Source organism: Dromiciops gliroides, chromosome 5, assembly GCF_019393635.1.
Source record: "Dromiciops gliroides isolate mDroGli1 chromosome 5, mDroGli1.pri, whole genome shotgun sequence".
Lineage (NCBI taxonomy): Eukaryota > Metazoa > Chordata > Mammalia > Microbiotheria > Microbiotheriidae > Dromiciops > Dromiciops gliroides.
In genome coordinates, this window is record NC_057865.1 from 218,224,933 (window position 1) to 218,369,111 (window position 144,179).

General features: G+C 42.0%; 1 protein-coding gene across 2 annotated transcripts; it reads left to right on the forward strand.

Moving 5' to 3' along the window:
- The first annotated feature begins 9,154 nt into the window (after positions 1-9,154).
- On the forward strand, positions 9,155-90,888 carry SLC4A8 (solute carrier family 4 member 8). Of its 2 annotated transcripts, none has more exons than XM_043965653.1 (25): positions 9,155-9,477; positions 19,645-19,726; positions 31,132-31,278; positions 31,865-32,000; positions 33,410-33,570; positions 35,563-35,751; positions 36,917-37,008; positions 42,231-42,388; positions 43,150-43,237; positions 44,566-44,712; positions 49,354-49,454; positions 56,089-56,263; positions 57,692-57,825; positions 58,325-58,570; positions 64,231-64,336; positions 65,248-65,409; positions 67,750-67,863; positions 71,617-71,778; positions 73,457-73,708; positions 75,625-75,693; positions 76,425-76,598; positions 79,569-79,706; positions 80,257-80,348; positions 83,325-83,420; positions 85,127-90,888. In XM_043965653.1, exons 1-25 carry the CDS (start codon positions 9,433-9,435, stop codon positions 85,137-85,139), a joined length of 3,279 nt encoding a protein of 1,092 aa, XP_043821588.1. In that variant the 5' UTR covers positions 9,155-9,432; the 3' UTR covers positions 85,140-90,888. The 2 variants fall into 2 exon arrangements, with proteins under 2 accessions (XP_043821588.1, XP_043821589.1); XM_043965654.1 differs by having other exon boundaries at positions 85,262-90,888.
- Positions 90,889-144,179: the final 53,291 nt, after the last annotated feature.

Sequence of the window (144,179 nt, forward strand, 5' to 3'; positions counted from 1 at the left end):
GCAAGCTTCTAGCTCTTTTATCTGTTCTCATGTTGACTTCGCTGGTGGCTTCCTCAGGCTTTAAGCTATCTCTTTATGAAACCTTGGGCTAAACAGATACATTATTGTAGTTTATCTTTTGTTTTCTTATTATTCATTCTGATGCTATTTTTATGTCTTTGCTGGAATACATGTGGGAGACATTGGGTTCCTTTGTGACCTTTCACACAGTCATCTTGACTGGTACAGATCAAAACTTTAAGTGGCAACAAAATTCAAATCAAAAGCAATATAAAATACTGGAACTAACTTATTAAAGTGAAAGTATACATTTTTCTTTTAATGGTAAATGTCTAAAGTGTAAGGTTTAGGTACTATCAATTGTCATCACTGGTACTGTTTTGCTCAACTGTTTTTGGAAATCATACTTTGTGGGGGATTTAGTTGGATGCTATATCAGATTAGGAAATTATGTAAATATAATAAACCCAGATTTCAGTAAGGAATGAGGCAAAATATTTTGTTGAAAAGGAGAAATGTGGGATGATAAGATCATGAAGTAGACAACTCTACCTAAAGAGTGCTGATTAATGGGATAATAGCAGCCAGCAAGGACTCTCTACTCAGCCCTATGCTATTCAACATTCTTTTCTGAAACTTGAAAGATAGTGGAAGTCTTGATTATAAACTCTGTGAATGACACAAAACCGCGAAGAAAGCTTATACATTTTCTCACCCAGCTACACTCCTTTGTACATCTCCATCATGTCCCCCAGGAACCTCATCATCCTGCAAAATTAAATCATCCTTGGTACTCACACCTCATCAGTCCTCTCTGTCCCTCTGATTAGATGGGAGAAGTTAAGCTTGTCCCCAAACCTCTATGTAAGGAGGGCACTCCAGTCAACCATATCTTTATCTTCCACTGGGCTGTAGTCTTTTGTACTTCTCCATTATGGTCTCTTGCTGGGTTCTTCTTCACTGCCCCTCTCCCAATCCCTTTTCAGTTTCTTTGATGTCTTCCCCCATTGGATTATAAGTGTTTTTTAGGGCAGTGACTTGGACTTTACTTTTCATATTTGTATCTGCAGTGCTTAGCACAGTGTCTGGAATGTAGTAGATGCTTAATAAGTGTTTCTTGATGGACAGACATTAAATGGCAGGATTGGAGCTCAAGATTTTTAATAAGCTTCAATTGTAGAATGAATTTTTCCCTTTCAAAAACATTATTATTATTTTGCAGGGCAATGAGGGTTAAGTGACTTGCCCAGGGTCACACAACTAGTAAGTGTCAAGTGTCTGAGGCTGGATTTGAACTCAGGTCTTCCTGAATCCAGGGCCAGTGCTTTAATCACTGAGCCACCTAGCTGCCCCTCAAAAACATTATTTTTATTGGAATGTTTTGTTTGCACATCATCTTCACCTGAATATTATCTTTCCCTTCTCCTATCCTGATGAGAATTACATCACTTGTACCAAAGGTTTAAAAAGGAAGAGGAAAAAAAAGCATTTCAGCAATACTAACCAAGATACTGACTGTCACTGTAAGTAATACCACACCTATATTCCCCTAACTTTGCAATTAAAGGAGGAGTTATGTTTTCTTGACTCTTCTCTGGTGCCAGGCTTGGTCATCATAACTTTACAATATACGGGTTTACTTCTTTTTAGTTGTTTCGAAGATGAATTTTTTTTGAGGGGGAGGGACAGGGCAATGAGGGTTAAGTGACTTGCCCAGAGTCACACAGCTAGTAAGTGTCAAGTGTCTGAGGCCAGATTTGAACTCAGGTCCTCCTAGCTACCCCTCTAAGATGAAATTTAATAGCAATAAGTATAATTATAGTACTACAGTTAAATAAAAATCAACTGTGAAAGTATAGAAGAGGTGAAACATGCCATATCAGCAGTTGGCCACATCAGCCATATCAGAAAAAGACTTTGGGACTTTGGTTTACTATAAGCTAATTTGTGACTCAGTTTCTAAATAAGCTAACACATATTTCTAATATGAAATAATATTGGTAGAAGTGGAGTGTTCAGAACAAGGAAGGGAATGTTGTTTAGGTCCTACATTGAACATATATGGAACACCACATTCAGTTCTAGGCAATTTACTTATTTATTTATTTTAAAATTCCCTCCAACAGAGCATAAACAGGGTAGTGAAAGGTCTGATAACCTTGTCATATCATGGATGGATAAAAGGAATGGGGGTATTTAAGTTGGAGAAGAGAAGATGTAGGATAAACATGTCTTCAAAGGTTTGAAGGATTATGATCTGGGAAAATTAGATTCTACAACACATTTCTACACTTGCCATTCTAAGAACACTGTGCTAAGCCTCTAGGGGCAGATACATTGCTTAGATAAGGTATAGCCTCAGCATAAATAAAAACAATACAGATGATACATTATAAATTTTTAAGAGATGTGCAAGAAAAATGATGTCAGGGGGAAGAAGGAAAAGGGGAGGGAATAAGCATTTATATAGTACTCACTATGTACCAGGTACTGTGCTAAGTGGTTTTCACAAATACAGTCAATTCTCAACATTTGCACATTTTAAATGTCTTAACTTGAAGCATTTGCATGATTTTATTAATAACCTAATTTTCACATTGGCAACCATGCACATTTGAGGCTATGTGCAGTAGAGTAAAAATGTGAGGTGTGAAATGCTCAAGTCTATGGAGCAGCTGGTGTCCTACTAGACACTTCACTGGTCTTGTTTATCCTACCATTGTAAAGTGTTACCTGTGGGTTCATCCTATATTTTCATTGTTTGCTTTTAAAACTCAAGTTTTGTGCCCCCAAAGCATAGTGCAAGTCCTTTGGGATCTAAGGTGATGTTGAGACCCCACCAATTTTGCTGTCTTCCAACAGCTTTGACTAAAGTCCCAGCAACCTCTCCTTTGGTTTTCAGAGGGAGCCAATGTAGAGAAGTTTACAGCAGTACAGAATACAGTACAATGCTCTCACACTGCCATCTGACACAGTGGAAGGTAAGATTCAGGTTTAAAATATTTTAGTTTTAAGAATTTTATTTACTGTATAGTATTTATGGTACTATAGATTTCATGTATTGTGAAAAGTGAATATTTTCTGAAACCAATGTTTTGTTTTTGCTTTTTGCAGGGCAATGGGGGTTAAATGATTTGCCCAGGGTCACACAGCTAGTAAGTGTCAAGTGCCTGAGGCCGAATTTGAACTCAGGTCCTCCTGAATCCAGGGCCAGTGCTTTATCCACTGCACCACCTAGCTGCCCCCAATCAATGGGTTTTAAAAAATTCTTCAGTCAATTTTTGTATCTCTTTTTCCATCTGGCCAATTCTGCTTTTTTTTTGGCAGGACAATGGGGGTTAAGCGACTTGCTCAGGGTCACACAACTAGTGAGTGTCAAGTATCTGAGGCTGGATTTGAACTCAGGTACTCCTGAATCCAGGGCCAATGCTTTATCCACTGCGCCACCTAGCCGCCCTGCCAATTCTGCTTTTTAAGGTGTTCTCTTTAGTGGCTTTCAGTGCCTCTTTTACCATTTGGCCAATTCTGTTTTTTTTTTTTTAAGGTATTATTTTCTTCAGTATTTTTTGTGCCTCTTTTACCAAGCTATTCACTCTATTTTCATAATTTTCATGCATCACTCTTCTTTCTTTTCCAAATTTTCCCTATATTTCTCTTATTTGATTTTAAAAATCCATTTTGAGGTCTTCTAGGAATTCTCGTTTGGGCTTGTGTCCATTTCATATTTTTCTTTGAGATTTTTCTGTTTTAACATCATTATCTTCTGAATTTGTGTCTTGTTCTTCCCTGCAACCATAGTAGCTTTTTATAATCAGGTTCTTTGTTGTTGTTGTTGTTGTTGTTGTTTGTTCATTTTCCCAGCCTGTTTCTTGACTTTTAACTTTATGCTAAAGTTGGACTCTGCGTAGAGTGGGTATGGTCCCATACTTCAGGTTTTTCATGCTGTTGTTTTCAGATCTAGTTCTGGGGATCTTTAAGTTTTCAGTGCTTCTAAGGTGGTATGATCCAAGGAAACCTGCTCTCCTGATCTGTGCTCTGGTCTTTATCAAGGAATAGAACTTGTACATTGGTAGCAACAAGTGCGAGTGCTCCTCTAAGTCCTGGAACTGCAACCAAGTCCTTTCCTCTTCCAAAGCCCCAAGAACTTGTGTTCCTTTCTGCCTTGGAACTGGGTCCCAAGCCCCTGATCCTTGTGAGTGATCACCAGTAGTGACCAGCATCCCTGCACCCTTGCAGTGCTGGTGTTACTCAAGTGGCTGAATGGAAGTGGAGTGGAGAGAGACTTGTGGTAGTCAGACCCACCAACAGGCTATTGCAATAGTTTAGGCATAAGGTGATGAGAGCCTGGACCAGAGTAGTGGCAGTGTCAGAAGAGAGAAGGGGGCATATTTTAAAGATATTGCAAAAGTGAAATCTATAGGCCTTGGCAACAACTTGGGTATGGGGGTGTGTGTGAGAAATAGTGAGCAATCTAGGATGACTCCTAGGATCCAAGTCGGAGGGACTGGGAGGATGGTGCTGCCTTTTACAGTAACAGGGAAGGTAGAAGGGGTGTAGGGTTTGGAGGAAAAGATAAAGAGTTCTGTTTTGGACATGTTTAGCTTAAAATGTCTATTGAACATCTAGTTCAAGATGTCTGTTGAAGATAAGAGATCTGCAGGTGAGCAGAGAATTTGGGGCAGGAAAGGTAGATCTGAGAATCATCAGCATATATGGTAATGAAATCTACAGGAGCTGATGAAATCAACAAGTGAAGTAGTACAGAGGGAAAAGAAAGCTCAAGACAGAACCCTGAAGTTTACCTATGGTTAGAGGATGTGATCTAGATGAGAAGTTTGTTGCCTATGGAACAACAGGTATTCTAGAGATCACAGTGGAAGGACTGGGAGTTAGGTTGAAACTTTGAGATGGGAGGTTTGAGAGGGATGGGAATGAGGAAACAAGGGGTAGAGGTGAGGAATGGGGTTTGGATGATGGTCTACAGCAAAGCTTCTTAAACTGTGGGTCATAAACTGTAACTGAATGTGGGGGTCATGAAAAATGTGGCAACAGTAAAAGGTTATGGACACCTATTTTATATACCTATATACCTAGGGTCATGTCAAAATTTCTCAGGTGAAAAGGGGTCAGCAGTGGAAAAAGTTTAAGAAGCCCTGATCTACAGGAGTTCAGTCACTGGAATGTGAAAGGTACGAACAGGTAGGAGAATGTTTATCACTTAGTGTAGAGTTCCACTCAAAGGGCAAACAAATATAGCAGAAGACCAGACACCTGAAATCAAAGGGAGGGTTACTCTTCTTTACAATGGAGGTTTTCCACAACCCATTTGGGAGATTGGGCTGGCAGCAGGAGGTAGAAGTTGCTTTGTGCTGACACAGATGGAAATGATTGCTTTGGGACAGATGGAAGATGCCCAGCCTTGCCTTTGGCAGCCTTTCCTCAGGAGATACACATGCCCAGCAGGAGATGAAGTAACATAGACATTGACATATATACTCCACAAATATATATGTTTGTGTATGTATGTATGTATGTATATATATGTGCATATATGTATTCTGCCTTGCTACCTACATTGTAAAAAGTACATTACACTGTAGATAGTAGATTGGCCTTGAATTAAGAAAGACTTGGATTTGAGTGTTGCCTCTGAATATTAGCCACGTGACAACGGGCAAGTTATTCACCCTCTTGGTCTGGGTACAAAGCAACTAAGACTATAAGTTAGAGATGAACTGCAAATCTGCAGTGGTGGAGGGAATTTCCCTACATTAAGTCCTCTAGACTGATCGGACACAAAAAATAAGGCTTTTAAGCTCCTGGAAGGTAGGGACTTTGCTGTTCACCTTTTTGCACACTTAGGTGCCTGTCAAGCATCTTTTACATAATATGACATCATAAAGGAGTGAGAATTGTTAAAACTAAGCTTAGGACTAAGGGTTTGAAAACCCCCCAAGTTGGGGGGTTCTATAACGCCATAGAAAGTATTTTCTCTAAAAATTTTTAAAATTATGAACATAATTAATAAAACAAATAATTAAACAAACCTACAAAATAAGGACTGAACTCATTTCCCAAACTCCTGGCATTTAAGAAAGTAGAAGCAAATGAATTAACTAGCAACAGGCAAATAAAAATATTTTTTTAAAATGATAAATAATATTTAAGGAATAAGGACAAAGGTATAAAAGGAAATACAAAATGAAATCAATAGAACCAGAACAATATATTCACTGACTATAAGGAAGAAAAGAAAGAAAGAAGAAGGATTCAGGAAATAAACTGAATGCAGTTCCTTGCTTTGTGGATAGGAGGAGGAAGATGAAGGATTGGAGATTTGTTGCTTGCTGTTACATGTCCTCTGCCCATTCAGGATCTCCACTGGTCAGTTATGCTTCCTCAGTGATGATTGTTCTCAGCAAGCAGTCTCATAGCTTGATCTGCTCCATTTCTTTTCCAGTCCTTCAGCCCTCTCATTGTTGCCCTCTGTTGGCCACTTTGCATCCTTCCATTTTGCTTCTTCAATCTTCTATCCTAAAGCCTACTTTCTCAAGGTTGGGGCAAGGGAGAGTCAAGTGGGGCAGCTGGTTGGTGCAGTGGATAAAGCACTGGCCCTGGGTTCAGGAGGGCCTGAGTTCAAATTTGGCTTCAGACGCTTGACACTTGCTAGCTGTGTGACCCTGGGCAAGTCACTTAACCCCCATTGCCCTGTCCAAAAAAAGAAAAAAGAGAGAGAGTCAAACTAGGGAGTCTGGGTACCTTTGTCTGTCTGATGGTTTACTTCTCTCTCTACCAAGGCTCTCTGTCCCCTTTGGGTGTGGTCAAAGGCAGGTTCCATTTTAAATTTGCTTGATTTTTTGTTGACAGTTATTGTCTTTGTAATGAGGATAATCACTGGAACTGCTCTGGCTCTGGCTAAAGCACATACCTCTGAGGACCTTGGGTATGTGGCCCATCTTGTCTTTCTTGGCCATTTCCAGCAATACATGTAATTTAGTGTAAGAGAAATTGTGCTTTTCAATCACAAAGCAATCCCCTTTGATTAATAGCAAGGGGTGCCTGTGTCAAAGAGCATTGACTATTGGGTCAGGAAAAATGACCCACTTAGAACAAAAAGAGAAGTTATTTCATTGGGTCTTTCTTTTTCCTTTCTCCTGAATGTGTGGCATGGAACTCCCTCTTTAGCATTTCCATTTGGTGTAGGAGAGGGGCAGGCATTCCAGCCGCCTATGGTGGTTGTTCAAACATAGAGGTTAGAGTATATACCCATCTAGATGAGCTTAAGTCAGGTTCTCAAGGGTCTGGATGCTGCTTCTGCTTTCTGTTTCTTTCCTTGACTATAGGTAACTGAGCAGCAATTCAGAGATGGAATTCTCTGCAGTCTGAGGGGCAGATTCACAGAGTCTGAACAGTCTAAGTCCCTCACTTGGTACCATCTGCCCTGTGGGAAGTGCTCTTGGGAGATCGTAGATGTGAAAAGAACCTCAGCTCTATGAGATTTTCCCTGGGGCTCTGGGATAGAGGTACAAAGAACTAGAGAAAAGAACTTTCCTCTCCTTAGAGGCCAGGTTTCCCCAGTTCAGAACTGAGATGTGGTCTGGTAGTGAATGCAGAGCTGGGGCCCCTTAGAGTGAGAAGACACTTCCATCCCTCTGGGCCAGAACCATCTACTGCTACATATTAAAAAAATTTTTTTGTAGTGCTCTTGTTATGTGGCCCTTAATGGGGGTTATTTTCAAAAAAAATTTCCTGCTTCCTTGATACTTATCCTCACTTCCACCCCCAGAGAATTGGAAGTGGGGGTAGGGCTTAGATTGAAAGGAAATTTAGGTAGATTTCTGTTCATCTCAGTTCTGTCATCTGCAAAATGCAATTGCAATGCAATGATCTAAGACAATTACAAGGGACTAATGATGAAGCATACTATCCACTCCCATAGAAAGAACTGATAAAAAGTGCATTTGTGGATCGTACATATATAACCTATATCAGATTGATTGCTGTCTTGTGGAGGGGGGAGGGAAGGGAGGGAGAAAAATTTGGAACTCTAAATCTTATGAAAATGAATGTTGAAAACTACCCTTACATGTAACTGGAAAAAATAAATGTTTGTTGCATTGGGGAATAAAAATTTTAAAAAAGAAATTAAAAAAATAATAGCACTCATTTCACAAGGTTGATGTAAGGATCAAATGAGAAAATATATGTAAAATGCTTTACAAGCCTTCAAGTCTTTATGTTGGTTATTATCATTATTTTTAGTTTTGCATGGTAATTAAGAATTGTTCGCTTGTAAATGGTTTTTCTATATTAAAGGACATGTAAGTTTTCTTCGAAGGGATTCTTAACTTGGAGTTCATGGGCAGATTTCAAGAGGTCTGTGAACTTGGATGGGAAAAATGGCATCTTTATTTTCACTAACCTCTAAATGAAATTTGGCATTTTCTGAAATTCTGAATATAGGCCACAAGCCCCGGTAATATTAGGCTAGACTGCCAAAGGAGTCCATGACACAAAGCAGGTTAAGAACCCCTGCCAGGTTTGCTGACTCAGAAGTGAACAGCCTGTTTTATGAAACAATCAGCCTCTTCCCCCCCTTTCTTACACACAGTAAGGGCTTAATAAATGTTTGTTAAATTGAATTCCTAGATAAAGAGTTGAACTCAGGTCAGTCCCTTTTCCTTTTAAGCCTAGATTGAATCGAAATGGCTCCTCATGATTTTCTAAACTCAGCTCAGGCTAGTAGCTCCTATCTTCCCCTAGTGCTCTAGGCAAAGGATCCGTAATGGGCAATTAGCTTGGTTAGTGGGCCTCGGTTCCTGCGACCCCTCCCCTTTAATTCTCCATCATTCTTCCTCTTCTCCAGTTCAGTCTTCAGATTGGGAGCGTCTTCCCTCTGAAACTCCTGGGGAAAGTACTCTCGGGGGAGAGGAAGGTCATTATCACTTTCCGTGGATCATAAACAATGGAGAAAAAAAAAACCGTCCACCCGTTTTAAAAATCAGGTGCAATGAGGTTACAAGCACGCGATTTTCAGCTGGTCTACAGGAACTGGGTGGGGGCTTCAAGCTCCGAGGTCCCGGCCCGGAGGGAGGTGGTTACCACGGCAACCGGGCCCTGGAACCAATAGGTCCCCTCGCTTCCTCTTTTCTTTCTCCGCCCCCTCCGCCCTCCTTCTCTGGCCAAGGTACCATCCGGACGGCGTCCCCCTTGCTCGGTGCGCTGATTGGCCGCCGCAGGCCGGGCGCTGATTGGCTATGGAGGATGCCTTGCTGGCCCGTGGCTATGGAGGTGGCGGCGGCGGTTGATGGTTGACTGTTGGCTCTTAGGTCAGGGTCGCCTCCGAGGAGACGCACAGGGCTCGGCAGCTCGGCTGGCCCGGGGCGGCTACGGCCTCGGTTCTCGCGGAGGGGAATCCAGCTCGGGTCCGCCATGCCGGCGGGGCGCAGTGAGCCGGACGGCGTCCTCAGCTACCAGGTACCGGCCCCGCCTCCCGCCCCTCCCGCCCCTCCCGTCCCTTGTCCTCCCTCCTGGCCCCGGCCTGGGCCGCGCTTTCCCGGGCGGGGATGGGGATGGAGAGAAGGGACACTCCCGGAAAAGCCACGGGGCGCCCTGCACGGCGGGCCCGGGTTGCGGGAGCGGGGGTGACCTTGGGCCGGAGCCGGGCACTGCGGCAGCCAGCGCCCGGGGGGCAGAAGGGATGTGGATGGCGTCGGGTGCCCGGGGCTCTTTTCTCCGGCGAGGGACCAGGGACGTCTGGCCCAGTCCAGAAGGGTGGTCCGACAAACAGCTTCTTGTGTCTTGGGGTCCCCGGGCCAGGGGAGGCATGGGGAGATTGGGATCTGATATAGGGAGGGAGGCTGTGGTCCTCTGGCAGCCCGATGTTTGGGAGACTGGGAGGGGAGGGGCAGGGACACTTGGCCACCTTTGGGGGGGGGGGATGGGGATGCTTTAGGGATTCAAGGAGCAGATAACAGGAACTGTGCTGAGAGAAAGAAATGAAGGGTAGAGGTGAATGCAGGGAAAGATAAAAGGTATGTGATGGTGTTAGGGGGACCAAGGAAAGGTTTTGGAATTAAGTGACAGATCTTCATGCTGGGGATAGTTCTGGAGAAAGGGGCTAGAGCTGGAAAGTTTTGAATGAATAACAAAATGATTGTGTCGGGCACTGGATTTTTCTTTCTCCTCATTAGGATGGTGACATCAGGAGACCTCCATGTCTCTTGATCATAGGGGGAAAAGAAACATCTGAGTTGGAAAAACCTGCCAGTGACACATTTATGCCCATTTCGTGGAGCACTGACAAAGGGATGGGGAAAGATTTGAAGCTGCCTGAGATAAAGGTGGTTTATAGAAGGGCAGAAAATAGCCTTGCTCCCCACCTTCTCTCTCCTCTGATCTACTGATAAGGCAGTCAGTCCTAAATCATCTATCTTCACTGGTGGAGAAACTGGAGGCTGAGAAGAAGTCTGAAGTCTGAAAATACCTTTGATCTGGTTCAAAGGACCCCTGTCTTTTACTGACAATAGTTTAGAATAGAATGCGTGAGGGAACAGAGACTTTATTTCATATTATACTTTAAAAATTTTATTGGCATCTTTCCTTTTTATGTTACCTGCATTTCCCAATATATCCTCCCCACCCTTCATCCTTAATAACAAAGAATTTTTAAAAGGAAAAAAAAATCAGCAAAATGAACCAACATTTCAACCAAGGCAGACATTTTAAGCAGTATTCCATACCATAGGCCTCCACCTCTTCAAAGAAAGGGAGGGAAATACATCCTCACATCTCTTTGGGGGCCAATCTTGGTCATTGCAATTTCACAACATTCAGTTGAATTTTTTCCTTTTTATTTTTATGAACTTGAAAAACATCAATAAACATGAATATTTCCTTACATGAAGAGCAGAAGAAGATTATATATGAAACCATGAATCTATTTTATATTCAGTTTTTTAAAAGTATATTTTGATTCATCATGTATTTCCAACATTGACCTCCTTGAATGTTTCCTGTTCTGAATTTTGTTCTGTTTTGTGTATTTGGAGTAGCCTTTCATATGCTTTTTAATAGTCTGCAATTCTTTTTAGAACTGTTTGTTCATATCCTTTGATCACTTATCCTTTGAGAAGTGAGTGTCTTTTGGTCATATATTTGTGTTAGTTCCCTCTATATTTTGGGTATCAGACTTTCCCCAAAGATATCTGATGCAAAGATTTCCTCTTCCCATTGTCTTCTTCCCTCCTTGTCCCATGTGCATTAACTTTGTTCATGGAAAAGCTTTTCAATTTCATGTCACCAAAATTACCTATTTGATCTTTTGTAATCATCCTTGTCCCTTATTTGGTTAAGAATTGCCACCCTAGGGGGGCAGCTAGGTGGCACAGTAGATAAAGCACCAGCCCTAGATTCAGGAGGACCTGAGTTCAAATCCAGCCTCAGACACTTAACACTTACTAGCTGTGCAACCCTGAGCAAGTCACTTAACCCTCATTGCCCTGCAAAAAAAAAAAAAAGAAAAAAAAAAGAATTGCCACCCTAGATATGGCTGTGAAAATTACTTGATCTGGTTTTCTTCTAATTTTTTAATGGTATAACCTTTAACTTTCAGGTAACATGTGCATTCTATTGAGATATATGATATAAAATGTTGGTGAGCTTAGTGAGATATACACTCTAAACCTAATTTCTGACAAACTATTTTTCAGTTTTATCAGCAATTCTTATAAAATAGGGAAGTCTCTCAGTAATTCATTGTCTTTTGTTTATCCCACACTTACTTTTTTTTTTTTTAAGTGAGGCAATTGGGGTTAAGTGACTTGCCCAGGGTCACACAGCTAGTAAGTGTTAAGTGTCTGAGGCTGGATTTGAACTCAGGTACTCCTGACTCCAGGGCCGGTGCTCTATCTACTGCGCCATCTAGCTGCCCTCCACACTTACTTTTATGTTCAATTATTTATCCTTTCATATCTGGTATAACATACCTTTGAATTCCAGATCAAACAAGATCATCTCACATAGAAATAAAGGCAGGGATCACAATGAACAACACCGTTTCTTTACTATCCCTGTCCCTGAAGGCTTCTGTTTGACTCCACTCCACACCCCTGCCGTCGCCCAATATATTGAAATCCTATGGGTGGAAGTTTGAACTAGGTGATGACTTTCTAAAGTCCCTACCAGCTATAAGAATCCATGATTCTAGGAAATTTGGGAAAGAGGAAATTGGAGTAGTCATTGAGGATTTTCTGGAGGAAGTGAGAATGGAATTGGACCTTGAAGAAAGGAGAATGCTTAGATAGGTGTAGGGAACATTCTACTTAGGGAAAACAACATACAAGTAAAGTCACAGCACTGAGAATTAATGTAAAGTATGCAGGGATCAAGGAGCAAACCAGGTGAATTGGGGCAGAGAGTTCATATTGGAGAGCAATAGGAAGTAAAATTGAATCTGTTGGGGGAGAGCCAGATTATAGAAGGTTTTCAAAGTCAGGAGGAGTTTGGATATGATATAATAAGCAATTGAGAACCATTGGGTTCTTAATCAATGGAGTCACATGGAAAATGTTTTAGAAAAATCAATGAGCCAGGAGCAAGCAAAACAAATTGGAAAGAGACAAGTAGGGGTTAGGTCAGCTAGGTGACATAGTGGATAGAGTACTGGGCCTGGAGTCAGGAAGATCTGAGTTCAAATTCAGCCTTAGAAACTTACTAGCTGTGTGACCCTGGACAAGTCACTTAACCCTGTTTGCCTTTGTGTGCATACCTTATAGGTGAATGGAGGTACATGTATGGTAGAATCCATTCCATAGAATATACAAAAGGATGGCCCTTTGATAAGGAACATGTGCAACCAACTGGTGTTGGCCATGCTCCAACAGAGAGGTCATCTTGTAAGAGCATGGAAGCTCTATCGATTTACTCTTTCACAGAATGGGTGGCTTTTCCTGGCTCTCTCTGCAGAGAGGTGAGGGTAAAGATATATATATATTGTTTTGTTTTGTTTTGTTGTTTGCAGGGCAATGAGGGTTAAGTGACTTGCCCAGGGTCATACAGCTTGTAAGTGTCAAGTGCCTGAGTCTGGATTTGAACTCAGGTCCTCCTGAATGCAGGGCTGGTGCTTTATCCACTGCGCCACCTGGCCGCCCCAAGATATATTTTTAATGAGTCTTCAGCATAAAGGGATGGTTGAAGAAATGAGGATGTTGAGTTCTCAAAATGAATACATATGAAAAAGTAAAAGCAGAAGGCCAAGCACAGAAGCTGGAGCAACATCCACACTTTAAAATAGGGACAAAGTCTGGGGGTTACTCACAGCTTCCAAATAGCTGCTGAAATGCTTAGCAGCTGAAGAAACTAGTCTGAGGCTGGTGCTGGGATGATTTGCCAGTTAGGAAGTGGAATCCTGGGCATCCTAAGGGTGGGTTAACAGGGGGTGGAGTGGGGAGTTAGATGAAGTACTAGTGGAATCAGGCAAAATAAGAAGGCATTCTAGTCTCCAAAGAAAGCTGACATTTGGGGAGTGGTCCAAATGTGAGGGGGTATGGGGTGCTCTATCAGTGGGAGGAAGGGTAATAGAAGGACCTCAATCTCTAAAAGCCTTTGGTAATCATTCCGAGGGCTCGTGCTTGGCAGAAGATTGGAAGAGTAGTGGCAATTTGTTTCACTTATTTATATACTTCCCACTTTCCTTTCCCTCCACTCCCCTATGTATAAACAAGGAATACTTTTTTGCCTTTCATTTCCAATGGCTAGAACTACTGGTTAATGGTTGCTAGGAGCAACATGGGCTAGACTTGTAGAACAAAAGAATGGAGGTAGCTATTGGAACAATTCAAGCAGCAAATTCCCTTCTTCCTAAATTGTAAAAATAATTGTCTTTGCTCACTATTTTGCTTTGGCCAGGTAGTTAGTCATGGAGTGGCCGTCTGAAGCAGTAGTTATCAGGAAACTGAAAGGTAACCATGTTTATCTTAAATCTGTTGCTAGGTAACTGCAATTAATGTTAGAGAATAGCATTTGTTTGGTTTTCTCACAAAGTAATAACAAGTTCACTATTAAGTTAGTGGTTAGGAGACATACTGACAAGAAAACTCTACTGAATAACAAGGACCTATCTAAATGGTAGTTCAGTAGGAAATCAAAAAGTCCTAATTCATTACTTGAAACAATAAAAGTTTATAGAAGGCAGCCCTAAACTCAGGATGGCAACCCATTGGTCATTTAAGAGAAGATGTCTTATTGTGGATAAGACATCTGGAGCCTCAGTGAAGGTGGGGAGGGGGGGGAGTGCTAATCAGAGGATCATAGATTTGGAGTTTGAAGGGACACTGGAGGTGATCTAGTCCAATGATTCTCAACCTCTTTTTGTGCCATGGACCTCATTAGAAGTATGTTGAAGCCTATGGATTCTTTCTCGATACTTTTAAGTTCATAAAATAAAATACACAAGCTTCCAGGAAACCGATTATGTTGAAATAAAGATGATTCCCTGTCCTCCCATAAAAATCATTGACCCCATAGGGTTTGTGGGCCCTAGGTTAAGACCCCTGTTCTAATGTAACCCCCTCATTACAAAGATGAGGGAACTACTGGAGAGGTTAAGTGATTTGTCCTAAGTTACAAAAGGCAGTAAGTGACAGACTTGGAATTTGAACCCAAATCCTCTGACACATGATCCACACTTTCCCCTATGCCGCAGTGCCCTTTTGGCCTCAGCAGCCTGCAGATCACATTTCTTCCTTGCTTTGTAGATGTCAGGGATCAGTAGGGAGGTAAAGGTGAACAAGGCCTTGAGGATTTGTGGCATGAAGTCATTGGAGTAGGTTCATTAAGGAGCTAGAAACCAATGAGCTACTCAAGATAAAGGAGGAATTTGGTGGTAAAGAATTTGGGAATTGTTGAAAAGATGAATGAGTAGAATAAGTCAGTGGACAGTGGATTGGTCAGTTTTCCTAACTGCAATTCTCAGGACTCAGAAAAGGAAGTTTGAAAGTGGAACTCTGATCTCCATTTCAGCCACTGACCCTTTCTATTTTGCTGCATCAAGTGATTCTAGGATCTGGGGACATTATGTGAGATCCATCCCTGCTTCTGCTTTTTAACTTGTCCACTATTAGTAAGCTCTAGGCTGTGATTTTGGGCTGCTTTTCAGTTGTGATTCATCCAGGTTCAAGGCTTATTATTTAATTCTTTCTGTTTCAAGGCCTTTATTCTTTCCCATCACCAGGGCCCATTCTTCATCAGTGACATTCTATTGCAGTATTTTGTGTGTATTTAACCCTTTGACCATTTATTCCTTTATTGTTATTTTAAGCTCTTAGAGCCTGTCTCTCTAAATTTAATTCACATTCACTGACTCTATGGAATGGAAGGAGATAAAAAAGAATAAAGGGAAAAAATTAGAGACAAGGTCTTTTCTACAGTTTTTTTTCTCCTTTTTAGATTGAGGAACTTAATGATACTATAGGAAAGTAATAACTACATTGTAGATATGGAATCTTGAGTTTTCATGACTAATAAAGCTGTATTCCAATCATCTATGGCTGACCTTTCCCATGCCTTTGATGACTGTGGCTTTTCTGACAAAGTAAAATGAAGAGATAAACAATTTTTTAGTGAATTCTGCCTATAGATAGCCACTCTGAATTACTGAAGCCCACCCTACCCATACCTAATTTCCATTAGTAGCAGATTGTTTGCTTGAATTTTCCATATAATTATCTCCCTTTTTCATTTTTTTCCTTAGAGAACAATAGACAAGAGAATCTTGTCATTGAAACCTTAATTTGGGGGGCAGCTAGACCCTGGATTCAGGAGGACCTGAGTTCAAATCTGGCCTCAGACACTTGACAGTTACTAGCTGTGTGACCCTGGGCAAGTCACTTAACCCTCATTGCCCCACAAAAAAAAGAAACTTTAAATTTAATTCATTCAGTGACTATCAAGCAGGTACCATTGCACTATGCTGGGTGTTGTGGAAATTTATTTTGATTTGGGGACCCTACCTTTGGGCTGAGATGAAAAAGCCTTAGGCCCTCAGGGTCTTTTCTGTGTGGGAGGTGCTGGTGCCCCGCCCCCTCTGCTTCAGCTGAGCCCAAAAGCCCCATGGGCTATACAAGATGCCAGGTCAGACAGCTGGGGGGGGGATCCCCAGCTCCCTCCACCCTGAGCAGATCTATCTGAGAGATCCCAGGCTCGTCCAGGCCGGCCTCTGGTGTAGCCCATGCCAAGGTCCCAGGCGCTCAGCAGGGGGCAGGGGCCCCTGGAGCCCTGGATGTGGTACACACGGGAGGCTCGAGACCCCCCCCCCCACAACCGCAGTCAGAGGGTAGCTGGCGGATTAACTTGGTGTGTGTGGGGGCACAAAAAGCCCCTGGATTTGAGTGGAGAGAAGGAAGATATATAAACTGGAGAGTTAGACAGTAGGGGGACTGACAAGGTTAAGAGAACAAAAGGGCACTAGGAGAAGGCTAAAGGACTAGAGCAAAAGGCAGATGTACGGAGCAAGGGAGAGGCCGGAAGGTTAAGAGGTTGGAAGGAATGGACAGAAAGGGGCTACAAGGAGGGACTCTGGAGACTAGAGAAGCTGGGAAGAGGCCAAAGGATAAGATTAAGGGGGCAGACAAGACAGATGGAACAGAGAAGGACTCAGGAGACTAAGAGGACTGGGGAAGGGGAAAAAGCTAAGAGCAAGAAGAGACAAACGGAATGGAGAAGGGGGGCTGACAAGTTGAATGGAACAGAGAAGGACACTGGAGCACTAGGAGAACGGAAGGAGAGGTCGGTGAGAGAGAAACACAGGAAAGTTAGATGCAGGGGGATTGACAAAGTGAAAGGGGCTCGCAGTTAGAAGAAAGGAACTGAGCAGTGAAAGTGGAAACATACCCTAAGGCAAGAGGCGGCAATGGCCCTTATTGTATTAAAAAAAGTTCCAGGCACAGCAGGTGGAAAGAGACACTTTGGAACACAGTCAGGTTGTACATTTTATTTCCCTTTATTCTTTTATCTTTTTTTTTTTTTTGTATGAGGCAATTGGGGTTAAGTGACTTGCCCAGGGTCACACAGCTAGTAAATATTAAGTGTCTGAGGCCAGATTTGAACTCAGGTCCTCTTGAATCCAGGGCCGGTGCTCTATCCACTGCGCCACCTAGCTGCCCTCCCTTTATTCTTAATTTAAAATTGTATCTCATAAATAAACTCTGCTTTGATTATTTAGTTAAGAGGCTTCTTAATCTTTTGCTTATCAATTTGGCAGTGGAGCAACTTTATAAACGGCCCACATTAAATTAATAGCAGTCAGACAGCCAGTTAGTCAAAAGTCCCCAGATCAGTCCTCCAGTGAGATTAGCCCCCCAAATTAGCCTTAGTCAGTCAAAAATATTTTTACAGTGTTTAGGTGGATACAAAGTTGTACAATGTATAGCCTTGTCCTTTGAAGAGCCTAAAGTCTAGTTGAGAAGAGAATGCTATGTGATGTTATGGGAGTGACCAAAAGGCTGTATAATATTAAGCATAAGCATCAGGTGATAGGTGCAGATATTCATTCAGTAAACATTTTCAGTGCCTATTGTTGGATTCAAGACACTATGATAAATACTTCAGGGAACATAAAGATGAATATGACATAGCCTTGGCTCTCAAGTAGCTTAAAATTGAGAGAAGAACAAAAGGCATGCACACAAATACCTACAATACAAGACAAGACAAGGACTATAGAAATTCCTGGGAGGGCAAGATCAGTGGAGTTGGGAGTGGTCAGGAAAGGGCTTCATGGAGAAGATGGGATCCCCGCTGGGCTTTGAGAGAGGGAGAGGAATTGGATCCATAGAAAGAAGGGGGCAAATATTAGCAGGGGAGAATGGCATGAGGAAAAGCACAGAGGCAGGGATGTGTGTGGTATGTTCCAGGCTGGACGACTTGTCCAGTCTGTCTGGAGGAAAGGGGTTTGTGAAGGAGAGGGGTAGGAGATGAGATGGCACGCATGGACTAGGGCCTTGAATAGCATGATCTGATCCTGCAGGCAATGGGGGGGGCGGTCTAAGTAAAATATTTTTTAACAGCAAATGACATGAATAAAGTGGCGTTTTAAGAAGGCTAATCTGTCAGGGGCATACAAGATGGATTGGGAGATTGGAGACAAAGAAAGGAGCCAAGAAGCAATTCCAGTTATCAGGAGTGAAATCAGGATTAGACTGGTGGCAAAGGCAATGGAAAGAAGGAAATGAATTCAAGAGACATAATGAAGGAACAATAAAAATTGATGATTAATTTTTAATTTATTCTGTGATGGGAGGAGTCACAGATAACACTTATAGTATTTCAGGTCTGAAATCTGGGAAATGATGCTGCCATTGACAGGATTATGGAAGCAATGGAGCAACAGAAGGAAAATTTAGTTTTAGAAATGGGAGTTTGAAGTAAGATTTCTATATAGTTATTAGAGAGCTATTATAGGCTTCAAATTAGGAATCATCAGCAAAGAGAGGGGAGTCGGAGCCTTGAGACTGAAGCTCTCAGAGAGACAATTTGTAAAGAAAGAAAAGCAGAAGGTTCTTCTTTGGGGGACACTCACAGTTGGGGAATCAAAGGTGGGTGAAAAGTTACTGAAGGAGATGGAACCTGAAGGGGGAGAGAAGTGGGAGTCAGTATAGTGTTTAGGGTCACTGAGGTCAAGGAGGAAAGAATTTCAGGAAAGAGGGAGTACCCATTGTCAATGGTAGAGCAAGGGGGAAATAATCTGTGCAGGAGGATTTGCGGGAATATAGCCACAATAAATTGATTGTGTTGATGGAGCTGGGGGTTCATCTAACTATTCTGGAAAGCCACAGGGATGATACTACTAGGCTTATACCTTTTTTTTTTTTTTTTTTTTTATTGAGGCAATTGGGGTTAAGTGACTTGCCCAGGGTCACTCAGCTAGTAAGTGTTAAGTGTCTGAGGCTGGATTTGAACTCAGGTACTCCTGACTCCAGGGCCAGTGCTCTATCCACTGCGCCACCTAGCTGCCCCTACTGGGTTTATACCTTAAAGAGGTCATGGACTGAAAGAAAGATCTAGATCCACACCAAAATATTCATAGTGATGCTACTTGAAACAGCAAAAAGCTAGAAACAACTTTTTGCCATTTGGGTTATGACTCAACAAACTGTGATGGATCAATGTTATGGAAGTTTCCAGGCCATAAGTGATGGTGAATATGAAGAATTGTCAGAGAAACATGGGAAGATTTGTATGAACCAATGAGGGATGAAAAAAGGCAGAACCCAAATATGCCTAATGACTCTAGTTATGTAAGTGAAGAGAACGCTAAAAGACAACAGAATTCAAGTACAAGACTATGGCCCATAGTGGTTCTGGATGACTGAAGTTAGTACACAAGACTGGACTTTAAGAGCAGAAATGTTACTCATTCTATCAGTCCTGATTCCTATGTGTATAGGAGGGATGGAGGTAGGAGGCAGGGGACATCAAGAAGTGATCTCTATGCCCAAAAAAAGAATCTTAATAAAAGAGAATGAAGTGTATCAAAGGTTGGGAGGGGAGAGGAGAGAGACAGAGAGACAGGCAGACAGGCAGGCAGAGAGAGACAGATAACAAGGAGAATATAATTGGAAGACAGCCTCTGTATTCATTTTTTAGAGACCGGATGAAGAAGCAGTTGTGGACCAAGGAGGGACCAGTACAATTCTCAACATTCACTATGAAAAAGAAGAGCTGGAAGGTAAGATCTAGGCCTGCCATTTTTTATAGTAATCAAAAAGATTGATGTTATTGAAGTACTTATTTCATGAACACTTAGTAATGCGGAGGAAAAACCTGTTTATCACTTCCTAACCAGCCACAAAAAATCATAAAAATTCCATTTAGAGAAACCTCCTAAGTATCTCTTCAAAGTCTCTTGGCTGCAAACATTCCATTTAACCCACAACATTTCTAGTGGTTCTGGCAACTCCCTCTGCTGTCCCCACAGCCCTAGCCTTGGTGGCAACCACAGTGACTGAGGCCTCACCAGACAAAGCTCACTTTGCGGAAGTTGTTGGCACCAGCAAGTGTTTCGTCATCAGAAAAAGACATGTTTTTTTACCCATTGAAACGATGCTGAAGTGGACCTGTTTGTCCCTTAGCCTTATCTCCCCTCTACACTCTAGCCAAACTGCATTATTAGCCATCTGGGCTGCCTGGCCTCATTGTCTTAGCAGCGGCTGTACTCCAGGGCCGCTGGGCCTTTCTCTCCCTGCAGCTGAACCCTTCGATATGTGGCACCTCCCCTTAGAATAGTTCCTTGATTATTAATCAGGGACTGTCATGCTTTTCTATTTGGATCCACAGTGCTTTGCACATAGTAAATCTTTTATTTATTCATCTCCACCCAGATTCCTCAATGCTTCATCTACTCCTTGTAATATTCATTTCTCTTATGGAAAATGAATATCACAAAAGGAAGAAGGGAAGGTAACAAATATTTATTTAGCACCTACAGTGTGCCAGGTGCGGTGCTAAGAACTTTACAAATTGTCTCACAGGATCCTCACAACAACTCCAGGAGGAGGGGCTATTATTATCCCCATTTTACAGGTGAGGAAACTGAGGCAGAGGTGAAGTGATGTGGTCAGGGTCATACAGCTAAGGAAGTGTCTGAGGCAGGATCTGACCTCAGGTCTTCCTGACTCCAGGGCCAGCGCTCCATGCACCATCAGCAGAGGTCTAGCAACACATTTTTGTTTGTTTGGTATTTTTTTGTTTTGTTTTGTTTTTTGGTGAGGCAATTTGGGTTAAGTGACTTGCCCTAGGTCACACAACTAGTAAGTTGTCAAGTGTCTGAGGCTGGATTTGAACTCAGGTCCTCCTGACTCCAGGGCTGGTGCTCCATGCATCATCAGCAGAAGTCTAGCAACACATTTTTTTAGGTTCCTCAGCTTGGTTTCCCTTATTTGCTCTACCTGCTGTGTCATATTGGCATTTGAACGATCTATTGTTTTGGTGTCTCACAAACATAGATTTAAAGCTAGAAGAGGCTTCTGCGTTCTTTATATGCTTTAAAAAATGTACTAGGGGCAGCTAGGTGGTGCAGTGGATAAAGCACCAGCCCTGGATTCAGGAGTACCTGAGTTCAAATCCGACCTCGGACACTTGACACTTACTAGCTGTGTGACCCCGGGCAAGTCACTTAACCCCCATTGCCCTGCAAAAAACCAAACCAAAACAAAACAAAACAAAAATGTACTTATTGTTTCCTTCAATAGAATAGAAGTTTCTGGAGAGGAAGAATTGTTTCATTTTTTTTTTCCTTTTCATCCCCACTTCCTTGTACAATACCTGGTGCTAATGAAATAATTAAAGGTCATCTAGTCCCATGTCCTCATTTTACAAAAGAAAAAACTGAGGCCAAGAGAGGTGATAAGACTTGCCCAAGGTCACACAGATGGGAAGTGACAGAATGGGATTTGAAACCAGGCCCTCTGGCTCCAAATCTCTCAGTTTCTGCTTTGATATACCTCTTCTTCCTCCTTTTTTTTGGGGTGGGGGGCAATGAGGGTTAAGTGACTTGCCCAGGGTCACACAGCTAGTGTCTAGTGTCTAAGGCTGGATTTGAACTCAGGTCCTCCCAAATTCAGGGCCGGTACTTTATCCATTGTGCCACCTAGCTGCCCCTCCTCCTTTTTCACCTTGCTCAGACTGTTAGCCATCACATGCAGAAATATTCCTCCTGGTTAACTGCAAGTGATCACACTAAACCTACACACACACCATCCCCAGAGACATTCATGATTCTTGTGCTTGTACAGTATAACTCCTTTTATTTTTTTAAGAGGAGTTTTGCTGTCCTGTTCTATCTTCAGCCTCATCTGTCCACCCTCCTAGCTTATCTTAAGTGAACAAGTGAACAAATGAACAAGTGAACAAGAGACTTTCAATGATCTTCCCTGCCAGGTTATAAAGATCTAAGGCTTGAAACTGATTCTCCTACTTGCTCTTGGTGTGTCCTTCCTAATTAAGGGCATATCCTAAGGACCAAAAAAAGGAAAATGGACATTTGGCTTGTTACCTGTTGGAGGGGTTCCTTTTTATACTTTTAGAGGAGGATAAGAGGGGACAGGAGGGTCCATACATCCTGGAATTTTTTTTTGGTGGAGGTAAAAAAATTCTAGAGTCCTTTATTTAGCCCCCAGTCTGTAACTTGAACTCAGGAGTCCCCACTGCACATGAGGGATACAGACTGACCAGCTGAGCCAGTGTGAGGAGAGACGGGGTGGATAATCAGGGCTCAGCACCTCTCCACTGGACATCAGGGGCTCCCCCCACAAGCTGCTGTCACCACCGCTCTGGAAATAGCCCCACTCCACCAAAATCCTTGCTAGAAAATAGTGCGCCATCTTGGAAATTTGCCTGCTTTGCGGAGGTCACTAGTGTCATGGCTAACACTGAAATTTCTTTAATGGAATAGCCATCTTTTCACATTTAGTAGAAAAAAGATCTCTGACTAGGGTAGGCAGCAAAAAACCCACAGGAAAAGAGGAGAAAGAGGAGAAAGAGGGGGAAGGGAACCTTGGTCACAGTTTGCATCATTTTCCTTTATTCGGCCTGGTCTTTTCCTCTGACCTCCTAAACAACACGTCTCTTGCTTGTCGACCTATTGATCTACTTCCTGGCTCACCGAAGAGTTTTGCTGTCCTGTCCTATCTTCAGCCTCATCTGTCAACCCTCCTTCTAGCTTACCTGAATGCTTACTTCCCTCTGGCTCTGGCCTTCTTTCCCTAAAGCATTTAACTCTTGACTCCAGCTTAGATAACAGGAGTCTGGGGATTAGGACCAGTAACCACAGATCCTCTCCATGTCACACGAGGAAGCCTGAGACCTTTCTGAATTGGGAGCGGTGTGTACTGGGGACAGTTTTATACAGATTCAAGTCTGGGCCAGTCTACCTAATGTTGAGTTCCTTTTAATTCAAATGTGGGCACGACTTTTTGAGAGGGAAGAATCATTAATTCTTCATTTACACTGCCTCTTCTATGGCTAAAAAGCAAGAGATGACAACACCCCCTGGGGACGCTGTAATGTATTCCTCTGCTAGCAGGTGGTGGTTGCTGAGGTTTTGTTCCTTGTACACATTCCATATCACTTGGCCCATTCTCTCAACTACCTTTCTATACTACCTTAAATACTCGGTCTTTGTACATGCTTAGTTTTTTGGAATTATAGGCTTCCTCACCCCTTTCTGCAGTTTCATCAGAAGGTGAACTGTGACATTTTACTTTATGTATAGGAAATAGAGAGATAAAGCATCAACATAATGTATACTAAAAAGAAGAGAATATAAATTCAGTTCTTGAGGTTGTTGAATTATTTATTATCATCTTTTTTTTTGGATGGATCATTTCTGATGCTTCACCTTGATTGATGGATACTAGAATAAGTTTATTTCCTCCTGAGAAGGTTTCAGTTGAGTTAGTCATATCTGGAAGTTTTGCCTAAATTGTTGGATTATTCCCTTGCTATTACTGACTGGTTCAAACTGTAAGCTCAAGGGATGAGATAACACCCCTTTGTTTATAGGAATATGGGGTCCAAAATTGTCCAATCAGCAAGAAAAATCACTAAGGCAGAGTACCAAGCCAATAGTGCTTTATTAAAGGGTTCATGGGACCCTCTAATGAAGTGGACCTCAGATTTTCCTCATGATTTGAGATGTCTCTGGTCCCCAGGACCTTGTTTTTATAGCTTTTGATACCTGGACACTCAAGAGAAGCAAAGGAAAACACTAAATCCCATTGGTTGATAGACCTTGTTTGGAGGGCAAAAAATTATATATCAACCAAAAAATGGTATATCAGCAGTGGGGTCAAGGGTTGGGTAAAATATGGGCTATCTCTGCTGACTAATTGATCATAAGATGGATGGGTTCCTCCTCGTGTTGGGCAAGAGGAGATGGTATGGATAGTACAGAGATACCAAAAACAAATTGGGGGACTTTCCATACCATACCACTCACGCAAGGCCTGGACATGAAATTTGAGCAAAACAGGATGAAGATATCTTTGTCAGCATCCTTGTGGTTGTGCAAGTGAGTTCCATAACTGATAAACAAGTAGCAAATGTTAGATTAAAATTTGAGGCCTACTGTAATAACCTATTTTACCTAATTATCCCTATATGATTTATGTAAAATATCAAACTGATCAATACTGATTAGAATAGAGGTCCAAATGAATCATTTGTCATGGGATTGAGCTTTGTGTGAGTGTCCAATTTATATACACTGGATTGTATGCTGTTTTGTAAAGGTTTTGTGGATATCTGCTCATGAACTGGAGCAACCACTATCCATCGCCATTTTAACTTAGATAATCACACTTGTTCTCTCAAACCCTGATCTTTGCTACTGGTTCACATTCTTCAATCATAAACCATTAACAAATTATATGACGACACCTACCCTTAGTTATTCTTACCCTTTCTCACAGGCAGGCCTTCACAAATATATATATGTGGATCTATCTGCACAGGTACCCAGTTTTGAAAGTGGATGGAACAGTCACGGGAGGAAGAGTGAAGGAGTATTTGCAATGCTGCTGATAATGAGGGCTGAATGTAAGAATCCATAGAGAGGAAGAATGAATGTGAGGGGGTACAGCTAGGTGTTACAGTGGATAAAGCACTGGCCTTGGATTCAGGAGGAGCTGAGTTCAAATCCGGCCTCAGACACTTGACACTTACTAGCTGTGTGACCGTGGGCAAGTCACTTAACCCTTATTGCCCCGCCCCCCCCAAATGCTCTAAAAAGAAAAAAAGAATGAATGTGAGGGAGAACAGATGAGACCTCAGCAAAGTGACCACAGGATGCTAGCTAGGAACTAATATTTTACTTTAGACTTATAAACAATGGCCAAATGCAGTGAGGTCTCCCAGACTGACATTAGTGCCATCATCTTTTCCAGTGGTTATTCTATCACCCTTCCCAGTCATCTTTATAACCTATTATTTCCTGCTGCTGAGATGTCCTCTTAGACAACATGAAGCAGAGAGACTACATCTCTCAAGTAGATACATTTCCCATAAAAAATTTAAAAGAGAAAGAAAGAAGAGGCCAAGCATATTCAACATCTTTTAGGTTCATCAGTTAATTATTGTGAGGAAATGGGGATTGGTCTCTTCTCAATAAGAACATAATGGTCACCATTCAAATGACACTCCTCCAAGCTTATTTGAGGAAAAAGGTCTCCTTCTCCTTCCCCCCTCCCCACCTGGCAAACAAAATTACATGGTTCAGGGAAGCCCTGAGCTGGTCCAGATTAGGTCTGCTCCTGAGATGTGTCCATATAAGGGAGGAATTGAAGAATTGTCCCCATATCACCTCCCCCATTGGCTAAGAAATACTTTGTTCTGATTAGCTAGTTTTTGCATGTAGATTGTAACCCTTGAGTAATCGGACCAATGATGAAAAAAGGGGAGGGGCCATTTCACGTTAGGGATTAAGAGATAAAAGGTCTGTGAGCCTCCATTTTTTTTTTTTTTTTTGCTCACCCACCAGGTGCACACAGCATGGTCCATTATCGTGAGAATGACAATAAATGAGCCTTTGACACATCACCACCGCTGGGTTCCAGAAAATTATTGTTGGAGTCATTTTTCTCACAATTATAATTTAGCCCCCATGTTTTTAGGCTCTCTTTTATGGGCAGTGCTTATTTTTATTTCTACTTATTTCTGTGTTGAACCCAGCTGGCTATAAAAGTGTATTCTGTAAAGGGGATAACTATAGTGGCACAGAGTAGTTTCAATAAATGTTTGCTGAATAGATTGCGGAGGGAATTTCTTCAGCATCACCTGCATAAAATGGATGAACAAAGGTTGACTTCATCAAATGAGAGAAATAAAGGAGGTTTTCAGTTGTCTCCTCACTGTGCCAAAGGGGACCCAAGCAACCTCTTTACACCTCACTTGTTTCCAGATTTATCGTGAAATACTCACCGTCTGACTCCAAATTTGAGGCTGATCATTTTGAGCAATGACGAGAGCTCAGGCAGAGAAGGGCAGGAGAACACACCAGGAGAATAGCGACAGCTCTAAAGCATTCCTGTAAAACCTTTATAAGGATATTCATGTTCCTGCAAGTCCTAGGCTTCAGCTGTTTCATCATCCCACTTTGGTTTTGTCAAGGGAGGATGTAGATCTCCCTAGAGGTCTTTGTAATAATAACAGCTAATATTTAGCAAGTCTCTAAGACTATAAATTGCAGATTAGCACCAGGGGAAGAAATGCCCTCGTTGGAAGCTCCTGCCACTGATGAATTCACTATCTTCTAATATAGTTTTAAGGTTCACCACAATACAAGGGGTAGGTAGTGAGTTTCCCTGTTTTACAGGAGAGCGAACTGAGGGTCAGAGACATTTAGTGACTTGGCCGGAGTCACACAGCCTATAAGAGGCAGAGCCAGGATACAGACTTGTTTCCAGTTTCCAGACGCATCCCACTTTAATTGCATCACTTCCTTCATAAATTAGACAGCATCTGGAATGGCTTACAATGGACTCACCTGGAAAGAGAGGCCTGGATTAGTGAAAAAGACTAGTGTAATGTCCCTCTGGAACCCTTCTGTAGCAGCAGGGATGAGGAAGCTGGTCATTAACTCTTCCCCAAGAACCCTCTATTCCACTGGTTTCCTAGACAGAATCCTGGAACTTGTCCTCATAAAAAATCAAAGAAATTTAACTTTGGAAAGAATCTTCATGGTTAGCTAGCCTAACATTCTTTCTTATTTTACTTAAATAAGTTTGTGCAATTTAGCAAAAGAACTGTTTAGCAATAAACTAATCTATTTTGCAAACTTAGAAGACTGCATAAAAGTGAGTTATTATTATAATACCCAATCATTTCTTTTTTGAGATTAGGTTGCCCATGTTGGGAGTACAGAGGCCATTTACTGACCCAATCCCACCACCGATCAGTGTGGAAGCTTAGAGCTGCTCTGTTTCTATTCTGGGTCAGTTTGCTCCTCATTAGGCAGCCTCACGGCACCCCACCCTCCTGGGGGCCCTCCATCTTGGTGTAGACCATGATCAGCTTTAGGTCAACTACGGCTCAAAACTCCTAAACTCAAGTGATTCACCAGTCTCAGTCTTCCCAGTAGCTGGGATTATAGCCTTGCCCCACCAATCACTTCCACAGTGCTACCGACAATCTCCTTACACACACACACACACACACACACACACACACACACACACACACACACACACACACACACACGCCATTAGGATGTAGTGAAAAGCAAAAGAATATCAGCACCATATCAGCCTGAGCCTCCAAGAAAAAAATATTTGTGTGTGCAAGCTTGGTTGTGAAAGTATTGGGAAACCCTTTTTTCTTTGCTTATGCAACCCTGAATTACCATGGCAATGAGAAAAGCTCCAGTAGATGCTACCCCTGAGATTCCAGTTCCAAAACATCACTAACTGATGAACTTGAGCATCCCTCTCCATGGCAACTCAAGTTGCATTTGCAAGATCTTCTGTTAGCATGTAGGAAAAGAGGAAGGATGTGGTCTTTATCTCTTGTGTTTCTATAGGGATTAAGATGCCCCCCCCCCTTTTAAAAAATATTCTTTCAATTCTTATCTCTACTTGGACCAGTTAGGACCCAGAGACATTCAACTCCCTACCATAGAACATATTTGATAAAGTGATTGGTATAGTAGAAAGTGCCCTGGCTTTGGAATCAGAGCATCTCGCTCTAAATCTTGGCTCTGCTAACTACAATCTATACTGTCCTAGGCAAGTCCATGTCTTGACTTAGATTCTTCATCTGAAAAATAGAGGGTTTGGAGTGGATAATCTCTACAACTCCTCTTATTAGTCACATTCTGGATATCTAGGGATCCATTAAAGCTGAACTCTCAGATCAAACCTGAGAGGTGCGGGGTAGAAATAGAGTCCTGTGCAAAGTTCAGCCCAAACCTTGTCTCAAACTTCTCTCTCTGCCTCTGGGCAAGTCACTTAACCCTCTCGGAGCCTCACCTTCTTCATCTGCGAAATGGGAATAATACCTGTGGTGTCCACCTCACACAGTTGTTGGGAGGCGCCTATGAGCTAACTGTGAGTAGAAGACTTTGCAAGTGTTTTATACCTGTCAGTCATTATTATTTATACCACTGATCATTGTGCAGCAGGGGTTGGCAAGCTACCGCAGGCTCTCCAGCTGGCTGCCCGAGAGCTAAGATAGTTTTTACCATTTAAAAATAAAATTTAATTGTATTGAAAAATGTAAAACCCATTCTTAACTTTAGGGCTGACAAAAAAATATAGCCAGTAGTTTGCCCTCCTGATGAATCGTTATCATCTAACCTAGCTTTCCTGTCAAGGTCATTCAGTTCTGGGTCCAATCTGTCAAACAAATATAGCAGTTTTTCATCTGGTTCATAACTTTACACTTATGACCTAGAAACCCACTCATATGTGCCTGAAAGTAAATACTTCTTCCCAGCTCAGTAATTTTGTTTCCCTCAAGTTGTGAGATGGATGCATTAGGGCCAAAAATCTCCTCCTCCAAATGTTCTTGAAACATATCAGTGCAAGAACATTCTGATGATACAGGATGAAGGTCAGAGGTATAAATTTCCACTTGCAGGAACTTCAGTGATTTATTCAGTTTCCCCTTAGTGCCACCAAACCTGACCAAGCTGTCACTGAACCCTGTGTTCTCTCCCCCTCTGCCTCCTGCCCAGGCCCTCTTCCTCATATCCTTTAAGCTTTAATAAAGACTTTAGAGAGGGAAGAAAAAAATGAGGTGAAAAAATAAGGGGAGTGGATATTAGAAATGGTGTTCTACAGTGGGTTAGCCCCTCTTAGATAAGAGAGGTGGTGAGATTACAGCCCCCCCCCCAAGAAGAGCCACAGAAGAGCTTCTATAATTCCTCTACCTCAGATGTTTTCAATATTCAAGGATGGGTAATGTCCTTGATATCAATAGTTCCTCATCTTGATGCATACTACAAGCTTTTGATAACTGATCAGATGGTGTCTGAGAGTTGCTGTGGCTGAAAAATTCATCCTCCTATGACTGATCTGTTGCTAAACCTTTCTGAACTTATCTAGGCTAGACGTTAGCTTAAGGCCCGTGCTCAAAGCCTTTTCAGTGGAAAAGATGATTGTCTCTGGACCCAGGGACCCGGGCCTTACATTCTTCCTCTGATGCTACCTGTATAGCTCTGAGTGAGTCATATAACCTCGGGAGACCTTAGTCTCCTTATGTGTCATATGACGGAGTTGGACAGATGGCCCACAAGGTCCCTTCCGGCTCCAAAGCTATCTTATTCTGACCATTGTAATGGTGGTTACACTGGCCCCTTCTGCCCAAGAACCAGGCTGGTTACTTTTCACTTCTTCCCAGAGTTCTCTGGTACCATTGAAGGGTTTGGGAGTATCTAGTGTCTTTGTCATTGGCTCAAGCCCCAGCTGATTTTGTTCCTCCTATTTTAGGGGCTACCATGCATCCCAGTTCACTGTCATCACTTAACAGTCAGATTAGCTTTTTTTTTTTTTTTTTTTTTTTTTTTTTTTGGCGGGGCAATGGGGGTTAAGTGACTTGCCCAGGGTGACACAGCTAGTAAGTGTCAAGTGTCTGAGGCTGGATTTGAACTCAGGTACTCCTGAATCCAGGGCTGGTGCTCTATCCACTGCGCCACCTAGCTGCCCCCAGATTAGCTTTTACAAAGGAGTATTTACTTCAAAGGTATATAATAAGCACAAACATAGGAACATCCCCCCGCCGAACTTGTGGGAGTGTAAATCTCAGGATTCTCAGGGCTTTTCTACTGGGTTGGCAGCAAAATCCAGGACATAATCTTGGCTCCAGCTCCTAGGTCTGGGACTCCACCACTTGTCCTTGGAACAGAAAAGGACAAGTGAAACAAACCAAAATCCCAAGTGTGTTTCTTAGGGCCACAGGGAACTAGAGAGTGGTGGGCGAGGGTAGCCCTTCCTCTCACTGAGCTTAGTTCATGGTGCCTGTGCTTTACCCTTTGGACATTGCCGGAAAGGGAGAGCAAGACTGTTCCAGTCTGGTCCCTTTGACAGTCCCTTGTGTCCTTGGAGTCCCCAGAAGTTTCCAAGGGAGGTTCCAGCATATATTCCTTGGGAAGGACTCTAGCCCATGAGCCCAAGACCTATTCTGCACAGGCTGGAGCCTCTGAGACACCCTGTGTATTATTTGGCTTGGCAAGCACTGCCCGAGTTTATATTCTCCTGACCTCACCTTCGAGAGCCCAGAGGTGCCTCCAGCTCTGATGGAGTATCCGGAAGAGTGCTCCTGCTGAAGAAGCTCAGGTACCAGGCAGAGCAGCCAGCAGGAGTTGGTGATTTTTTTTCTTCAAGGCCTCCCTTCTCCAGAAGGTTCTAGGTTAAACACTGAACTCATTTTGTAGAATTAAAGAGACAAAATAACTGCCAGTCCTCTCATAAGTGCGGCAGTGATGAACATTGAACTCATTTCTGTCGGTGTTTCTGTTTGTTTCCCTTTTTAATTCTAGACAGTCCTTTAGAGTGAGCCTGTGTCTGCTCTTTACTTTGTATCCACTGTTAAATAGAATGTCATCTACTTTGGGGCTACGCAAGAAACAAATACTTGATCGACTCCCTCTCCTTTTGTTCACTCCATTTAATGCCTCTCCTTCCACAGTCAAGCTTCATTCTCCCTCTAATTTGGCTACTGGGGCTCCCTCCCTTATCTCCTATATCTATTATTGGTTGACTGTCTGACAAAGAGTCTGGCTGTGCAGGGGGAAAGGATGGTGGTTGACTACAACAAATGGGCAGCCTGCCTTCGAGGCTTATTGCTTATCTACAATAGGTAGTATGAATGCGTGTACTCAGTCCAACAGACATAGATTTTGACACTAGTATTTGTGTCAAATTGACCCAGTCAGCTTGCAGGTTGATTCAATATATCCTTAATTCCTGCGCATTTTCCTGCATCTCAGGTTCTGGGAACTTTTGAGGTTTTCTAAGACTGGAGAAATGTCTGGCTTTAAAGAAGACTCTTTTGCCTGGTATACACTGTTGCATCCATGCAATTTTTGGCCCATTTTGAACAAAGGGTGCCACCTAGCATTCTCCTCTTCTTTTTTTCCAGGACATAGAACTTTGTATGTTGGGGTCCGGATGCCTTTGGGACGGCAGAGCCATCGACATCATCGAACTCATGGCCAGAAGCACCGGAGAAGAGGCCGGGGGAAGGTTGTCAGTCAGGGAGAAGAAGGGCAAGGGTCTCTTGCCCATGGTAAATATATTTAAGGTGGAATCACTATATGATATCCCTACAAATTTAAGTAGAAAAGATGAAACCTTACAGGTAAATATTTGATTTATCTTACAACTTTGGCCAGGTAGGCTGAATTTTGTATTTTGGATAGTTTTTCAGAGCTTACTTCCAAGAATCAGGCATGTTACTAAAAAAAACCCAACAACAACAACCCCCTCCCCCAGATGTTCTCCTCCTAAAAATTTGATAATCCAGGTTCAAAAACTTATTACTGTAGTAGGTAGTAATTGCTTTTGGCAGGAGTAGAAGATAGGGATATTGAATTAAATTGACCATCTAGATCAATCTCAGTCAGTCTGGTAGTTGTCAAACTTTTACTTCCTTTGTCTGTCTAGACGTGGACTCAGCAAATGAAATTTCAGATTCATGAAACTGTCCCAGTACATTTTTTTTTCTACCCAGCCTCTTTGATCTTTGTACTTGGTATTGTCTTTGATACATCTCTAAAGGCTGGATGCAGTTGGGATGTGCTAAGGAAAGCAGATGCTGTTTTCACTTTATGCAGAGACTCTGACCAGATGTTTCTTTTTCACTGACTTGCTAGACACGCCTTCCCAGCGTGTTCAGTTCATTCTTGGCACTGAGGAGGATGAAGAGCACGTGCCTCATGAGCTGTTCACAGAACTGGATGAGATCTGTTTGAAGGAGGGAGAGGATGCTGAGTGGAAAGAAACAGCCAGGTAAGTCCTTAAAATAACCATGATGAAGGTGGAGATATGTGTGTTATAGCAGGCCTGCCTTCTGGTATGGTTTGGTGGGAGCAAATATAACAGATGCCCTTTCCTGACATGCCAGAGGCCATTCCTCACTCTACCTTTCCTCCCCCAACCCAAGATATGGAAGATGACTCAGTGTACCTGTTAGTAAGTAAGGTAAATGCTAAGACTTTGAGTGCCTCAAAACATCTGACCCAGAACCTGAGGATCACAGTGTTAGAGGTCTTGTTTAGGGCAAAGTTTCTTAAATTGTGAGTCATGTAATTGAAGGTGGGGGGTCACAAAAATTTGGGAACTATAAAAGATTATATATACCTATTTTATATACCTATACACTTGGTCACATAAAAATTTTTCAGGCAAAAAGGGGTCAAGAGTAGGAAAAGTTTAAGGAGTCCTGGTCTAGGACAGGCCTGAGAAGCTTTTGTTCTATCTGGGAGCCCAAGAGACCCAACTAAGTCCCAGACAAGTTCTTTTTCTTTAGAGGCCATTTGGGGTATCCATTCAGAAGGATCATGGAAGTCCCAGGCCAAACCTGAATTCTTGGGTTGTTCAGTTGTTTCAGTCATGTCCGACTCTTCATGACCCCATTTGGGGTTTTCTTGGCAAAAATACTAGAGTGGTTTGCCATTTCCTTCTCCAGCTCATTTTATGGAGGAAGAAATTAAGGCAAACGGGGTGAAGTGACTTGCCCAAGGTTACACAGCTAGTAAGTGCCTGAAGCTGGATTTGAACTTAGGAAGATAAACTTGGCAGTCTATCCACAGCTCTACCTAGCTGCCTAATTCCTGGGAGAGCACAGAAAACTTAATCCTTTTGTATTACTGAGCTAGCACAGTACTAGGTTTCCTTGGACATCTCCATGCCCCTAAAGAATGTGCTTCCTTCTTTGCCCTATCCCTCCAAGCTGTCCTCAAATTAACCAGGACCCTGGGTGATGTCAGGGATGCACAATTCTCTTAAGTGCTAAGTGTCAACAGTCCCAGCATTAGTGAGCTTCAGAGTAGCTACATTTATTTACTTCAGCTGTGGCAGTACTTGGTCCATTTCTGCTACTTCCTATACCCCTTGACTCCAAGATGCATTTTCTGTTGGAAGAACTGGACAAGGCCAGTAGTCTTCCAGTCAGGGGAAATAATGACTTGCCTTCTTCAGATTACTTCATGCACTTATTAAAGTCCCGTGTAATATTTTGAGTTAAAAACAACACCAAGGATTTATAGAGCTTCTGAAAGTGCCCAAGGCTGTGACTTAGAACTCAGTGTGCTCACCGTAGTCATCCAGGTCCTTGAGGTATTTTTTGCCGGTTGTTCTATAGCTTCCCCTTGAAACTTATTCTCCTTTTTTTGATGTTTATGAAATCACACTTTTAGGTGGTTGAAGTTTGAGGAAGATGTAGAAGATGGTGGAGAACGCTGGAGCAAGCCATATGTGGCTACTCTTTCGTTACACAGTCTGTTTGAGCTGAGGAGCTGCCTCATTAATGGGACAGTCCTCCTGGACATGCGAGCAAACAGCATCGAAGACATTTCAGGTAGGGGCATTCTAGAGCAAACCAGGACTAGAACCCAGTCTTGGCTTCCTAGCCATTGACTTCTGTTGGCTTGCATGGCTGCCTTGCATGTTTTGAATAAGCTCATATGTTTATTGCTTCTGGCACTTGCCCAGCCATGGGGGGATGGATTTTGGGGAGGTGTAGAAGGTGTTTGAGGAGCATAGGAAACAGCCAGGGAAGGCTGGAGCCACATTGCCCCCTTAGACACATTCAGTGATGAAAACACCTAATACCTGGTGGCAGTTGCCTAAGGTGAGTGTGCTGGATATGTATGGTTAAGTAAAACGAATTCTGACATTGGCTTTGTCCAGTGGACCCTGAGTCCATCAGTTCTCTATAAGGAGGCGGTAGCATGCTTCATCATGGTGCCTTTGGAATCGTGGTATCTTATTTTTCTGTGCTCTTCTTAGGATGAGGAAGTTCTTCAGGTTTTGACAGTATTATATACACATATATATATACACATATATATGTTAATAATGAACCCTCTATAAAGCAGGCTATTTATTTCCATAAAGGAATTTACCAACCAAAATATCAGGCTTAGTCACTGTACACCTAGTGTACACTGTACATTCCTTATCAATATCCTTATATATCCATATTAATAGGGAGTATAAAATGCTTAAGGAATTTCACTCTACAGAGAATTCCCAAACCTCCTTTTCTCTAACTCAATATAGGTCAGCAGTATGATGTAGCAATCAACAAAGCTAATGGCATCATGGGCTGAAAAAAAGGGGCCCAGCTTCCGGGAATAGATAGATAACTGTCCCATTGCATTCTGCCCTCATCAGAACACTTCTAGAGTATTGTGGTCAGTTCTAAGGCCCCATTTATGGTTTATGAAGGACACTGATAAGCTGGAAAGAATCTGGAGGAGGGTAACCCAGCATGTGACAGGCCTTGAGTCTATAGAATGTGGGGACTGGTTGAAGAAACTGGGGCTCTGCAGCTTGAAGAGAAGACTCAGGGGAAGCAGGATAGCCTTGCTCAAGTAGTTGAAGGGCTATCGAATGGAGGAGGGATTTGCTTTATTTAATTTGGACCCAAGGAGCAGAACTAGGATCAGGAGAGCTAAGTTATAAAGCAGCCAGTTTAGGCTGGATGCCACAGAAGCTCCCTAATAAGTGGAGCTTTCCAAAAGTGGGACCGGGCCGCCTTGAGAGGGCATGAGTAGTGACGACCTCCTTTCAGGTCTTTCAGCAGAGGCTGGGTGACCACTTCAAGCAGAGGCTTGACCACTTGTTTGGTATGTTATAAAGGGGATTTGTTTTGTTTATGAGCTGGCCTAAATAGCTGCTGAGGTCTCTTCTAACTCTTAAATTCTGTTTCAGTGACTCAGAGTCCGGGAGTCTTGGGAAGTTAGAGATGAAAGGAATCTACTCCAACTTGCTCATTTTATAGTTAAGGAAACTGAGGCCCCAGGATGTGAGGTGGCCTGTTAGTGGCAGAGCTGGGAGCCAGAACTACAACCTCACAGATTACAGTCCGGTCTTCATGCTGCATTATCATACCACGTTACATTAACTCATTTTATCAGAGCTGTTAATAATTATTTGTGTTTTCTTTCCTCAGCCTACATCTGTTCATCTCTTGATAGAAATAGATGATCAGTTAGCTATTTGACCCACATTTCTGGATTCCACACTCTTTTTTGGCTTATCTCACCCTTTCTTAAAACCTCCCTCCCTCTTCTGCCAAAATGGAATCCCCAGTCCTTAACCCCCCCCAATCAGAAATTGGTTTGGAATTTGATAGTATTTTTTCCCTTATTGCTATCCATCCCAATGTGCAGGAGAGGGAGGCTGGTTCACCCTATTCATATCACTTACTGATAGCTGCTCCTATTATCTAATGGCCTGATATCATAGCTCCATTTTCAGTAACTCCCCCTGGAATTCTCTCTTGTCTCCTCTGAGGCTGACTCACTGTTTGAGCTCTATTGGACAAGCAGATATTGCCTTTCAGACCTGATTCTGGACCAGCAGGAATTGTCTAGTGACCTAAATGAGACCATGCGAATTAAAGTACGGGAAGCTCTTCTTAAGAAGCATCATCATCAGAATGAGAAGAAGAGAAACAATCTTATTCCCATTGTGCGCTCTTTTGCGGAGGTTGGCAAAAAGCAATCAGACCCAAATTCTCTGGACAAAAATGGTAAGGTTTGGGGGGTTGAACCCTTCTGTCCCACATTCATATTGATCAGACATTAGGAGCCAGGAGCCATCTATCTGTCCTAATGCCAATAGCATTGAGTGAACTGTTATGCATAATAGAATGAAAAGTACTTTTCAATGATCAATAAATGAATGACTAGAAACAGAACTTTTTCTCTTACTCTCCCCAAAGAGTGTTTTGGGTCTGGGCTGGCACTGGATTAGCCTTAGACCTCTGAGTTTAGTTGGGTTGCTGTATGCCCCCTGCGGCATTCAGATGGGAGTGGATTCACAGCTGACCTTGCCTGCTAAGGTTGGCTTCCAAATTAGGGATGACAGGGCTCAGTTGGATCAATTGGGATTACATTTTCCTTTGTATTGGATAGGCCTTCTAGGGCTGGCAAGGCTAAACTGGCCTAGCACAGTTCCTGGCACAAAGTAGGCACTTGTATTGCCTACTGATCGGCTGATTGGCTGCCTGCAATTTGGGATCAGGGGTGGAAATCTGTTTTCATTCTTGATTTCTCCCCGTCTGATTCCTTTCCTCTTTCCCCACCCCATTTCCCAAGTGGTGAAGCAGTTGGGTAATTCCCCCTCCCATTTATTCATAGTGCTTTGAGGGTTTCAAAATTCTTTACCTATGTTACTTCATTTAATTTTCACAACAGCCCTGTGAGGCAAGTCACCAGGCACTGTGCTAAGTGAAAGGGATGTAACAAAAAAGGCAAAGAAGGGGTGGGGGCTGCCAGAATCCCTATTTTACAGGTGAGGAATTTGATGCTTAGAGGTTAAGTCATCTGCCTATGCTCACCCAGCCAGCAAATGTCTGAGGCAGGATTTGACCTCAGGTATAACCTCTGTCCAGAGGCTGTTTTGGACCCCTTGGGGCAAGGAGCGGTGGGAAGCCTTTATGGTACATAAAGGAAGACAAAAGAAGGGGCTAGAAGTGGGTGTCAGGGTAAGGGGCCATGATGGAGAGCCCTAATCAGCTTTAAACTGGGAGTGGGACAAAAAGCGAGGCTTGTGCGTGTGTCCAGACACCACAGACCCCATTAACCCTTTGCTAGTGCAGTCTTGGCAGGAAAGAAGCGTATTCTCCTGATGGTGGTTGGCTGGGCAAGGATGGTAAAGGGAAGAGTCAGAGGATTCTTTTTTTCCTCCCACAGGTCAAACAGTGTCTCCTCAGTCTGTTCCTGCTACAAATCTTGAAGTAAAAAATGGAGTAAATTGTGAGCATAGTCCTGTGGATTTAAGTAAGGTAAGTGGGAAAACCCCCATGAAGTTGGGATCATATTGGTCTATTGGTCCAAGAGGCTTTGTCTCTAGGGGGAAAGGGGTTTCTCTTTTTCTGGAATTGAGGACCATTTTAACAGCCTGGAGGATATCTCTGTCAAACCTGCTTTTTTCAGGCCTACGTTTTCCCCCATAACTCCGAGTTGTAGTCAAATTACCAACTTAATTGTACAAATTGATACAGTCCACAAGCTTGTAAGAAATTAGTCTGAGTTTTAAACGTAAAATTCATGATTAGGAATCATTCTGATTTAGTTCAAGCCTTGTTGCTCATACCTCATCACTGCATGCCTGGAAAGTGTGGGCAAAGGAAAAAGAAAATTGGGTGGTTTGGTAAAAATGGGAGAGGCTGGGAGTCATAACTCACATTTGTGTGGTGCTTTAAAAGGTTGCAAAGTGCTTGCCTCACTCCCTCATTTCCTCGCTCCATACTTTCCTCATTTGTACACAATAGCCATGTGTATAAATAGCATAAGAATTTTTACACTGTAGGAGGCATCATGGCATAGTGAACAGAGCTAGACTTATTGTCTGGATGGCCTGGGTTCAAATCCTGGCTTAGCCACTTAGCTATGTCATGGGCAAGTCACTTTAATTCTTTAAACCTCAGTTGCCTTGTCTCTAAGCCTCAGTTTCCTAGCTCTAAATCTGTGAGCCTATGATCCCATTTTATAGAGAAGGAAACCAAGGCTGGGAGAGTTAATTGACTTGCCCTTGGAGTGTCCCGGGTCTCTCGACTATATCAATCTCACCCTCTTTGCACCACACCCTGCTGTCTCCCTGGTGAATTTTAAAAAATATCTCTATGAGATTGATCTAATTACTTAGACAAATTATTGCATTCACTTTTCAACCTTGTTGGGAAGTGAATTTCTGTCACTGCAATGTGACACGCAGATTTGTGCAGGATTCACCAGAATTGTTCTCATAGCCTTCCTCCCATTGAGTGCTCAGAGAAAAACTTCATTCACTTTGCTAATTCTCCTAAAACCACCTGGTGGTGGAACGTTCTCCTTGGGTCCTGCTTCACTTGGCATCCCTTTAGAGCAGAGCTGCTTTGCTTCCCTTGTGTCCTGGGCCCCTTTGGACAGCCCTTCTCAGAACCATGTTTTGAAATGTATAAAATAAAATGCAGAGGCTGTCAAAGAAAAACAACTGTTTTGAAATACAGTTATCAAAGTATTAAATGTTCTAAATTCATGAACTTTGGGTTCAAGAGCCTCCTTTTTTTCAAATCTCTGTTTGCCAAGCTAACCTTTCAGAGACCCTGATGGAGACAGCCCAGGAACCTGAACCCAAAAGCCTTGGGAATAGCAATGTTTCCAGCTCAGTGTCCATAGTCCATCATCCTTGGGAAGCAACTTTTCCCTGAGGAGAAGTAGCCCAGGCACTGCTCCTATAGGTGCTATCGCCTTGTCTACCCAGAAAGGAAAGTTCTTGCCCCCAATGTCCTTGGTGCTGTCAAGTGGTTCAACATGTGAGACTGATAGGGTTTTTATCAGTGGAGATGGCATTAAAGAAGAGGCTTGACCATCTGCTTTGCTGCTATACCCCAAAGACTGTAAGACTTTTACATCCGACTTTTGGCTGAAACCTCACATTTGTGTTGCCTCCATTGTTAGAATGAGCTACTTCAGATCAGGGACTGTTTCACGTTTCTATTTGTAGTCAGTGCTTTGTATATAGTAGGTGCTTAATAAATGCTGCATTCATTCATTCATTCATTCATTTCTAGGCCCTGTGCTTGCAATTTGGGTAGCTGCCACCAGCTTGGGGTATGGCCAAGAGGAAAGACCTGGTGGGGTTTTGAAGACCATGTGACATGAAAGGGCACTGGCCTTGGAGTTAGAGGAGACAAGGGTTCAAATTCTACCTCTTTTACTTATTAGCTGTGTCACCACAGATAAGTCACTTCTCTGAAGCCTGTTTCCTCATTTGTAGAATGAGGGTGACAACATTTTGTGATACCTGCCTCCCAGGCAGAAGAACACGAAGGAGCCCACTCCCTTCACTGACTTCTAAGAACTTTTGACTGGGGCCAGCCTGAAGCCTGGGACTTTCTATTTCTTAGATTCATAAGAACAGTTTCATCACACTAGTCAGGGTGCTAACTCAGGGTATCACCAGAGCCCAGTTGTCCAGCTGTTCACAGCTGTTGTAGAAGTCTTCACTGTGCATCACTCTGGCATTCCTTAACTTGAAGTTATGATCGATCCTCTCCCCACCCCACCCCCAACATAGATGATGGATTTGACTTTGATAGGGTTATTTTTGTTATTGTTAGGCTTTCCATAGTATGCTGAGGGGAAAAAAGATAAGGCATGTGATAGAATTATACTGTTCCTTCAAAGTGCATAAATCAATCAGACCTAACTCCTTATCAAAATTTAAAACTAAAATTAAAAAATACAATTATGAAAAATAGCCAATTATGGTCATTAGAAAACAGTTTCAGGGAGATCATCAAGATCAAAGTTAAAAAAAGTTACAGATACAAGTTTAACAGCTTCCCCATTCAATGTCCATGGTTAGTAAGCCCTGCTTAATCTAACCCTGGTATTTTACAACCCAGAACCATATTTAAAGACCAGAAATTTGGGGGCCTTACATTCATCTTTAGCTCCATTAGACAATGGAGACCTGGGAATTGACGGCACCTATGGTCATTAAAAACCCCCAAAACAAACCAAACCAAAAAAACAAGCACCAGCCTCTGCAGGCAATTAAGTCATAGACTCTTGGAGGGGGGAGGGGTCTGAGACGTCACCTAGTTCAGCCTTCTTCCCTGGGCAGGATTGTTTTCTTTACAGTCACTGACAGATGTGCCTTCCCTCCCTTTTTAACCTGGTCTTTATTTAGGCTAAAGAACTCCTGAGAATTTTCCCCTTTTTGCCTCCCATTCCAGCAGTAAATAATGGATTACATACAAATTCAGCTGGGATATTTCCATTGACAAAAAGTTTTGTGAGGACAGCTGTAATTGTTTTTCCCTTGACCCTAAATCTGCTTCTTGGTCACCTCTACCCTTTGGTTCTCATTCTGTCCTCTAGAGGCACACAGTATAATCAATCTACTCTCACTCCCACTTGGTCAACCTTTTGAATTTGGAGGAGAGAGAAGTTTTGAAGTTTTCAAGTCTAAGTATTTATGTCTTTAACTTTTGTTCAATCTGACTCTTTCCAAACTCCCTTACATTTTCTTCAAATAATGTGATTTCTAGACTTCTCTCCATTGTAGTAGCTCTCTCCTGGATCTTCCTTATTCTGTCTTTGAATAGGTAGTACAGTAGATGGAGCATTAGGCCTAGATTCAAAAGACCTGGGTTCAAATTCAGCCTTGGACCCTCACTAGCTGTGAGCCTGGATTATTGTGTGGATCAAATGAAGTAATCTGTGTGAAGTTCTTAGCACAGTGCTTGGCACATAGTAGGTTTTGGTGGTGGGATTTGATAATTGATAGAATATTTTGGTGGTAGACAGATATTGCTGCTAATGAAGTGCAAAGATTTGTCTACACCTATCATTCCTTTAAGGATGAGGGCATTCTCTGATTGCATTGAAAGAACAGCTGACCATAGGTTAGGTGAAAATTGGCCATGCCTTGGAAGCCTTTTAAAAAGCCAAGGTTGGGGCAACTAGGTGGCGCAGTGGGTAGAGCACCAGCCCTGGAATCAGGAGGACCAGAGTTCAAATTCGGCCTCAGACACTTAACATTTACTAGCTGTGTGACCTTGGGCAAGTTACTTAACCCCAATTGTTCCACCAAAAAAACCCAACCAAACAAAAACAAACAAACAAAAAAAGCCAAGGTTGCCAAACCACAGAGATGAATGGTTAGGGATTTCAAATCATTTGCTTCAGGGCGCAGCTTTGTAAAGTATGACCAGAGGTCAGAGGTCATACCTTACCTCCCCACTCCATTGGCCATAGCATCTTTTTTTTTTTTTAAATTTTATTTATTTCTATTTTTTTTGCCGGGCAGTGAGGGTCAAAGGACTAGCCCAGGGTCACACAACTAGTGCCAAGTGTCTGAGGTCAGACCTGAACTCAGGTCCTCTTGAATCCAGGGCCGGCACTCCATCCACTGCGCCACCCAGCTGCCCCTGGCCATAGCATCTTGCAATCGAGCTCCTCAAACAATAGGAGATAGTATGTCCAGCAGGGAAAAGTTTAGAGTATCAAAGAAAACGAACAGAGATCCCCGCAACTCAAGCAGAAACAGACACAGACCAGACACTTGAGGCAGCTTGGAAGACAGGAAGCAATTTCATGGAGCATGACCTCTGAAAGCCGTCTATGGATGTAAAAAAGCGCCACTCCCCTCTGCATCTTCAGCTCCATGGCATGAGATGCCCCCTCCAGGTTAAACTCATCACTTCTAATCTCTTCCCCATGCTGCTAATGCAAACCTCTGCTGACTCAGCCATGGAGGGCTGGAGGGTGGCATTCTGAACTCCTCCCAATGCCTTCTTTTATAGAGGGCAAAACTGGACCCGACTCAGCTCATACCACTCTGCGTCTTCCTCATTTTAGCTCCACCAAACAAGAGGCCTCCTCCCACTTTCCTGACTCTTTCTGTGTGTTGTCTCCCCTCCCCCCATTAGTAAGCTCCTTGAAGGCAGGGGCTATCTTTCTTGCTATTAATTGTATCCCACAACTTAGCACAATGCTTGGCACCGAGTAGACACTTAATAAATATTTATTGGATTGGATCTATTGGATTCCAAAAAGAGCTGATCCTGGCAGTTGAGGGAGCCCAGGCGAATGACTTGACCAGCACAGAGCGTCCTGGAGCAGCGAGGACTTCATGAGAAGAGAAGACATCCAGGTCTTGCAGGAGTGGAGGTGGGAGCTGCCTTGTGCTTCTCCAGTCTGTGCCCACTCCTCCCTGTGATGATGTGTGTATTTGTGGTGACGAATGTGCTAGGTCTGTGGGCAAGATATTGTATGGCAGCTCTCTTTACAGCTTAGTAAATGCCTGTGCTTTGAGTTAATTGCATCTACTGGCTGACTAAGTGCATCTTTGGGAGCCTGTGAATTTCTAAGTGCAAACCTGTCAGGTACTTTGGAACTTAAGGGAGTGGTCACTACCCACAAGCCCCCCACCCCAAATCTGCAAGCCAGAGCACTGAACTGAGGCACTAGATGGGGCTCTCCACCCTTATTTCTACTTACTTTGGCTTTCTAGGTGGACCTTCATTTTATGAAGAAAATCCCTACTGGGGCAGAAGCCTCAAATGTCTTGGTTGGAGAGGTGGATATTCTGGACCATCCGATTGTGGCCTTCATAAGGCTGTCCCCTGCTGTTCTTCTCTCAGGCCTTACAGAAGTACCAATCCCGACGAGGTAAAGACAGAAATATCAACAGCAAATCTCATGAAAAAGTCTAGTCTCCCTGAGCCTTGGCAAGAGAACCAGCTCAATCCTAAGACCTAGGACCAGGGAGTCTTGAGAATAGGTCTAAAATGCTATAGAGAGTTTGTCAGAATCCTGAGAAAACTGCTTGATTAGGTGCTGGGCTGATGAAATCTAAAACTCTTTGTAGTACAGAACCGAACAATCAACTAGGTCCAGTTATGTGGGAAATGTTTTAGGAATAGTCTTTGCAATAGATTTCCTGCTTTCCAAGTACCAGCCTAGCAATGAGTAAATTATGTAGGCAACTTAGGATTCAGTTTGTTATAAAGTGTATTCGAATGTCCAGGACTGTGTTTATATCATTTTATGGAGATTCATAATTTTAGCCTCTTCCCCTTATTTGTCTCATAAGGGTAATGAATGGGATTGCATCTGGACTGTATGTAAAAAGCGACCTTTGGGAAAGAAATGGCTTTTCCAAAGCAAGGATTTTTGTCTCTGTGGAAAGGCCACATCATTGTAGCCACATTATTAAATGTCAACAATAGTAATAGTTTTAATGATGATTGAAATATCCAGAGTGGAGATAAAGGTCAAAATCGCTGATATGGACACATTCGTAGTATATCCGCTGAAGGCACATGCTAGAAGGTTGCTGATAATGTTTGTCTTTTTAGGTTCATTGAAGAGGAATAAAATATCATGCCTTGGTGCTTAGTAACAGCCTTTTTTTCCCTCTCTGTTATCAGGTTCTTGTTTATCTTGTTAGGACCAGTAGGAAAAGGCCAACAATATCATGAGATTGGCAGATCCATGGCCACCATCATGACTGATGAGGTATAACGAAACTTGCAATGGTGTGTCTAATTCGTGTGTCTAATGCATCTTTTCTTCATTTTGACTGTGTGCTCTCTCTCTCCCCTCCCTTATTTCTCTTTCCTACCCACACTAACTCTCCCTGTGAAGGAAATGGACATAAATAGGGAGAAATCTTTCTAGGATGATTGCTGTGTTGTGTGGGGTACCTAGATAGAGAAGACAGGTGATTACATACATTCTCGCCTGTTGTTCATTGCAGATCTACCTGGGGTGGGGAGATGCACTATTCTTTTCCTGTCCATCTATTCCCCAACCACTTTTTTGTCTAAAACTATGCTTGTCCATACACCAATAAAAAACAACTGGGTAGATATTCCTTCTTCCCATTCCTAGCACTCATGCTTCAGATGTCTGAGCCCTCCCCACTGAGGCATACCTATGCAGCTCTCACATAGATGTTGGACTTTTCATGAGTTTAACAGGCTCTAAGTTGGGAAAGGGGAGGGGAGGGGAGGGGAGGAGAGCAGTCTTGGTGTGAACTAACAAATAGAAGCCCTGTATTCATATACAAGAGAAGTGGCCTTTTTTTGTTTTGTTTGTTTGTTTTAGTGAGGCAATTGGGGTCGAATGACTTGCCCAGGGTCACACAGCTAGTAAGTGTCAAGTGTCTGAGGCCTGATTTGAACTCAGGTCTTCCTGACTCCAGGGCCGGTGCTCTATCCACTGCACCACCTAGCTGCCCCGAGAAGTGGCCTTTGAACATAAGAATGTAACTGTGAGGAATATCATGACAATCACCTCAAAGTGGCAGTATCATGACATAGGTTCTCTGAGGCTACGTGGCTATTAAAATGGCAAATCCCATGTACAATCTTTAAAGGGATGGCACGAATGTGTTGGGGTTCTGCTTTATCAACCCTTGGTAAAAAAAACCAAAAACCCAACAACAACCCAACATATAGACATCCAAGATAAAACTTGAACCTTATTTTTCAGTTCATTCTCAAGTGCAATCCCACACTTATATTCAGGAAGTTTTTCCTTATTTCTCATTTGAATCCTTTTGTGTGGTCCTCAGTAGAGATGGAGAAGAGCTAAACAGCTTTTCATCCATTTAAAGACCATTATCAAAGTTCCCTTGGACCCAGTTTGTTTTCATCATAAAAAATCATGATTCCATTGGGCTTTCCTCCCTCCCTCATCCTCTTACTGCTCTCTCTGAGTTATCTGCATTTCAAGATTACATTACTAAGATAAGAATCATGAAGGTGTAGTCTTCCATTGATAATTGTTTTCCTTCAGGAAGATTCCCTGCAGTCTTCATAAGAGTCATCTCTTCTCCATAGATTTTTCATGATGTGGCCTATAAGGCAAAGGAGCGTGATGACCTCTTAGCCGGTATCGATGAGTTCCTGGATCAAGTGACTGTGTTACCCCCGGGTGAATGGGATCCATCAATTAGAATTGAACCACCAAAAAATGTCCCTTCCCAGGTAAGGTTCCTCAGTCAGTCCACATCATTTATGGAATATAAAACATTACACATAGTATTGTGAGACAGAACATGCACATGTGAAAAATAAATGCCTCCAGAAAAAATCATACAGTAGGAATAGATGGATATAGTACCAGTATAACTTCTAAGAAAATAGAGATTGGTAGAGTGATTTGAGATGGGTAGGGCCAATTATGAAAGGCTTTGAGGAAGAGGTGAATTTTGAGTTAAATTTTTGAAGGGGAAGGGAGGAATGTGGAATAATGCAGAGGGAGTGAGATGGGTGTTACAGTTGAGAATAGCATACGCAGAGGCCATGGAACAAGATGAATAGGGACAGCAAGTATATTTGTTTCATAATTCTACCATGGTAGGGATGACACACAACCACTACAGAAGACTCTACATAAAATAGCCTGTGGTTAAATTGACATCTATATTTGTTTTATTACTCAGATTCCCAATTATATACCCATTATTTCCATGTTCCCAGGATTCCTTGCCCTGCCCAGCTCATTTTCTTTTCCTGCCTTTTCTATGATGCTCAAGGAAAACAAGGAAAGAAAAGAGAAGCATGTCTAAACATAATTCACTGGTCAGGTGCAGAAGCAGTCCGGGTCAGGAGTTCTTTATTTTGTATCATGGATTCCTCTGGAGTATGGGAATGCCTATGGCCTCTCCTCAGAAGAATGGTTTTAAATCCACCAAATAAGAGGATTGCAAGGGAGATCTTTTCAATTGAAATAAAGGTGTATTTTTCCTCATCCAAGTCTACGAAACCCCTGGTTGAGAAAATGACATGGAATATTACTCTGACATATCAAAATAAAAACTAGAATCTGTCTGATCAACCAACGAGGGTTTATTAAACACCTGGGATGTGCCAGGTGCTGTGCTAGACACTGGGGATAGATAGAGTGACACGAAGGACAACTCCCTGCCCCCAGGGAGCTTAGATCAGACATAGGACTATATAGATTCTCTTTCTATATTCTATTACAAATACATAAATATTTTGAAATTATTTTTTTAAACCAGGGTAATTTATGGTGAAGGGAAGGCATTAGCAGCTAGAGGAACCAGGAAAGGTTTCATGAAAGGTGGAATGTGAGGAGATTTGTGGAAAAAACAAAACCTAGCAATTCTGAATGATGGAGGGGAAGAGGGAGTGCACGCCAAGCTACCTCTATGCAGTTTCCCGTCTCTCTTTTCCCTTTAAATAATGTGCTCAGAATTCATCTCCTCCTGTCAGTCTTCCCAGATGGACTGCATCCAACTTGGATTATAAACCATGTAACCCAGGGCAAGTCAGTTAACCTTCCTTGGTCTCAGTTTCCTCATATGTAAAACAAGGATAATAACAGTACCCACTTCACAGAGTTTTGGTCAAGACCAATGAGATATATACATGTTTTGCACATGCATACATATGTACACATGGGCACACACACACGGGCACACATGGGTATATGAGTACCTGTACATGTATTTATAAATGTGTGTGTACACGTACATGTATATGTATACATGTATTGTACATGTGTATAAGTATGTGTATGTATATATACCACTCCTACCACCACCACCATTAGCTAGCATTTATAGATCACCTTTAGGTGATGGTGGTGGTACTAGTAATAGCCACCACTAGTAGTAGTGGTGGTGGTCATCGTCCTCTACTAGTCCTTATTCCCTCATCTGCAGTTTGAAGGAACCTAAGGCTCTAAGAGGCAGAGATGAGGAGGGGCTCCGTTCCAGGCATGGGGGAAAGCCCATGCAAAGGCCTGGCAGAGGAAGGCAATGTGTGGTGTGTGAGCAAAAGGAAGATGGGTGGGCTGCAGGATATTGGGAGGGGCCTGGAAAGGAAGGCTCCTGCCAGACTCTACTACCAAACAAAGGAGCTGATCCCTGATCCTCAAGGGAATGGGGAAATAGGGGGAGATTGTCCAGGGTTGGGAGAGCAGTAATATGGTCAGACCCCTTCTTTAGGAAAATCATGGCTGAAATGCAGGTGAGAGGTGATGAGGGTCTGAATGAGGAGGGTGATGGTTGTGTGAGGAGAGGAAAGGAGATGTTGAAGAGACAGATTTGTCAGCTGATTGGAGGTGTGAGATGGGTAAGGGGGGCAAGAATGACTCAAACATTGCTTATCTCAGCAACTGAAAGGTTAGTATTCTCAACAGAAATAGAGAAGTCTAAAACAGGGATGGGTTTTTTTGCAGGGAATGGATAGGGGCAAATGAATTATGTTTTGGACATAGTAAATTTGATATACTTACAGGACATCGAGTTCAAAATATCCAAAGGGCAGTTGGTGATGCCAGACTGGTGAGAGAGATACAGTTGTATGTAGCTCATGAACCTTATCTTTCTGGGCCCCCCTTGCTCAGTCATTCCCCTCCTTTCCTCCAAGACTGAGAGACTTCGCTCACTGTAATCATATGGTTTACTGAACATGGCAAAAACGGAAGGATATAGGCCAAGTGTTCTTATATTTGGAAGCATTTGTGTCTAGACCTCTCTTAAATCCCAGAACTCAGAGAAAGGAGGTGGGCCTGGGGCTGAGTCTCAGGATCACAGACTATACAAGGGAAAGCAGGTCAGCAGAAGCCACAGTAGCCACCAGTCTCTGGACTCTGTTTCTCCTTCAGTATCTAGGTTGCCCCCACAGAGCTGATTTCTGACAACCACACGCCCTGCTGCTCTGGCCTACTTCAAAGACTGCACCCCATTGTCTGCCTGACAGTCAAGTTCTAACTCTTGAGGGCAGTAGAATGAAGAAGTAATTAATTAATGAAAAATGTTTGTTATGAATATGTTCCAGGCACTGTTCTAAGTGTTGGAGATTCAATACAAAAGAAGAGGTTGAGCCTACATCCTGCCTAATTCCCCTTCCTGACCATTGTGTACATAGACTTCTAGGGAGGGGTCAAGGGCAGTCATATTCTCATGAGTACCGGGATCGTTTAAAAAAGCACCCACCCCTTTTGTCAGTCACTTCTCCCCTTCTCTCTTCACTTTTCCCCCATTGTCATTGCCCCAGGCCTAGAAAAAGATAAAAATTGTAAGTTAGAGGAAGGGTGTGGGCAAAGTCACACAGATTCCCCTCGGACAGCAGGATCACTGGGGCAGGATTGGGGCGGAGGTGGTAAGAAAAGTGTGACTTTGTTTTCCTAAGCAGGACTGGCTAGAAGTCACTTGGGGGCGGGGCACAAGGCCTCACAACAGGGTGAGTGATATGTGACGGTAGAAACAAGATTTGACAACTGCTTAGTTATATGGAAAGAAACTGGCATCCCAGGAGCCTTTGCTTTGGCTCTGAGAAGGGGAGCGAGAACTAGGGAAAGGGATGTCAAAGCAAGAGAGGCTGGGTATATGGATGGAAGGAGAGTGGGGTACAGTGGAGCGCATTCCATTTCTTAATGGGAACACTTCCTACTGAAAGAGAGAGTTTTCAGAAGTGCCAGAAGGCCTCGCTATCACCCCGCTCTAGATTTCTGCTCTGCCGTCTGCTTCTCCTCTCTACCGCCGCCAGCTTTTTGGCTGAGAGGTTATGCCACGGATTCAGCAACTTAGGGTCGGGGAACACTCCTCTTAGGCCACATGGGTGAGAACACAACTGCAATATGACTGTGCCCCAAGGAAGTCATTAGTGGCTCCCGGGGGGGTGGGGGGGGAGGCACAGGTTTTTCTTGGCCCAGGACCTAGTATCATTTCTTGTTCTGCTGTTCTCCAGTCAGTGCTCAGCTCTTAAAGGACCTTTCTGACAAGGGAGTGGGTGCATGGGTGGGGAAGAGAGGGAGGAGAGTTCATTCTTCAACCATCTTTTTTTTTTTTTTTTAACAGACAAGCAGAAAGGATTGGTTCTGACTCACGATAGTTGGAACCAACCAGTTTATTCCCAATCAATCTTTAACAGCCCAAGCTCATCAGTTCACCTGCAGTTATGACAGTTAAGAACATATTCTTATGATCAGTGAGACATTTTTGGGCATGTCCCTGTAGATTCCCTGCCCCCAGTCCTTTCAAAAAATTGTTAAGGGGGCGGCTAGGTGACACAGTGGATAAAGCACCGGCCCTGGATTCAGGAATACCTGAGTTCAAATCCGGCCTCAGACACTTGACACTTACTAGCTGTGTGACCCTGGGCAAGTCACTTAACCCCCATTGCCCTGCAAAAAAAAAAAAATTGTTAGCAGGAATATCCATGACCTACATGGGAAACGTGAGTGGAAGTCCAGAGAAAAGGCTCACTACCCTAGAAGCTCATCAAGTTGTTCAGGGGACTCCTCTAATAAATCCCTTTCATGTAGAATACTCTTTTTTGGGAATAATTTACATTAATATTTTTAATCTGAGGTTAGCCTTTTCCTCCCACCTAGCCCAGCACACTCCTCTTCCCATCTTCTGCTCTCACTGTCCAGACAGTACAAATTCAGGGAATACAAAACCCTTTTTATGTCCATTCGAATACAAAAATAATTAGCAAGGTAAATGAGTTATGGAACCCTTCCCAAGAAAGGGTTTTTAGATTCTCTGATGTTTTTTAAGTTCACCTTATAATTTTTCTCCTCCATTAGCGTGGTAATCAAGACTTGACTTTATTAGTAAATTACTATTCATGATGTTTTGTAATTAGGAAAAAAGGAAGATGCCTGGGGTTCCAAATGGAAATATTTGCCATGTCGAACCAGAACAACATGGTGGCCATAGTGGTCCTGAACTTCAGCGTACGGGGAGGTGAGTTCTGAGTTTAAGTAGACATTACTCACAAGTGAAGAAGCTCTTCTTCTTCTTCTTCTTCTTTTTTTTTTTTTTAAAAGAAACGTTTCAGGGCAGGTAGGTAGCATAGTGGATAAAGCACCAGCCCTGCATTTCGGAGGACCTGTTCAAATCCGGCCTTAGACATTTGACACTAGCTGTATGACCCTGGGCAAGTCATTTAACCCTTTAACCATTTCTTTTCTTTTAGTATTTTCTATGATGGTGTCTTCATAGGCCTGAAATGACTTTTGAAGGGCAACCAGTGTGTCAAAGTGTTGTGAACACATCAAAAATATTACTTGGGCTGTTATGACCCATGCTGAGCCTAGGAATAAATGAACCCCCATGGCAGAATGAGGTTTATGAGTCTGCCTTTCTTCTTTTTGTGGGTCTCAAGAGTTATATTTTTTGTGTTACAGTATCTTTGTTGGGTTTCTAAGACTTTATATGACTAGGAACAAAAAGTAGTTGCAAAGATGGACAATACTGAAGACCTTTTGGTCTGGACTCAGTAAATGCTGAGAAAGATACTGAAGAAATCTAAAACATGGGATTATAAAATATACAATCTCTCTCTCTCTTTTTTTTTTTGGTGAGGCAATTGGGGTTAAGTGACTTGCCCAGGGTCACACAGCTAGTAAATGTTAAGTGTCTGAGGCCGGATTTGAACTCAGGTGCTCCTGACTCCAGGGCCGGTGCTCTATCCACTGCGCCACCTAGCTGCCCCTAAAATATACAATCTTAAAATCCCAGAGTTGGAGGAAGGAAGGACTTCCTAGGCCACCCCTCCCCCCCTCCAGGTAGGTTGGCAGTCAAAAAGTTTCAGGAAGGAATTTTTTTCTTCCGAATGGCCAGAAAAATACTTTTCAGATCTTTTTGGCTAACATTTTCTTGACCTGATGTGTCCAGCTTAATTTTATTCTGTGATAGAGGCCCATTGCATCTTCCTCTGTCCTCAGTGGAAATAAAAGAGAATCTTTCTCCTTACTAGCTTTTTAAATCCTTGAAGAATTGTTTGATTTATCTTTTTATCTGCCTCAGTACCTTACACAATGTGTTGTATAGAGTAGACACTTAATCAATATTGATGAAATTGAAAAAAAATTAAATTTATCTACTTAAATATTTCAGATAAATGATAGCAGGGGGAGCTAGGTGGCACAGTGGATAGAGCACCAGCCCTGGATTCAGGAGGACCTGAGTTCAAATTCGGCCTCAGATATTTAACACTTAACTAGCTGTGTGACCCTAGGCAAGTCACTTACCCCCAATTGCCTCACCAAAAAAGAAAAAAAAAAGTCAGATAAATAATAGCAAATTGAATTGAATGTGCTGAATTTATTATTCCTATATGATGTCCACAAAAGATACATCTTGCGTTTTGGAAGGGCATTAAACAATCTCCACCCCTTCTTTAGCTGTATTGCAGAGAAGGCATCTAGGAGATGCCCTATCCAATGGGAACTATGCATTTCTAGTTCAAGACTGGAGCTTTAGTAGGAGGGGGAGGGGACAGGGAGTCATCTTGGACAAGGCATTGCAGAAAACTCTAGGGTCTTAGTTTCTTTCTATGTAAATTGGGCCAAGGTGGAAAGCCTAGGGTTGATCTAGATGATCTTTAAGGTCTCTTCGAGCTCTAAATTCCCTAATGTAAGAGAAGACAATGTGGTGTGACTCAGGAGACACAGGGCCTGGGCTCAAACCCCACCCTTGGTGGTCACCATCTGTGTGACTTTGGGCAAGTCACTGAACTTCCCTCGGCCTTATTTTGCTCATGGGTTGGCCCAGTTGCGGTCCCTTCCAGTTCTAGAGCTGTTGCTTTGACTGCCCTCTCAGGCCGAGAGAGAGGAGACCTGGAGTCGTCTTGGAAGAAGGGAGATATGTTCCCCTCAGGTAGGAAGGCAATGAGAAAATGGGGTATCCCAGGGAGGTGTGACGGTCAGCGGTACCACTCCCCCACCCCCAAAAGAGCCTCATCTTCCCCCGAGTGTGATTGCCGTGGAGGGAAGAAGAGCCGTGACATTTGCAGGTCAAGTAAGCTTTGCCACGACACTGGAACTCAATGAACAATCTTAAATAATGATTTTAAAAGACCATGAAATTTAATGATTTGTTACATTTATATTTTGGTGTTTTTTTCACTTCTTTATCAGCATAGAAACTAGTTAGCAAGAATAATTAGCTAAAAGAAGAAGTTACTCTAGGGCACAACCTCCTCGCCCCCAACCCCCATCTCTGCATGCCCCAGGTAAGTTGTTTCAGCAGCAGCTTTGTGATGTCCTAGGCTCTTTCTCTCCCTATACTGGGTGGTGACTCAGGATTTTCCCCACCAGTCAGTGTCCAGGTTTTCCTCTTGTTCCTTGTTTGTTTGGGACCCATTTAATACTATTTGTATTTGAAAGTCAAATTTTCTATTCAGTTCAGGTCTTTTCGTCATGAGTGCCTGAAAGTCCTCTTTTTCATTGAAGTCCAATTTTTCCCCCTGAAAGATTATACAAGGTGAAGGTACAGGATTTTATTTTACTTTTTTTTTTACATAATGAACATTTTTATTTGAAGTTTTGAGTTCCAAATTCTATCCTTCCTTCCCTCCCTCCCCTTGCCCCTCCTTAATATGGTAAGCAGTCAGATATAGGTTATACATGTACAATTATGTAAAACATTACCATATTAATAATTTTGTATAAGAAAATTTGAATAAAAGAAAAAAATGAAAGAAAGTGAAGATTATACTCAGTTTTGCTGGGTGGGTGCATTTAATACTATCTGGCTCAATATACTAGTTCCAACTCCAGGTTGGAATCCCATTCAAGGAAATCAGCCTTGGTGTGGGGAGTCTCTGAAGGGGACCACACATTAAGTGGACATTTTTACCTAAAATCCCTAACTTTCATCTTCTTTCCCCCTTTCCTATCTCTGCTTTACTAACTCTTTGCACTATTAGTACAAGCTTGTCATTTCTTTTCGTACATGTTCAGTTCTTTGAAACACATGGAAACTCAATGGAATGCCAGGAAAGGAGGTAGAGAGGCAGGCTAACAGGTAGTGTTGGCTGGAGGGGAGGCCCTCAAGGGTGGGGGTAGGATAGGCTCTCCAGGAAAGGAGAAATCTGTGATATAGTTGTCACCAAAAAGGGTGGATGGGAAATCTCTGAGACATGATCTTCTCTCTCTCTTTTTTTTGACATGATCTTCTCTTAAGTTGAGAAGTCACTTGACTTGAGTGGGGTCTCTTGGGTCCTGGGAAGGATCTGTTCTAAGGTCCATGGTCCTGGATTGATGATACTTTGTTGGTTGATGTGTTAGGGGCTGGGGCTTCTGTTCTAAAATTGTGGGATGTCCATACACCAAGTACTGGATTTAGGAAGAATATGATATGTGCCAACATTAAGTACTTACTGGGTTGGTTTAGAAACAAAAAAGAAAGGGTTGGTCAGAAGCTCAGTTCTACTCACCAAATGAGATCTTCTTCTAGAGGTGCCATTTGATGCCAAAAAACCCTGGCAGAGATAGGGCCCCCAACTTCCATTTACTCATGATTGGTCAACTTTGAGAATGTGAAGGACCAGTGGATTGGATCTCAACAGTAGAGTGAAGCCAGGAATCCAGAAATAAGATTGGAAATGAAAAATATACCTGTATACCAAGTCCCATGTTGTCATGCACATCATGTTCCCAGTCACCAGTCCCAGTGTCTGACCTCCCTTCTCTCAAACTCAAATACATTTTAGGGGGAGGTCTCCTAGAGTGCTATAGTGGGTAATTCTGGCACTGAAAGAAAAGGTTATCCCTGATCTTTTCCATATTCCATTTGGCAAAGGACTTACAGAAACCTGTCCGTCCACTGCCATCACTTTGCATTTTTGCATCATGGGATGCATGAGTATGCAAATTTAATGCCATCTTTTCCAGCTTTAGAATGCATGGACCCCATGGAGGGTTTGGTAGGGTTTGCTATATTACACTGAGATAGGTGATGATCTAAGCTTAGGACTTCCCACTTTTCGGCATGGCACCCTTAATCTACAGATCCTTTTTATTTTTGGAGGAAGGAGTCCCAGTACCAGCACCTTACATTGCTGCAGTTCCATTATATGACCTTGGGACAAAATGGAATGTTACGAATGTAGCCAGAAATTGAAAACCACAGCCAATACCCTGAGTTAGGCCATAACATTTCAATGGACCACTAAGGGTTCAGGGAAGACAGAGGTCTGGGGCTATAGCTCTGCTCTCATAAAGAACAGACTAGAAGACATGGGCAAGTGGTGATCACAGATCACTCTGCCCCAGTCAGGGAGGGCTCTTTTGAAGGGCTGTCGTGGACAAATTCATGTCTTGTGTTGGATACCCCAGTTCTGGGAGAGAGGCCAAGCACTGGGAGCTCTTTAGACAACTCTCCTTCCCTTGGATAGGCATCATCCCAACCAGGCTGCATGACAGGATAACTACCAGTGAAGGAGCTTCCTTTCTGCTGGGCTTCAGTGACTAATGGCCCTTGTGTTGGGAGAGTTCTCCTTGGCATCTAACTTCAGTTGGGATAGGGTTTAATCCCAGGAGCCAGGGCTATTCCTCGAGAGGAGCAGAGCTAGAACAACTCGCTGTATGTCTCCCTCTCTCCCCCCCACCCGGACATTTTTATACAGGTGAAATCATATTCCAATGAACATCAGAGGCAGCTTCAATCAGGATGCGCATCAATGGCAGTGGGGGGACGGTTCTTTATGTTGCTAACTGTGGTTCTAGGGAGGCAGCACCAGGCAGTGGTGGGAAGAACGGAAGAAGACGGGGCTTGGAAATTCCATCCTGTCACTTTGCTAGTTGCATAAATGTGGCAAGTCATTTAACCACATTAATGCTCAGTTTCCTTGTAAAATGAGAAGCCTGACACTTTGACTCGCTACCTCACACAGGGCGCTGCGGTATCTAGATAATAGAATCTGGGTTCAGTTCTCTGTGACTTTTAAAGTGCCACCTGAGTGTGACCTAGATCCACTTAGGAATGTTGCTCTTATCACATCCAGTATATGGACCTCAGGTCTTACACATTTTTTTATTAGCATCAGTTAGCTCGGTCACTGAGGCAGCATGAGACCCCCTCAAGGAGGGCAGGGCACCAGGGCTGCTGGAGGCAGATGAATAGGTTCTGAGAACTAATTGTTAAATTTTTGCACCATGGAAATTAGCAAACACTGCATATCAGAGCTTGATTGTTTGATTGATTGTCTAGACTTTAAAAAGTAATGGAGGGGGGCAGCTAGGTGGTACAGTGGACCTGAGTTCAAATCTGGCCTCAGACACTTGACACTTACTAGCTGTGTGATCCTGGGCAAGTCACTTAATCCTCATTGCCCCGCAAAAAAAAAAAAAAGAAAAGGAAAGGAAAAAGAAAAGTGATAGAGAAAATGTCAATAATGTAGATCAAACTTAAAAAAGCCTGCCTTATTACAAGAGAGCTGGTTGTTAAACATTTACCAGAACACTCCTGGGAGCAGTATAGTTTATATAAGTGCTTCATCTAAAGCAGTGGATTATTTTGGGAGATGTTTTCTGGGATGGTGCCCTTTAGTCCGTGACTATTCCAGGGTAGGGAAGACCTTTTGTGGCATAGAGCAGTGACAAGTGTGAGTGGTGGGGAAGGGTTAGGGAATAAACATTTATTAAGAGCTTACCATGTGCCAAGTACTGTGCTAAGCACTTTACAAATATTATTTCATTTACCCTGGGAGGTAGATGTAGTTATTTTCCCCATTTTACAGATGAGGAAACTGAGGCAAACAGGTTCAGTGAACTTGTCCAAGTTCACACAGCTAGGAAGTGTCTGAGGCTGGATTTGAATTTGGATCTTCCTGACTTCAGGCCTGGTACTCTATCCAGTACATCACAGGTTGTGGCAAAGGCAAATAACTGTCTGACTTCTTATTTCTAGAGTCTAAATTGCTTACTCAGCTTGGGGACACGGCCTAAATGAAGTTGTTCTTAGCTGGAGGTAAAGGAGAGGAATGGGCCAGATGTGAGCCCGTGGCTCAGAGCTTTCTCCATTCCAGAAGAGTGTCTGGGAGTGAGAGCAGCTGTCCAGCAGCCAGAGGCCCTGAGGCTTCCAGTTGTACACATGGAACCCTGCTGGTCCTGCAGGCTTGGTGGAGTTAGACTCTTTATCCCCTCTTGCTTTTGTCCCTCTGCTGTTTTCTGCCATGCCTTTACAGCCATTCAAGTTCTCATTACAGCTCAGCTATTATTACATAAGCTTTATTTTTCCTTTTGCACATACTCAGTCCTTAGGGGTTCGGTGGGCTGTTCACACGCACACGTACACTTTGGATTTGTGAGGCGCAGTTTACATTTTGCATTTGGAAGCTGATGCTTGCTTTCCTATAGATTGCTCATCATTCTAAGGCTAGCCATTAAACATGAATGAAAGTCATGTCCTTGGCTGCTGGTAGAACATGTGCTGACCCAGAAGCAACATCTTGTTTTGAGAATCAAAAATGCCAAGATGGTAACCTAACTCTCAGCACATTAGAAGTCGTATCAGATGTGTGCTCCTCAAGTATCGTCTTACTGGAAGGGTGAACATGAGGGCTGTTGGTTTGTCTCCTTTGTCTCTGCAGGCTTTTTGGGGGCTTAGTGCTGGATATAAAGCGGAAGGCCCCCTGGTACTGGAGTGACTATCGAGATGCATTGAGTTTACAATGTCTGGCCTCTTTTCTGTTCCTGTATTGCGCCTGCATGTCACCTGTGATCACTTTTGGGGGATTGCTTGGAGAAGCAACCGAGGGACGAATAGTAAGACCTTTTCTCAACTACAATGACTGTGATAATGATAAAGAATATGATGGTGTCAGCACTTTCTGGCACAGAGAGCCTTGAGATAGAGGATTAGGAGATGGGGGTCCTCACCCTAGCTTTGCCAGTTAACCACTCGGCAAGTCAAAATCTCTTTGGATTTAATTTTCCTCTAAACAATAGGGAGAACAATCCCAGGCCCTTCCAGGAATGACAGGAGGTTAAAAAAAGAAAATCAATATGAAAGTAATTTGCAGATAATAGAGACATAGAAATACAAGGGATTATAGTCATCTTTTCCTCTTTTGGCTTTTGATTGTCCACAACAAATTTTTAATTTTAATTCCTACTTGATTTCTGATCCTTCTGGACCAACTTCTCATTGATATTTTTTCAGAGAGCATAATTTATTTGTAATGTTAGCTTAGTCAAACATAATTAAAAAGGGAAAGTTGTTGTCAGAATAGAAGTCCCATGGAAAATGCCCATCCTGTATTCCAATGACAAATCAAAATGATTTGGTAATTATTTGCTGCTTTTTATCTTATATGCCTCGGGGCAGTGAGGTGGCACAGAATCAGGAAGTCTCTTCTTCCTGAGTTAAAATTTGGCTTCAGACATTTACTAGCTGTGTGACTCTGGGCAAGTCACTTAACCCTGTCTGCCTCAGTTTTCTCACCTGTAAAATGAGCTGGAGTAGGAAATGCCAAACTACTCTGGTATCTTTACCAAGAAAACCCCAAATGGGATCCCAAATAGTAAGACACCACTGAAAGTGACTTAACAACATCATATCTGCCACTATTACCCTCTATTCATATACATTCAACAAGAGTTGATTGTATTGTTATTATTATCCCTAGTTACCATTTATATAATTTGTTTAGCACTGACATTTATCTTTAGCAATTGTTTCCATTTTTTGTTTGTTTGAGTGGTGGGCTCATTGAATTGCCACAGTGTTTTAACAATAAACAACTATATTTCCTAACATGGGAGTGAATATTATATTCTTTAATAACAGTGTCAAAATATATTTGTATACCTTGATTGTATCATGCCTCAAGAAGATTTCTGAGATAAATGTTTATCCCTTCAAACTAGACTTTCAGGTGACTGACTCTGCCTGACACAGCCCACAGCATGGACAGTAATATTGTGGTTCACATTTTTTAAAAAGAGTATTGAATTGAGCCATTGCTCAGGCAAAGACAGAGAGATGGATGAACTTGGGCAACTGAATTATTAAAGGGAGATCATTTTATGCAGAGAAGTATTAGACAGTTTGTACACATTATTTTTGGTAAGATGAAATGCAAGCAAATGACTTCTAAGACACATAGAAAGTCTATGTAAGTAGAGTAGATAGAACAATATTGCCATTTATTGATCTTATGTGGAATAAGTGATGAATTTTGTTCTTTGCAGAGTGCAATTGAATCTTTATTTGGAGCCTCGATGACTGGAATAGCTTATTCCCTGTTTGCCGGGCAGGCCCTCACCATCCTGGGGAGCACAGGACCGGTGCTGGTCTTTGAAAAGATTCTGTTCAAGTTCTGCAAGTAAGGCCTTCCTTTTCAGACAACCTTAACTTGTGTGGTTTAGTGACCAGGCCAGATTCCAGGACCTTGGGTAATTTAAAAGGGATGAGAAAGTTAGGTACAGCACTTGTGATTTCAGATCAGAATAATGTTCCTGGGCCCTGCGACCTAATGAAGGCTATCATTTAGTATACCTCTTTGCTGTTGGATAGCTCTAAGCAGGAGACACCCATTAGGCAGCTGTTGGGTCTTCTATATAGCTCTTCTCAGTGATTTGTTCCACTGAACTCATGGTCAGAGTCCCAGCTTTGTAACCACGAGCCCCATTACCAGGGACAAGTCACCAGAGTTCTTTGTGATTTGCAACACTGGACTCAGAAAGGGAAGACATAGGTTCTAACCCTAACTCAGATACTTTGTAGCTATTTGATCTTGAGCTGTATTTCTGAATCTGTGTCCCTTCTGTCCCTCAATCAGAGGCATGCACCGGTGCTTTTGATTTATTTTGCTTCTGTTTCAGAGACTACACCCTCTCGTACCTGTCCCTCCGAGCCTGCATTGGACTGTGGACTGCTTTCCTATGTATTGTCCTTGTGGCGACAGATGCCAGTTCTCTTGTCTGCTATATTACCCGCTTTACTGAAGAAGCGTTTGCCTCATTAATTTGCATCATTTTCATCTATGAAGCAATAGAGAAGTTGATTCACCTGGGGGAGACCTACCCCATCCACATGCACAGCCAGCTGGACCACCTTAGCCTTTACTAGTAAGTTGGGGCTTATGATGTGAGAAGGGCTTTGGTCTGGAGCATGCCTTGTCCATGGTGTGGGCCCTGTAAAGTAAGTTTATAGATTTTCAGAGCCCTGATGGGAACTAGAGTTGTAGATGCAGAAACCTCGGAGAGCAACCCCAACAGTTAATGAGTTGAGGGCCTGGATCTCAGTGGAAAAAAATGTTGAAACTAAAAGGAATTCTGGTGTTATAGATGGTCATGGTTTTATTCTAGTTGTGGCACTAATTCCCTGTGTGGACCATGGGCAAGTCCCTTCATGTCATCTGTGAAATGAGGTGGCCTCAGGGATCTTTAAGATTCCTTTTAGCTCTAAGATTCTGTGAATTTGTGAAGCCTAAACAAGTTAGAGATATGGAGTAATTTAATCAGTCTTTGAATATACAGTTATCCCTTCCACATCTTGAAAGTTAGGGGATGGAAAATCCATGTAAACTTTTTTGGCCCTCCCTACCAGAGAAGACGTCTGAATTATTGTGGTATTAAAAGATAAAATATGTTGATATTATATAATACTATATATATATCTTACGCATTTCTGAGTCTCCAAAATTTTTCTGTGTCATCTGTTGACCTTTGTGTATTGTCTGAAGCTTCTGCAAAACTCCCCAAAAATTCCTATTTAATTTCTTATGCTGACCCACACAATATATTGAAACCGTGATGGAGAAAGTCACTGTGTGAAAGGGATAACTGTATGGAGTAAAATGGAGAATATCTATCCTCTGTGATAGCGCATTAATAGGGATTTAAGTTGAGTATTGTGGGAGGAAAATCCAACTTCCTTAGTATAAGGATTTCTAAATCATGGAGATAGTAAGAATCCCTCTTTTTTTTGAAATAACTATCTTGCTTTCTTTCTTTTTTTGGTGAGGCAATTGGGGTTAAGTGACTTGCCTAGGGTCGCACAACTAGTAATTGTTAAGTATCTGAGGCCAGATTTGAACTCAGGTCCTCCTGAATCCAGGGCCAGTGCTCTATCCACTGCGCCACCTAGCTGCCCCACTACTATCTTTCTTAAAGGACCCTTTAATACCTAGGATTCTATAATTTTAGATCACAAAGGTCTGAAAACCCAGATTGTTTACTATATTGCAACTCAAAATACCGTTGCTTCTATCACAGCTGCTTGGCTGAGACGATTATTTCAGGAAACTCTCAGTATTATGGGTGGTACATTATATTCTTTATTCTTGTCTCTAGAAACTTCTGATTGCTCAACCATCCTACTCTCTGGAGCCATGTTCTTGAAATAATAACCAGGGGGGTGCAGCTAGGTGGTGCAGTGGATAGAACACCAGCCCTGGAGTCAGGAGGACCTCAGTTCAAATTCGGCCTCAGACACTTGACACTTACTAACTGTATGACCCTGGGAAAGCTCTTAACCCCAATTGCCTCACCCCCCCAAAAAAAAGAAAGGAAGAAAGAAAGGAAGGAAGGAAGAAATAATAACCAGGGAGCTTTTGGACATTTTTTGAGCTATCTTGCTCAAGCATTTTCTTTTTCTTTTTTTGTGAGACATTGAGGGTTAAGTGACTTGTCCAGGGTCACACAACTAGTGTCAAGTGTCTGAGGTTGGATTTGAACTCAGGTCCTCCTGAATCCAGAGCCAGTGCTTTATCCACTGTGCCACCTAGCTGCCACTGCTCAAGCATTTTCTTGATCCTTCCCTAGTTCTGCATATCTCAAGGAACCTTGGTGATTCCCTAATATAACCTCTTGTTGCACTGTGAACCCCCTTAATAACATCCCTGACAGGTGTCCTTCCTTATTTCTTATTGAATTGTTCTGAGGTGAATGATCTGGATTGATGAAAGGAGGTAAAAGAGATAGAAGTAGGATGAGAAAGTACAGAATTGGTGACCCTCAGAGGAACAGTTAACCTCAGAGTGCCTGAGACTGATGGGTACAAGCTGATAAAATCACACCCACACAGCCCTGTGTGCTTCATCGCTGTTCTGTTGTCTGAGTAGGGATCTTGGCCATCAAAGATAATGCAGTTGGGGCCTCTCAAGGCCCCTGCCAAAGTGATACATGAGGTCTTGGAGCTGAAATGTACCTTTGAGGATTTAGGATCTAACCACTATTGGACAAAATATTCCATATCCAGACACTATTCAACCATTTCTTGTGATGGGGAAATCCACATTTTGCAAGACTGTCTATACGACTGTTGAACAGCGCTTATTATTAGAAAGTTTTACCTTCTGTTGGGCCAAAAGCTAAATCCCTGTTCTTTCTCATCATTGTTGCTGATTATTTCTTCTGGAACTATATAAAACAAGTCTATTCTCTCTCCAGACTATAGTGCATTAGACTTTTGAAGGCCACTGTCATCTCCTTCTTAAATCCTGTTTTCTAGGTGAAATATTCTAAGCCCCCAAACCATTCCTCATATTCAATTCAATTCAATAAATATTTAATTGCCCAGTTATGTACTAGGCACTGTGCTAAGTGCTGGGGATTTAAAAAAAGGCAGAAGATAGTCCCTGCCCTTGGGATCTAACGCAAACAGATGTACACAAAACAAGTCATATACAGGATACATAGGAAATCATTAAGAGAGGGAGGGCAGGGAAGTAAGAGGGGTTGGAGAAGGCTTCCTGTAGAAGGTGGGAAGCTATTGAAATAGCCCAGGTATGAGGTGCTGAGGCCCTGCATTAGAGAGGTGGCTGTGACAGAGGAGAGATGCTGTAAAGGCGACATCAACAGTCCTTGACAACAGCTTGGCTATGGAGGATGGGAGATAGTGAGGAATCTAGGATGACTCCTAGGGTGGGAGCCTGATGGATGGGAGGATGGTGTAACTCTGCAGTAATAGGGAAGGGGAGGGTCAGAGGCTGGGGAGGATTCTGGGGGAAGATAACGAGCTCTGTTTTGGATATATTGAGTTTAAAATTTATATGCGACATCCAATTTCAGATGTTTGAAAGGTTGTAGAGATGGAAGACTAGAGGTTAGCAGAGAGATTGGGGCAGGTCTAAGTCAGTATGTGGCCGGCAGGGCCTCTAATGTGCATGTCCTGATTAGTGATCACCATTTGTTTGCATTTGACTCCACCCCTATAGAGGATACCATGACTATTATCTTTCTCTTTTATATACTGTACTTCTATTAATGCAGCCAAGATAGCGATGCCTTTTAGCAGCAGTGCTATAGTCTTGTTGGTTCATCCTGAGTTTGGGGGCAACTAGGAGCTCTGGGTTTTTATCACATAAATAAGTCAGTTCTCTTCCATCCTTTACTTCTGTACTTGATTTTCTTTTTATCCAAAATGCTGGACTTGACATTTATTTTTTACAATAAAATTTTATGGCCATATTGTGTTTTTGCATCACCTACATTTCCCAGTGTGTTCTTCTTTCCTCTCCCTCCCTAAGAGCAATGTTATCATTGTGTAGTGATTGTCATCTCCAACTCTTTGTGACCCCAATTTTGGAGTTTTCTTAGCAAAGATTTTGGAGTGGTTTGTGATTTCTTTCTCCAGCTCACTTTACAGATGGGGAAACTGAGGCAAATGGGATAAAGTGACTTGCTCAGGGCCACTCAGCTAGTAAGTGTCTGAGGCCAGATTTTGAACTCAGGTCCTCCTAACTCCAGGCCTCTAATGCTCAATCCACTGTAATACCTAGCTGCCCCAGAGCAATATTGACCTTATAACAAAGAATAAAAAGAGGGAAAAACAGTTTTCTCAAACTAATCAACATACTGAAAAAGTCTCATCATATTTTCAGAGCTCCATACCCATAGTCTCCTACCTCTGGAGAGAACAAAGGGAGGAGCCTGCTCATTCTTCTTCCTGGGGACCAAACTTGGTGACTGTGATTTCAGTTTTCAGAATCGATTACTTTGTCCTTGTTCTTCCCATTTCCACTGGTTCTGCTTGTTTCACTTCACATAAGTCTTTCCATGCTTCTCAATAATTCATTCTAGTCACTGTTTCTTACCGTACAACATTCCATTCTATTTGCGCACCACAATTTGTGTAGCCATTTGCCAATGGATAGGCATTTCCTTCATCCTACTAAAAAAAGTGCTGTTGGGAATGTTGAGATATGGAGGGAGCAATTTGATCTCCTTGGAATATATGCCTAGCCCTTGAATCTCTGGTATATTTATTTCTTTATCTATTTATTTTTTGGCTGGGGCAATAAGGGTTAAGTGACTTGTCCAGGGCCACACAGCTAGTAAGTGTCAAGTGTCTGAGGCTGGATTTGAACTCAGGTCCTCCTGAATCCAGGGCTGGTGCTTTATCTACTGCACCACCTTACATTTGTTGTTGTTGTTGTTGTTGTTGTTGTTGTTTTAGTGAGGCAATTGGGATTAAGTGACTTCCCTAGGGTCACACAGCTAGTAAGTGTTAAGTGTCTGAGGCCAGATTTGAACTCAGGTACTCCTGACTCCAGGGCCAGTGCTCTATCCACTGCGCCATCTAGCTGCCCCCATTTATTTTTAAAAATAAATTTTATTGATTCCCTTTGGTTTTATGCCATGTTCATTTTCTGCTGTATCTCTTCTTCTCATACATGCCAGTATTTTTTTTTTTTTGGTGAGGCAATTGGGGTTAAGTGACTTGCCCAGGGTCACACAGCTAGTAAGTATAAAGTGTCTGAGGCCGGATTTGAACTCAGGTACTCCTGACTCCAGGGCCAGTTCTCTATCCACTGTGCCACCTAGCTGCCCCTCATACATGCCAGTATTGAATCCTCCCTTATCACAAATTTTTTCTTAGTATTTTGTTTTATTTTTTCCAATTACATGCAAAAATAGTTTTCAACATTCATTTTTGTAAGATTTTGAGTTCAGATTTTTTCTCCCACTCTCCCTTCCCTCCCTGTTCCCAAAGCCAGCAAACAATCTGATATAGGTTATACATTACATTCACGTTAAACATATTTCCACATTAGTCATGTTGTGAGAGAAGAATCAGAACAAAAGGAAAAAAAACACACAAGAAAGAAGCAACAACAACAAAAAACTAACATAAAGGAAAACCATCTGCCTCAATCTGCATTTAAACTCCATAGTTCTTTTTCTGGATGTGGAGAGTATTTTCTATCATGAATCTTTTGACATTGTCTTGGATTATTGTATTGCTGAGAAGAGCTAAGTCTTATCACAGTTGATCATCACACAATGTTGTTGGTACTATGCACAATATTACAAATATTAAAACAATTAAGCAACAACAATTGATTCAGTAACCACATCTAATAGCTTATTCAGCAATTGGCTCAGATAGCTAGCCGGGTGACCCTGGGGAGGTCATTTAACTTCTGTATGCCCTAGTTTCCTCAACTATAAAGTAGAAATAATAACAGCACCTACCTCTCAGGGTTGTTGTGAGGATCAAATAAGGTGATACTTGTGAAGTACTTAAAGACACAGTATCTGGCTCATGGTAGGCACGGTGTAAAGGGCCTCCCTCTTCAATAGCAGATCTTACATGTATTGCTATTACATGTCACTTTCACCTCTGATTTGGTCGTCCCTGTTGGCTGCCTGTCCTTCCCAGCTTTTTGATTAGGGGGTATTTGATAAACCTGTTTTTCATTTCTTTATCCAAGTCATTGACACCCAGGCATTCTTTCTTATGTTGATACTTTTCCCCTGAAATCTCTTCCATTTGCTCCTAGTTGCAGATGTACTATCCCAAAGGACCCCAGCAATCACACCCTGCAGTACTGGAAGGACCACAACATCGTGGCAGCGGAAACCAGTTGGGCCAACCTGACCGTTAGAGTAAGTCAGTAAGCAGCCGAGCTGCCAGATGTCAGATCTACCAGCCGGGCAAGCTCCGGATTTAACTGAAAGAGAGGAAATAGGGTCACCCTCAGTTGGATCTCTTTCTTGGGGGAAAAAAAAAACCTTGATTAATTATTCATGATGTCTTCTCCCTTTTAAGCCCAGGAGGACATGATCTTTTGGATGCCGAGGGGAGAATGTGACTCTCCCTGGGATTCTTTCCTTTTGCAGGAATATTATTAGGGTAGCTATAGCAGCTTGCATAACTCAGCCATTTAAGGACTTCCCAGTTTGGTTTTGCCATTTGGATGTATTTTGCTTAGGGAGGGAGAAGACTGGGAGGCGGAAGGACCTCGTGCCAGCAGAAATGGGTACATTCTTTATGACCTCTTCCTTTGAAGTGTTCCGGCAAACAACAGATAATAGAGATAGTTGATCCCTTGTATTCCCATTATTCTTTTCTGTCTTGGCACTATAGCTAATGAACCACGGCCCTGGTATGATCTCTTTGGAGAACTTTGCCAGAGATTTCAGGTGTAGCCCTAGTTATTGGCAGATAGGGACTTTCTTCTCAGCAAGGCGTGTTTAGAGTCTGTACAAAGCAGCCATCCACACAGCGGTTCTCCTCTTTGTCCCACATCTTCTCATTAACCCCTATTATCAAAGAGGTGGCGACTGTAAGAGGAGGTGAAGTGCGTGCCGATGGCAGCAGTGGGGGCAGGGGGGCTGGTACTAAGCGGCAGTGTTGGTGAGCTGCCAATGGCAGCCCAGCCCGGAGGCCTAAGGGGGTGAGGAGGGCGTCCAGAGGGAGGAGATTGCGCTGCTGGGGTGGAGGCCAATGAATCTGTACCCTGGCTTCAGCGGCTGTTTTATGGGCCTTTACTCACTGGGAGTGTTGGTTTCCTCAGGAGTGTCAGGAGATGCACGGAGAATTCACCGGGTCCGCCTGCGGCCAACACGGACCTTACACACCCGACGTGCTCTTCTGGTCCTGCATTCTCTTCTTCACAACCTTCATCCTTTCCAGCACCTTGAAGACGTTTAAGACAAGCCACTATTTCCCAACCAGAGTAGGTAGCTGGTTACTCTTCAAATTCACATTCAACCAGGATGTTCATTCTGGGCAGAACATTAATTCCGGAAGCCTTCTGTTCTAATGTCGAGTCAGCGGACCACAACCTGTTCTCAGCCTCCATTCACCACTCACCCCTTGTAGCTCGATGATCACATCCCGGGGGTGGGAGTGTGCATGGGGGGCGGGAGAGGAGCAGATGTCATGCGCCACACAGCAGTGTTCTCTTCTAATGGTCTTCTACCTTCTGTGTCTTGAAAGAGTTTTAGTGAGGATGAATGAATTCATCTATCTATCTATCGTCTATCATCTATGTATCTATCTACCATCTATTTATCTATGTATCTATCTATCTTGTTGGGTTTAAAATTGCTAAATGAGTTTAAGATTGATGTTTTTTGTTGTCTGAAGGCAACTGTGCTTCTTTCCACCCCAAATGCATGCTTTGGCTCCATGGAGAAATGATCTTGCCTATAAGTATAGACTGAATTTTTCTTTTTTTTGCAGGGCCATGAGGGTTAAGTTACTTGTCCAGGGTCACACAGCTAGTTAAGTGTCAAGTGTATGAGGTCAGATTTGAACTCAGGTCCTCCTGAATCCAGGGAGGTGCTTTATCCACTGCTCCACCTAGCTGCCCCATAGATTGCATTTTTTTAAAAGTTCCTTCCACTTCTAAGGCCTATAGAATTCAATGAACATGCAACACAAGCTAGCATAGAAGATGATACTAAACTGAGTGACCTCTAGGAGTTCTGCGGAAAGTGAAATCAGTGAGGATTCTATTCCACAAAGAAGGCTTCCTGGAGGTGGTGGGCCTTTGGTTGGGCACTGAAGGGTTTGGACAGCTGATTTCCCACAAAGATAACAGGTACAGCATTCAGGGATTCCCATAGGAGCAGCTGAGACTTGGCGCATGTGTATCATTGCAATAGAAAGTTTGCTGTCTAGTGGAAAGAGCTCTGGGCTGGGGTCCAGAGGACCTGGGTTTGAATCCTGACTCTACCGCTGGATGATTATGGCTGGATGATTATGGGGATGTTATTTAATCTTCTGTGTCTCTGTTTCCTCACCTGTAATATGGGAACATTTGTCATTCTAGGAGTATTGTGAGTAAGATGCTTTGTAACTGTGGTGAACTATCATTAAGTTCACGTTAGAGTAGGGGGTTCTCTCCAATATGGCAGCACGAGTAGAAATAAACCAGCCCATATCTCTCACAGTTAGTTTAACAAGGTGGAAAACACAGCATCAAACCGAATAGGATAAATGATAGTCAATACATTTTCCCTAGGGGGCGGCTAGGTGGCGCAGTGGATAAAGCACCGGCCCTGGATTCAGGAGTACCTGAGTTCAAATCCGGCCTCAGACACTTGACACTTACTAGCTGTGTGACCCTGGGCAAGTCACTTAACCCCCATTGCCCCACAAAAAAAAAAAAAATACATTTTCCAGCCCTGTCCAAACAAAAAGAAAGCCCAAAGCCTCTCAGAATTTATATAGTGCTTTAAGGTTCTAAAGAGCTTTACAAATATCTCACTTGATCCTCACAGCAACCCTGGGAAGCGGGTGATCTTATTGTTTCCATTTTACAGATGAGGAAACGGAGGCAAACAGAAGTTAATTTAAATTTGCCCAAGCTCACAGCTACTAAGCGTCTGAGGCTGGATTCGAAGTCAGGTCTTGTTGCCTCCAGGCCCAGCTTGCTATCCACTGCTTGGCTTAGGAAGGAAAATAGCTCACAAATCCTTTTAGCAAGAATCTATAACAGCCAGCTATAGAATTCATTATAGTTTCTGGCTAAATGTAAATACTGATCTGCAAAGAGTCATTCGCAGGCCTTATTGCTGTGACTGAAATAACTGCTGGTTATGTAATCTGAGTATCATGTGTGTGCATGCCATCTTTGCTTATGATATTTTCTTGAATGATCTGATAAAGATCTCCCTGTTTCTTTATGCACAAGGGCTCCTTTATCGGTGGCCTAATGTGAGGAATGTCTGTGTAGAGCCAATCAAGTGGTCTCTAGAACCTAGAATTGAAGCAGATCCCTGCCCCTCCTATGGCCAAATGGATTCCGAAGCTACTGCCTTACCTTGACTGGCTTGGCCAGTATTTACAGTCTCCAGAGATGGGGGAGCAGAGGCAATGCGGCCAGCTTCAGCAGACCCTTGACCACCACCTTATCCTGGCCACACTTCATTGTCAGTCACTGGGTTGTATGCCAAAAAACTTTATAGAGTATCTCTGTATAGCACTGATGCTTTATTCTGAAGACTTGGAAGCCCTTTCTAAGGCCGATTGTTACATTTTCTAAGTTTCTCATCATTTCTTCCTCTAGGTACGCTCCATGGTGAGTGACTTTGCAGTTTTCCTCACCATCTTCACAATGGTGATTATTGATTTTTTAATTGGCGTCCCGTCCCCGAAGCTACAAGTTCCAAGTGTGTTTAAGGTAAACAATTCACATGATGTATGTTTAGCATTGTGTCAAAGAATGTGGTCTTAAGCTGGGCTCAAAGAGCCCCGGATGGATTCTAGTTCATCCCCTTGGCCCTGCTCACTGTGCCCTTCAGAGAGAACAAAAGACGTTTTCCAATGACATTTGGAAAAACATTTACTGCTAGGTCAGATGCTAAGGAGCATCATCATTTTCCTTTTAGTCAAAGCCAATGAAAACAGACGGTTGTTTAATTAAGGGGAAGGTTCTGGCAGTTGTAACAAAGATGTTTACTAGTACTTCTGCCTCCTCTATTTTGTGTATCTGGTGTTAGGGTTTTGAAATTGAATGTGAAAATATACCAAAATGGATGTCCAATAACATGAAAAAGTGGGGTGACGGAGACATTGCAGCAGATGTGGTCCTCAGGTTTCTGAGCTATCTATTGTACTGTGAGGTTTGCTACAAAGAAATGCCACAAGAAGCTGACCGTCTGGTTGAGGAGATATGCCACTGTGTGGCATCACCACATGCCAAATGCCTAGCATGGAAGATACTGAAAGCTGGAGGAATCCAAGAGAGGAGAGGGTGCTGTGGACTGAAATGATGAGGGAAGGCTTCCCGGAGGAGGCACTGTATCAGCACATCTGCCGCAGCTGGAGAATAGGAATGCCCCCAGAGGCCCCCTTGGTGTGCCCTCTGCCCAGAGATCCTTGGCTTGAGCAGATGGCTGGGTGAGCAGGGGAGGAGGCCCAACTGCCACCTCTGTGCCCCAGGCCATATTAACAGGGAGGTGGGGCAGGAGGCTCTGGGTGTGCCAGGTAAATCACAACAGAGTTATTCTTAGTACACTCATAAACAATAAAAGAGGAGCTACAGGCATGGGAAAGGAGGAAGAGAGGGCATATCTCTCACTCATGGATACACACTAACAAATGTACCTATACACAAATGGCTTCTGTCCATCCTGGCCCCCACCAAGCCCTTCCTCTAAAGATCCTGCCACTACAGTCAGTGGGAGAGTCAGTGAAGAAAGACAGCTTTTAGAGGACTCAGGGGTGCTGAGGAAATTCAGGAGAAGTCTAAGCAAACCAAGCCCCCAGGGCCAGTCTCCCAGCTAGGCCTGGCCTTCCTCTGAGGGAGATGGACTGCTTCCCCTTGGTTCTTTTTTTATTTTGGTGAGGCAATTGGGGTTAAGTGACTTGCCTAGGGTCACACAGCTAGTAAGTGTCTGAGGCCGGATTTGAACTCAGGTCCTCTTGAACCCAGGGCCAGTGCTTTATCCACTGCGCCCCCTAGCTGCCCCTTCCCCTTGGCTCTTAAAAGTTTTCACTCCACTTTGCCACACAGATTAATATTCTGCCAACCGAGAATACATTTTGGTTAATAAGCATCCTTTTTAAAAAGTGTAAATTCTTCTGGAAGAGTTATGGGGCACTCACCTCTTACTTTATTAAGTCACTTACCCCTCAGGGTACCAGTGGCTGCACTGAAGGAATGGGAGTTTGGGTTGATTGTTCAGGGTGTGGTCTAGGAAGGAGGCTGCTGTCTGTTGGCGGTCCCAACTCTCAACTGTACTTCTACTTCCTTGGGACCCGCTCCCTGGGAGTCTCACATGCTAGTCACTCCCTCCTTACCATGTCATCATAGCTTTGGTGGCCTTGGAGGCCAAACATCTTAGTCCCCATTCATTTTACCTGGCTGGGATTCCAAATTCATCCTTATCTGCTGCTGCTGCCCATCTCTGACGAGTGTCTGACTTGGCCCTGATCAGAATCTGTCAGCGGATTGTTGTCAGGCCACGTTGCAATTTACCTCCAGACTCGTAATCTGTGAACTTTTCTGTGACAAAGCACTTCAAAGGTTCCTGTCTGGCACAGGGAGCTGCACCGTCGCTGAGGCCTCTGCTGGAAAACACCTTTGTTTTCTGTTGACCCTCACTCTTAGTACCAGACTTCTCCCAAGTCTGGCAGGCTGGCACCTGCCTCCCCTCATCCATAACCTACCTGCCCCAAGGTGATGGAGCCACCCTCACTCCCAGCGCTCAGAGGAAGCCGCTGATATGTAGCTGGAGAGAGAAGAGAGCGACAGTGAGTCCAGCCTGGAGTCGTGCTCATGGGCTGTCATCCTGTAAAGCGCCTGTCAGCCCACGGGCAGCCAGGGCAGGAAGCAGGAGGGGCAGCTTTGCACACACCACGAGAGCCCCGGGTTACATTTCTTACACTGGGCCATGAGGTCACATGGCTTCTTACTGTGTGCATGTGTCATGGTAAAGGTGGAGGCTGTTCTTCCACAAGTGATGAGTAAATGGCAAGGGGTGGAAGTGCAGGGATTTCCAACCTGGCCTGGGCCACGGCTGGGCAACAGCTCTTACCTGGCATGTTCCTGGAGAGCTCCAGAGAATATTCCTGAGTCTAGCAAAGAGCCACCTGGAATCAGGCAGTGCAAGGTTCAGCATCAGCTCTATCTCTGAGTGCCTTGGAACTGTAACATTCGGTATCAAGGGAAGGGATGGGAAAAGGACAGAAATACGTTGTACCAGGCACTGTGCTAAGTATTATCTCATTCAATCCTCACAACTACCCTGGGAGGTAGGTGCTATTGTTATCCTCACTTAGAGATGGGGAAACTGGAGCAAACATTATTAAGTGACTTGCCCAAGGTCACACAGCTAGCAAGTGTCTGAGGCTGGATTTAAACTCAGGTCTTTCTGACTCCAGGTCCAGCACTCTTCATTGGACCACCGATCATTCATTACCTGTAAGATTAATCTTAATTCAATGGGGTCAGTTCAATTGATTCGACCTTGGGAATGTAGCAATTCTAACAGCGATTCAGTTCACTCCATCCAGCTTCATATGAAGTTTTCTACCTACACAGTCTGTACAGTATCTAAGGCCAGATGACCTCTGCAGCGGTGGTCTAGTTGAACTGTACAGCACAGTCTGCTGCTAGAGACGTTGTAGAATATGTGCTAATAGAGGGGATCTGAGAGCCTAGCAATGGTCATTTACATGTACCTTTGGAATATATGGTGATATTTTTGGCAACAGATTTTCCTTCATGATAATACTTTTTACTTATGCTAATAATAAAAATCTGGCTATATTCTGAGTACATAATCTTTAGAGGGTGAATAGCAGGGAGTTGGAAGTATGTCGGGTGGCATGTAAAAGGCAGACCAGAATTTTAAATTCCCTATGGGGATTCACCTTCCATTCCCTATGGGTAATGTATAAACACAACAACCTGCTTATAGCTGAGAAATGACTTGTTCAAAGGGGGTTTGGAACAGAAGTCAAGGGTCTGAGAAGTTACAGTATTTGATACTTTCACATAGAGAAGTCTCAGGCAATATTAAAGAGTCAGTCTTAGACTGTCTCAAGAGACTTTTGTACTAATTATTTTTCCTAATTTAAAATAGAAAAATAAAACCTTGTTTTGTCTTTCTCTTTCTTTCTTTCTTTCTTTCTTTCTTTCTTTCTTTCTTTCTTTCTTTCTTTCTTTCTTTCTTTCTTTCTTTCTTTCTTTCTTTCTTTCTTTCTTTCTTTCTTTCTTTCTTTCTTTCTTTCTTTCTTTCTTTCTTTCTTTCTTCCTTCCTTCCTTCCTTCCTTCCTTCCTTTCTTTCTTTCTTTCTTTCTTTCTTTCTTTCTTTCTTTCTTTCTTTCTTTCTTTCTTTCTTTCTTTCTTTCTTTCTTTCTTTCTTTCTTTCTTTCTTTCTTTCTTTCTTTCTTTCTTTCTTTCTTTCTTTCTTTCTTTCTTCTTTAGCCAACAAGGGATGACCGGGGGTGGATTATCAATCCTATTGGACCCAACCCCTGGTGGACAGTGATAGCTGCAATCATCCCAGCTCTCCTCTGCACCATCTTGATATTCATGGACCAGCAGATCACAGCTGTCATAATTAATAGGAAGGAACACAAGCTCAAGGTAAGAAGAGCTATGGTTTTTAGAGGAACCAGGGGAATCTTCTCATGTGAATATGTTGATTAGTGTCAGTGTGTGTGCATGCGGATCTACTCTTGTAGATCTACATTGTGAGGCTCCCTAAGATTATCGTGGAAATAGCAATGACTGGAGGGATCTCTGGTTTATCCCAGCCTCACTCACACAAGTCTGCTTCATCAGTTGATGACTGGGGCTGGCTTTAGGATTTAGTGTATAGGGTGTGGGTGCGCACAGATGCAAGAGTATGTGTATGTGTATGCCCAAGTGTCATACCTGGCACAATAAGAGAAAAGAACCTTGTCTTTATTGGCACCAGTAACCCCTCAAAAGCTTGGAGAGATGGGGGTAGAGGGCTTGACGACACAAACACAGCCAAATGCAATCATTGTTTAACATGGCTGACAATTATTGATCTACCTTTCAGGTTAGAACCATTGTGTTCTACTGTGTCTCAGCAGCAGTAACAATGGGTTTGCTATACTGAATCTTTTGTGGTTTTGTTTTTTTGGGGTTTTTTTGCATGGCAATGAGGGTTAAGTGACTTGCCCAGGGTCACACAGCTAGTAAGTGTCAAGTGTCTGAGGCTGGATTTGAACTCAGGTCCTCCTGACTCCAGGGCCGGTGCTTTATCCACTGCACCTCCTAGCTTCCCCCTATACTGAATCGTAGTCACAAGGACCCTGAGGAGACAGGGCCCTTTGTAGTAGACCTTGAAAAACAGATTGACCAGGAACATAGTGGGGGTCCTCCCTTTTCTTTGTTTCTTCTTGATCCATACCACAGGGAACAGTTAGAGAGTATGTCGTAGGAACAAGCCTGGAACATTCACCCCAAAGCTCTGTCTGATTAAGACTGTTCTCTTATGGATGCCACATAAACCATGTGTCAGGGAGAACTCCCAGGTGAAGAAACTTCCTTCACCAAGACAAATTGGCACCTTCTCACTAACTCAAAGTCTTAAAGAGTTGCCAAGAGCACTGGGAGGTTAAGCGAAGGACTTGGGGAGTCAGAGATGGACTTGAACCCAAGTCTTCCTGGCTCTGAGGCCAAGACCTGTGGTGCCTCTCTACCCTATATGACAAAGGCACAATTCCTGACATTTATTCCTGGCTTTACTGTTACAGTGTTTTCTTACCTAATGCATCTGCCCTCTGGAAACACAAAGCCCAAAGTGAGATGCCAAAGGGTGGATGTGGACAGACTAGGGTAAATGTAGGCAAAAGGCTTTGACCATCTGGATTTGGAGTCAGGGGGTCTGATGATAGAAACATAAGAATAGGATGAGAAAGGGATGGCCCCTGAAAATCCTGTCTGATCCCTTGATCATTTCTAGTTCAAAGTTGTTATTTTATAGATGAGGAAATGAAGGGTTAGGACAATTATATGATGTGCCCACAGTCAAATGTGTGGGAAGTAGCAGATTCTAGATTTGAACCCAGGTCCAACTGTGATTTGGATCCTTCCAGATCCATTGCAGGCTAGAAAAGGGACCCATCAAGACTGCTTTCCTCTGGGAACCTTGGACCAAGGCTTCCTACTGTTAGGCCTAGTTTAAACTTGGGCCTTGCACCCTCATCCTACTCTTCTTGTGGCGGCAAATCATGTCCCCGCAGGGGTTCCCACGCTGCTTCTGCTAACTGGAGATCGTGTTTTCTCACAGAAAGGATGTGGTTACCACCTGGACTTGCTGATGGTGGCCGTGATGCTGGGAGTCTGCTCCATCATGGGCTTGCCCTGGTTTGTGGCCGCCACTGTCCTCTCCATCACTCATGTCAATAGCCTCAAGTTGGAGTCCGAGTGCTCTGCTCCGGGGGAACAGCCCAAATTCCTGGGGATCAGAGAGCAGAGAGTCACAGGGCTCATGATCTTTGTGCTGATGGGCTGCTCAGTCTTCATGACAGGTGTGCTAAAGGTAACCAGAGAAAGTCTGTCCTACTTGGAGGGATAGGAACATTTTATTGCCTCGCCCAGGACCTTCCCAACCCCGACCTGACTTCCTATTTTTGTTCAGCATTTTTTATCAGTGACTTGGATTAAGGCCTAGCTGACTTGTCTATTACATTTTCAGATGGCACGAGGTGGGAAGGATAGCTAATATATGAGATGACGAAGTCAGGATCCAAAAATATTTCAATGGGCTAGAATGATGGGCTGAGTCTAATAAAGTGAAACACAATAAGGATAAATATAATATTTTAAACTTGATTTAAAAAGACAAAAACAAAATCAAACCACCTAAGTGTAGGATGGGGAGAGGTAGCAATTCATGGGAAAATGATCTGGGAGTTTTAGGGGAACACAAGCTAAATATGAGTCCACATGGCAACCCACAAAGCTCATGGAATCTCTGTTGGCCTAGAGGTAGAACAAGTGCCCATACGAGAAAGACTTGAGGCCATAGAACAAAGTGAGACTTATAATAGGGCATTCACAGAAATAAGAATCACTGAGCGACTCTAGATGCAGTTATCACTCCATACCACAGACTTCTGAATTCAGCAGAGGGCTTGGCAGATTGCACTAACTGAGAATGAATGCCTCATGGACATTCTGAACCAACACCCCAAATGCTCAGGAACTTCAAGGCTCCCTCTTAGAAGAAGGGTTTTTATGCTCCTCAAGGACTAGGTGGAAAGATATTGACTAAGCTCTGAAGCTGATAGCCACAATTCAGCAAAACCTATAACCTTGGGCTGGGGACTGTCACTGTTTCAAGGTGAAATCCTCCCGAGCTGGCCTTGAACAAGAAGTTGTAAAAAATGGGAGGCAGTAACATGGCTAATATGGAAATATGTTTTGCATGACTTCACATGTGTAATTGATAGCATATTGCTTGCCTTTCAAGGGGTTGGGGAGGGACAGGGGCAGGAGGGGGAGAGAATTTGGAACTCAAAATTTTAAAAAATGAAGATTAAAATTTTAATTGTAATTGGAAAAGATTTAATGAAATAAATAAAAAATATATAAGAAGAAAAGAAAACATGTTTGGAAAAACCACTGCATGTAAATGATGACAGCAAGTGTTCTGCTTTGGTAGGGTAGCGGTGTTATATGAAGGAATCCTAAATTAAACTTGCCCTATGTTTAAAAAAATGGGGTGGGGGAGGCAGTGGAATAGGAATCAGAGTCCATGCCCTCCCTTTCTGTGGTGGTGAGATCACTGATTGAAGCTAGTTCCAGTGACATAGAAATATAAGTATATAAACTGACCCCAAGACATGCAATAAACATCTGTTACCCAGAAGGTAATGAGAATCAGAGCAGGTTTAGAACCTTTTGAACAAATTCACAGGTCCATAATACAACTGCTATCTTCCATAGTGATCTTAAGCTTGGAATTATGGTGCCCAGAAAGAAAGATTTGAGAATCCCTTCATATTTTGACCTGGTCGGACCTCAACTTGTACCTTAGGTTCATGTCTGGGAGCTGTATTTTAGGAAGGATGTTGAGCATCCAGAAGAAAGTGACCGGGAAGGTGAGGGGAGTGGTGTCCATGCGTTATAAGGACTTACTGGAGGAACTGGAGATGGTTAGCTTGGAAAAGAGAAGACTCCAAAGAGATTAGACTCGTTCAGTCTGGCCCCAGTGGGCAGAAGGAGAATCAATAGCATTTGACAAATAATTGTGGGACACAAGGTAGAGGGAGGAGTCCAAGGTGACCTTGAGGGAGGCTTTGAACCTAGTTCACCCGGAAATGTTATTACCAGAAATAGTGAAATCAGGACCAGTTAATCCAGACATTCTGTCAGTTTTAAAATGGTAATACTGACTGTGCTAGAAAATGATATTAGGTTTAATGATATACTTTTCTCTACTTTTGTCTCTAGTTCATTCCAATGCCAGTACTTTATGGAGTTTTCCTTTACATGGGAGTTTCTTCACTTAGAGGAATCCAGGTATCAGAATTCACTTTGCGTTTTTTACCAAGGAAATTATTTTTCCATCGTCTGTTCAGTTTTCCTAGTCTAGTAGGGCACACACCTTATTCCTTCATTTTTTCCAGTTTGGGTTCATATTTGGTGCCAGGAGAAAATCCTCAACAAAATGCAGGCCTGTTTCTGAAAAGTTGTTTCTTAATGTGGCAAGCTTGTGGCACCAGATATTTCATGAAAACAGGGAAGGGCCAAATAGAACAATATAAGAATTGAGGTACACAGGCTGCCAAGGTGTCCTGATCCCTCCTCTAGATTGAACCCACCTTCCCAGGTAGCTCAAGGCCTACCCTGGCTGGTCTCCCAAGGGTCCCCTGACCTCAGGAACACTTGGCTAAATCTCTTCGTTCTGCTGTAGAACTAGATCCCTGGGATTGGCAGAGAGTCAGAAATTACAAGGACAGGCATGAAATGTCATTTGCCTTGTGTCAAAGGCCACACTGTTAGGGTGGGAGAGTCAAGGGGACTTTAGCATGCAGTGTACTGTGGAAGAGATTAGGGGGTTGTGGTAGGGATGTGGGTGATACTGTATGGCCCCAGGGCCCAACCATGGCTTGTGACTTTATTACCAACCAGGCATGGGGGCAGAGGCAAGAACTGGCCCAGAGAGAGGAGGCTTGGTTTCTAGTGATAGATTGTGCCCCTTGCTGTCTAAAGCTCCCTTAATGTTGCTTTGGGGAATGGCTTTCTTTCAGTTTTTTGATCGCCTGAAACTCTTTGGGATGCCAGCAAAGCACCAGCCTGACTTCATCTATCTGCGCCATGTACCTCTACGGAAAGTGCACCTCTTCACCCTCATCCAGCTGACTTGTCTCGTCTTGCTGTGGGTTATTAAGGCATCCCCAGCTGCAATCATCTTTCCCATGATGGTAACTTTCTTTATATCCTTTATAGCAGTGACAGCATTGTTTGATTTCTGACCGGAGGGAGAGTGGCTTTCTCTAACTGTTTTAATTGCCTAGTAAGGTTACCCAATCTTTTCAGTGGCTCCCGAGGGGTGAGGGAGGTGAAAAAATTTTGTAATGTGCACATTGATCCAAAAAGTTTTAGCTCCAGTTTTCTAAGATCAAATAAAATAAGTCGTTGTAATCAACAGAGATTAAAATGCTTAAAAATGAACAGCAGGAGGGCAGCTAGGTGGCGCAGTGGATAGAGCACCGGCCCTAGAGTCAGGAGTACCTGAGTTCAAATCCGGCCTCAGACACTTAACAATTACTAGCTGTGTGACCCTGGGCAAGTCACTTAACCCCAATTGCCTCACTAAAAAAAACAAAAACAAAAAACAAAAATAAAATGAACAGCAGATTCTTGTTTTTTGTTTTGTTTTTTTGTTTTTTGCGGGGCAATGGGGGTTAAGTGACTTGCCCAGGGTCACACAGCTAGTAAGTGTCAAGTGTCTGAGGCCGGATTTGAACTCAGGTACTCCTGAATCCAGGGCCAGTGCTTTATCCACTGTGCCACCGAGCTGCCCCCAACAGCAGATTCTTAAAGCCATTAGGAAGAAGGGAGAGGGTAGAGCCAGTTATGATGGGGTGACTGAAGTGACACCCTGTCCTTCCTTCTGAAAAAGGGATAAAGGTTTGGGAAAGGAGATTGGAAAAATTGTAGTTGCACAAAAGAAACTTTAGGACAGTGGGGGGAGGGGTCAGAGTGGGAAGCAGTCTATCTCCTAAAAACCACGGTAGTGAGAAGAGCCAAGTAGCGGCATCCTTAAGTCAGCTTTTCTTGCCAGTTTCTTCTCTTCCCTTGCCTGGACATGGTCTTAGTGGCAGGAGAATTGGTCTGTGGTTTTTTGTTTTTTTTCTGGAGTGCCAAGAACTGCCTGAGTATCTTGAAGGCTGGACAAACAAGGCTTTTAGAGATAAAGAAGCACTTTGTTTGCTCGGTTTGAATATTTTCCATACTTAAGATCAGGGGATAGAGCATTGGACTTGGAACCAGAAAGAACCGAGTTCAAATACTACCTCTGGGGGCGGCTTGGTGGCACAGTGGATAAAGCACCGGCCCTGGATTCAGGAGTACCTGAGTTCAAATCCAGCCTCAGACACTTGACACTTACTAGGTGTGTGACCCTGGGCAAGTCACTTAACCCCCATTGCCCCGCAAAAAAAAACAAACCAAAACAAAAAAAGAACAACCAAATACTATCTCTGACCCTTACTAGTTTTGTGACCCTGGGCGAGTCACCTAACTTGTCTTATCATCAGTTTCCTCTTCTGTGTAATAAGGGAGTTGGACTAGATGGCCCCCTGAGTTCTCTTCTAACTCAAAATCTGTGATCCTGCCCCCCCTCACACTCATATCGAGGAAACATCTTCACTGTACAACCTTAGCCAGGCCATTTACCTGCCTAGGCTTCAGTTTCCTCGTTCATAAATTGAGAAGATTAGCTTTGATGCCATTTAAAGTCTTTCACCTCAAAAATGTAATGATTCAGTAAGTTTCTTCCCCTCCCCCCCATCCCTCTGTTTCCCCTACCCAAGAATAGCATTTTATATTTTTACTGGTTTCCTTTCTCCTTTCCTGGTTTCTCTTCTGTCTTGGGGAAATAGGGTAAGGGGTTTGGGGTAAGGGTCCTTAGGAATTAATTCCTCTTTAAAGAATTATACCTTCTTGCACACAAATCCAATAGAATAAGATAATAGTTTATTTAGGGGCTGGGAAAAGGAAACCAAGGGGGCGGCTAGGTGGCACAGTGGGTAAAGCACCAGCCCTGGATTCAGGAGGACCTGAGTTCAAATCCAGCCTCAGACACTTGACACTTACTAGCTGTGTGACCCTGGGCAAGTCACTTAAGCCCCATTGCCCCGCAAAAAAGGAAACCAAGAGAGAAATCCTTGGACTTCTTCACATGGGGAGAAGGCATGGCACAGAGCATGGCTCTGAGATACCAATTTCCTTGAGCAGGAGACAGGCAGATACTTTTATAGAGGTCTGATGGTGGTCTGATGAGGTGATCATCTGACTGTGGAAAGTTACCCTTTTGAGGGAGGACCATCCCCCACTGGTGGTTGCTGGGGGAGTTGGGTGAGGGGTGGCTGAGAATCTCTCAAGCCATCTCTCTCCTCCTCCCACCACAAAGGCAGCAGCCACACCCAATCTTATCTCCCTAGGGGTGAGGGAGACTGGAATGAAGGATGGTGGTCCCGGAGCTAGCTCAGTCTAACCTGGTTCCACTTATCTCTTTAGGTGTGTCTGTCCTTTGGTTTAGTTTCTCAAGGAGAAGGTTCTTTGATGTACCCCAGAAAACTTCTGGGGTGGCCTGGGCCCATAACATCTTCCTTTCCATTCCCTTTGAGCTTATAGATCTGGGCTTTGTGACTTTCCTCAGGGTGCTATTTTGGGTCACAAACCTGCACTTACACGTGGGTCTCATTAGGTGAGATGATGGAGGGTCTGGGTAAAGCAATAGCCATTGCCTTGAGAAAGCCTGCTGATCTTGGACTGGATGGGGAGGTGGTCAGTGAACTTGGAGAGAAACTAGGTTCTGTTTCCTGAAATGCCAATAGACTGTGCATAGTCAGGTCCAGCCACCAGAGCTTAATGCTACCATGAAGTAGGTCTCTCTACAGCTATACCTAGTTCTCCCATTCCTGTTATGATACCCATAAGGAATAAGTGTGAGCATCATCTGGTCATTCTAATCTTGCTGTCTAACCCTCCCTACGTGAGTCCCACCTTGCCATTCTCATGTATCATATTTCTCTATTAAGGAAGTCAAAATATTCCGTTTCATTTTAGTGTACCCTGTAAAACAGATTTTGCTTTTTATCTCCACCAAAAGGCAGCGTCTGGGATGGAAATTGACTCCTTTAACCCATATCCCTTTTCTTCTGTAGGTTTTGGCCTTGGTCTTTGTCCGGAAGGTCATGGATCTCTGTTTCTCTAAACGAGAACTGAGCTGGCTAGATGATCTCATGCCTGAAAGCAAGAAGAAGAAGATAGACGACGCTAAAAAAAAGGCCAAGGAAGAAGAGGTCATGATCACTGTGCCGACCAGACACAGCAATTCCCAATGCAGACAGGACCCTAGGAGAAGTCCTCACCTCTGGAATCCCAAAGCAAGCCCCAGGAGAGGACCAACTCCCAGAGATGTTATTTGGATTAAAGATTTCTGTCCCTTCCTGTCCGTCATCTTAGAGTTTTATAATCAGATCTGAAAAAAATCTGTTGTCATCAGATAACACATGAAAGATGTGCACAGGGTTATAACTGAATAGACCCAGTCCCTGTTCTTCAGATTCTTATAGTACGAGGCACAGCAATGGTCTAGAGTGGGGAATAAATGCTAAATCACAAAGTTAGTGATTCAGTGTTGATATCAAATTTTGATGAAATTGATAAGCACAATTCATATGCATGGCCAAGGGCATAGAAAAGAGCCTGGCCTGTTCCCTCCAGTGGCTCACAAAAGGAATAGAAACACAAAGCCAGGACTTTATAAGGTTCTCCCATGAGGTGTTGGTTGGGAAATGGCCATGGTTATGGGGAACTGCTAAGAAGCAATAACACCTCCTTTTCCCACAGGAGGATGAGAAAATGTTAGAAATGGGACCAGACAAATTTCCCTTGGAGAGCAGGAAGTTACTGAGTAGTCCTGGAAAGAATAACAATTTCAGGTGAGTTTATTTTAAAGCATAAAGCATTGGAATCTTTGGTGGTCCTTCTAGTGCCAGTTTTATCACTGAGACCCCTCTGCCTGCTGGTATAATTTTTTTTTGCTGGTATAAAATTCAATCACATCTACTGAAAATCCCCTTTCCTTTCTTGGTATGACAATGTCCATGCTCAGAATCATCAGCACTATTTTTTTTTTTTTGGGTGAGGCAATTGGGGTTAAGTGACTTGCCCAGGGTCACACAGCTAATAAGTGTTAAGTGTCTGAGGCTGGATTTGAACTCAGGTCCTCTTGAATCCAGGGCTGGTGCTTTATCCACTGCGCCACCTAGCTGCCCCCATCAGCACTTTTGAAAGGGGGAAGAGGGAAGTTAGAACTTAGCCAAGGCTGAACATCCTGTGGTCTTGGTCACTGGGGTAAACGTGTAGAGAGCGCCTGGATGTGTGAAATGTCCTGAGAAGCCTAAACCCTGTTTTCAGCCATTAGTTTCAGCTTCCAGGAATTTCACCAGACCTTTTCCTCTTAGCTAGTAATAGGAAGCCCAAATGAGCCATGTTTTAGTTAGAGATCTTATTTCTTGTGCTACTTGGACCCCTCACAAGCAGACACATTTCCAGGAGCAGAAGGAAGAAGGAATCTGGGGAAGAGAAGACTTTAAGGGGACATGATAGCTTACCTTCAAATATGGAAAGGGCTGTCATCAGGAAGAAAGATTACATTTACTTGGTGTGACTCCATAGAGAAGAAAAGTAGGGGTGGCCATTACAGTATCAAGAAGGACTTTCCAACAATTTGCACTGATTATGGAAGGGTCAGCATATGACTTCCTGGTCATGCAAAGTGTTCAATGAGTAGATGACCCCTAATCAGGGGATTTCCACATTAAGCAGGAAGTTGAATGAGGGTCATGGTCCAGGAGAGATGGGAGGGAAGAGCCCACGTCGGACAATGATGGTGTTGGGACATTGTAAAAGGTTTTCGCTTTGGGTGGTGAGCAGGTCAGTCAGTCCTCTGGCCTAGGAGAGGGATGTTGCTCTAGTGGAACTCCTCCAGGGCTTCAGTTTCTGGTGTACTGCCCATCACTATGATGGGAAAGGAAGTGGCAGATTCATACCCCACCCCATTTCTTCTATACCTTGGAAAGTCTGTGGTTTCGTCATTATGGGTACTTTCTCCACCAGGGCAGGTCGCCACTCCCCTATATCTTAGTACAGCTTTTTGGTCAGCCTTCTGGGTACAACCTCTCCAAACTTAGCTAGATTGGTCCTTAGCCAAGAGACACCCAGTCCATGTCTGTGCCCAGAATCAAAAGCTTTGATTCACTTTGGTAGGACTTGCCTATCTGCTGGAATAGCTTTTGAAGATCCAGGTCACCTCCATGTAGCAATGCGCTGGTAAATGTTTAATAACCAGCTTTCTAGAGAAAAAAATATATGCAAGACACACTTTTAAGTTCGATCTGCATTACTAACATTTTATCAATTACTTTCTTAAATCTAGACTATCAACAAAATAATAAATCAAGTTTGTTTTGTAGCATTTGTCAGCTTCTGAGGTGCACATGTCCATTCAGTGAAAATTTAACAGTTGGCTTATGTAAGCTGGTTCAAGCTGGCCCCAGCAACACTCCTGCTTCCGTGTCACAATGTGGCATTAGTTGAGGTTGATCTTTTCTTGGGTGTGCTATGGAGAGGATTCTCACCCAGGTAAAAGTTGGGCTATACTGCTGAGGTTCCTTACAGCACTAATATTCCTTGATTCTATGTCTGGGCCTTTAATAGTAGACTAGTAGGGGCAGCTAGGTGGTGCAGTGGATAAAGCACCAGCCTTGGATTCAGGAGGACCTGAGTTCAAATCTGGCCTCAGACACTTGACATTTACTAGCTGTGTGACCCTGGGCAAGTCACTTAATCCTCATTGCCCCGCAAAAAAAAAATAAAAAAAAATAGTAGACTAGTGTGATGTTTAAAATCTAAATTGTGGTTGCCACAGAAGCTTCTTCCATTTACTAGTCTGGGAGATAAATTAAGGGAAAGGTTAAGTAGGGAAGATTTATGATCTAATATCCATTTTTAATCTCTCCAATTTTAATCTCACACTAGTAATGGGGGTAGCTAGGTGGTACAGTGGATAAAGCACCAGCCTTGGATTCAGGAGGGCCTGACTTGAAATGTGGCCTCAGGCACTTGACACTTACTGGCTGTGTGACCCTGAGCAAATCACTTAACCCTCATTGCCCCGCAAAACAAACAAACAAACAACAGCAACAACAACGAAAAACAGTATTTGATGACTAGTATTTGATGAAATTACTGGAGAAGCATGAGAAATTAAATTCAGCCAACATTTATTCGGCACCTCCTAGGCATTGTGCTGATTGCTGGAGATACAAAAATTATACAGTCTCATGACTTCAAGGAACTTAACATATCTACTATAAGTTTTGTGAAACTTTGATGGAGTCACCTAGGATTTGAAACGTTTAGTGGTTAAGTGGGAATCAATCCCTCAGTTTCATTTAGCTGCCCGAGGGAAGATGTAGAATCATCCTAGAACCTCTATTTAGTAGTCTGCCTTCATGGGAGTTTGTCTTGTTTGAAGGAGCCACAAAACTCTAGATCTCTCTTGACTCCTGAGAACTGAAGCTGTGTGGGGGGAGTGTGATCTCCCAGCCTTCCAGGCTCTCGTTCTGATACTGCCTAAGACCCCTTCTTGTTACAGGGAACTTCTACTTTTTACTCCGTCTATGAAATAAACTTCTAGATGCTTGGTGGTGAACAAGGGACATGATATTAGCAAAATGCATTTAGATCAAGGAAGAAAATGTGCTAATTGAGTTTAAAATGTTACGTCCTTATCAGGCCTCTAGACTTTTCAGAGATATGTTAGTCTTTTCCCCTCTGAGGGTTTTGCCACAGACAGATAATAATTGCTCATTTGTGGACTAAGCAATCATTGTCCTAATTGTTGGTTGCAGATGTGACCCTTCTGAGATTAATATTTCTGATGAAATGCCTAAAACTACTGTCTGGAAAGCTCTTAGCATGAACACAGGAAGTGCCAAGGAAAAGAGGTAAAAGGAACTTAATTTATTCACTTATTCCTGATCTGGTTGGTTTTGTCTTCATTGCAGTCGTAACATAGGCAAAAGACTTCTTTGCTTTGGAGAACAATGTCTTAGCTGCTGGCACCTCCTGGTGCTGCCCACAGTACCAGAGCACTCAATGCTTTTACAGACAGGTTAATTTCTGGGCTTCCCACTCACACACTCCCAAATTCTGTGTTAATTTATTTTGAGATTCAAGGCCATTTTACCCACTGGGATTTTGATAACTCTTTGTCTGATTTCCATGTCAAAATCTGTTTGTGACTCTGTTGCAATGCTACAATTACAGAATCCACTTAACTGCCTGAAATAGTGGATATTTTTGGTAGTACAGGTATAATTTTAAATTTATACTTAATAAAGAGACTCTCTACAAGCACTGCTACCAGAGGATTTTTAAGTTTTAGATTTTTATCTTTTCCTCCTATGGAAACCAAATTCTATGTATTTCGTTTGTAGTTAGCATGGCTCAGTGTTAACCAGGACAGTGAAGAAAGCTCAAGGGCTCAGGCTTTTTCATATGAAGGGTAGGTCTAGACACCTAGATCTGGGGGATAATTCAGTCCAAAGCCACTTTTAAAAAAAACTCAGATAATTGAAGCCAAAGTACTTGGGGGGCTTTATTATCTGCTTAATTGGTATGTGTAGACTTAAGTCTCTAACATTCTGGTAGTCATATGGATATAATAATAGCTGACATTTGTATAATACTTTATAATAAGCAAAGTGCTTTCACATTGGAGCTGAAGGACTTGGGTTCAAATTGCAGGCCTGATTCTTATTACCTGTGTGTTCTTGGGCAAATCAAAAAGACTGACCTGCCAGTGTCCTCATCTCTTTACATGGCTTATTTCTCCAGTAGAATGTAAGCTTCTTAAGGGAAAAAATTGTTTTTTCATTTTGTTCTTATATCCCTAGTGCCCTGGATAGATGCTTAATCCGATGCTTGTTGAGTTGTAATGGGATGTAAAAATAAGGGATTGGGCCAGGGGATCTCCAAGGATAGGATCTCTAACAATGATCCTATGATGATTTTCAATTTGATCCTTACATCAGTCCTGTGAGATAAATAGTGCAAATATTATTATTTCCCCTTTACAGATGAAGAAATGGAGGTTCCGGTTAAGTAATTTGCGCAAGGTCATACAGATAGTAAATTTTAGAGTGAGAACTCGACCCCAGGATTTCTTAGTCCAAGTTCAAAGTTCTTTACATGACACTACCCCGATTCTCTAATGGAAATAACCTGGGTTTGTCAGATGACCTGGCTTCTAATTCCATCTTCACCCCATAGGACTTCTGTAGTTTTGGACAAATCGCTTAGCTTCTCTACAGCTTGGTACAATAACGATAAAAATCCCTTGCCTACCAAATCGCATCGTTCTGAGGATAAAGTGTGAAAAGTCCCAAAGATCTGTTATGATTTCTTCATTGAATGGGTTAAAATGAATGTGAGTGAAATGTAGAATTTGGTTTCCTTCAGAGGAAAATCCAGACAGCTGTTGAACTGTTTAACGCACACAGTTATTTTTAGCCAAGAACTAGTCTCCTTGTAAAATGAACTTAAAATATAGCAGGATACAAACTGTTGGTGACATCTTTAAAGTATTGTGTTAAAAGCAGGAATGAATCATGTGTTCCCTTTTTTGGCTAATGGTATTACTTTTATTCAGTCTTTTCAACTAAGAGTCTTTGCTGGGATGGAAGAGATGGCCTGGGAGGTATCTCAGGGAAGTGCCAGGAGACAGAGAAGGTAGCAAGTTTCTTAGAAATGAAGAAAGACTCATCCTGGCCCCTTCTTCATTCAGATAACTGGAATCATATTAAAGCCACACAGAAGTGTTCAGTTATTCTCAGTGCGCGTTAGAGGGCATTCAACCATCCTCACACCAGCAGCCGGTCCCAGGTGTGAGCTTGGAAGGAAGCAGAAGAAAGCATCTTGGTGATCTCCTCTTCCTCCTCCTCCTGCTGCACTGATCTCCGAGCAGTTGCCATCGCCTACCGTCAAACATTCCATTTTTGGACACTTCTTCTGGAATTCTTTTACTGCTGACCAGTTGAAGACCACGAATCTCCTCCTCAGCTGCAGAAGAGTCCCACCAGCCAGTCCTTCCTAGGGCCAGGAAAGGGTGGAAGTGAAGAGGCCTCTGACTGCAGCCTCTTCTGCCATGCTGGACCAAGATGACGGGCAGAGTAAAAAGGATGGGGGTGGGGCATTGTACGAAGTTTCCTCTTTGGACAGTGAGCAGGTCGACTCTCTGGCCTAGGGATCTTTTAACAGAGCGTCAGGCTTGGGATGGCTGCTCTACTGGGACTCCTCCAGGGGTTGGGCTTCTGACCTGCTGCCCACCATCACAGTGGGCAAGGAAGTGGCAGATTCATAGCTCCATAGCCACCCTGGCACATGTTGTTGATAATCTTGGGAAGTAAAAATCTGTAAAGGGGGATTGAGGTCCTTTATAATAGAGAAGAGAAGGCTGAGGGGGAAATTGGTAACTGTCTTCATTATTATAAAGGGAGATTATTTAAATGATGATGGGCAGCTTTTCTCATTTTCCACTGAGGACAGAATGAGAGAGAGGGGGATTAAAGTGCAGCAGAAGAGACTTAAGTTAAAATCAGGACGTACTTTCTAGATATAAGATTTGATATTGTATCTCTCTCTCTTTTTGGGGGGAGGTAGATTTATAAGAAAAGGGTAGGTAATTATCTTTTGGGAAAGCTCTTTGTAAACCTTAAAGCATAATCCTTCCCATAGATAGGGAGAGGTGACCTCTCAAGCTTCCTCCAAGTTTGGGGAGTCTACAAAAATCATTTTACTACCTTGTTATGGGAACTTCAGTGTCTTGCCGCTCTCCATTAATTACTGCTTTGTGTGAGCACATTCTGGTGCCACCTCTGGAGAGATTCAATGTTTGTGTAAGTCACCCTAGCTGCCTTAGTAGCAAACAGCTGTAGGCAATGGACAGAAAATACCTTCAGTCACTAGTTTAGGTATCATCTTGAATTTCCACTAGTTTACCAAAATTCAGGCTTTCACATCTCAGATACAAAAACATAATTGGAAAAAAGCTGAAAGTGGTGAGATGAATTTTAATATTTAATTTAAGATCAATATTTATAGTTAGTCTGCTCTCTTCTTTATGTTCAAAAGCAACATCAATTATTTTTATTCGAATGCTTTTGGAATCAATCATCAGTTGCTCACAAAATGTATTGAAGTAAATGAAAATCACACCAACAATCTATAGAGAATTTGGTTGTATTATACACAGGGTATTCTAGAACTGAAGGGCTTTGTGTGGTGGGGGTGGAGGATGGATGGGAAATGGACATCTTTAATGGTCCAGAAGAGGCCAATGGAGGGAGCAGGCTCCCCCTGGCCTCCGTGGCTTTCTCAGGTGAAGCAGGATGTTGCTTTCCCCCATGTACCTGGCTTTCCCTTTAGCCTTCATTCTTCCTTCCACCAGCTTCTCCCTCCCTCCCTCTACCCCCCTTCTCTTTCTGCTACAATCCCCTTCACCTTCTCCATGGACAAAAGGAACTCGCCCTTGACCAAAGCATCTTCTTGAAAGTAAATAAAAGTGGGGAAATGCTAGATCTCTCTATCAACAAATGTCTGGTTCACATCATCAGGTCCTCCAGTGAGCCGGCACCCGGCTTGATAGTCAAATTCAAGTAACTTCAACTCATTCAGAAGCTACTTTGAAAATCTATCTTGCACTAATATTCACTGACTTATTGCTCTGATGAGTGAGCTTTCCAAAAGAAGCTGGTCCCAGTCAACTCAGAGATCTTTATGCAGTGAGTGCTGAAGTAAATGCTTCACCTCAACTACACCCAAATTAAAAAAAATATTTGAGAGTCCAGAAGCCCCCAAAGGTATTGCTTGAAAATATAAGGTTAATTTTTTCTCTGTTCCTGATTTGATTTGGGGGCAGGGGCAAGAACAAGATTGATGAACTTTTGGGAGGGGGAAGAAATTGGCGCACCTTTTTCTCATCTATCCTTTTAAAGTGTCCTACTATTCTGATCTCTTCTGCTCCCTTAACCTCTTGTCAGTGCCACAGGATTGAACATATCAGGAGAAAAGCACTCAGCAAATACAAAAAGCTAAATCACTTAGAGAAATGCCTCTTTTAAGGCATTAATAATCTATCTTCTTTTAGACTCTAAGCTACTCGAGGCTAAGAAACATGTCTCTGCTTAACTTTGTCTAGTACGACTGCAAGACACATAGGTATTTACTGAGCCAGATCCCACAACCTCCTCTTTCTTATCCTCACCACGATTAGTCCCAAACATAGCTTCTTTCCAACTCAGGTTGGTGGAAGTGGTGGTATAAGATCACCTTATCGTTGGGCTGCAGAGGGGGAGAAAAGGGAAGAAAATAGTTCAGGAAGAAGGAAGAAAAAGAGAGTATGGATATACACTAAGAAGGAGAATGTGTCTATAAGACCATCATCACCACCATTTAAAAACAACAAAAAACCTTCCTTAAGTATTTTATGATAGTCAACAATTAACCTAGATCTTTTTAAAATAAGATTTAGAAAATATGACTTTTCTCTCTGTGTAGGGGTTTCTAATTTCAGATTACTCTAGAAGAATACATTTAGGACAAACAGAAGCAGTAGCATTTCTGGACAGACCCACAAACAGATAATAAAAGTGAACACGTATTCAGGGCAAGCACATATTTTGGGGGTGAGGGGTGACTTAGGGAAGTAGCCAACCATTCCTAGAACAGTGAGACCAAAGAAGCAGTCATTTTCTAAGTGGCTGGGAACACTGGAAAGGAGAAATTTCAGGCATGAATTGGATGTGACAGGTTGGTGAGAGAATGGCAAGAAGGAAGGAGGTCCAACCACTCTTGAACTTCTTGAGGGGCTGCATCTGAATTCTCTCCCCTTATACAGCCTTATACAGTAGGCTTGCCTGCACCAAAGCAGGCACTGCTGGGATTGGAATAGAATATATAACAAACATAGAATGCTTGTTGTCTGGACGAATAAATGAACAAAATGAATCAGTGATTGAAGAAAGTAGGACCAAATGCAATGCCAGTAGTAGGGGAAACATTTCTTGCCTCTTTGGCTGAGGTTCTGGAGAAGATGGCAAGATTGGGGGTTCAGGTGATAGTCATATGTATGTATAATACTTGTAGTTGGATAACATCACCACTCTCCAATAACATGTTTTTACCAGAAGAAAAGGAGTTTCTACCCCATATTAGCTCAAATTGTTTCTAGAACTTTGTTTTTTGGGGGACTGTGAGATAAAAAGTGAGCAACATGCCCCACAAAAGATTGTTTGGATTCCCTTTCTCAGATACTCAAAAGGATCTTTGATCTTACCAAATTTGGACATTCTCTCCAATGATACTGATCAAAATCAAAATCCATGCCTACCTGCCCATCCTTGTTCTCTCACAAATTTATCCCCAGGGGTCCACCCAAAATTCTGGAGACCGTCCTTTATTCCCTCTACTAACCTTGAAACAACTATTGTCATTCCAAGCCATACCCCTGCAACAGGGCATGTTCATAGCCTTGATGGGATCTTTGGTCTGAGGGATCCTTCAGGGTCCCTGCCTGGCCAGCTGAGACAATTCTTAGGGCTTATACATCTACGACTACTAAGCTTTTCCAAGCTTCTCAGTAGCTTCTTTATTGGTTTACCCATGTGTTTTCTGTCAGTCTTTCAGGTCTTTCTGGAGGCAGGAGGTTCCTGGCCTTTCTCACTGGCCATGAGACACTTAACGGATTTCTGTGCTTCTCATGTTCCTCCCTTAGCTGACCGTGGATGTCAGTAACTTCTCTTGGGCTTTTAAATGGTTGTCTGTGTTAGATGTTTCGAGTCATTCAGCGTCTCAAGATTCCAACTCAGCCAGGTATTCAGTAAGCCTCACCAAAGTCTCAGTTCTCTACAACTTTATTTTGGTTTAAGTCTCTCAGGCCTCCTGTGTAGTAGAACATTCCTTGGAACACGAGTCAGATGTCTACTCTTTTAGCTGTTCTAAGTTTACCTCTTTTTTTTTTGTGGTGGTGGCAGTGGAGGGGTTTGGTAGCCTCATTTCCCTTCAGCCTTTCCTCATTCTCTCATGGGCATCATAGGTCCTTAAATGATTTCTATGCCAAGGAAAGTGTGAGCCAAAGGGGCCCCAAAATTAACAAAAGAGAGGCAGTATTTCTTAGTCCTACTTTGGATCCAGAATGCCAGCGTGGATGATACCACCCATCACCAATGGGGATAGAGGGAGAGCAGGGAGAAGTTGAACATGAAAGGGGGAGGGGAAAGGGGGTTGGATAGCAAAGCTCAGTGGCTTTGCAGCTCTGCTAGAAGGAGGTCATAACAATAAAGCTTCATTATTTGGTGTGGTGTGGTGAATTTGTCAAATATAAAAACAAAAACATTCCAAAATTAAATGATTTTTTATTATCTTTTTATGATTCTGTGCCACTTGATTCCCTCATATTAACACAAAGTGGACAATTTGATTCTATTAACTCTTTAGGCAGGAGGGTGAAGACCAAACAAGGTCTGAAGTAATGACCTCATTAGGATTTAAAAGAAGTGAAGTGATCTGGGGAGCCATCAAGAACTGGGGACAGCCCTTTTAGGGATGGTAGTTAAAAGGGAGTCAACTGGTCTAGCTTCTGGCCATTCTAAAAAGAATGGAAACTGCCCCCCTGCCTCATCCCACTCCGCTCCCAGCTCCAGAGGACACAGAGCTCTTTCTAATCAACAACACTCACATTTCCTCAGGAAAAAAAATGCCACTTAAACATGCCTGGGAAACCAGCGGTAACAAACATGGCTTGGGTCTCTCTGAAGAGATTTTTTAGTTTAAGCCAACTCATGGTTTCCTCACACACGTGGTAACATTGGAAACCGAAATGCCAAACTGCAATGAGCAAGAGCTCTTTCTGGAAGACGAGCCGAAATTCCACCCCCCCCCCACTTCCTTCTGTGCTCAGTTCTCTGAGATTGGGTTTTCTCTGTCTGTCTGACAAAATGTCTGTTCTTTCATGCCGATAATGTTTAAGTGAGGAGCAGAGCAATCCTTCACTAAAGAAGGGAAAAATAAAGGTGCTGGCACATTTTTTCCTGTTTTCTATGTTCTTTCTAGTTGGCTACATGTAGAAATAGAGATATTTTTGTTTTCAAGATTTCAAAATATATTTTTTGTTGTATGAAATGTAACCTCTCCACACTCATATGGTGTAAATAAAATGGAGAACAACTGTGTCATTGTAATGTGCTCATCCGGGTCTGTGTCAGAAATGGGCACTGTTTCCCACCCCTGTGTCATCTCATAGTCTGTGTCTGTGTGAGCCAGTGTTTGTGATTCTGAAACAAGCCCAATTGTATCTTTTTGGCATCCATCGTGCTCGGCTCCTAAAGGTAAAAAATAAATGTCTGTGTAAACAGCCACACCGCTACTGTTCTTTGACAGAGACCAGATGGTCACAGATTCAGGGTTGGAAGGGATCATGTCGTTTAACTTAACCCTTTCATATTACAGAGGGAACCTGAGACCCAGAGAGATTTAGTAGCTGGCCCAAGATCACATAATGAGTAACTGCCAGAAGGCAGCAATTCAAGCCCAGGGCCCCTGACGGCAAATCCAGTGCCCTCATTCATGGCTGCTACCCAGGTTTTGGTGTTTGGGAACAGAAGAAGGTGACATGATCAATAAAGGACAAGGAGAACGGCTGGTATTTTAAGGGGGAAGGGGGAATGGTCAATCACACCTAGAATGCCTAACAAGCACAGGATTCTGGTCTAAATAAAGGGTTGAAAGAGGAGGGGCTAGGAAATTCAGAGGAAGGGAAGCTAATTTCATCAGGGACTTCCTAATTGACTGGGGCTCTGGTACCACAGGACAACAGAACCCTATTTTCTTCCACCAGGAAGGACTTGATTCACTAATGCCGCCTTCTGGTTTCCTGCTGCCCAAATAAAGAGCTTGTTCTTAGAGTCAGCTGGACTAGTCTGGACGGGGTGTTAGCTCAGTCTCTAGGTTTCTAGCTGATGGGTTTAGTTTGACAGAGACCATGGCCTCAGCTATTCTAGAATCTGCTTCCCAAATTCTTAGCTCCACTTGAGTGTGGGAGCCCCAGGCCTGTAGGAACAGACACTTTCTCTCTGGGATTCCTTGAGCTTCAGTCCTCTGGAGACCTTTTGGTCACCTACCTCACATTATGTTAGCATGACCAGAAATGTGGGGTGGGAAAGTAGCTGCTCTAGTCAGCTCTCAGGAATGCACCACTTCTCTCCCCTAAATGTAGGGAGAAGCCTGCCTTTCACCGTTGGTTTTTGGGCTCACGCAGAACATGGCCATCCCCAGACAAAGAAAGTGAGACAGGTAGTTCCTACTCCTGACCAAGGGAGTGTGGCTACGGGGAGCAGGCAGCATCTCTGAGCCCTTAGGGGAGATCTTTAGGTCAGTATAAGGGAGTTCCCCATGTGCCCAGGGCAATGTGTGAGTTCTTGGGCACACGGAACTCCAACGAGACTCTATGATGAATCTGTGGTCATCAGGTGAGTAATGACCACGTCCTTAACGGCTTCTTCTAAACTTTGCCTTTAGTAGAGGTACCAGACTCTTGCCCTGCATTCCTGAGTGTGGCCAGAAGCAGATGAGAATGTAAACAGGAAATAATTTAACAAAATACATAAACAATAGAACAGAGATAGCATTAATTTGTGGGTTTCAAAGTCAACATGCAGGGTTCAAGGATCTTTCTGACTGGAGCTGGAGACCACTGCTAAGGGCATGTGGAGGGGACAAGGTTACAGAATCCAGTCCCTGGCCATTGATCTACAGTATTGCTCCTCAGAAAGTGGGCACGGGGGGGGGGTGTTCTCCAAGGCCCCAGTGCAACCTCACCACCTCCAATAAATTCACCTTTCCAGGACTCATAAACTATCCTCTCAATAATACATATTAAATTGGGCCAGGGATCCAGGTCAAGTTACGTTTATCACCCATAGGCAGCATTTGGTTTCAATTATTGCATTTATGAGGAAAGATGAGGTGTAGAGCAATGAAGTGATGGGCCCCAAATCACACAAGTAGCAAGGAACAGGGTTGGGATTTGAACTCAGATCCTCAACTTTTACATTGTGCTTTGAGGTTCACAGTGTACTTTATGTTCACTACCCCATCTGTTCTTCACCATAATTCCACAATGTAGGTAGCACAACCACTATCTTCATTTTACAAAAGAGGACACCAAAGCTCATCAGACCAGAAGATTCAGAGCCAGAAAGCATTATAGCAATGATCCAACCTTCATTTGTTTGCCATTCGTTTTGCAGTAGTCGAACCTTCCCTTTAACAGAGGCCCAGGAAAGTCAAGCGATGTACCCAAGATTAGGTAGTTTAAAAATTATTCTGAATTTAAACACACACAAAATTTCCATATACACAGCTGAACATAAATAACAGATTGTATATGGAACCATGAATCTCTATCTTTTTTTAAAAAGTATATAATAAATTCCACACGTTACTTTCAAAACTTGATCTGCTCTTCCTTCTGTTCTATGTATTTTTTAAAAAGTTGCAATGGCCCTCTTTATTTTTGGCATCACAATTGCTAACTCTCTGATCACCCTCCCTCCCCCACCCCCCCGAAAACAGAGCTTGTCAGTGACAGACCTTGGAAGGGAATATATTTTTATTGGATTCAAGTTCATTATGTCTTATTTGTAGGTCTATGCCCATCTTTGAATCTGGTATGGAGAGAAGACATGTTTTACATAACTGAGAATTTATTAAACACTGTGCGCCAAGCCCGGTGCTAAGTGCTAGGGATTCAAAGAAAGAGAAATGCATGCTCTCTTGCATTCTAATGCAAATGAATGATACATTTATGGGAGATATATATGCTATGAATGGAAGATAATTTTTTTTTGGGGGGGGGAATGAGGGTTAAGTGACTTGCCCAGGGTCACACAGCTAGTAAGTGTCAAGTGTCTGAGGTCGGATTTGAACTCAGGTTGTCTTGAATCCAAGGCCGGTGCTTTATCCGCTGTGTCACCTAGCTGCCCCCCCCCCAGGTAAAGAATCTTTACTGCCTGTAGGAAAACAAGGTCAGAAGACTGCAATATAAACATGACCTTTGTTGTGCATCATAAGCTTCAGGGGCAATGTCTCAGAGTCGTTAGGCAAAAAACTACACAGACAACTTCCATGCATAGCTTCTGGTAAGTTAATCTGACACTCAACTGCTTCTGGTTTGGTTTCCTATCACCCAGTCTTGCCCTTCCCCAGAGACTTGACCATGGCAACTTGAGGCACCAAAACTGCTTGAATGCAGAGGGACACCCATTTATCCAGAATACCTAAAGTGGCCTTGACTTGGAACGTGACATCTGAGAAAAAGTCAAGGGGTCACAACAGAGGAGCCTAGAGGGTCAAGAAGGAGAGTCTTTGTGGGGAACTCCAAGCTGGATACCCGGGCATGGAGCAGAGGAACGGCTACTGGCTGTACAACATTGGAGGTGGTCAAGAGTTCAAGAGCTAAGCAGGAGACTGGACACCAGTTGCTAAGTAGATGCAAGGTCAAATGAACAGACAGTGATTGGTATGACAACCTGGGTTCCCTTTACAGCCCCTTCTCTACCATTTCTTCCCTGGAGTGGGGTGTTGGGGGGTGGCATTTAGTCAGCTGACCACTCCTTGTTTTCCCCTCTGATCTAGGGGAAAGCATGGGATAGAGAGATGCTTGTTTCACCCACTCCTGGTTGCCAACCAAATCAGCCAGCTCATCCCTTTCATTGTTATGAAATGCACTAAATGAGCTTGCTAGGTTATTGAAGCTGTTCAGGTTAAGGGTGAGGAATCCATTTCTTAAAGGGACAGGGAGGGAATAAGCATTTGACAAATAGCTGATTTGATCCTCACAACCACTTTATGAAGTAGGTGCTATTTTTAATCCCCATGGGAAAACTGGGACAAGCAGAAGTTGAGTGACTTGGCCCAGAGTCATGCAGCTGGTAATTATTGGAGGCTAGATAGGAACACAGGTCTTCCGGATTCCAGGTCCAGCTTTTTAGCTGCTGTGCCACTGGCTGCCTCAGTGGAATTTAGAGGTGGGAGCTGAAGCCAATTGAAGATTGGTCATCAGTGATACATTGAAGAGTATTCATACCCTAGATTGATTTCTTGTGTGTGTGTGTGTGTGTGTGTGTGTGTGTGTGTGTGAAATTGGCATGAGGAAATCTCAATCGGTAAATGATAAGCATTTATAAAGCAGTCACAGAGAGTTGGACACAAGGGAAACAACTGAACTCTGCCCACACTGGGCTAAGTTCTGGGGATACAGGAAGAGGCAGAACAGAATCCCTGCCCCCAAGGAGTTTGCAATCTAATGGGGGGAACAACATGCAAAGAAGCATAGACAAAGCAAGCTAAATATAGGATTAATAGGAAATAATGGACAGAGGGAAAGCACTGGGAATTCAGAATGAAGAGGGCTTTGGGGAAGGCATCCTGTATAAGGTGGGATTTTAGTTGGGCCTTAAAGCCAAGGAGGTCAGTTGTGAGCTGAGGGGAAAACATATTTCTTTCGCCCACAGGCTCCTGGGACTGCCGGCTCTCCAGTGCTCCTGAGCAGAGATGGGCTTTAGTAAAGAGTGCTTCTGGCTAGCTGTCCTTACTCCGGTGCCAGGCGTCTTGGCCTTTCTCATGCTGTCCCCCTAGTGGCCTAACCAGAAACTACACTAAATATGCCTCCTCTCTGGGGTCAGAAGAAGAGAGATATTTGTATCATTCCATTGTATTATAATCCTTCATAGTCTCCAAAGAACTTTCAGAACAGTGAAAATCGTTTTCTCTGCACAGCAAACCCAGAAGATGGGAAGGGTTAACGGTGTGATCACCAGGTATAGATGTATAAGAAACTGAGATCTAGTCCCCAAAGAGTTGTCTACACACCAGTTCCAACCCACCGCTGCTCCCCATCCCAAGCTAGCATTTCTTCACGTTATTTTCAGGTGCTCTCTGGGTATTTAACTGGAAACCTGTCTCCAAGGCAAAGCTGGTTATTTCCCTTACCTGGAACTGAATGATGAATCCCTGGAGCTGATGGTTCAGGCAGAGAGAGGCAATTCACCAGGGAAAACAGGGAGACTGGGGCAAAATTTTAACTGCTGCAATGCTTTCCATCATGTCTAGTCTCTGCACTTCTGTACCCCTTTCTCATTATTTGATGAGAACATGGTTTTGCTTCTTAGAACTTTGTAACTACAAGCCCTCGCTTTCCTGTGAATGTAAATGATTCAGTGTTGACTGCAGTAGAATATATGCACGCATTCATTACACGTTTATACATAGCTATGTTAATAAGTAAGTAATGCAGTTAGAGCAACATGAATCAAAACTGGAAAGTCCCTGTCGTTGAGTCTAGGTTAGTTTTCTCTATAAAAGCTATACAACCATCCTTGAGACTTAGCTGGCCAAAGAAAGTAAGGCTGAAACCATTGATAGAGGTTCCTGGTCTCCTAAGACACAGAAAACCCAGCACAAGGATAAGGGTGCTTTCATACAAGATGGCATTCTGACTAAGTGCATTCTGTCCAGCTCTGACATAAGCACATATGTGCCAAGCACTGTGCTAAGGGCTTTTACAAATATCATCTCCCTTAACAACAGCCCTTGGAAGTATCTCCATTTTATAGATGAGGAAACAGAAGCAATTAGACACTTGCCCAGGGTCACAAAGCTAGTGTCAGCAATCAGAGCTGAACTCAGGTCCTCTTCATTTGAGGCCCCACCTCTCCTCTGCTCCAGCCACTGTGCCATCAGCTGCCTCCACCAAAACCCATCAGTTTGTATATATACAGACTATATAATAGTCAAGAAATCCAGTGAGAAAGTGCAGTGACTTCTTCCCCCAAAACTACAGCCAGAAACCCATGGGAAAGAGTAGAGAAAGCCCTGTCAGCAAAGTCTGTGGCAAGACAAGGTAACTTCTCAGCATGATCTTTGATGGGACATGTATAACCTAAAAGGATCTTGGTCTGAGAAAGTACCAGAGTAGGGGCCTCAGGAGCCACAGGAACAATTGACCAACCCAGGTCCAGGGGCTCTGAGGACCCTAATAATCTGTGCTGAGATGACTATGAGGGTTTGAAGAATGTGCAGTCTTAAACTTCAAAGATCCAAGGGGAGATGGAACAAGAGCAAGAACCCAGGGGATCTGAAATAAGAGTAAGTAGTGCCAGCCACCCCCACCCAAAAGTACAGCACGTAGGGAAGCCTGGCTCTAGCACAGAGCCCCAATTGAGGGACGAAAGCTGGAGAGATGAGTAAATACCAATCAGTACAAAAAACTGTTCCAGATCTAGAGATTCCTCCCAAGAAAGAGTAACTCTATAACAATTGCAAGCAGTGGCTTAAAGGGGGGAAAATGGTTTTTCCACAAGGATTACATGAATACTTCCATGGAATCAAGCAATAGATGAGATGTTTAAAAAAGAAAAGAAATAGAACCTCTGCAGGAATGAATTGAAAGGAGAATAATTAGCTCAGAAGAGAAAAGTGGTAAACCTTACCCAAGAAAGGAACTTTCTGAAAACTAGAATAGACTAAGGAGAAATCAGTGACTCCATCACATAGCAAGAATTATTTGAACAAAATCTGAAGATTGAAAAAAGTAGGAGAAAATATAATATAACATTTTACAGATAACAGAAACAACTGATGTAGAAAACAGGTCAAAGAGAGAGAAGAATCATTACAATCCCCCAAAACCATGATTTTTTAAAAAGGCCTGGATAGTAGATTTCCATTTTTGTTTTGGGATGTGACCAATGTAAAAATTTGTTTTGCTTCACGTGTTTATAACATGTTTTATTATTATTCATTCTCAGTGGGGGAAGGGAGGTTGGAGTGAGAGGGTAAGAAGGTGTATTTTTGCTGATTGAAATATATATATATATACATACATACACACACATATAAAAATTTTTATTAAAAAAAAGAAACCGCTTCATCAGGAAGATCCCTACGTCTCATATTGTAAGTATCCCATGCCTCTGAGGGCTCACATTCTGATAAACTAATTCCTCCCAGAGCCTCCAATTTAAGGAAGGAAGCCCAGGCCAAAGATGTTTTCATCCAGGGTGAACTGCTTACTCATTTCCACCGGACTCTTTTTATCATGCCCCCACTCTGGGTACCTTCTTTCCCCTCCCTGTTCCACTTTTTAACTCCCTTTTATATGTTGTCTTATCCCATTAAAATGTAAGCTGCTTGAGGACAAGGACTGTTTTTCTGCTTTTATTTGTCCTCTCAGCACTTAGCACAGTGCCTTGCATGTTGTAAGTACTTAATAAATGCTTCTTGACCAAACATCGACCAGGCCTTGCATGTTGTAAGTACTTAATAAATGCTTCTTGACCAAACATCGACCAGGCCTTGCATGTTGTAAGTACTTAATAAATGCTTCTTGACCAAACATCAACCAGGCCTGTACACCTCCCCAAATCAATCAAAGCCTTTGTCAGGAGAGAGTTGGTCACATCCTAGGGAACTTGTATAAAAAGTAGTAGCGGGGGCAGCTACATGGCGCAGTGGATAGAGCACCGGCCCTGGATTCAGGAGTACCTGAGTTCAAATCCGGCCTCAGACACTTAACACTTACTAGCTGTGTGGCCCTGGGCAAGTCACTTAACCCCAATTGCCTCACTAAAAAAAAAAAAAAAAAAAAGTAGTAGCTATGTTAGAACTAAATAAAGAGGAAGGAATAGAGTGAAACAGAGCTGAGCCAGAAAGAACTAGCAATTCAGAGGCAGTCAGTGAAAGAAAAAAGAGAAGGTAGGATTGAGCTGTGACAGAAGGGCGATATCAGAGAGGGCCTTCATCAATATAAGAATCTCAGAACAGAAGACTCAGAGTGCTTCCACAAGTTGTACCTACCTCCTCAAGGACTGAGGGAAATTCTAAGGAGAAAAAATATGCCCTTTCTTCAACTTCCCCTCCTTATGCCTATCAGTGACACCACAATGTAATCTGATGTTACGTTACTTATATATTTGTCAGCTTGAATCTTGCTTCAACCACAAAGAACCAGATAGAAATTAAGTTTTTTTTCTTTTTTCAGATATAAATTAAATTAAGAAAGTATCTCTGATAAAGGCCACATTTCTCAAATATATAGAGAACTGAGTTAAATTTATTAAAATATAAGTCATTCCCCAATTGATCAAAGGATATGAACAAGTAGTTTTCAAACAAAGAAATCAAAGCTATCTATAGTCGTATGAAAAAATGCTCAGAGAGGTGCAAATTAAAACAACTCTGAGGGATCACCGCATACCTATCAGAGTGGCCAATGTAAGAAAAATGGAAAATATTGGATATTGGAGGGGATATGGGAAAACTGGGACACTAATCCACTGTTGGTGGAGTTGTGAAAAGATTTGACTATCCTGGAGAGCAATTTGGAACCATGCCCAAAGGGCTATAGAACTGTGCATGCCCTTTGATCCAGCAATACCACTGCTAGGTTTATATCCTAAAAACATCTCCCAAAAGAGAAAAAGACCTATTTGTACAAAAATATTTATAGCAGCTCTTTTTGTAGTGGCTAAGAATTGGAAATCAAAGGAATGCCCATCAATTGGGGAATGGCTAAACAAGTTGAGGCATATGATGGTGATGAAATATTATTGTGCTATAAAGAAATGACAAGCAGGATGATTTCAGAAAGGCCTGGAAAGACTTATATGAACTGATGTATGGTGAAATGAGCAGAACTAGGAGAATGTTGTGCACAAGTGACAATATTCTGATGAAGAACTGTGAATGACTTAATTAATCTCAGCCATACAATGACCCAAGACAATCCCAAAGGACTAATGATGAAGCATACTATCTACCTCCAAAGAAAGAACCAATATTGATTTAATACAGACTGAAGCATGCTATTTTTCACTTTCTTTTTTTCTTTTATTCAAGTTTTCTTATACAAAATTACTAATATGGCAATGTTTTACATAATTGCATATGTATAACCTAGTTCTGATTGCTTACTGCCTCAGGGAGGGGAATGGGGAGGGAGGAAAGGAGGGATAGAGTTTGGAACTCACAACTTTAAATAAAAATATTTATTATTTTTTTAAAAATTAAGAAAGTCACGCCTCTGACTAAATGTTAGGGATTTTCCTAACTGTGGTTGTATTCATAACTTAAAAAAAAATCTAGGGCAGTTAGGTGGCGTAGTGGATAAAGCACCGGCCCTGGATTCAGGAGGATCTGAGTTCAAATTCAGCCTCAGACACTTGACACTAGCTGTATGACCCTGAGCAACTCACTTAACCCTCATTGCCCCGCAATAAATAAATAAAAAAAAATAATTATAGGCTCCAACAAGTTATTTTAACAGGGTGTTCCACAAGAGTAGGTAGGCATTTCTCAGGCTTGACAGACTCCTCAATAGCTTGTTAGTCAACAACTAAGTCTGATTAGGTGAGTCAGAGCAAGTGCTCCACTACAGCCAATGCGGAGGGGAAGGGAGCTGTGTCCACCTGTATTCTGGCTGCCACTGCTCCGGAAACTTCTTTTTGTTCAATGTTAGGTAACCTACAGGTATCTCTTTTCATTCTAACCCTCAGCTTGAACTACCAGACTGATGTGAGTAAGGCCTGTCACAGAACAATTTGTTAGGATCTTGGTGTATTAGAAATTTACTCCATTTCTTCTAAGGAATCTGAATGAACATTCATATGTAGAATCATGTAGAATTCCAAGAAAAAAATTGCTGTTAAGTATCAACACAAGGCCTTTGTTTCCTCATCGGAGCATATAAACCATGGCCATTCTCTTGTCAGGAAATTGGTATGTATCCTGTAACTGTTAATTATCTCGATTTTTGTTTTTACCCCTAACTAGACAAGGAGATCTCCCTCTCTTTTCATAATAACCCCATGAAGTGTCATTTTAAACCCAGATGGCTGTATAGCACCATCCATTATAGATAGGAACCCGCACGGCACTCTTGTTAGCTCATGTTTTTTACTAAATTTCTTTCTTGTTGGCTAATCTTGGATCAACTAGAAACCATTCTAATGTCCTACTCATTCCCTCAATCAATTATTGCACTCAGCCCAAAATACAGATCTGGGACCACGGGTAACAGAGAACACTGCTTCCCACCAATCGCCATCCTCAAAGAGGAGGGAGCATCTCTAATACATGGCAGAGATTGAACTTTGGGGGATACATATTTGGAGCTTCAGCATCACCCCCTAGGGACTGACACATTGTAACTCCAATCTGGATGCAAATTTGGAGGTGCACAGTATCCTACTCCCAGCACCAGCTGGCTACAAAGAATATCCTTTAATAAATCTCATTAGGCTGAGTAAGTCTTGTGTGTAGGTTTCTTTTTTCCTTCTCTAGTGCAAATGGTTGGGTTATAAGCATTCATTTAAAGAGGCATTTGCCACAAAGTAAAGGTATTGAAATGGGCAGAAGAAACAGATTAAATCCCTTCATTTTTAGGTTCCTTGAGCCCAGGGAGCCTTCCTTCCACCAGCTGCATTGAGTGGACCTAATGTACAGACTCAATGGATCTGGTCTGGTAGAGGCAAGTAGAAACACAATAGGGGAGTGTGAGTCATGCACTTAACTCCATATGGTGCTTTGAGCTTATCTGTAATAAGCAGCTTTCTAGGGGTCTTTAACATAAAGAAAAGAGTGTTGCAGGTAGGCAAGGTTGGAAAGAGCAAGAATCTCCAGACTCCGCCCTAGCATCAGTCGATTTTACTTTGACCTAGAAGGACTTAAGGACAGAAAGGCAATGAGATGCTTTAGAAATAATAATATGCGGGGGCAGCTAGGTGGTGCAGTGGATAGAGCACCTGCCCTGGAGTCAGGAGGACCTGAATTCAAACCTGGCCTCAGACACTTAACACTTACTAGCTGTGTGACCCTGGGCAAGTCACTTAACCCCAATTGCCTCACCCAAAAAACAAAAAAAAAGAAATAATAATATGCCAGATGTCAGGGATTTCTGCATTTTCAAGAAAACACCTTATTTACTTGATTATTATATGTATATTATATTGTATATAATATTATAATATTATATTATAATAATATTATATTTTACTTTACTTGTTCTAACAAGACTCACCAGTTTCCAGATGAAATTGTAGAGGTTAGAGATAAGCTTCACCTGGAGGCTTACCATTTCAGGAATTCCATGCTCATTATATGTATCACATCAGTGTGATAAGAGAACTTATTCCCATCATCAGAGCATAGGTTCAGAGCTGAAAAGGACATTGGAGGTCATCTCATCCAACTCCTTCCCTTGCCCCTTCCCCATCATGCATTCTATAAATAAAGATACTCAGGCCCAGAGAGTTTAAGTGATTTGCTCAAGGTCACAGAGCTAGTGAATGGTGATTTGAACCCAGGCACTCTCACTACAAATCCAGTGCCTTTCCTACTTCATTGTGATGCCTCCCCATCCATCACTGTCACTCCATATTTCATCCCCATATGCCAGGAGTGAAGGGGGAAGACTAATGTTTCACAAAGACTGCTCTGTAACTGTAAGGATGTTCTATCTAGTTGTATGTGAAATAAATGTTTCCCTTTTTTGGAAATTTCCTTACTCTCTTAACAAAAAGATCCAGTTATGGAGTGAATGAATACTAATGGTCAGTTTAACTATCTCCTCATCACTTCTCCCTCCTTCAAAATAACAAAACCAAGTAAGCAAATCTCTGCCATTTGTCAAATTCTGTGAGAAAAGAACACTGGCATTGGTGCTAGAGGTTAAAGGAATTGATTTTGAGATAAGACATAATTAATAACAATTCTCATTTTTATAACCCTTTAAGGTTTTGAAGAGTTTTCTTCCCATCAACCCTGTGAGGGAGCCAGAGAAACTATTCTTATCACCCCAGTTTTACAGATGAAGAAATGAAAGGTCAGAGAGGTTAGAGAGAGAACTTGCTCAGGTTCATGGTGCTAGAAAGAGTGGTGTATTAACAATAAAAAAGAAACTCATGTTCAAATCTCAACTTTACCACTTAACTATCTTTGTGATCCTGGACCTCTCCGGGTCTCAGTTTTTTCACATGTAAAATGAGAGGATTAGGATAAATGATCTCTGAGGTTCTAGTAGGTGATAGAGGCAGAATTTGAACTCAAATCTCACCTTGACTCTTTCCTCCCCATTGGATAGTATCACTTTTTCTCTCTCTAGGGCTCCCTACCTTTCTTAGTGTGTTGCCTTGGCAAATGATCTCTCTTCTATTATTCAAGCTGCTCTTGAAAATTCAGCACTTAGAGGAAGTCTTCCTGAATGGATCAAAGGAAAAGCACATTGGATTTTTCAGAGAAAATTCAAAAGTCCCCATAGCCAATGCCCTCCATAGGTCTCCACTCCAGTAGTGTCCCCTGAATTGAACCCCAATAAGCACAATATTTTACCATCTGTCACACTCTGTACCATTCTGCTGCTTTAACTTTATGATCTATGTATCCTTTGCTAATATATCTCATGTCCTTCCTAGATAGGAAACCACAGGGGACCACGGCAGTATAATTACCTTTGTAACAATGGCACAGAAAACAGACTTTCAATAAAGGCTTATTGTCGAATATTGGTGACATTTATGGAGATGAAGCAATCAACATTCATGACACTGCAGAATTACATTTGGAAGGAGCCTCAAAGGGCCATACATTTAGTCCAAACTGTACCCAAATAGAACTTTCTTCTATAACACCCCAAACAAGTATCATCCAGTCTCCCCTTATATACCTCCCATAGTGGGAAGCATTCTACTGCTACCTCTTGAAGCACCTGTAGGGGAAGTGAAGGAGAATGGGGAAAGGAGTAAGCATTTCTTTCTTTTTCTTTCTTTTTTTTTTTTGGCGGGGGGGGGGGGGGAGGACTAAGCATTTCTATAGTGCCCACCATGTGTTGGGCACTGTTCTAAGTGCTTGACAAGTATCATCTCCTTTGATCCTCACAATGGGCCACCTTAATTAAAAAATAAGTGTAGATGATCAAATATCACATGACTGGCAAGATGGCAGAGTAGTTGTTTTCTGCAAACTCCTCCAGGTCTGAAGCTTGATTTATAAGATAAAACAGAAAGACTCCATGAGGTAAGAATCAGCATTGAAAAAAAATCAACTATGTAGAGCTCCCACTCAGCATTCTCACTTTTCAACCTGCTCCAGAGGGACAGGCTCAGGTAACACATAAAATGAAAGGCTTCTGCTTTGGTGGCTTTGGGAGTTCTTGCCTGGTGCCCCCACAGCAGTGACTGAGCCTGAAACCTCCACTCATGCCCTGCAAAAGGTGGTAGACTTTGTGCCAAGCCTCACAAAGGAAAGGAAAAAGCACTTGGAGGTGAGTGAGGAGTGGTGAGGGGGAGCCTTTGTTGGAAGACATAGACCTAGCTTTGAAGCAACACCAGCCAGAGAGCTAGGGCTTTTGTACCTGAGGGAAGAGGGACTGGAAACCCAACTGCAATCAGTACTCAACCCCTGGAATTTTCTCAGCTCAGAGACATGGGTCCCAATGCCCTATAACACAAGTAAGATAAAGATGTCTAGCCTTGGTGCAGGGGGACAAGGGAAGGAGGGAAGGGGCCTTTGGGAATTAGTGGAAGAGAGCCAACCAAATAATGAAGAGGGAAATCATAGATAAGCACTGGGAATACCAAAAGTTCTCAAGAGAGAAATCTAAACAAATGCTTAGCTCATAGATAAACCAATAGAGAGGCTGATAATGATAAAAGGAAAAACAATGAGTAAAAATGCAAAAAGACACCAGAAAACAATGAACAAGTATTATAATACAAAAGAAAATTAACCAAATTCCCTGATGAAAATGAGAAATCTACTGACTCCCTAGAGATCATGGAAGAACAACAAGAAACCCCAGAAAAAAAGAAACAAACCAAAGGAAGATATTAGGAATGAAGTGAGGTTAAAAAAAAATCAGAACTCTCAACACAGAATTAAAAAATATAAACTTCAGGGTAGAAAAAAAGTTGAAAAAATGATGGAAATCTATCCAAAGAAATAGAGATTATGAAATAGAGAATAACAAATTCGGAACACAAAGATACAGAAATGGGAGAACATTTGGCAGGAGAGAAAATGGCAACATTTTAATTTTTTATGCTTATTTTTAAAAAATCTTACTTTTTATTATTATGAACTTGACAAACATCAACAAAAATGAACATTTCCCCTTACAAATGACCAAAAAAGAGAGAACTGAGTATGAAACCATGAATCTCTACTGCCTTTTTTTTTGAAGATACATTTAAAATTTTATTAAATTCACTGTCCTGCTTATCCATGTTCCCTTCTGACCTTCTGGTCTCTTGTGTTTCTTTTCTTTTATCTTTTTGTTTGTTTGTTTGGTTTTGCAGGGCAATAGGGGTTAAGTGACTTGCCCAGGGTCACACAGCTAGTACATGTCAAGTGTCTGAGGTTGGATTTGAACTCAGGTACTCCTGAATCTAGGGTCATTGCTTTACCCACTGCACCACCTAGTTGCCCCCTTTTATCTTTTTAATAAACATTTTTATTTAAAGTTTTGAGTTTCATATTCTGTCCCTCTCTCCCTCCCTGAGGTGGTAAGCAATCAGATATGTGTTATACATGTGCAATTATGCAAATTTTATTTATTTTCTAATGATTCTTTAATTTTTCTTCCTTTTTTAGTCTCACTATCACTACCTTCTAGTCTGTACCATGTCTTTCCCTCTCCTCAAAAGCTTTCCCTTATAGCAAACAGTCACACAAAACAAATCCACACATTGGCCAGTTCTAAAAACGTATCTGTCATTGTGCATCTTTAGTCTATCACCTCTCTGCCAAGTGGTGGAAAAGCATGATCCATCATCAGTCTTCTGGAGTCATGATTGCCTTTTTTTTGGTTCACATTATCACAATTATTTAGCTGTTTGGTAACGCAAGCTCATGGGATCTCTCCTTGCAACAAAGGAAAACAAATAGTTGAGCAAAACCAAGAGACAATGACAGCAGCTGATACTATATAGACAACTCCCAATATTGGGAAATCTTTTTCTAACATTGAGCCTAAATTTGTTCCTCTGAAACTTCCACCCATTCAGACTCAGGTTTGCTCTGAGGCTGAGAAAAAAAGTCTGATTCTTCCATAAAACGTGTCCAAATACTTGAGGACAGCCATATTGAATGGTATCTAGTTCCCTTGCCTTCCCTAAGTGCCTTCCTCTAGACAAATTTTTACTTTATACTTTCTACAGAGTAAGACAATCCTTCTGGAAATGAGTAGACAAAGGGAGAAACCAAGGAAAGAGAACCTTAAATTTACTGCAGTTTATGGATAGCATTGTGGCTAGAGTCAGAGATTATTACTAATTAGTACTCAACTCCTTTTCCCCTGATTTCCTCCCAGACACCAATATACAAAAGGACCACTCTGGGCACTCTGTGTCAATTAGAGTCTGTCCTTTAATTAATCTACTTGCCCAAATAGGACCTTGTCAGACCTTCTTTCCAACCATTGTTATCCTTAATTAGCAGCGGCTCCCAGAGCTGAGCCAGTGTGTGCACATGAATTCTTTGAAGAAAATGAGCTGTTGCTTGTCAAATGAATGTTCTGAGGGGACTCTGTGGGAGGAGATGATTGAACAGGGAGAGACAAAGACTGAAAAAAATCCCTGCTTCTCAGATGGTGAATTCAATGCCCGGACATCTGCAGTGAGCAGGCTCTGGGCTGCTAGGGGTTAGTTAGGTTAAGTGTCCCTTTGTGACCAGCATAGGGAACCAGTTGTTTGCTCTGTGTATGGGGTTCTGGGATATGAAGGTAAGCCAGAAAAAGCTAACTAGATACACACACACACACACACACACACACACACAATGTATTCTACTAAGAAAGTGTTGGAGATAATTGGTCAAATGAATGAAACCACAAGGTAGAAAAAGAATAGCAAGGACAACAAACATGTATAGGTGGGCGTGGGAGTTATTGAAAGATTTGCTCCAGCTTTTATCTCCTAATGAAAGTCCCACCGTAGAGTGGGATTAGAGAGTAGGGATTTTAGGTGTAGAGTTTAGATTGTAAACTCCCCTAGGGCAAGACTGACTTTTTTTTTTTAAAGGCTGCTTTTTAATTCCTTTTGCATCCCCAGTGTTTAGCACTGTGCCTGGGGAATAGCAGGTGCTTCGTAAGTATTATTTGATTGCTTAGAAATCAGTTCAATGTCAGAGGGAGAATGGTGGAAGGATACAGCAGGAGTGATCCTTACTACTGGATTCAGAGATCCTCAGTTCAAATCCTAGCTCTACTAATTTTAGTGACAATTTACTAAAGTTTAGTTAAATGAATAAGGTCTTTAATTTTCTTATCTGGAAAATGGAAAAATTGTATCTCTTCAGGTTCCTTCCAGCTCTACTATGGGCAAAAATGTGTTACCTTCATGAGTGCTTGAGCTCTTCTGTTCATCCCTTGATGAACATTGGTTGGTTTCTGCTCAAATTCTGTTCAGTTTGTTGGTTCTGCCAAAGAGGCGCAGCATCCTTTCTCCCCTGCCCATGAACACTTGATGGGAGGACTTGAAGTAAGCACTCATCCTGGCTTTCTGAGAAGTGAGAATCAGAAGGCCTGGGAAAGGTCATGTGGAACAGAAAAAGAATCAGGAGAGGGGCAGCTAGGTGGCTCAGTGGATAAAGCACTGACCCTGGATTCAGGAGGACCTGAGTTCAAATCCGGCCTCAGACACTTGACATTTACTAACTGTGTGACCTTGGGCAAGTCACTTAACCCCAATTGCCTCACCCCCCCCCAAAAAAAATAATCAGGAGAAAGAATCTGCTATCTGTGTGACCACAAGCATTGCTTAATCTCCAAGAGTCTTTCTTTTGTCATTTTAAAAATGGGAATAATAAAAATCTACTCTGCGTTCCTCACCAGGAGAGGCGATCGTTATCTGCCAGGACTAGGTAACTAATTGCCCACACTAAGGCCAGCACCTAATCTATGTCTGACCACTGAAAATCTATGTAAATTTAGCACCAATTCCTGGAAAGCATTTTTGTTCCCACTTAAACTGATAGTAAATATAAAATAGATTATTTTAGAATTTGTCTGCTCCAGAAAGAATGCTACAGAAGTAATGGATGGAGGGGTGTGTGTGTGTGTGTGTGTGTGTGTGTGTGTGTAGAGGTAGGGATGGAGAGACAGCAATATTGATAGGGAGGAGGATGGGGGGAGACAGATAAACAGAGAAAGAGAGAGAGAGGGAGTGGAGGGAGGGACGGAGGCAGAGAATAATCTTAAAGCTTTTAGAAGTCCAGAAAAACATCCATATATAATTAGCAGCTACCTTAGGATGGTAGTGGGAGTGAAGTGAGACTATTGAAGACCTTCATTTTCATTCTATACAGACTGGGCCTGCCCTCTGGTGGAATGTTTGATAAATTAGGAAACTGGTCAAGAGGTGTGTGAAACTGAATGAAGAGAGAAAACAGGTGCCTGCATAACTCATAGACAGAATAATTCCCTCCTGCCGGACTGATAACCCAGAGTTATCTGCCATGACTATTGATGGGTAGGAAGGAGGAAAGGCAAATGGGAATGGGGAAAGATGAGCACAAATCATCAAGGAAAAAAAGGCAAGAAGAGTCCCACTTTTCTAATCTGATACAATCTTTTAGAAATTTAAAGAGTGGGGAGGAACAGAGCAAAAACTAGCTAGAATGGAATGACCAAGGGTTTTTCCTAGACAGGAACATATGTGTGTGTTTGTGAATATTTGGGTGGGTTTCCTCCCTCCTGTCCACAACAGAATGCTAAGTGATAGAATCCAATGAAGTCACAAAGTGAAAGAGTATAGAGAGTAAAGAGATCCCAGGACAAAGTGTTGGGGGTTATACACACAGAGGACATAACATGGATGATGACCCAGCAAAAGATACTGAAAAGGAGCTGTTATCCAGCTAGAAAGAGAACTAAGAGAAAAGAATGTAAAAAAACAAACAAACAAAAAACCAAGAGAGGAAACAATGTCCAGGAGGAAAGGGTAGTTATCAATGTTGAATGATACAGAGAGGTAAAAAGGATGAAGACCAAGAAAAGACCACTAGATTTGGTGATTAAGTAATTTGATGATAACACTCCTTTTTTTAAAACGATATTTTATTTTATTTTATTCCAATTATATGTAAAGATAGTTTTCAACATTTGTTTTTATAAGATTTTTGAGTTCCAAATTTTTCTCCCTTCCTCCCCAGGACTGCAAGCAATCTGATATAGGTTATATATATGTATAATCACATGAAAGAAATTTCCACATTAGTCATGTTGTGAAAGAAGAATCAGAACAAAAGGGAAAGACCTCAAGAAATAAAAAAAGTAAAAATAGTATGGTTCAATTTGCATTCAGATTCCACAGTTCTTTTTCTGGATGTGGAGAGCATTTTCCAACATGAGTCTTTTGACATTGTCTTGGATCATTGCGCTGCTGAGAAGAGCTAAATCTATCACAGTTGATCATCATACAATGTTGCTGTTACTGTGTACAGTGTTCTCCTGGTTCTTCTCACTTCACTCAGTATCAGTTCATGTAAGTCATTTCAGTTTTTTCTGAAATCTGCCTGCTCATCATTTCTTGCAGCACAATAGTATTCCATTACATTCATATACAACAACTTGTTCAGCCATTCTCCAATTAATGGGCAGGTGATAATGTTCTTTGGCATTACTCCCCTAAATCAACACTCCTATTCACAACTGGGATCCACAGATGGTGGCTACTACCTTAGGTTCTAAGGTATTTTGTAAGTGGTTACTCCTAAAACTATAGTTCATGAGCCCCTACCAGTGTGTTTTCCTTTAACAGCCAGTGTGTACATTTAATTTTTAGCAAAGGCATTTACTAGGATGGTTAACCAAGAAATGAAGTTGAAAAACATCCCCCTCCCACAAAACTAGGGCACATTTTCTCACAAATATACATCACATCCATGGGAAGTGTGGCCACAAACTTGGAGTACAATGGTAGGTGATAACACCTGTCAATCAGTCAACAAGCACTTATTAAGCACTTACTATGTGCCAGGAACAGTGCTTAGCACTAAGGCTACAAAGAAAAGAAAAAAGGGTCCTTGCTTTCAAGAAGGTCAAATTCTAATGGGACATACGACAAGTAAATAATTATAAAGAATAGACAGAAAGTCATAGTAGGAGATACTAGCAGCTGGTGAGACCAGGAAAAACCTGCAGAATGTGGGATTTGAACTAAGCCTTAAAGGAAGCAAGGGGAACTAAGAGATGGAAATGAGGAGATAGAGTATTCTGGGCATAGAGGCCAGTTGGTGGAAAGGCATAGAGATGAAAAGTAGAGGACTGTGTGCAAGGAAAAGCAAATAGGTAAATACCATCCATAACTTCAGTACTGCTTGATCCCAACATGATTGGGGGGGGGGCAATGAGGGTTAAGTGACTTAACCAGGGTCACACAGCTAGTAAGTGTCAAGTTTTTGAGGCCAGATTTGGACTCAGGTCCTTCTGAATCCAGGGCCAGTGCTTTATCCACTGTGCCACCTAACTGCCTCCCAAGGTGCTTTTTCTTCTTGAGAAATATACCTTGTTGTTCACCCTTAAGTTCTGACTCTTTCAGAAAGAGGTGGTCATGCTTCATAAAAGGGACAATAGGGTATTAACGTATTAACATTTCATCACCTGTAATTACAATTTGTGAATACATCAACTGAGTTGGGAGTAAGGGGAGGGACTAAATCCTTTTTCTCTTGCAAAGAGATCATTAGGAAGTGAGTAGAGTCAGTAAAACAATTTATACACATTCCAAAGATAAACAATTTTAAGATTTAAGAATTCTGATCGATGCAGTGACCAACCATGTCTCCAGAGGATCCAAGATAAAACATGCACCCACCTCCTGACAGAGAGGTGAGGAACTCAGGTTATATGCATATGCATACACACACACATTCACACACATACTGATAATTAAGAGATTCATTTTGCTTGACTATGCATATTTGTTACAAGCATTTTGTTTTTCTTTTTTCCAAAAGGGGTAGCTTTGAGGGAGTTAAAATAGTTTTTTGTCAAATGAAAAACATAGTTACAATTTTTTTTTCTTTTTAGGGCAATGAGGGTTAAGTGACTTGCCCAGGGTCACACAGCTAGTAAGTGTTCAGTGTCTGAGGCCGGATTTGAACTCAGGTACTCCTGAATCCAGGGCCGGTGCTTTATCCACTGCACCACCTAGCTGCCCCCCCCCCATAGTTACAATTTTTAAAAAAGATCACTGCTAACTTTAGAGAGAGCAGTTTCAGTTGAGTGATGAGGTTGAAAGGCAGATTGCAAAGAGTTTGGAAGCAGGTGAGAGGAGAGGAAGTGAAGACAGCAAGTGCAGACAGCTTTTTCACAGAATGTGGCTGAGAAGGGAGGAGAGATATTAAATGATAATTAACAGAACCTGGATTTAGTGAAGATTTTTAAAGGATTGGGAAGACCTGACCATGATTGTAGACAGGAAGGGGGAAAAACAGTAAATAAGGAGAAGTTGAAGAGTAGAAGGAGGGGAAAGGTGAATAATAGTGTTGGCAATCCAATGGAAAATATAAGAGGGGATGGAATTAAGGGTATCACCAGAATCTGGATTTGGTGATAGGTTTGAATAGCATGAACCTCAAAGGAGAAGAGTTTACTAAGAGGCAGCAGTAGTGGTAGAATGTAAAAGTGTCCCATATTCCTTCCATATCCTGGTACTCATATAAACTTGGCTTTCTCCTGAAAGTGCCATATTTCTCAGGACTATTTCTAAGGGTTGCTGCTGAAGTGGCCCTACTCTTAGCTCTCCATTGCCACTTTCAGATCCTCTCTCTGCTGCCTCACTCAGCAGCTCCTTCTCCATCAGGTCTTTTTGTTGTTGTTGTTTTCATTTGGGTCTCCAGATCACTCTCCAGCTTCCTTCAAGCACTCTGGTTTCCTACTTGCCCAATCTATTCAATTCCCATGACCTCTCTCTCCCATCTATCTCAACCATAATAGAAGTGACCATACCTGGAGTGCAGGAGGTGTGCTGGCATCACTGTTAAGTTTTTGTAGTAAGAATTTAGATTTAAATTTTTTTTGTTTTTTGGTTTTTTTTTTGGCAGGGCAATGAGGTTTAAGTGACTTGGCCAGGGTCACACAGCTAGTAAGTGTCAAGTGACTGAGGTCGGATTTGAACTCAGGTCCTTCTGAATCCAGGGACGGTGCTTTATCCACTGTGCCACCTAGCTGCCCCCTTTAAAAAATTTTTTTTGTTTTGTAGTAAGCATTTAGATCATAGAAACTGACAAGTGATAAAAAATATAGAGATTTATCAATATATAGATTTAGATGCCATTCATAATTGAGCCCATAGGAATGGATTTGGTCATCTCAGGAAATAGTGAATGGAGAAGAGAGGGGAACAAAGAAGAGAGAGGAGGAGAGGAAATGACAGAAGACAAGATAAGAGGAGAGGAGAGAGGAGACAAGGACCCAGGACAGAGTCTTGCGGGACATGCTGGAGGGAGCAGAAAATAGATAATAAACCAGAAAAAAGGAGACTGAAAAAAGTCAAAATATGGCACTTGGTGATGAAAAAGGCTTCCTAGAACCCTCTCCTTCTCCTTATGTGGTGCCACATAGTAGGACCCTACCTCTCTCCACCTACAATCTCGTCCATCTCCTGGAGGTGGAGGTGTCACAACTGCAAGTAACTATGGTAGGCTTCTCCTTGTGTATCATCCTTTCTCCTTCCTACCCCTCCCTCCAGTGAATTTGCCCCAGGTGCTAGGATTTCTAGTTACTATTCTAACAGTCTCCCTCTATTATCGTGGGGCAAGAACTTTATAAACTAAAATGATCTATAAGTATGAGCCATTAGCAGGATGGTTACCCCAGGGGTGGGGTAACCACGTGCTAGACTATACAATTCATGCATTCTGCTTTCAGCAATGGACAGCTCCCTACCTAAGAATGACAAACAAGCATCAGAAGGACGGTTTGAGAAGTGAACAAGAACTATGGCACAGTGGTCAAGGACAACTGCAGAGAAATTAAGGAGGAGAAAGTAGAGTTATGAACTACCATTCACTTCACCTTGTCATTATTCTCTCTGCATTTGTCCCCTACTTTCAGTGTTCTTCAAATCTAACTTCATCAATCACTTATTAGGAGAGAGTCAAAGTGTTATGTATAATCAAATCCTCTTCTTTTGTTCTGCAATATATATGGAAATGTTTGTTGTATTTGGAGTTTGTTAAGTTCACAGTTTTTAAAATGAGAAAATAATGTATTAAGCACCTACTACGTTCAGGGTGCTGTGATAGCTTTATAAGATATATGTGTAGGGAGGGAAGGTGGAAGGTGGGAAGTGACACAAAATGAAATAAGATATGGTTTCTAACTTGATAGAGCTTAGAGGTTCTATGTACAAAATGAATTTAGAGGCTCTATAACAGAAAACAAACCGATGAGTGCACAAGAGAAGTCCAAACCAAGTGGTGTTTTTTTAAATATCTGAGAGGTAGAGGGAAGGATTTTTATCAAGCCTTTCTCAGGAAAGCTTCCTAGTCTAGGTGGTGTTTGAGCTGGGCCATAAAGAATAGGTAGAATTTGAAGAGGGAGAGATGGGAAGGAACATTTCAGACTCAGGGAATACATGAGTGGAAACAGAATATATATGAAAACATAGTAAGTAACCAGTTTGTCCACATCATAGAGTATGTGGAGGTAAGTTGTTGTTCAATTGTTTCAGTCATGTCTGACTCTTTATGACCCCATTTGGGATTTTGTTGGCAGAGATACTGGAGCAGCTTGCCATCTCCTTCTCCAGCTCATTTTACACATGAGGAAACTGAGGTAAACAGAGTTAAGTGAATTGCCCAAGGTTACAAAGTTATTAAGTATCTGAGCTCAGATTTGAGTACCATTAGATTAACCTGGAAAGGCCTGACTCTAGAGGCCTCTGACACTCAATAAACAAATAAACAAAGAGAACCATTAAAGATTTTGAGCAGAGAAGTGACATACAAGATCAAAACTGTGTAATAAAGAGGATTCATCTGGCAGCTAGGTGAAAGATGAACTAAAACAAGGAGAGAATGCTGATTATAATAGCTAGCCTTCATAGAGTACCTTAAGTTTTGCAAAGTCATTTCCATGTGTTATGTCTTTGGATCTTTAAACAACTCTGCAAAGTAGGTGCTATAATAATCCTTATTTTATAGATGAGAAAATTGAGGTTAAAAAGTTTAGTGAATTTCATAGTCACACAACTACTAAGTGTTTGTGATAGAATTTGAAGTCAAGTGGGAAGGCTGTTGTAATCATCTCAGCAGCTGGTATTAAGGTTGTATTCCAAAGTAGAAAGAAATCGAGAGGAGGGATATATATGATGTATTGTGGGAATAGAATCAAAATTTCACAATTAATTAGAAATCTACTGAATGAAAGAAGGAATGACCAAAGATGAATTCACACTTTCAGATGGGCAAATGATATCTTACATGAACTTTGGGCAAAAGTCAATTCACTTTAAGTGATTCAACAAACATTAGTTAAGTACCAATTTTGTTCACTGCACTCTATTAATACCTGGGAACTCTATCCATTTCAAATTCTTCCACAGCCCTTCCCTCATATTCGAACCGCTGCCCTGGTTGAAACCCTTATCAAGTCTTCCCTGAATTATTATGATAACTGCCTAATTCGTCTCCCTGCTTCTAGTTTCTCTCCTCTCCAATATGTCTTCTTCACTTCCTCACTCATGTCATTCCTCTACTCAAAAACCTATACTGATCCATTGACTAGAGGATAGAATATAAACTCCTTGGCATGGCATTTAAGATGTGCCATGCTCCAATTCCTACCTGAAGTTCTAGTATTATTTCATGCTCTCTATCAAAAACTTTATATTTCAACAAAGTAAATAATTATTTGTTCTCCAATTTAACTTTCCCTCTTCTTCCTCCATGTATTCACACAAGTCATCCTTCATGCCTCTATATCAGAAACTTTATGTGCCTTCCTCCTAAGTTCTCATTATGGTGCTCCATGAATTCTTTTCTGATCTCCCCAAGAGCTTTCTCTCTCTAGTCTTCCTTATGGTGCATATACATATTGTACCTCCCCAGTAAAGGACTGAAACACAGTATGTGATTAATAAATGTTTGTTGAAATTCATCTGGAAAAACAAAAAATCAAGAATATCCAGGGAAATAATGAAAAAAAATTCACAGGAAGGTGGGTTAGCGGTACCAAACCTAGAGCTCTACTGTAAAGCAGCACTCATCAAAACTATCTGGTACTGGCTAAAAAATAGAGTAGTAGGTCAATGGAATAGGCTAGGTTCAGGAAATGCAGTAGTAAATGACACTAGTAATGTAGTGTTTGATAAACCCAAAGACTCCAGCTTCTGGGATAGGAACTCAGTATTTGACAAAAATTGCTGGGAAAACTGGAAGACAGTATGGCAGAAATTAGGCATAGACCAACATCTTACACCTTATACTAAAATAAGGTCAAAATGGATACACGATTTAGACATAAGAGGTGATACCATAGGTAAATTAGGAGAGAAAGGAATAGTCTACCTATCAGATCTTTGGAAAAGAAAACAGTTTATGACCAAACAAGAGATAGAGTATATTATAAAATGCAAAATGGATGATTTTGATTATATTAAATTAAAAAAAAATTTGTACAAACAGAAGCAATGCATCCAAAATTAGAAAGGAGGCAGAAAGCTGGGAAACAATTTTTGTGGCCAGTACTTCTGATAAAGGCCTCATCTCTAAAATATATAGGGAACTAAATCAAATTTATAAGAATCCAAGTCATTCCCCAATTGAGAAATGGTCAAAGGATATGAACAGGCAGCTTTCTGATGAAGAAACCAAAGCTATCTATTCCCATATGGAAAAATGTTCTAAATCTCTAATGATTAGAGAGATGCAAATTAAAACAACTCTGAGGTACCACCTGACACCTATCAGATTGGCTAAAATGACAAAAAAGGAAAATAATAAATGTTGGAGAAGCTGTGGGAAAATTGGAACACTAATTCATTGTTGGTGGAGCTGTGAACTGATCCAACCATTCTGGAGAGCAATTTGGAATTATGCCCAAAGGGCGATAAAGCTGTGCATACCTTTTGACCCAGCAATACCACTTTTAGGTCTTTTCCCCAAAGAAATCATGGAAAGGGGAAAGGGACCCACATGTACAAAAATATTTATAGCTGCTCTTTACGTGGTAGCAAGGAATTGGAAGTTGAGGGGGTGCCCATCAATTGGAGAATGGCTGGACAAGTTGTGGTATATGAATACAATGGAATACTATTATGCTGTAAGAAATGATGAGCAGGAGGAGTTCAGAGAAACCTGGAGGGTCTTGTGTGAGCTGATGATGAATGAGATGAGCAGAACCAGAAGAACATTGTACACAGTATCATCAACATTGAGTGTTGATCTACTGTGATGGACTAGATTCTTCTTACCAATGCAGAAGAGTTCCAGAGAACTCGTGATGGAAGAGGATCTCCAAATCCAAGAAGAAAAAAAAAGAACTGTGGAGTATAGATGCTGAATGAACCATACTATTTCTTTTGTTTTTGGTGCTGTTGGTTTTTTTCTATTTTGAGGTTTTTCATCATTGCTCTGATTTTTTCTCTTCTAACAGGACTAATGCAGAAATAGGATTAATGTTATTATGTATATATATGTGTGTGTATAGATATAGATATATATGCATACGTATATGTATATAGATATATAGATATAACCTATATCAGATTACCTGCTGTCTAGGGGAGGGGGGAGGGAGAAAAATCTGAAATTGTAAAGCTTGTATAAACAAAAGTTGAGAACTATCTTTACATGTAACGGAAAAAAGAAAATACCTTATATGTAAAAAAAAAATGTTTGTTGAACTTAATTGAACATATAGAGATTTTGGAGTCCTTCATAACTGAGCCCAAAAGATTAGGTTCCATCAACACAGGGAACAGTGTATGGTGAAGAGAGGAAATGCTAGGATCAAGCCTTTGGGGGGACATATTAGACAGAGTGGGAGGCAGACAATGAACCAGCAAGAGTCTGGGAAGGACCTATCTATCAGACAGGTAGAAGGAGAATCTGAAAAAGAAGAGTGTAATGGAAACCAAAGGAGAGAATATGCAGAAGGGAATCATCAAAATCTGTAAAGACCAAGGAGAATAAGGACTAGGAAAAGTCAATCAGTTTAACAATTAAGAAGTGATTGAAGGGCAGCTAGGTGGTGCAGTGGATAGAGCACCAGCCCTGGATTCAGGAGGACCTGAGTTCAAATCTGGATTCAGACACTTGACACTTACTAGCTGTGTGACCATGGGCAAGTCACTTAACCCTCATTGCCCTGCAAAAAAAGTGATTGATCACCTTTGAGGGAGCAGTTTCAGTATAATGGTAGAGTCAGCTGCCAGATTAAAAAGGATTGAAGAATGAGTGGAATCATGAGGAAGTGAAGACAGCAAGAGTATAGACTACTCTTTCTAAAAATACAGTAGGGAAAGTGAGTAGGAAAATTAGGAAATTGCTTAAGAAAATGGCAGGGCCAAGTAAACTTGTCAGGCGTGAATTTTTGGACTAGTTACCCCTCTACCTCTTCCTCTCTTCCTTCAATAGCCTAATGTTGAAAATTACTGCTTATTGCCTTTCTGCATTTCCTTCCTCTTTTACCAAATTAATAAAGGCACTCTACAAAATACTTGTGAGAGCCCTCAGAATAGAAAGCACTAAGGAAGAAGTATTGCTTTCCTCTCCCAACCACAAATGTATTTTTCCCAACCTTCCTTTCAAATTCAGGATTATTTGCCAACTCTCTGGAGCCCTCCCTAATTTTCTGCCCTGTGTCTATCATCAGCCTTGGAGCCCTGAATCAGCCAAAAAGGATCACTGATAGAGAAGGAACTGACAGGGCTAAATCCAGAGAAAACAAACTCCAGGGGAGCTCTAATAATTTTTTTAACCCTAAATACCCCAAGGGTAAATGGCAGATCTGTTTATTCATGGACAAACCACATGTACCTCCCAGAGTTGTTGTGAGGATCAAATTAAATCATTTCTCTAGTGGAGAGAGCATTGAATTTGAGTCTGAAGACCTGAGTTTGAAACCTAATTTGGCCACTCCCTGCACTTGTTACCTTTTGCTAACCATTTTAACCTCTGTAATGGAAAAGAACACTGCATTGGGAGTTAGGAGGCTTTACTTATTGCCTATGTGACTCTAGGCAAGTCGTTATCTCCTCTGAGGACCTTGGGACAGATGATCCCTAGGATTCCATATAGCTTTAAATCCTGTGATTCCCTTCTTGGCAACAAGGTGAAGGACTAGAGTCACAGGATCAGTCATGCGTTCTCAGATATGGCAAAACATGTTGAATTATTATGCTTTATTAAACATATCTCTTCTGCTTGGTTAGGGAGGTGAGTAAGTGAGTGAGTTGTAGACATTTTAAAATGCATCAATAAAAGTTTTGTCTAAATGCATAGAATGAAAGAAAAAGACAATACAAATAGAACAATTTTACTATTACCATATATGTCATTAAAAAAAACACTGCAATTTTGATGATAAAAACTATCCAGGTAAAATTAGAAAGGAATGAGTTAACTGAGGAGAAATATTTGTAATATTTTTCTTTGATAACATCTAGGAACAGATGCAAATTTATAAGAATAAGAATCATTCCCCAGTACATAAATGGTGAAGAAATATGAACAGGCAATTTTTGAAGGAAGAAATCCAAACTTTTGACAATAATATTTTTGAATGCTCCAAAACACTAAGAATTATAGAAAAACACATTAAAACAACTATGAAGTTTCACCTCAAACCCATCATATTGGCAAAGACAACAAAAAAGAAAACACTTGATAGGGGGAGATGAGTGTTTATTGGAAGGGGTATGAGAAAACAGAAACATCATCATCATCATCATCATCATCATTATTATTATTATTATTATATACATTATTGGTAGATTTGTGAATTGGTCCAAGTCATTCTGGAAAACAATTTGAACTTATGTGCACAAAGTCACTAAACATCACCATCATTGCAATAGTAACAATAGTGATGATGCTGATGCTAATGATAATAATAGCAATAATAATATCTAACATTTATATAGAGCCTATTCTGTGCCAGGCACATAGTGCTAAAGTTCTAAGACCTTTACAACCCTGGGAAGTAGATGCTATTATTACCCTTATTTTACAGTTGAGGAAGCTGAAGCAAACAGAGGTTAAAAGACTTGACCAGGTGGTCCTCCTGACTGCTGAGCCAGCACTCTATCCACTATGCCACCTAATTTGGTATGTATACTTGACCCAGTGATATCACTAATATACATACACACCCAAAAAAGCCAAAGAAAGAAAAGATCTGAGTACAAAAATATTAAGTGCCTCTTTTTAATACAACAAAAACTTAAAACTAAGGGAGTGCCTATCAATTGGGGAATGGCTGAACAAATTGTGGAATATGAATGTAATGGAATATTATCATACTGTAAGAAATGATGAAAGGGATAGTGTCAGAGAAACTTGGGGACATTCATAGACCGATTTAGAGTGAAGTGACTAGAACTACCACTGTTAAGCTCTGACCACTGATGGGATCACCAAATCTTTTTATTCACAAGGTCCTTAGGACATGTCCCATCCAAGGTACTTGTTCTCCTAAGATCAGAAGAAAAACCCCAAAAGCCCACCCCCAACCACACACACACACACATACACACACTCACACACTCACACATGCCTGCCTAGCTGAGTCCATGCTCTATGTGGGGAATGGAGTAGACAATCATTTCTTTTAAAATTAAATAATATTTACCCTTCCCCTCTTTGTTGTTCCCCCAACATTTGTTGAGGTTTTTAGAGTTTTGAGCTCAAAAGAAAGAAAAAGAAAAAAGTAGAAAATAGTTTGCTTCAGTCTGTAGTCAGGCAACATCAGTTCTTTCTCTGGAGGTGGGTAGCATGTTTTTTTTTTTAATCCAAGGATCTTTTATTATGTTTTTTAGTCATTTATGCCATGAATTTGTAGGGGATTGGTTCCAGTAGTTGAGGTTCCTTGCCATTGGTCCTCACACAGTGTGCTTCTCTGGGTGGAGCAGGATGACGTTTCAGTTGAATCCCGGTGCCTTTTTCTTTGGCTTCCTTCTTCTTCTGGTCATTTTTTTTTTACCCTCTTCAGGAAGCTATCTCTGCTCTTAGAATGTTTAATATACTCAATATGCATATTAATTCTCTTGGCTAGAATCTTTCCCTTAACCTATTTGTTTACAACAATGCCTACAGCATGTCGAATAATGTTATAGACCTGTCCAATCTTGCCATGGTAACATTTGTGGGGCATTCCTTGCTGAACTGTGCCCATACCCTTGATATCTACGCTATTACCTTTCTTGTATATTCGCATATATGCAGCCAAAGGGACAACACCATGTTTTCTAAAGGGACTAGAAAACATGTATCATGTCCCTCTCCTTTTTCCTTTTGTGTTCATCATTTTGGCAACTCACTGAAATATGGTGGAGCTGGCAGAAAGGTGGATAGCATTTTTAATTTGGGATTGTCTTAGATAATTATATTGCTGAGAATAACTAAGTCATTCACAGTTCTTCACCGAGCAATATTGCTGTTACTGTGTACAATGTTCTCTTGGTTCTGCTCACTTCACTTTTCATCAGTTTATGTAAGTCTTCCCAGGTTTTTGTGAAATCACCCTGCTTGTCATTTCTTTTTTTTTTTCTTTTTTCTTTTTTTGCTGGGCAATGAGGGTTAAGTGACTTGCCCAGGGTCACACAGCTAGTAAGTATCAAGTGTCCGAGGCTGGATTTGAACTCAGGTACTCCTGAATCCAGGGCCAGTGCTTTATCCACTGTGCCACCTAGCTGCCCCCTCGTCATTTCTTATAGCACAATACTATTCCATTAGCTCCCACCCTGGTGGGAGAGATCCTTATCTTGGATTGAATTATTACCTAGGCATCAGGATCTAATTCAAATGCTACCTCTTCCACAAAGCTAACCTTCATCTCACCAATCGTTCTCTTATGTGCTTAGGATATCCTACTTGTGTCAATCAATCTCTGCACATGTCAGGTGGTACGCTGAAAAGAACATTGGGTTCAGAGTCAAAGAACCTGGATCAGTTACTGTGACCTGGGACAATATGCAACCTCTCTGGGCTTCAGTTGTCTCACCTGTAAAATGAGGGGGTTGGACCAATTGATCTCTACAGTCTTTTCCAGGTTAAAATTTATGGTCTCACTAGGTTGTAAATTCCCTGAAGTCAGGGACCCTGTCTTATTTATTTGTCTTTGTAGCCCCCAAAATACAAAACACAATGTTTGTTGAAAGAATGAATGGGGGGGCAGTTAAGTGGCGCAGTGGATAAAGCACTGGCCCTGCATTCAGGAGGACCTGAGTTCAAATCTAGCCTCAGACACTTGACACTTACTAGCTGTGTGACCCTGGGCAAGTCACTTAATCCCCATTGCCCCACAAAAAAAAAAAAAAGAATGAATGAGGAATGGGGTGTGGGGAATAATGGCCCTCGGGGGAAGATTGCAATTCACACTATCATTCTGTGCCAGGGCACCTAAATTGGAACAAAGATTCATCACACAAACTGTCCTGGCTGGTGGAAAGAAAGGATCATAAAATGGAAACTATAGAAACCCACTTAAGTAGACTTGGCACCTGAGCCAACCTTCTCATTCCAAAAGACTTGGCACATTGCTATACCTGTAAGCTGATAGATTTAATGCAGATTTAATATCACCTACAACTCGAATTAAGAACCCACAAGCCGCAGACAGTTATCCAAGTCTGTTAAAGTTTCCAAATTAACTAGGGTAGGTTCTGGTTATATATATGTATAGAGCAGCTGACTCACGTGGGTGTGGTTGGGCCTGGAACCCTGCATTAAGGAGCCCTAAATCACCAGGTTGCCCAGCCCTTGAATTCAGAGTGAATTAGCGGTAGGAGATGGGGGCAGTAGATATACTTTTGAGGTAGGGTTTTCTATGGCATTTCTTTTCTGTGAATCAGACCTGTGATTCGGGTCTTCTCATACAGCAGGTCACAGAAGGGCAGTTGGAAAAAGGAACCCAGGGGTGGGAGAGGCCCCATTGCTGTGCAACCAAATCTGTGTCCAGAAATTGTCCCAATTCTAAGCCAGAGAAGGGCAGAGCTGTTGCCTGCAATTTCCCTGTGATCACAAAATATAGTCCAAAGAGAAACAGTTTTTAATTGGGATTTTCTGCAGTCAGTCAACATTTATTGAGTAGTTTTTGTGTGCTCAGCTCCACTAAGAGCAATGAGTCTTTTCACTTGTGTGGAACTTTATAGTTTTACAAGGGCTTGGAGGTGTAACAGAAAAAGCCCACACAAGACATGCAGTTAAAGGATTTGGATATGAATGCTGACTCTGCCAGCTCTTTATTATAGCTCGTGTGACCTTGGGCAAGTCACTTCCTGAGGCTTCAGTTTTTTATCTCTAAAATGAGAGGGTTGGGCTCAATACCTGTCATGGTGTGATCTAGGTGACAGTGTCCCCTCCTGGTCAGAGTAATCTAGACCATTCATATTTCCATTTACTGGCCATTATGTCTGTAACATAACAGATTCTGAAATGTTTGTTGAATTGAGAGTATTGGGGAGTTATCTAAGATTAGGTTGGAAAAGTAGGATGATTCTAGATTCTAAAGGTCCTGAATTTCTGGCTGACAAATTAGGTAGGCAATAGGTAGCCATTGTTGTTGCTGATGCTCATCCTTGGTTTCTGGAGAGTACCAATGATATCGTGAGGTGATATCTGGACTTGGGCATGAATTGGCAGGTTTTGAGGAGGAGGTATATTTTCTCTAGGACACAGACTGATCATTGCAGTAGTATTTTAGTGCCAATTTCATTTACATTTCATAGGATCATGGACTGAGAGGTAGAAAGGACTTCACAGGTCATCTAAGGTCACCTTTTCATTTCACAGATGAGGAAACTGAGAAAGGTTAAGTGATTTCAAAGGTCATACAAATAGTAAATAGGAGAGTCAGACTTTGAATCCAGGTCCTCTGACACCAAATCCATCACTCTCTCCACTGCACCCATTTCATAGATGATGAGTGAAATGGAGGCCCAAAGAGTTTAAGTGACTTGCCTGGGGTCACAAAGCTAGTAAGTGCCTGAGGCAGGATTTGAATCCTGGTCCTTCAGATTTCCAGTTCAGGGGTTCTTAACCTTTTTAGTATCATAGATCCTTTTGACAGTCTGGTGAAGACTATGGCCCCCTCCTCAGAATGTTTTTAAATGCAGAAAATAAAATACAAAACAATACAAAGGAAACCAATTATATATATATATATATATATATATATATTTTAGTGAGGCAATTGGGGTTAAGTGACTTGCCCAGGGTCACACAGCTAGTAAGTGTCAAGTGTCTGAGGCCAGATTTGAACTCAGGTACTCCTGAATCCAGGGCCGGTGCTTTATCCACTGCGCCACCTAGCTGCCCCCGGAAACCAATTATATTGAAGAAGTTATGAAAATATTTTTCTAAAAAGTTCACAGACTCCAAGCTAAGTACCTCTGAACTACATCACGTTGCCTCTTGAAATGAATATATATGTTAAAGTCCTATAGAACTATACATATTATATTTCCCTTTAGACTAGACATATGCCATAGTATGGGGGAACTATTGGGGTAGAGATGAAGATTCTGTGTCAGGTACTTCACTGCTTGGGAAAGGAACTAGAATGAGCTGAAGGCTGGTAGATAAATGCTCCAAGGACTTGGATAGGGTGATATAAACTGTACAAAGTAAACCTCAGAGGAGGAGAGGGTACTGAGTGATGGTGAGAGAGGGAGGGGTCTGGAAGTAGTAATGAGGAAACACTTCTATTACTTCTAGGTACAGTTAAGGGGTGCAGTGGATAGAACCTTGCTCCTGGAGTCAGGAAAACCTGAGTTCAAATCCAGCCTCAGACATTTACTAGCTGTGTGACCCTGGGCAAATCACTTAACCTCTGTCTGCCCCAGTTTTCTCAAGTGTGAAGTTGTTCAGTTGTTTCAGTTGCGTCCAAGTCTTCATGATCCCAGTTGGAGTTTTCTTGGCAAAGATACTGGGGCAACTTACCATTTCTTTCTCCAGATCATTTTACAGATGAGGAAACTGAGACAAACAGGGTTAATTGACTTGCCCAGGGTCACACTAGCTAGTAAGTGTCTGAGGTCATATTTGAATTCAGATCTCCTTGACTCCAGTCCCAGTATCCACTGTGCTACCTAGCTGCCCAACTGTAAAGTGGGGAAATATAATAGAACTTCCCTTACAGAGTTTGTGAGGATTCAATGAAATCATATTTGTAAAGTGTTTAGAACAATGCTTGGCCCTTGAGAAATGCTTATTTCCCTTTCCTTCTAGATAGTATGAATGTAATTTTAAAATGCTGAAGAGATTTTAGCTGTCATCAAATTCAACCTCTCACGAAAGATAGGAATCCTTTCCAAAGCTTCTTGAAAAATGGTCATCTAGCCTGGACTTGGAGGACTAGTAGGATGGAGGCTCAGAGCTGATTCTGATTGGGCAAATCTATACTAACCACACCTACTAGATTTATTAGCCTTCATGGCTACTGGTCCACCTGAGAGGCAGAGCTGGGATACAGAAACCCATCTGCTCCCTGAGAACCACAAGGAGCTTGGTAAATCCCCAACACTTGGACTCACTGTGGGGGAGGTTACCCTGGCTGCCAAAGTGAACATAGGATTCACTTATCATGAATCCTACCTTAGTAGCACCACCTAGTGGTTAAACATTTTTGTAGGTGTTGAGTCTATCATTCTTTTGGCTCTACTCCATCTATACTCAAGCAAAGTCAACCAATATAGCAACCACATCTGTCCACATCTGCCACCTCTGGCATCTATCACCATTCCCCTCCTGCCATTCCACTCTCCCACCAGGAGAAATGGGAAGAGAGTTTCATTATCAGTTGTCCGGAAGCAGTCTTTAAACTGAGCCCATTCAACATTTGTGCTGTTTGCCTTTATGTTCTTGTAATCATTGTGTATACATTATTCTCCTGGTTCTGCTTTCTTTGTTCTGAATCAGTTTATATGTCTTCCTGTATTTCTGTGAATTCCTCACAGTCATCATTTCTTATGGTGAAATAATATTCTATTACATTCACATACCACAGTTTGTTCAACCATTCCCCAACAGATGGCCACCCACTTTCTTTTCGTGAGTAGTTTTTTTTGTATCAAAAAGAGTGCTGTTATGAATATTATATATTGGGCCTTTCTTTTTGTCTCCCATCCTCCACTCTCTCCTTCTTCCAATCCATCCTTCATGGTGCTGCCAGACTTATTTTTGTTATACCTACATCTGATTTTGTCACTCTTGTGCTTAAAACTCTTCAGTGACTACCCTACTGCCTACCAAATAAAGAAAAAATTCCACAGGCAGATATTTAAGGCCCTCCAGGATCTGGTATAAGTCTCTTTTTCAAGTCTTTATTTCACATACCTCTCCTTCATATACTGTATAGGCCAATTCATATTGATTCAATACAGCAAAGATTTAAGAGCCTTATTAAGCATGATGCCCTAAAGATACAAGAATTAAATAACAAATGAGTGAATCCCTGCCCTCAAAAAGCTTATATTCTATTAGAAAGAAATATATGAATATACATAATACAAGGAAGAGTGTGAAGGGGATAAAGGAGAGAGCTAAAGTGTTCTAGGAGAATTTGAGAGAGCCCTTGTAGAGAACTGATAGACCAAGAAGAGCTTCACAGAGGTGTCAGCTGACCTAAGCCCTGTAGGAAGAGAAGGATTCTGAAAGGTCCACAGGAAGAAGGGATGGCCTTTAGTCAAGGGAGATAGCTTATGTGAATCCATAGTCTGGAGGTGCCATGTTGTGTTTAGGAAACAGCAAGCTGAAGACCTTGAAAGGGTTTTAAATGCAATGCTAAAGTGTTTGTAAGTTATCCTCAGGGTTAAGTGATTTGCCCAAGGTCACACTAACTTGTATGTGTCTGAGGCCAGATTTGAACTCAGGTCTCCTTGATTTCAGTGCCAGTATCCACTGCACCACCCAGCTGCCCAACTGTAAAGTGGGGAAATATAATAGCTAGGAATTCTGGTGCCAGGAGTGAATTCAGGTGAGGAGGGTGGGACTGTGGACCAGGAGATTGCTTCCCAGCCTACCACTTTGCCTAGGTTTATGCTAATCTGGAGGAAAAGCATGCCTATCTCTATAACTGACCTTCCAGATATCTAGAGTCTTCTTTCCTACATCCCACTCTGGGTAGAGAACATCAAAGGGAATTTCACCCACTTCATTATGGAAGAAAACTCCTGTGTTCCTACCCTAGTTAGTGTTCACTATATCCTATATTTTGTCTATAGACAAAAAAGGAGCAAAAAATGGTTTTGGAGTGCCAAACTGGAATCTCCACCATCCCCTTTATCAGGATTTCTTTAACTGGGGTTCGTGAGAAAATTATATATTTTAATGACTGTATTTCAATGTGGTTGGTATTCTTTAAAACCTTATGGATTGGGGCGGCTAGGTGGTGCAATGGATAAAGCACCGGCCCTGGATTCAGGAGGACCTGAGTTCAAATCCGGCCTCAGACACTTGACACTTACTAGCTGTGTGACTCTGGGCAAGTCACTTAACCCCCACTGCCCCGCAAAAAAACAAAAACAAAAACAAACCCTTATGGATTAGGGGCAGCTAGGTGGCACAGTGGATAAAGCACCAGCCCTGGATTCAGGAGGACCTGAGTTCAAATTAGGCCTCAGACACTTAACATTCACTAGCTGTGTGACCCTGGTCAAGTCACTTAACCCTCATTGCCCCACAACCTCCCCCCCAACACAAGAAAAACCCTTTATGTATTTTATTTCATTGATTGCACATGTATAACCTATATCAGATTGCTTGCCAACTCAGGGAGGGGGGAAAGGAGAGAGAGAGGGAGATCATTTGGAACTCAAAGCTTAAAAAAAATGTTAAAAATTGTTTTAACTTGTAATGGGGGAGAATAGAATATTCTTTTAAAAATCTGGGGCAGCTAGGTGGGGCTATGGATAAAGCACCAGCCCTGGATTCAGGAGGACCTAAGTTAAAATCCAGCCTCAGATACTTGACAGTTACTAGCTGTGTGACCCTAGGCAAGTCATTTAACCCTCATTGCCTTCCAAAAAAAATTTAAAATCTTATGTACTTTATTTTATGCATTTAAAAAGTGATTCTGAGAAGGGCTTCTCCAGACTCTGTCAAAGTGGTGCAGGACATACAAAAAGGTTAAGAACCCTTGTCCTCTATAATACTTCGCTCCTTTCATCTTCTCCTTTGCTCATTCTGTTCTGTTCCCTCTGCCTGGAATGCCCTTCCTATCTCTCTTCTTGCTAAATTGCCATCCATTTTTTTAGATTAATTGAAATGCCTCTTCCTCCTTAATCTCCACCAATCAATGGTGACTTCTTCCCTTGGTCTCAGTTTCCTCATCTGTATAATAAAGGGGTCAGATTAGATGACCCCTGAGGGCCCTTCCATCTCTATTTCCATGATCCTGACTTCATGAAGCACTTGGCTTGCACTTATCATGTGTTATTTTGTATTGTGCTTATTTGCATATGAGTCATACTTCCCTCCCAGACTTGAGGAGCTCCAAAGAACATGGAGGATGTCTCATTTAAATGTTGTATCTCCCCCAGGGCTCCAAGAGGCACTTAGTAAATGTTGGATTGAATGAAATGGACCTCATGTATTTTTTCCCCCGTAAATCTGGGACACCACCAATAACAGTGTAAGCCATAGGCCAGGTCCAGTCCTGGGAGCTGATTTCCAGAGAGTCACTTTCTTTTTTGGTTCATCCCTGCTCCCCTTCTCTAGCTGCACCAGGAAAATCTCCTGATATACTCAGGGTTTTTAAAAAAATTTTTCCTCTCTCATTCCTTCCCTCCCTTCCCTCCCTGCTCCCCAAGGTTGTAAGCAATCAGTATAGGTTATACCTGTGCAATTATGTAAAACATTACCATATTAGTAATTTTACATAAAAAGACTCAAGTAAAAAAAGAGAGAAAGCATAAAATAGCATGTTTCAGTCTGTGTTCAATCAATATCAGTTCTTTCTCTGAAGGTGGCTAATATGTTTTATCATTAGTTCTTTGGGATTGTCTTGGATCATTGCATTGCTGAGAGTAGTTAAGTCATTCACAATTGTTCATAGAGCGATAATGCTGTCTCTGTGCACAATGTTCTCCTGGTTCTGCTCATTTCACTATATATCAGTTCATATGAGTTTTTCTGAAATCATCCTGCTTGTCATTTCTTATAGCACAATAATATTCTGTTACAATCATATACCACAACTTGTTTAGTCATTCCCCAATTGATGGACATTCCTTCAATTTCCAATTCTTAGCCACCACAAAGAATTGCTATGAATATTTTTAGTACAATATTTTCCCTTTTTCTCTTTTTCACAGTTACGATTATTAACTGTTTCCCTCCATCCTATTCCCTTCCCCATGATATTTACTCTATTTTCTATCTTCTTTCACCCTATCCCTCCTTGAAAGGGATTTGCTTCTGACTGCCCCATCCCCAATCTGCCCTCCCTTCTTTTACCCCTCCCTCCTTATCCCCTTCCCCTCCTACTTTCTTGCAGGGTTAGATAGATTACTCCACCCAGTTGAGTGTGTCATTCCCTCCATAAGACAACTCTGATGAGATTAAGGTCTTTGAGCCTATTCTGATGAGTGTAAGGTTCATTTACTGCCCTGTTCCTTCCCCATCTCTTCCTGCACTCCATAAGCCCTTTCCTGTTTTTTTCATGTGGGATTTCACCCCATTCTGCCTTTCCCCTTACCCCTCCCCCTGTGCACTCCTCTAACCCCTCAGTTTTACCCTAAAGATGTCATCATGGGGCAGCTAGGTGACATAGTGGACAAAATACCCACCCTGGACCCAGGAGGATCCCAGCCCAAATCCAGCCTCAGACACAAGACACTTACCCACTGTATGACCCCATGCATCTCACCCAACTCCATCCCACAAAAAAAGATAAACAAAAAATAAATACTTTACAGATATAATCCCTTCATAATCAATTCCTACCTGTTCCCTCTGTCTAAATTTATTTCTATCATCTGCCCTAATACTGAGGAAGTTTTTATGAGTTAGATGTATCATCTTCCCCTGTAGGAATGTAAACAGTTTAACCTTTTAACATCTCTCTTAATTTCTTTTTCCTATTTACCTTTTTATGCTTCTCTAGGGTCTTGTATTTGAAAGTTAAATTTTCCATTTAGTTCAGGTCTTTTCATCATGAATACCTGAAAGTCCTCTTTTACATTGAAGTGCCATTTTTCCCTCGAAAGATTATACTCAGTTTTGTTGGATAGGTGATTCTTGGTTGTAATCCCAATTCCTTTGCCCTCTGGAATATCATATTCCATGCCCTCTGATTCTTTAATGTAGAAGCTACTAGATCTTGTACTATACTGACTGTGGCTCCACAGTACTTGAATTGGCAGCTTGCAATATTTTCTCCTTGGCCTAGGAGCTCTGGAATTTGGCTATAATATTCCTGGGAGTTTTCCTTTTGGGATCTCTTTCAGGAGATGATCAGTGAATTCTTTCAATTTCTATTTTACCTTCTGCTTCTAGAATATTAGGGCAATTTTTCCTGATGATTTCCTGGAAGATGATGTCTAAGCTCTTCCCTTGATCATGGTTTTCAGGTATTCCAATAATTTTCAAATTATCTCTCCTGGATCTATTTTTAAGGTCAGCTGTTTTTCTAAGGAGATATTTCACATTGCCTTCTGTTTTTTATTCATTTGGATTTGTTTTATTGTGTCTTGATTTCTCATAAAGTCATTAGCTTCTATTTGCTCAATCCTAATTTTTAAGCAATGATTTTCTTCAGAGGCTTTTGTGCCTCCTTTTCCATTTGGCCAATTTGGATTTTCAAGCTATTGACTTTTTTATGACCCTCCTGCACCTCTCTCACTTTATCTTCAAAGTCCTTTTTGAGCACCTCTATGGCCTGAGACCAATTCATAGTTTTCTTGGAAGCTTTGGATGTAGGAGCCCTGATATTGCTATCCTCTTCTGAGGGTGCACCTCGATCTTCCTTGCCACTAAAGAAACTTTCTATGGTCCTCACCGTTCTCTTCTCATCTTGCCTGTCTTTTACTTGACTTTTAACTCCTTAAAGTGGGGCACTGTTGGGGCAGCTTGGTGGCTCAGTGGATAGAGCACCGGCCCTGGAGTCAGGAGTACCTGAGTTCAAATCCGGCCTCAGGCATATAACACTTACTAGCTGTGTGACCCTGGGCAAGTCACTTAACCCCAATCGCCTCACTAAAAAAAAAAATAAAAAAAAAAGTGGGGCACTGTTTCCAGTCTTCACTGTCCCAAGCTTCAGGGGGTCTCAGGTGGTATGATTTAAGGAAGGGCAGGTTCTTCACTCATCTGGCCTATTCCTTGGTCTGTAGATAACCCCAGGTCAACTTGCTAATTAACCAGACAAAAAAAAAACTTTGTGTGCTGTGGTTGTTAGCTCTGATGAGCCTGCGCCCCTCCCCCACCTGGGCCACTGCTACTCAAGCCTATTTCCTGGTTCTCAGCAGGGGTGAAAAACCCAAGTTCTGCCTCAGCACCAGCAGAGACCCCTATAATCTCCCCCATGCCAACCACTCAGCCCTCTCACCAGACCGTGATCTTAGTTCCAGATGACACTGGCACTGCAGCTGATTCAGAGGCTCCAGGGGTTTCTTTCCCTGTTGAGGTCTGCCTGGGACTGGATCTGTGTCAGCTTGACTGTGGGGTTGGGCTCCACTCCTGTTCCGGCACAGCAGCCCCCTTCTGCTGACCTTCTAAGCCGTCTTTGGCTGGAAAATGATCTCAGCCCATTCTTTTGTGGGTTTTGCTGCTCCAGGAATTGTCCGATAGCATTATTTGGAGGTTTTTTGGAACAATCCTGTCATGAGTTCTGAGAGCTTACTGCCTTTCCTCTGCCATCTTGGATCCACCCCAGAAATCTCTCTCAGGGTTTATTTCATATTTTAGTTTATCAAAATGTATGTAAAAAGAGTTTCCAGCTTTCATACAAGCACTTGTCAGTATGAGAAAACTAGGTGGCATGAGTAGATAGAGTGCTGGGTTTAGAGTTAGGAAGACCTGGGTTCAAATCCAGTCTTAGACACTTAATAGTTGTGTGATACTGGGAAAGTCAACTAACCTCTGGTTGCCTCAGTTTCCTCAACTGTAAAATGAGGATAATAACAACACCTACCTCACAGAATTTTGTGAGGATCAAATCAGGTGTTATTTGTTCAATCTACCTTTTTTTGTTTGTTTGTTTGTTTGCGGGGCAATGAGGGTTAAGTGACTTGCCCAGGGTTACACAGCTAGTAAGTGTCAAGCATCTGAGACCAGAATTGAACTCAGGTCCTCCTGAATCCAGGACCAGTGCTTTATCCACTGTGCCACCTAGCTGCCCCCGAGGTGATATTTGTAAAGCACTTAGCACTGTGCCTAGCAAATAGTAGGCCCTTAACAAATGATTATTTCCTTTCTTCTTCCCTCATTTCTTCCTCCCACCCTTCTTCCTTCCTTTCTCTCCCCTCTTTCTCTCTATTATTCCTCCCTCCCTCCCTTCCTTCCTTCCTTCCTCTTTTCTACAAGATGAGTTTATGCTGTTGTCCCTTTATGAGATTTCAACCCTTTGATTGATCAGTTTGGGCAGTTAGATGGCACATTGGACAGAGCCCTGGACTTAGAATCAGGAAGACTCATATTTCTGAATTTAAGTCTTGCCTCAGATACTTATTAGCTAGTGTGACCCTGGGAAAGCCACTTAACCCTGTTTGCTTCAGTTTTCTTATCTGTATAATGAGCTGGAGAAGGAGATGGAGAACCACTCCAATATCTTTGCCAAGAAAACTCCAAATGGGTTCATGAAGAATTGGACACAACTGAAAAATGAGTGAATGACAACATCAGTGGTTAGCCAAACAAGCTAACCATGGCTTTGGGGGACTTTAAGTAGCTAGAAGAATTTCAGCAGTTCCATAGTACAGCAGTGGAGGATTTCAGTCAAGGAATTCCAAGCCTGGAGCCAGAAATGGAAGCAAAACCATACCCTTGAGAAGTAACAATTTGGGGAAGTTGGGTGGGAGGGAGAGGCAGAGAAGGAACGGATTTTCTCCCCGTCTCTTACCACTGACCATTTCATCAGAGAGACAGTAGGAGACAGTGCATCCATCTGGGAGCAGAGAAACACACTAAAGACAGAAGAATTCTGGGAGATGTCACCCAGGGGAGGAAGTAGTTTCAGAACTCACGACCGCTCATGGCAGAGAGAAGAGCTGGCTATGGATTTCTCTGTCCTCCAGGAAATCCCATCTATTTTCTGGTCAGCAGTTTAGATTCTCATCTGATGGGGTCTTGCTTAGACACATCTAGATTGGTGCCTCATCTTTGTTACTTCCAACATGGAAGCTTCCAGATAAAGAATATTCCAGCAGAAATAGGATTAATGTTATTATGTGTATATATATGTGTGTGTGTATATATATCTATCTATATGTATATGTATAGAGATATATAGATATAACCTATATCAGATTACCTGCTGTCTAGGGGAGAGGGGAGGGAGGGGTGGGAGGGAGAAAAATCTGAAATTGTAAAGCATGTATAAACAAAAGTTGAGAACTAAAATAAATAAATAAATAAATAAAAATTAAAAAAAAAAAGAATATTCCAGAAGAGTTTGCAGACTTCTGTGGTAGACATATTAGTGCACAGAGGATAGAGCCCTAGACCTGCAATTAGGGAGATCTAAGTTCAAATCTGGTTTCAGACAGTTACTAACTAGCAATAGAAAAAAGAGGCAATTATGGAGCAAGAACCAAGCTTCTGAGGACTGGTACATCCAAAAGAGTACAGCAAAGTGAGAAGGAGTTTCTTTCTCCCTTCTTATACTTTGGCAACAGAGTCTTGCAATAGAACAACTTGCCCAGAATGAAATGATATGTGCAGAAGAGAGCAGGCCCAGGAAACCCAGCTGAGTGACCTGTCCAGCAGAGGCCAAGTGCCCAGGGGTGAGGATATCAAGAGAAGAAAAAGGAGACTGGGGCCCCAAAGTGCTGAAGATGTGAATTGCCTTGGCCATGTATGTTCTCAATGTATATGCCCCTTTACTACTGTATTCTAAGTCTGTGTCCATTTTTCCCATTGATGCCATGTGTGTTAGTGGAAGAATCTATCCCAGGTTTCTAGGGGAGATAATTTATTGCTACTGTTATTACTATTCTATTTCCATAAATGCCTTTGCTTTGAGCTATTTCCGTTAAGTGGCTGAAAACTGTGGGTGAATCCATCAGTGGGGGCTCATGATCTATAGTACAAATATGGGGTAAAGTTGCCTACTATAAAGTGTAAATTATTAATTGAATCAACCTAATCTCTTCCTGAATGCTGTTCACTGGCCATTGACACTAATAGGTCAACAGTAGCAACAGTATCCCAGGAATAGTAGTTGCAACAGTGTTTTGGGTTGTTCCAAATCATTAATAAAGGGTTGTTGATTTTGCCTCCATTTTTCTCTTATCTCTATTTCCATAGCCTCCATACTTTAATTCAAAGCTATATCATCTAGCACTGATTTCTGTGAAAGCCTCTTATTCTCCCTGCTTCCAGCTTCTCTTCTCCAACCCGCCCTCTGCCTATCTGGCAAAATAATCTTCCTAAGGCCAAGTCTGACCCTGTCACTTATCTGCTAAAAACCTTTAGTGGCTTCCTAGTTCCTTTGGGATCAAATATGACTCCTTAGGCAGGCATTGGAGGCCCTCCACAGCCTGGCTCCCTCCAATTCCTTTATCCATTCTATATTCCAGCCAAACTGAAATACCAGTTGTTCGTTAAATCCGACACTTGTATCTCTTCTGCTTTCATAAACTGTTCCTCATGCCTTCAAAGCACTTTCCCTTCAGATCTGCCTCTTATAATCTTTTTGTCTTCCTTCTAGGTACAACTTTTAAGAATCCTTCTCTCATTCCCCCCAATTATTAGTTCTCCCTCCCTTCTCAATTGCTTTTTCATTATATTGATATACAAATTGTATTTCCTTCCTGCCCCACCCACCTCCCCAGCAGAATATAAACTCATTGGGTGTAGGGACTATTTAATTGTTGTTTCTCTAATTCCAGAACCTAGCATAGTGCCTTGCAAAAAGCAGGCACCTATAAATATCAGTAATTGATTTTGAATCATTTTGGATAAGGGAATGCCATGGGAAGAAGGATATTTATGTTCAGACAGGAAATTTGGAGAACTTAATTGATGTGGTCCTTCAGTAAAGTAGGAGATGAGGAGAAAAGGAACTCAAAAACTATCCCAGGAGTAGGGAAGAAGAGATTTCCTATGGCTGTGGGCCCAGAAAACGAAAACGTTCATGCTCCCTTCTTCATCCCTTAAAGGCATCACCCAATACCAGCTTCCTTTCTTCCACTTTTCCAGTGGACCTGCCTCTCTCCCAGTCTCCCTCTGTAAGCAATGATATTCCCTCCCTCCCCCCTCAAGTCTGAGTAATAATCCCAGTGGTACTTTCCCTCCTATGTGCTGTGTGAGAGTGAGCCTTACTGAAGCTTCTCTGGTGGAGTAGAAAGGTCATGAGGGGCAGTTAGGTGGCACAGTGGATAAAGCACTGTCCCTGGAGTCAGGAGGACCTGAGTTCAAATCTTACCTCAGACACTTGGTAGCTGTGTGACTGACCCTGGGCAAGTCACCTAACCCCAATTGCCTTAAGCATCCAGGGCCATCCCCACTCATCTTGTTGTATATCTTGCCACTGGACCTAGATGGGTCTGGAGGAGAGAGTGAGGTTGGTGACCTTGCACAGCCCTGCCTCACTTAAATCCAATTCACTTCAAGTCATGACATCACCCCGATGTCATGGTTCTCTTTGAGAATGAAGAACCAACAACAGAAAGGCCCTAAATTCCAGAGGTTGGATGAGATGACCCCCTGCCCCCTTCCTCCCCAGGATTCTGTCTGGTTCCTTCCCCTAAGCCTTCTGGAGGAATTAATTCTCCCTTCTAGCCTACTGAATTTGTATTCCTTCTATCTTGTATTATTTCCACATAGTGATATTATGCAGTCGCTTTGAGGAGATATTTGGATGCTGCTTGCTCCAGTTAGTGCTGCTTGCTCTGGGTTACCACTCTAACAGCATAGATTATTTGGGAAGGCGAAGAGTGGTGAAGACAAGGGAGAGTTGGCAGGTAGCATGATTGGACTTAATAAGAGGGTAAGAGACTAGAGGAGAAAGACACAAATGGAGACAGAGAGAGAAAGGGAGGGGTGTTCTCCCACAAGTTGAGAATAAGCTCCCAAGGAAAAGGTGCTGCTTTCCTTTTGGTCTTTATAGCTCCAGTGCCTAGCCCAGTGCCTGCTGCTTAAGAATTACGTAAGAAGGTACTGCAGAAATGCTGGTTGAATTGAATCTGTGGGTTTGTTAGAAGGATGCTTAGTGACAGTTAGGTGGCATGGTGAATAGAACACTGGCCCTGAAGTCAGTAGGACCTGAGTTCAAATTCCACCTCAGCCACTTACTAGCTGTGTGACCCTGGGCAAGTCACTTAATCTTGATGAAAAAGAAGAGGAAGAGAAGGAGGAGGAGGAGTTGGAGAAGGAGGAGGAGGAGGAGGAGGAGAAGAAGAAGAAGAAGGAGAAGAAGAAGAAGAAGAAGAAGAAGAAGAAGAAGAAGAAGGAGGAGGAGGAGGAGGAGGAGGAGGAGGAGGAGGAGGAGGAGGAGGAGGAGGAGGAGGAGAAGGAGGAGGAGGAGGAGAAGGAGAAGGAGAAGGAGAAGGAGAAGGAGAAGGAGAAGGAGAAGGAGAAGGAGAAGGAGAAGGAGAAGGAGAAGGAGAAGGAGAAGGAGAAGGAGAAGGAGAAGGAGAAGGAGAAGGAGAAGGAGAAGGAGGATGCTTAGGAGATCTTGGGAGAGGACAATTAAGCAGTAACTCCATATCATGGCTTTGGGCATTTTCTCTGGCTCTCCCCCTGTCTGGAATGCTCTCCTTCTTTCCCTCCACCTCCTGGCTTCCTTCAACTCCTAAATAAAATCCAATCTTCTATAGGAAGCCTTTCCCAACCCCTCTAACTTCAAGTGCCTTCTCATTCTCTCCCTCTTTTTTGGGGGGGGGTGCAGGACAATGGGGGTTAAGTGACTTGCCCAGGGTCACACAGCTAGTAAGTGTCAAGTGTCTGAGGCCAGATTTGAACTCAGGTCCTCCTGAATCCAGAGCCAGTACTTTATCCACTGCACCACCTAGCAGCCCTCTGCCTTCTCTCTTTTAATTATTTTCTATTTATCCTGTATATAGCTTGTTTGTGCATTTTTGTTTACTTGTTATCTCTCCAATTAGACTCTGAGCTGCTTGAGGGCAGGGACTGTCTTTCACCCCCCCCCTTTTTTTTTTGGTATCTCTGGTGCTTAGCAAAGTGCCTGGTACATAATAGGTGTTTAATAAATGCTTATTGACTGATGCTCAAATTCCACCTCTGACATTTAACATAGAAGAAGGCAGAGAGATACAAAGAAATATACCTAGATAGCAAGAGACTCAGTCATGTCAACAAGTCATTATTTAGAGTTCTACAGTGTGTTTTTTGTAATGGGGGTGGAATGGGTCTTTGGAATTGGACATGTACTTGTTCTCTTTCTGAGGAATAGGTGCTGTGTTTTGCTGAGATGATGAAGTAGCTCCTCCTGTGTCATAGAGGTCTGGCCCCTAAGCATCTTGGGAATGGTCTCTGATGGCAAACTCTCCTCCCCTCAATAGTTTATAAGAAAAATACTTTATCTCTTTCCCTTTTAGGTCAGATTCTTTTGGGACACGTCCAGTTCCCCTTGGACTTCCAGCAAGGTAGGGGTGGGGGTGGAGAGGCAGGATTTATTTCTCCCAAATGCACACCCCAAGGGCAATGGTGGTTTCAGCTTGGGAACATGGCAATGATGATCAGTATGTGCTTTTCCAGATGATTCTGAGACCTTGGCTTCTGTCTTTGTTTTTCTCCCAGGAGGTGGTATGTGGCCAGCAACCACTGATCCTGAGAGGTGGATGTTGGAGGAATTTAATAACTACTGAATTGAATTGGTCCTAGCTGTACAGCAGGAGAGGAATCTTGCAATTATACAGCTTCTCAGCAGTTGACTGACAACCAACAGGATTCTTGGGCCTGACACCATGCTTGGCCAGAAGATGAGGACCTATGAGCTGCATGGATAGTGAAGGTCTGAGATGAAAATGAAATGTCTTGTCCAGGAGTCCCACAATCTTTATCCTTGGGGAGAATATATTGATGATGATGAATTATTGTTTTACTCTTTTAAGTATTTGTCAATGCATGCCCAGAGTTTGTTGTGTTTTAAGTCTTTCTTTTGTGGCAGAGGAAATAAGTAGCTGTCTGATAACACTTTTGTATATGAGTTAGCTTTTCTAGAGAAGACCTTTTTGAGAAAACCCTAGGACAGGAAACATATCTAAGCTTTGTTCTCGAGATTTTCCCAGTAATTCTACTTTGGGGTGAGGGACATAACAAATCAGAGATAATAAAAATCTGGGGGGCAGCTAGGTGGTACAGTGGATAAAGCACCAGCCCTGGATTCAGGAGGGCCTGAGTTCCAATCCGGCCTCAGACACTTGACGCTTACTAGCTGTGTGACCTTGGGCAAGTCACTTAACCCTCATTGCCCCCACCCAAAAGATAAAAATCTGACTCTCCTCTTTGGGGTTAGACCCAAGCCCCACTCATGATGGGGCAGAGCAGGAGCCTCTTGTGGGAGGGCACCCCAGGGTCTGACTAGAATTGTTTCAAAAGGTATATATTTCATGAGTGGTCTGAGGGTTACCATATGTTTTCCTTTCTTTTTCTATTGTCTCTTTGAAGGCTGGCTTCTGCCTCCTCCCTCTTCTTTTCTTTTCTTTTCTTTCTTTCTTCTTTTTTTGTGAGGTAATTGAGGTTAAGTGACTTGCCCAGGGTCACACAGCTAGTAAGCGTCAAGTGTCTGAGGCCGGATTAGAACTCAGGTCCTCCTGACTCCAGGGCTGGTGCTCTATCCACTGCGCCATCTAGCTGCCCCCCTTTTCTTTTCTTTTATGGGACATTAAGGTACAATGGAAATTCACAGGGCCAGTATAGATCAGACTATGTGCTCTCCAAGATCACCGACCCCAGTATGGGGCCACTGGGCTCCTTTTAATTATCATAAATTCAATTCAGTTCAACTCAACAAATGTTTATTAAGTTCCTTCCAGGTATCAGGTACTGTGCAAGGTAACAGAGATAAAAAGACAAAAATGAAACTGTCTCTTCCATTTAGAAACTTACATTTTACCAGGGAGAAACAACATGCCCATGAATAAGTAAAACAGCATTACAAGTAGAGACAAAGTAATATGCAGGGGGGAGAGACAGTCACTGGGGGAGGGGGCAATAAGGAAAGGTCTCTTTAAGTAGAAGGTATCACTTGAGTTAAGCCTTGAAAGGAGAAAGTGATTCCAAGAGGCAGAAGTGAAGAGGGAGAGCATCCCAGGTGTGTGCAAAGGCATGTGGATAGAAGATGAAATGTCCTGGAGTAGAAATGGTAAGTAGAACAATTTGGCTGGAACATAGCTTGTGTGAAAGTGACTAACATGAAAGCACAGGTTAGAGTGTGATTGTGAAAGACTTTAAATGCCAGACAGAGGCATTTCTATTTATTTTATCCTAGAAACAATCAGGAGTCATTGAAATTTCTTGAATAGGGGAGTACCACAGATCTACACTTTTGGCATTGGTCCAAGGATGGAGAGAAACGAGAAAAAAACAGAGGCAGAAAAATAATTTAGGAGGCTTCTTCTATAGTCCACATGAGAGGCATTGAGGGGCTGAAACAAGATGGTGACCAAGTGAGTGGAGAGAAGGGCACAGATGCAAGATACATTGGCACAGTAGAATTAGCACAAAGCTTTGGCTTCCTACTTTCATATACCTCCCTCTCCTCCCACTTTATTCTTCACATGCTATCAGCTCTTCAGAAAACTTGATGTTGATAGATCTCCTTGGAGATTCCCTTCAAACTGGTAGAAGGGTAGTTTGCATACCCTTACTGAGCTGTTGGGAAAATCGGATAAGATAATGCATGTGAAAGTACTTTGTTATATATGTTATGTATTTGTTTTAAACTGTGGTATACAAATGTAAAGTACTATTTTTGTCGTTATTACAGCCACTACAGTTGATGTTATTGTTATCCTGTCCTCATGTTTTTAGATAATGGTGAAGATAGAAATGATCCTGGGACAAATGGCTATCTTACTCTTATTCTTTTGCATTTAATGTTCTACAGATTCTTACACAAACAGATTGCTTTTTTTCGTAGTTGCATTAGGATTGGGGTTTCTGGTTAAAATGACTGGGTGAAGGATCATTGAGGTTCCCAGCACTCCCACTTAAAGTCCAGAAATTATCTAAGAAAGGCATCAGATTGAGTAATGAATAAAGAATCCAAAGTAAAACATTAACAGGCTCCTTTAGCCCACAGATAGGGATAGGGATTGGATCTGTCTGTGATTTCATTGGTACAGAGAACTCCTGGTTGAGGAAACCTCTTCTACCAAGGCAAGGTAGCACTTTCTTCATAATTTAGAATTTTGGAGAATTGCCCAGAGAACTGAGAAGGTAAGTGATTTGCCCAAGCAAGCAGTATGTGTCAGATTCAGAACTCAAACCTATGTCTTGTTAATTTCACGGCTTTCTCTTTTTTCACTGTGGCATGATGTCTCTGCCTTGAAGTGTACAAAAGATAGTCACACTATAAATGGTAGGAGAAGGGGATCTCACCAAGGGAGCCAGTATCAGTTCAAGTGAACATACTAGAAGCCCACAGAAGTGCCCCCAAACAGGGGGCACTGAGAGGAAGAAAACCTGCAGCAGGGGCTTGGGTAGAGAAAATTGAGGGAAGATGAAAAGCTGTAGTAACCCCTTGACCAGGGACACCCCAGGAAGGAAGGAAACCCAGAGAAACACCACAAATAGGAATGGCCTGGAGGGAAAGAAACCCACAGGGGACCCCTGTCTTAAATACCTTAAGGTGACAGCAGGACAGCAGCAGCATCCTGACCTGGGATCTCAGATCTCTGATCAGGGACACCGATGTCTGCAAGCACTGAGCAAAGACACAGCAAGTAAATAGAATTCAGTGGAATGGAGTGGAGGAAGAACAGAAAATCTTTGCCACCATGAAACAGGTATTGACTACTCATCCAAGAGTGCTGGAGGGAGTGGAGCCTTCCTGGTCCTTGGCAAAACATCCCAAATCAGGAAAGAGATATAAGTAAACAAGACACCAACAATTATGAATCAAGAAATGCACAAGTGAAGGGCAGCTAGGTGGCACAGTGGATAGAGTACCAGCCTTGGAGTCAGGAGGACCTGAGTTTAAATCTGACCTCAGACACTTGACACTTACTAGCTGTGTGACCCTGGGAAAGTCACTTAACCCCAATTGCCTCACAAAACAAACAAACAAAAGAAATGCACAAGTGGTAAAGTCCAAAAAAGAGTAAGTCCATATCAAGCACAAGCAGGTCTCAAAAAAAATAATAAAGAAATAGAAGAAATGAAACCAATGATAACAAATTTAATAAGAATTCTGGAGGAAAATTTGGAAAGAGAACAAATAGCTTAGGACAGAAGGTGGAAAATTTTACCCTACTAGTTACAAACTTGATGACTCCATGAGAAAACATTAAAAGAAAACGAAGGGGCAGCTAGCTGGTGCAGTGGATAAAACCTGAGTTCAAATCTGGCCTCACTTAATAGCTGTGTAACCCTGGGCAAGTCACTTAACCCTTATTGCCCTGCAAACAAACAAACAAACCAAAAAACCCCAAAATGTTTAAATTATGAAAGAAAACATAAGATATATATTATTAAAAGCAACTAATTCAGAAAAAAGGTCAATATATTTTAAAAATCATTATAATCCCTTTAAAATCATGGTCAAGGGGCAGCTAGGTGGTGCAGTGGATAGAGCACTGGCCCTGGAGTCAGGAGGACCAGCAGTTCAAATCTGGCCTCAGACACTTAACACTTACTAGCTGTGTGACCCTAGGCAAGTCACTTAACCCCAATTGCCTCACCAAAAAAAAAAAAAAAAAAGAAAAAAGAAAAAAATCATGGTCAAACAAAAACCCCCACTATATTTCAAGAAATTAATAATGAACACTGACCAGATCTATTACAACAGAGGGCAAAGTGGAAACAGAAAGCATATACTGACCATCTTCTGAAAGATATTCTTTAAAAATCTCAGGAATGTCACAGTCAAAATCTAGAATTTCTGGGTCAAAGGAAGACTACCGCAAGCAGACAGAAACAAAAAATTCAGGCAACAAGAAAATAGAGTCAGGATTATACAAGACTTGGTAGCACTAGTTAAAGAAGAGAAAGCCTTGGAATATGAGATTTCAAAATGCAAGAGGTTAAAAACTTACAACTAAGAATAACTTACTTAGCGAGGCTGAGTACAAGCCTGCAGGGGAAACAAAGTGGGTTTCTAATGAAAGAGAGTATTTTCAAACATTCCTGATGAAAAGGTCAGAGCTGAGTAGAAATTTTAAATGACAAACATAGGAGTTGAGAAAAGCCTAGAAAGTTTTCATTAGAGCAATTGGAAGGGGGTAAACAATGATGAAATGTTTACATTCTGATAAGAGGAGAAAAGACAAGTGTTTCTTCAGATTACCAATGTCTTCAAGGGTTATAGAAAATCAAATTAGACAGAGAGACTAGGGTGGTTTTGTTCTGGTTTGAGGGTGTTGAGAAAAGAAAAAAAAGCTAGGAGTAAAGTAATATACTTGGAATTAATGAGGAAGAAGGGGGTAAAACTTCCTGTCTCAAAATTGGGGCATGTGAGAAGAAAAATATACAACCACAGCTAAAGAAACAGACAAAGGAGAGTTCACGTACACACACATACATTAAATTCAATAGAAAAATAGGAGGACATAGGAAAGAGGAATATAAAAAGGTTTAAAAGGGATAATAGAGTTGAGGATGGAATAAAGCATGGAAACAAGCAAAACAAATTTCACGTGTGGTTAGTAGACCAGAAAGGGTAGAGGCGGGGGTGAGTGAGGGGAGGGGGAAAGTCTTAAAAGGAAAGAAATAAAGTGTAAGAACCAATGATCAGGTTCTGAACAAAGGGAAAAGAGTACAGCCAGTAGAATGTAAGCAGACTGATTCAATTATAGTTCAGTAGTATTGAGCATATTCTTTCTTTTTCACAACTTTCTTCTTTGCAAAAATAGGAACTGGGGGAGTTGAAGAGAGGAAAATGTATAAAAGAGGATAAGATATGGAGGGAAATGCACCATCATGACTGTGAGCATGAAAGAGATGAATTTACCAATGAAATGGAGTAAGATAGCAGAATGGAATAAAAAGTAGAATTCAAGACTATCTTGTTTATAAGAAACGCTTTTGTTTGGTTTTGTAGGGCAATGAGGGTTAAGTGACTTGGCCAGGGTCACACAGCTAGTAAGTGTCAAGTGTCTGAGGTCTGATTTGAACTCAGATACTCCTTAATCCAGAGCCAATGCTTTATCCACTGTGCCACCTAGCTGCCCTCAAAACACTTTTGAAACAAAGATTCACATGGAGTCAAAATGAGCTAGATCAGGATTTATCCTGATTCAGATAAACAAACAAAGGTAACAATCATTATGTCAATGGAAATGGTTAGGAGATAAATAGTGAAACTACATATTGCCTAACTAAAGGCATCATGGACAATGAAATAATACCATCTTTAATATGTATGGTCCAAATAGCATAATATACAAATTCTTAAAAAACCAAATAATAATTGAATTATAGACAGAGACAGCAAAATTATAATTAATAGCTGGGAGTCTCAATGTGGCCCTCTCAAATCAAGATAAATTGAGCTAAACAACAACAACAACAGAGAAGTTAAAGACCTGAATAGAATTTTAGAAAAGTTAGCTATGATAGATTTCTGGTGATTAGTGAATGGGAATAAAAAGGAGTATACATATTCCTATGCCTGTCACCTTTGAGAAAATTTACCATAAAATATCAACCATAAAAAGCCTACAAGCAGATACAGAGCAGAAATATTAAATGCATTCCTTAATCACAACACAACAACAATTATATATTTTTTAAAAAGTTAAAAGAAAGGATTTAAACTTAAATGTAAAATAAATAAATAACTGATAGGTCAAATAACAAATCATAGAGACAATAGATAATTTCATCAAAGAAAGTGACATCAATGAGATAACATTCAAAACTTTTTACATTCAGTTAAGGAGATATTAAGGGAAAATTATATTGTTAGACAGTTTTACCAATAAAAGAGTGGGAAAATGATCAATAAATGAACTTGCCATGCAACTGCAATCTGCAGCAATAAAACAAGCAAAAGAAATTGAAAGAATAAGTTGAACAAAGAGGAAACAAAATGATCAGTTTGAGCAGACAATATGACGGTCTACTTAGAGAATGCTAGGAATTCAATTTAAAATAGTTGAAACAATTAGTAACTTCATTAAGGTAACGAGATAAAAAAACCACAAAAACCATCAGTCTTTCTGTATATTACCAACAGAACTCAGCAGAAAAAGATAGAGGAATTTTATTCAATATAATCCATTCAATACAAGTATAAAATATTTTGGAATACACCTACCAAGACACACACAGGAATTATATGAATAAAAATACAAAACGCTCTTTACAGAAATGAAGTCAGATCTAAATAATCAAAGAGATTAATTGCTCATATTTTGGCCATGCCAATATAATAAAATAGATATTTTAAAAATTAATTTTAACTGCAATGCCATAACAACAAATTATAATGCTTACTTTATAGACCTAAAGATTAGGTACCTGCCTTTTCAATCTTATTTCATGATATTCTCCATCACAAACTATATATTCCAACCACAATGAACTTCTGGTTTTACCCTTGACTCAGAGTTCCATCTCTTCTTACTGTGCTATTGCAGTTTGTTCACCATGCCTGAGATGTGCTTCTTTCACACCTCTACCTTTCACAGTCCTTAACTTCCTTCAAGATTCAGCTCAAGTATCACCTCTTCTGTGAAGCCTTATCTGTATACATGCTGCAGTTCCCCCAGTACAGTCTAAGTTCCTTGACTATAAGGTCTATTTTGTTTTTGTCTTTTAAAAAAAGCTTCAGTGCCTAGCCCTGTGCATCTTACTGGTAAGAACTTACTCAGTGTTTGTTGAATTGCTTTGTAAACCTTAGAGAAAGTTATATAAATGTGAATTATTCTTATTGTACAATATCCCTGCCTTAAGAACCCATAAGGCTTTCTTTTGATCTCTTATAAATAAAAACTTCTTAGCTTTTTTATCAAGAGCCTCCATCTTGCCAATCTCATATTTTCATTACTCTTCAAAAGGGATTAGCTGTACAGTAGCTAAAGTAATTCCATTGGCCTTATTTCCCCCCTCCTCCCCATCTTTTTCCAACTCTACATATTGAT

Excerpts from the sequence above, each read along its gene's own strand:
- SLC4A8 (XM_043965653.1), top strand. The coding sequence starts at position 9,433 with ATGCCGGCGGGGCGCAGTGAGCCGGACGGCGTCCTCAGCTACCAG. Across the intron at positions 71,779-73,456 it reads GGAAGGAACACAAGCTCAAG|AAAGGATGTGGTTACCACCT; the intron begins GTAAGAAGAGCT and ends GTTTTCTCACAG. Across the intron at positions 73,709-75,624 it reads TCATGACAGGTGTGCTAAAG|TTCATTCCAATGCCAGTACT; the intron begins GTAACCAGAGAA and ends TTTTGTCTCTAG.